The sequence below is a fragment of the Numenius arquata genome, chromosome 9, assembly GCF_964106895.1.
Source record: "Numenius arquata chromosome 9, bNumArq3.hap1.1, whole genome shotgun sequence".
NCBI lineage: Eukaryota > Metazoa > Chordata > Aves > Charadriiformes > Scolopacidae > Numenius > Numenius arquata.
The window spans coordinates 55,219,235-55,341,130 of record NC_133584.1 but is presented as its reverse complement, the minus strand read 5'-3'; the positions used below and the strand labels follow the sequence as shown (position 1 = coordinate 55,341,130).

Genomic DNA, 121,896 nt, shown 5'->3' with positions numbered 1-121,896 from the left:
ACATAGAGCATATAGAAAAGAAACAAAGTAGTCACATGGTTTAATGGTTGAGCTATAATAGTTAATAGTTAATAGCCAAACACAGATGTATTTTCCTTATATGGATTACAGTTGCCAACTCATATAAGAATGCTAAATAGGGGTCCCTGAGCTTCTTTTGAGTTACACATGAGCGGACTCTTGCATTTTTGCAGAAGTCAGGGCAGCGAAGTCTTGTCAAACTCAGCGAAGCGTAAGGCAGACACAACCGTTCAGCCTCACAAAACTCATGGGCCAAAGCCCCAAAGAAGGACCAGCTTTAGACATGGGCAAACCAGAAAACTGTCCAGGGCTGGAGATGATGGATTCAGCAGCATTGCAGCCAGGCGTCCAGACAGAAAAAGGCTTTTGGGCTCAGCAGCCACATGGGCTCCCTCAGGAACCATCCCATTTCTGCCTCGCTGGTACTGAAAAGGAGATGGAGACTAAAGCACAGGACTGGCTGGATGCTGCTGCAGTATTGTCAGAGCAGACGGGCTCTGAATAAAGTTCAGCTTTTGTCCTCAAACTGCTAAGAAGTTCTGAGTCATTCCTGGCCACAGTTATCATGACATGTAAAAATAAAATAGAATTTCAGAAAGCCAGTGTCCTGCTAGTCCATAGTGTAAGATTTGAGAACTGACCTTTTGCTCTCCAGCATCTTCTAGAATGAAAAGGAGGCCAAAGGTGGCTTCATGTCAGCTTGAGTATTCACCCAGAGCTGATCTAAAGGTAGTAATGATGCTCAAATAAACTGGAATGAGCTTGGAAAGCCTACATGGAGCTCCTTCAACTCTCTGAAAAGGCATACACTATGAATATTTTATTTCTCAACTGTTGTTCATGCATACTTAGCCTTGTGGCAGGGCTTAAAAGGGTAAAAATTGCTGTATCGGATCACATTTATAATTCCTCTCATCCTTTATCCTTTTTATAGCATGTAGCTCTTCAGAGGAAGTGGAAAAAAAAACTACAGAGAAGACAGATGAGGATAATTCATCCTCATGGAAGTTATTTTCTGAATTTTTGTTGGGAGTGATTTCAAATCTTAAGGATGGTGTTTCCTTTCTGTCCCAACTCTCCTCTTGCTATTAACTATTGTAAATCTGGGGTGGGGAGAGGCTGTATTTTTATAAAAAAAATAGCTTCTCCTCTTAAGGGGAGTATTATGGGGACCACTTATGAGTTAAATGCTATACCTGCTTCAAGGAAATTCTTACTATCACTTGTACGTTTCCAGGTCTGCTGTCGGAAGAAATGGAAGCACAGTCTGCCCCAAAGTACAAAGAAGGAGATGAAATATCATACTACAATATGGCATATGCTCGTTTACAGCCTCAGACTTCACATTTTGCCTTCAGCATGCATTATCTGACTCATTTGCTGTTTATATTCCATGAGAAAGATGCTAAGCAAAAGCTGGCTCCTGGAAATACTTGACATTCTTTTTAGGCTAATTTTGTCCTGAGCGTGGCTGAAATGGCTCATTTTGAACCGCTCATGAAAGGATGGCTGCAGCAGGGAAGACAGAGTATTTTCATTTCAGAGAGCCCTGCTGCGCTGTATTCCCTGATTTTCATCAAAACCAGAAGATGTTTACTTGCCCTTTTGGCCTCAGGGTCACTGTTTTTTCCTTAAATTGGTTTAGTTCTAAGTAGTCGTTTTCACTCATTCCTGAGTTTCCCACAAAAACTTAAGCAGTGGCAGCCTGATATAGCTTTGAACACTTTCCTCTAGTCTTTACTGCATCTTAAAAAAGAAAGTGCCCTGTAAACTCTCCAAAAGTAACGTACAAGCCCATAAACAGGCACAAAAGGTTCGCTGCCTCGGAGGCCGTGGGGACGTCCCTGCTTTCCTCCTCAGGAACTCCTTGAGCCAGGACCCTGCAGTCATAAAACCCCAAATCTCACAACTTCTCTTCCCGAAAAGGGCTTCCCAAAACTACCCCGTGATGGGTGCGTTTGGGTAAGAGCTGGAACCTGGATGCTGCTGGGCGAGGAGGTGGGGAAGCCCCTGGACGCACAAGGCAGCTCAAGGGCCTGAGAGGGCCGAGGCTTTGCTGAGGGGTGCGGGCAGGACCCCCACCCCGTGTGGGAAGGGGAAGGGGATATCGTCTCTCTGAGGCATTTCTGAGGTTATTGGTCGACAGTCGGCTGAACATGAGCCAGCAGTGTGCCCAGGTGGCCAAGAAGGCCAACAGCATCCTGGCCTGTGTCAGCAATAGTGTGGCCAGCAGGACTGGGGCAGTGATGGTTCCCCTGTACTGGGCACTGGTGAGGCCCCACCTCGAGTGCTGTGTCCAGTTCTGGGCCCCTCATGACAAGAAAGACAAGACGTCGAGGTGCTGGAGCGTGTCCAGAGAAGGGCAACGAAGCTGGTGAGGGGTCTGGAGAACAAGTCTTGTGAGGAGCAGCTGAGGGAGCTGGGGGTGTTCAGCCTGGAGAAAAGGAGGCTGAGGGGAGACCTTCTCGCTCTCTGCAACCACCTGAAAGGAGGGTGTAGTGAGGGGGGTGTGGGTCTCTTCTCCCAAGGAACAGGCGATGGGACAAGAGGAAACGGCCTGAAGTAGCACCAGAGGAGGCTTACGATGGATGTTTGGAAAAATTTCTTCACCGAAGGGTTATCAAGCATTGGAGCAGGCTGCCCCGGGGAAGTGGTAGAGCCCCCATCCCTGGAGGTATTTAAGAGCCGTGTAGACGTGGTGGTGAGGGACGTGGTTTAGTGGTGGACTTGGCAGCGTTGGGCTGGTGGTTGGACTCGAAGATCTGGAAGGTCCCGTCCAACCAAGACGATTCTACGATTCCTCAGGAGGACCTGAGAGGAAACGGCTGTGGGGAGGGCGGGAAGCACGGCAGAACTCCGACCTGGGGCAGGGGGAAGCGGGGCGGCAGCGGGGCACCTCACTCCTCCCGCCGGCGGCGGCGGCGGCGGCGGCGGAGGAGGAGGCGGAGGAGGAGGAGGAGGAGGAGGAGGAGGAGGAGGAAGGCGGCGGCGGGCGCTGAGGGAGGCGGGCGGTGACGTCACCCCGCCTGGCAACGGCGGCGGCGTGGGGGCGGTGGCGCTCGGCTCTCGCGGGATTTGGCGACCCCGGGGCGGGGCGGGGGCGGGGCCGCCGGTGCCGGAGCTCGCCTGAGGCGCGGCGGCGGTGGCGGGCGAAGCGCTGGGACGGGTCTCTGGTCCCCTTCGCCCCGGGCCGCCGGCGGCTCGGAGTAGATCCCCTTTTCCACGCCCGTAGCGGCACGGATGGAGCCGCCGTGCCCAGTTTGAGCGCGTCGGCGGGACCCGGAGCCGCTCCGCCGAGCCCGGGCGGGCGGGCGGGCGGGCGCAGCATGGGTGAGTGCGGCGGGGAAGGTCTGCCACGGTGCGGGGGGGAGACCAGCCCCCGTCTTCCCGCTCCCCAGGGGCCACCTCCGCCGGCCTTTGTCTGAGGGGGAGGGCGCGGGGCTGGGGTGCCCGGTAAGCGCCGCCGCTTCGGGGCAGCCCCCGGGGAAGGAGCGTTGCTGGCACCCGGTGGCTTCGCAGGAGGGACCGGAGGAGCCGCCGCCGCGGCGGCAGGTGCCCGCAGGTGCTGCCTCCTCGGCGGGACGAGGAGCGGTTGCGGGGTCGGGAGAGGCCGGGGCCGGTCCCTCCCGCCCGGCCTGTACCGGGGGGCGGCGGCGGCGGGGGCCCGGGGCGGGAGAAGATGGGGGGCAGCGGCCGAGGTTCCGTGGTTTTCGGTGAAGAGAAGCGAGGATTAACAGCCCTACGGCGGACCCTGACCCAGAGCTGGCTGGAGGGAGCTTGGCTGGAGCGGGTTGGTGTAAAAGTTGTCCTGACTAAATCTAGCCCTTTTTGGCTTTTTGTTCCCCCCCCCTCCCCCCCGCTTCAGTTTGAGCTGCTGCCTTCATCCAGTTCTCCACCAGTGTTGGTTTAAATAAAGCAAGTGTATAACGACAAGTATTCCTGTTTTCATGATGTGACAGTTCAGGTTTATACTTGAAACAATCAGTTGCACTGGGTCTTTCTGGGTTTTTTTTTTTTTTTTTTTTTTTTTTTTTTAAATGTAATAGCGTCTGCATAGGGAAGTGTGAAAGTGTTTCTTAAAGCCCGCTCTTCAGAGCCCTTTTTCCCTGTTCAGAGTTTCCCCGCTGGGGTCCAGAGTGGCCCATGGACCATTTTGTCTGTCTCTGCTATCTCCACTCGTGTTGCGTTCCTTGCTTTGCATCCCTTAGCATGCACTGTGTAACATCAAGTGCTTGATGTACTTATGGAGGGGTGGGTGAAGAGCCTGGGGGGGGGGGGGGGGGCGCTTATTCTGCTGCGTGCAAACCTGCCATGAGCATGATTTAAACTTTTTAAGTGGAAACATACCTGGTTTTTGTATAGCTTTGCTTCCTTCCCCCTTGTGCGTAAAAAGAAGGGAAGAAGTGCACGGTGTGCAGATCGAATGTGCAGTTAGTGAGGCGATACGAGCTCCTCCTGACTTGTCTTCCTCCTGCTTATAAAGACATGCTTTCAGTGTTTTCATCTCAGGGAAAGTTGTCTTGTGTGGTCAAAGTGTACTTAAATTGAAGTCTGAAAATATAAAGTGAAATTGGTGTTTTAGGTTCTGATACAAACCAGGCTCTAAAGAACTCACTTTTTAATGCTTCTTGGGATTATTCAGAATAGATAAGGATTACTGTTTCTTTCCTTTTGGGCTGCATGGCCTTACTTGCAAGTGTCTACCCAGGTTATTGTGGTGGCCTCTGATGCTAGTTCCTAAAGTGTAAAGGTTTAGTGTGCTAATCAACCATTTTGAACTCAGACTGTGTAATGCTGAAATGTGAAATACCTGAAGATTTACATATGGTAGGTCTGGTTTATTAGAATTATTAGTATGCTCTTAGGAGTACTGTGTAAGACTAGTTAAAGGACTGAGTCCAGTTTATGACTAATAATTACTATAATAATTGTTGTATGTGCTTTTTTTCTTACCGTTCCTTTTCTTAAGTGTAGGCTCTTTCTATGCCTCTTCCGATTACAGTAGTGAGTGTGTTATTACTACTCCAGAGGCGACTGAATTGAGTGGGTGCATACACTCTGTGTCAAGTATTGTTATTGCATGGGTTGTTATAACCATAATAATTTGTGTGTGTGGGCAATTATAGAACTCTTTCTGCCAGAACGCTGGCAAACCTCTGTAAGTGATTGCAGAATGATCCCAGAGCCTTTTAAATTGATTTTCCGTGAAGGTGTCATCCTTTATTCAGATTTTCAAGTGTTGCTTTCTTGTGACTGAAAGTGAGGAGGAATGTACAGTAAAACATCTCTAAAAATGAGTGGAAGAACTTACTGTAGTTTGCATTGCGCTCACTATATTTAGTGATGGCTTCGTGCTTACCTTGAAGTCATTATTTTATTAGTAACATCATGGTAGAGCTGACTCTTGATAAGAGACTGTTTGTCTTTTACGTTAGCTTATGGAAGAGATTTTACATGCAAGAGGTGGCTTAGAAAGGACTGTTAAGGTATCTTTTTGGCAAACTCGAGGGTTTCTGAAACTTACGGAGCAGTAAGAACGGGGCAGTATGACTCTGGAGGAACCAAAAGGAGAAGGGCAGAAGTACAAAATGCCTTGAAACAGGTTCTTTTATGTTCTTGTAGTAGCTGGAAATTAATGTTGCAAGAGCATGTGTCATTCCGGCGCTTGAAAGACGGGAAGGAGGATGTTATCAGAAGTGACAAACACTAGACCATACAAAGTTACTAGTAATGCCCAGTTACATGCTTGAACACTGTCACTATAATTCTTCTGTACTAGATTAATCAGGTAGATTCAATATATTGCTATACAAATAGGTAGAGAAATAGATTAATTAAAGGAAAAAATGTACTCAGATGTTCTGGGGAAAATGCTTTGATTGAATTACCTTTTTGCTGTCTTGGGTTGATAACTGCTTAGAAGGAGGTTCAATTCCATGTGTTGGTTCGTTGTAACATCTGTCTGGTTTAACTCCACGGCTCAATAACAGTTGATTTTCCTATTTATAGTTGAGAAGCGGTTTGAGTATACAACTTGCACCTTAACAGGAAGGCTGAGCTAAATTTGCAGTGTCCAACCAATTTTTGTATGGATTTCAGTAACAGTTGATAAATTTCCACAGTGGTACACTGAAATCTACTGGACTTCTGTCAATATCTTCTTAGCTATGTGAGTTTCCCCCTTCCTCTTTTTGGAAATACAAGAAAAAAAAAATAAAACTTGTGCAAGCTTTGATTTGTGGTTCTAATGAGTTAGTACGTTTAGATTTGCTGCATTTCATCTTCAGAAAATTTTATAACTTTGAAATACTTTAAGAAGCCAGACATACTTCTTCATCGCCAACAGAATGGGTATAAATATATGTAAACACATTTGGTGTATAGAAATTATTTAGTAAGTTCATTGAACATTAAACTTGTGTGAAGCCTTTTGCTTTCTTCACCTTCATGTCAGCAACAAAAAAAATCTGGAAGATTTTTGTAAACGGACTGAATACTTTTAAAATAGTGTCACAGGACAGTGAGTTTCAGTATTCACTAGTAGTATTACATTTACTAGTTAAAACAGTACTTCAAGGTTTGTTCTCTAATTTTAAACAAAGCCACACAACCCAACAAAACCCCCCTAAAAATCCACTCCAAAAACTCCCAAACGAATGAGTGGGACGAATGAGAGTCCTACTGCTAGTATTTTTACCAAGAAAGATGCAATGTACAGTTTGAACTTTATTCGCGCTAAATTATGAAGAATAAGATGACTTAATCAGAAGTACAAGCTAATACAATCCTTCTGTACCAGGGTACTTCACGAGCCTAATGTTGACAGACGAACTGTACTGGTACTGACAGTGTTGAGCACAGTGCTTTATTATTATAATTTTCTTTATTCTAGGCAAAACTGTGAGGAAAGATGATGGAAAGCTGACCTCTGGAAGAGAGGTGCCTAAGCTACTGGTAAACCAGATTACAGTAATTGGGAAGAATTGATGGATACTGGGTTTGGGTCAAAGTAGAGGAGAAGTCCCATCAAAAAGTGCTCGAGTTTTTGTAAGTTCAGCTCTTGCCCTTTTGTTTGTCCAAGAATGTAAGAGCTTCTACGCTGAGAGTCCTGTCTGTGGGGCAGGTAGGGAGGAAATGGATATGGAAAGCAGATCCGTCATGGAAAGTTCTTTATTTTTTTATAAAAACCCAGGGTCTGGTAATAGTAATTTATGGACTCACTTAAAGGTGTTTGCAATTTCACTGGACCTTTTTATAACAGTGGTGGGCCATCAGGGACTTGTACAAAGGGGATCAAAGAGGAACGTGGTTCTAGCCCTCCACAATTACCTGTGGCAGTGAGAGTCCCTATTTAGTATGACTGGGGCGTGAGGGGGAAGTATGTCCTTTCAGTGTGAGGGGTTTTTTGTTTGTTTGTTCGTTTTTTCCTACAGCTGCTGGTTGCTCCAGCTGACTCCTTTGTATTTTTGAGGAATGGTGGATGATTGCTTGGTGGCCTCAGCCTGAGAAGGCTCTGTGCATCTGTTTTCCTTGTGTGCCACCCATTCCAGGTGCTGGTCATCTCAATTGTGGTTTTAATGGTTATTTTAATTTTGATACCACTTTGGTCTTGTTGTGGAGAGTTTTTCAGGACTGTGTATGTGTTATTCAAGACTTAACTCCATGCAGGTGGTTTCTTTAGTTTTCCTAACAGTTCTTAGAGCCTTTTTTTTTCAGCTAGGTAGGATCTTCTCTTTGAAGTCTCATCACCTTCATTGGCGGTCTTCACTCCCTTCTGCCTGTGTTAGGGTTTTTTTTGTCCTTTAGTGGGATTTTTGTTGCATAAACACAGGAAGTGCGTGGTCGGGCACATTGTGCTGTCTGGGGCTAAGGGAGGTGGCTAATGGGGCTGTCTCACTCTGGCTGTCATTGCTCTGCTCTTCCCATCCGTTTTGATTCCTTGAAGATGCTGTCACGTATGACTGCTGGTCCGGTATTTCCCGAACCCACTTACATAAAAACGATTTGTTAGGAAAGAGCAGCAATTAACATCCTTGAAGTGGCTTAGGTCATCTTGACAGAAGTGGGTAGGTCGATCAGGTGAAATTTGTTGTTAGGGGGCCTGGGGTATAGTAATTTCTAGCAGCTAATCCAACCTGTCATTACAACCTGGGCACTTAAAATGTGTCTCTGGGCCACTACAGAGGGTTAGCCCTTTTCTTCTGTCCCTTTTAAAGTTTGTTTTGTTTTTAAACTGTCTTCATGTATTTTGTAATGTAGTTAAATTATGTTTAGAATCATAGAATGGTTTGGGTTGGAAGGGACCTTAAAGATCGAGTTCCAACCCCCCTGCCATGGGCAGGGACACCTCCCACTAGACCAGGTTCCTCAAAGCCCCATCCAGCCTGGCCTTGAACACCTCCAGGAATGGGGCATCCACAGCTTCTCTGGGCAACCTGTTGCAGTGTCTCACCACCCTCACAGTAAAGAATTTCCTCCTAATATCTAATCTAAATCTCCCCTCTTTCAGTTTAAAACCATTACCCCTTGTCCTGTTTAACTTTTTCTTCTCTTACACTCTTCCATGAACACTGCTTTTCTCTTCTCTGAACTGTGAATGCACTAATGTGCCCCGCTCCCTGTGAAGGTGACAGCGGTGCCTCTGTGTCCCTTATCTTCTTGGTTGTGTGGTGATGAGAAATTGTTTTACGTAACTTTGTCACTGTGATGGTGCAAGTGTAACCCTGCTTGTGCATCGCCCTCAGCTGTTCTGTTACACTGGATGGCCTCTGTAGATTCCTCTCACCCTAAATTGTTCTGCATTTCTTAGTGTAAGCTTAATTAAGTTGAATAATGTTGTGACGCCAGTGCAGGTATTTACTTTCTCTGACTAATGCCGACAAGTATTTTTGGGTGGGATTATGTTTTATTGCTCTAGCTAGATCGAAAATTGACTTTATATAAAATCAATGTGAAATGTTGCTTTTTCAGAAATCTTGAATGAAGAAAATGAAGCATTGTAGATATTCTTGAACAGTATATCTTAATTTCCTGAAAGATTTAAGACCTGCCACTACTAGAGCCCTAAATCAGACTGAGGGAGAAGTTGTAGTATGTGTCTGCCACATGAGTTAAATCTTTCCAGATCTGGGGTGATGTACACTGGAGACAATATAATATGAGCTAATTTAGAATATTGAGTCAACTTTTCATAAAGGAATATATATTGCCTATAACATGCTCAAGGTATTAGGCAAGGTTGCTTTCAGTGCAATAAATTAGAATCTAATATTTTGAATTATTTAAAAAAAGGAAATATTTTCCTTTAATTTCAGCAATTTGGAGAGTGCTGGCTTGTGATGTTACAGGAGAGGTTTGCAGTTTGAGCTCTCTGCTGAACTCTGGAGAAGAAAGTGGGGATCTCTCTGCTTGTGCCAGAGAGCTCTGTGATTGTAAACTTTGAGTTTAAATTTGGCATTATTGGTTAAGAAACTCAAAATGAATTTTGTCACCTTTATTGCTTCAACCAGATAAAGTATTATTTTAAACTATTTAAAGCACTTAAGCTCATGCTGTTTTCTTAACAGTACCTAAATCACCATGAACGTGATACTTTTTGACAGGTGGAGGAATACATAAATGGTTTTGGAATGAGGCAGTACTAGGTAATCTCATTGTATTTTTTCACTTTCGCAGCAGTTGAGTCTCAGCTACTGCAAATAGATTTTTGTGGATTGGAATTATTAATGATTTTTATTTTAAATTAAGAAGGCAGTTTTGCCTAAGTTCCTGGAAACTCGCCTGATTTACCATGTAAAGAAGACTCTTAAGTCATCAGTTTCTGCCTCTTGGATAAAATTGCTAAGTGGTCAGTCTTAGTCAAATGGTTTTGATTGTATATGCAGTTTGATCTTTTTAAGCTGGCACTGAAATAAAGTCTCTGCCTTTGCTTACCTCTGGCTAGTGAGTATTGTCCTCTTCTCTTGCTTGTATAAGCGGAATCTTCCACAACTTCCCTGTTTTCCTGGATTATCTTTCAGCCAGGCTGGCTCCCCAGAAACTGAGACTAAGCTCATGGCTGTAAAAGTGGATGGAAGCAGGAGGAGGTTGAGGATGCTGCTTACAGCGGTGTCAGCTGCAGCACTTTTACAGCAGTCATCGAAATCCTGCCTGAAGGAAACTGTCTTCCTGTTTTAACTCTTTAGTTCAATTGTGGTTTTATTGGAAACACACCAGTTTACCTTAATTCCATGTTGTTTGGTTGGTTTTTTTTCCAAGCTGGTTAAGTTTCTTAATTTTTTTTTTTTTTAAGTTTCTTAATTTTTCAGGAAAAATACAAAAGCAGAACAATAAGCAAACTTCTCTGAATGGTTCAAGTTGCTTCCACTCAGTGCATTTTTGGGACTGGTCAGAGGAAAAAAGTTCATCCTTGTTCCTTGAAGAAATCAAACTGCTATTTTCACTGAGCTTTCTCTCTAGTTAAGGAGAATCACATCACTTAACTCTGAACAAGTATCTTTACTTATAAAAGGATTTGTTTTAAGACTGCTTTGCTTGTAATCTCTCTTGTCCTGAACTCATCCTGTGCGTGCAGTTTCCCGCTGTGCTTCAGCAGAGATAACTTTAGGCTGCTGCCAAAAAGGGCCAGAGCTTTGTGATGCCTCTTCCTGGCGTGCCATGTCTCTGGTGGTTGAGAGTCTGCAGTGTGGGCTGATAAACTGGCTGTTGTGGAAGAAACTCTGATGCCAGGCTTGCCATCATGTCAGCAAGCTGGAGGGTGGATGGGACTGTATTTCAGGAGCCAGGGAAGGGAGAGTGCTGCTTCTTTTCCATTTTAGCCTGCAGCTACTTTGCACTAAATCCAAGCTGAAATTTCTTAAGTTTCTTCTGTCTATATTAGTGGCTCTCCCTAAGTGTTCATGATTCAGCGAACTGATTATTTCACAACTTTCTTGTTTCTGATCCGTAAAATGTTTTTTTTTAAACTTTGTCATCTTCCTCTACTGATTTTAAGCTGGCCAAGTGTCCTTTTAAAACTGTGCCTCTAACTTGCATTCTTTTCTTTTAATTGGCTTAATAATACCTTTAAAGAGCAAATAATTCCTAGACAGCCAGAACTTGTTATTGAGGCACTTGTTGTATATCTGTGGATTTTGCTTTTTGTTGTCCTCAGTAATAGGTATGTTTTGAGAAGCAGCCTGAGCACAGTATGTAAAAATATGCCTCTGTCCTTCTATACTCTGATTTTCCACAGTTGGGCTGCACTTTATTTTTCCCATCACTTAAATGCTTTTATGGAGTTTGGCTTATTTAGTACTGTCATAAATCAATAAATGCAAGATGAACTAGAATAAGCCTGCCTTAAGGTAAATTACATTGCTGTTTGCACTTAGAAACATTCAGATGTTAAAATATCGGGGAAGTTATTAACTACTAGACCAAATTGCCAAGGGAAGTGCTAGATCCATCATTCCTTGATATGGTCAATCCCCCGGATGATGCCCATAGCAGTGCGTTCTTTAATCTTGCCTTTTGGCAGGTTTAGTGCTCATGTGTCCACGGGATGATCTAGTTCAAGACACTGGCCGGAGCTGAATCCAACTGGAAGAGAATCAACTAGCTGATTTGGCAGCCAATGAAACCGGCACACCCTGGAGCAGCACAAAGGAAGAGGCAGCGGTGTGGGAATGAGTAGGGAGAGAGCACGCAGGGTCACTCCTTCATCCTCAGGTTGTTGGATTAGGTGTAAGAAACTCTATTCTCTGTAAATGACTAAAGCAACTGTTCCTGAAAAGCAGAACCCATCTGTCTGGTTTCCTAAGTGGTTAAGTGAAGAATATTCTTTTGTTCAGACTTTTGAGTACAAGACTGCACAAATTTAGCTAGATTTGGAAGCTGCCTGGGAGTGTCAGCAATTTCAGATGATTATCTGAAGAGCTGGCCATGGGCTGTTTGTTTTAAACCTCAAATGTCCCAAACAACACATCTTTTTCTGTTCATAGATTCATAGATTGGTCCAGGCCAGAAGGGACCTCCAAAGGTCATCTAGTCCGACCTCCCCGCAGTCAGCAGGGACACCCCCAACTAGACCAGGTTGCCCAGGGCCTCGTCGAGCTTCACCTTGAATATCTCAAGGGAAGGGGCCTCAACCACCTCCCTGGGCAACCTGTTCCAGTGTTCCACCACCCTCATGGTAAAGAACTTTTTCCTAATATCCAATCTAAATCTCCCCTTCTCCAGCTTAAAACCATTGCCCCTCGTCCTGTCGCTGCAGGCCTTTGTAAACAGACCCTCCCCAGCCTTCCTGTAGGCCCCCCTCAGGTACTGGAAGGCCGCTGTGAGGTCTCCCCGGAGCCTCCTTTTCTCCAAGCTGAACAACCCCAGCTCCCTCAGTCTGTCCTCATAGCAGAGGTGCTCCAGCCCCCTGATCATCTTGGTGGCCCTCCTCTGGACCCGCTCCATCAGGTCCATGCCCTTTCTATATTGAGGGCTCCAGACCTGCACACAGTACTCCAGGTGAGGTCTCACCAGAGCAGAGTAAAGTGGCAGAATCACCTCTCTGGATCTTCTGGCAACACTTCTTTTGATGCAGCCCAGGATGCGATTGGCTTTCTGGGCTGCGAGAGCACATTGCCTGCTCATGTCCAGCTTCTCGTCCATCAGCACCCCCAAGTCCCCTTCCTCAGGGCTGCTTTCTAATACCTCATCCCCCAGGCTGTATTTATACTGAGGATTGTTTCTTCCCAGGTGCAGAACCCTGCACTTGCTTTTGTTGAACCTCATGACGTTCAACTGGGCCCACCTCTCCAGCCTGTCCAGGTCCCTCTGAATGACATCCCATCCCTCTGGTGTATCGACAACACCACACACCACTCATCTGAGTTAGTGCTGTTCCGAAGCCAGGTAAGATGAGATGCTGTTCTGAAATTGGGGTGGTGGAAGCGCTGAGGGCAATAACTCTTTTGTCGACGTGTGGATAAAAGCGAGTATGTTAATCCCGTTCTATCCTAGGTATGGTAGATAAGGAGACAGCAGATCTTTTAGAAAAGCGCAAACAGCGGAATATGGTCCTTTTATTAAGCATGGACTATTACAAACTGTGCTGTTCTGCTCTTGAAAATTAAATACAGTGCTTTGATTGCCTGACTCAGACTATGCGTGGTACTGAAAATATACCTTGTCCTTCAGCACAGGGAAGGAGAGTTTGTCTGTAAAGTGGAAGACCATAGTTAAAACCATTACACTAACGTTTTCACATTATGAGAAGCCTAAGTATAACAGGATCTGCTTTTACTGCATACCAGTATCTGTGTAAGGACGTGGTGCTGGGGAATTGTAAGCTCTCTCGGATGAAACCCTTTGCAGCTTGAGGAAAGCTTGAAGGCATTTCTTGTAGCTGTATGTGCTGTAAGGCTGTATGTGAATGAAGAATGTGGTTGTTTTCAAGTAAAAGCACAATTCAGAGTGCATAAAATTGTTTCCTCTAATTTTCATGTGTTCATCATCTTACTAGATGCTTGTTTCGTGGGAAGAGGGTTTGCTCTTTCAAGCTTAATGCTGCATCCTTACTGAGAGAAAATAATAATATATATATATATATATATATATGGATTGTAAAGTAAATGGCTTCTAATGTGGAGATAGTAGAAGAAAACCTGCCCTGGTAGATAACTAGTATCAGGAAGCCTCTGGCTTGATGAATAGCAGATGAAATAAAGCTGTGTATGAAACAAGATGTGCTCTCACTAGAAAGACACAGCCTCCCATCTCCATGCAGCAAGAAGACCACGCTGATTTCCTGTCAAGGCAGAGTTGCTGGATCTTGCTGTACGCTGCTGTATTGTGCTTTTGCAGTTCTGAGCAGTGATTGAAGTGGTAAATCTGTGTTTTTAAAAAGCTGAGGTTATATTGCTGATTTTTCCATCCTCTTGATTTTTCTTTTTTTTTTGTGCGTATTTGGGCCACCAGGCTCGTGCCTGGTAGTTGTGACGTGTGGGGACAGTCAAAAGGATTTCCTTTGTGTTTCTGAAATCCAAACTGCCACTTTAAGTGAACATGTTGAGAACGGTGGAGGTGAGGGTGAGCTTTCTATGAACTTCCATTCAGGTGCACTGTCTCTTGACCACAGCAACTGGTATCCCTTGCCCCAGACAACTTTTCATAACCTCCCGTAATGCCTCTGCTCCCTCCCCAAATTCTTCAAATACCAATCGTTCTGCGTTGCTATCAATTAGCTGTGCAAGACACAGCACATGCTGTAGCTGCTTCCAAGCTGCATATTTGGTGATTAGCCAACCATCAGGTTAAAAGTGGAGTGTTGGGGCAGTCCTAGAGGCTTTTTCTCAGGGAGGACTGTGTTTTGGTGCTCTGGTGCTGACTCTGCAAAAAAAAATAAAATAAATGTGCAGCTACACTTCTGGCATGTTTCAACCAAATGGGTGTACAAGGGAAGAATTATTGGGAGTGAAGCAGGAGGATAAGGCTGATAGGGATTCTTCAAGTTCTCAAGATTGTGTTCAGGTACGTAAAAAAAAAAAAAAAAAAAAAAAAAATCATAGATTCATAGAATGGTTAGAGTTTTAAGGGATCTTAAAGGTCATGCAGTTCCAACCCCCCTGTATTGGAATCCACAGTGAATGAGGGGGTGACAGTTGATGTGCTGCAGTACCGGGGTAATTCCAGCAGGAACCTCCTGCAGTTCCAAAAAGACAAATACATAATCCAGTATCTAGGAGGGAACAAGCTCGATGTCTACTGGGATAGCAGCTGGCAGATCATGGGGAGTGGTGGTTCGCCACTACCTGGCACTCAAGAGTTTGTCTTTAAAATACCGTGTTTGGTTTTGCTTCTCTTTCCCCTCAAATGCAAAGGGGATGCCAACAAGCCAGAGAGTTGAGTGTGGTTAGGAGGCTACTGCATATAGTGTGCAAGAAGTTAGTCTAGCCTGGAGAAGAAAGTGATGCTCTTCTTGGAGGCATGGGGAAAAAATGGAAATCAATGGCTGCAAGTTAGGACAATGATCATTCTTATTGAAGATAACGGGAAAAAGTTACTATGAGAATTGGGCACCACAAGAGGTGCCCAGGGTGGCTCTTTTTTCTCCATCCTTTGAAGATTTTCAGAACTGAGCTGGACAATGCCTAGAGTGATCTGATTAGACTTTGAGGTTTGGCCTTGCTCTGACCAGTTTGGAGTAAGCCACCTCCAGAGGTCCTTTAAAACCTTGTTTTTCCTGTAATTTTCCTGCTTTTCCTGCAAGCCATGCAGGTTTGAATCACAGTCTTAAGATATGCTTAACTAAATTTAAGTTACAAAGGGTGTTTAAAGGACTCAATCTCCGAACTTTTAGAACATAATTGAACTAATGAAGCAGTTTTATCTCCTTTAAAACTATCCAAGATTGAAGGACGCCCTTAAACATTTGCAGTTTTGACTGGCTTTTGTAAAAATCCGTTGCATAACGGTTTCTCTCTGTGCATTTCAATCAACAGTTCATTTTCTGTATTGACTAAAATGTCCACGCTAAAAAGTGAATTAACTTTATTAAGGCCATAATTAGTATGGAGTGTCCTGACAGCCTGAAGCCTGATAGGAACACTTGTCCCTGTTTCAATGCTAAGCATATTTTGTGGTTTTTGCAAGATCCCAATCTGGGGCCATTCAGGCTATTGCATCATGCCTGTTTTTAAAGATGAAGGGAACACTTTGTGCACGCTCCGAATGATGCTTTTAAGTTTCCATAAATTTATTTCAAAGCCAGATTCTTGCCATGCTTGCAGAAATACTGATTGTCATTCTGAATTAGATATGTGCCAAATTGTGGGCCATCTATGAAAGCATTTCTGCATTTTTTTTTTTCTTTAGAGCGTGAAAGGAGTTTTCTGTTGTCTTAAACCCAAAAGGCTTTCAGAGACTTTCTTGGTTTTGTAACTCATGAATTTGTAACCTGAGGTTATGATCATGCTGTCTGTTTTGGCTAGAAGAGTCCTGAAAAAAAAATCTGCAGGAGGAGCTGAAGCTTTTGTAGTAACATGGAGTTCTGAGATTGAAGGAAGGAAACTTTTATAAAATTCAAATACAATTTTGTGTGTGTGTGGTGACTTTATAAAAAGAATTCAAACTAAGACAAGCAACAGAATCTTCGGCTTCAAATTTATTTTTGTGAGCTAATTATCTAGTAGTAGTTTTAAGGGAAAAGCTTATAAATATGGTGTTGACCCTGTGGTACTTCTACTGTTTATTTGGTGCTTTGGGTTTGAACTAAATGTAAATGAGGTATGATCCTTTTGTTCTTCAGAGCTTTTTGGCATGGCTTTGTTGTAGCAGCTTTTGTAATTTGGTGTTTTGCAACTCACCTTGAATGTTTTGCCAAATAGATGTTATAAAATTAACTTAAGGGAAGGAACAGAGGAAGAGGCGTAAATCTATATATGGAACGGTGTCTGAGTCATGAATTAGGAAAATGTGGTGTGCTTTTTTTTAAAGTACATTCCCCTGTGTCCTCTAAGATCCCTGGGTTTCTCTGCATATTGAATTAATAGCAGTTTTCCACATTTGCTCGTGAAAACATTTGCTGCCTTTCCTGCAAGTGTCACCTCTCATTTCCAGGCTGGCTTCTTACAGTGAGCTCTGCTGAGACTGAAGGAAATAGCAAGTAGCACAAAACATCACTTTCTGGTTAATGTAACTTCCCAGGTGAAACATTTTGACCTCTTCTATCCTTACAAAGTAGCATCAAATACCTGTAGGTGGTAGAGATTTTACTCTAATACTTTCTGTTTCACGTCTTCTCTTGCTATGAAGGGAGGAGTCTGGCAAGTCCCGCTGATAGAAGTGAGGGGGCAAAAGCAAATCCACAATTTTAGCATTTATTAAGTTTGTGACTGAGCTTAAGGCAAGTACTTCTGATAATATTGGAGAAGACGTGATCAGATGCTTCTTCTAGAGTTGGTTCAACATACCTGCGGTGAGGAATGTATCACTAAAATGCTTTTTTCACGGCTGGCTGGTGATGATGGCTTATCTACAGAATACAGTTGTAGAATTATGAGGGTATATATGAAAATGATTTGCTTTAGGGAAGTGAAAATTGACAAACAATTTTTTCAGTGTGTTCCGTCATACACAGTGGTAAGCACTAGAATACACTCTAGAAAATTACAGGAGCCTGAGGTAGGAAAATGAGGCATGCGTGATTTGCATCTCCAATGCTTCAGGGCAGGCTGCTGGGCAGGATTTCTCTGTACTGTTTAATTTCCTCACAAAGTATCTCGCTAATTGTACCAGAGCCAGTTCAAGAAGCTCATGTTTGAGATGGTTACTGTTAGAATGTAATGAATTTCTCATTACTTGAAATAGTTTAGGAGGAAAAGCCTATGTTCTTTACAGTTTTCAGTTGCTCATTTTTGTAATTATTTCAGCCACTCTTACTGGGCTGTAAAATTAGACATAAACTTTTATTAAAAATGTGTGGTGAGTCATTTCTTGGAGAATGCACCGTTGACTTGCCCAATTTAAAAATGCCAGGCGGATCCAGGGCGGCTTCCAGACGGACCAGTTCTGTGCTGACAGAACCAAGGCTCCTGACTTTCAACTGTCTCATGGGTAGACTGCTATTTTTGTTTTTATTTTTATTTTCCTTTTTTTAGGCATGCTATTGATGTTGCTCTAAGTAGAAAATGTTTGTGCTGGAATGGGGTGATACAGCATAGAGCGAGTTACAAAAGGAGCAAGGAAAAATTATAGACACTGCAGGATGGGAAGAAAAAAAGAAGAAAAAAGTGAAATGTACTCAAATTGCCTTATTACTGACTCTAACAGTGACTGGAGCTGTCTGGGGATTGTACTGTCTGAGAGTTCATCATTGGGATGTCGGTGATGTAGCAGCCAGAAGGTATTTTTGGGAGAAGTGTTCAGTGGCTGAAATTAATTTCAGTTTGGCCAACTTCTGCAGAGTTGCCTGTCAGCTGTAGATGTAAAATCAAAAGTGTGAGAAACTTCTAATGAGGGATCTGACTGATCTTGTGGATCACAAGAAGTCTGTGAAAGTGTGTTTCTGAAAGAGAATATCCTAAAGGCTGTTCCTGATACCTCCTTTTATTTGTATGGTATAGCTAACACCTAGGTAAAAATCTCATTAGAAGATTTTTGTCTTAATTACAGAATGATTCAGGTTGGAAGGAACCTTAAAGATCACCGAGTTCCAACCCAGCTGCCATGGGCCGGGACACCTCCCACCAGACCAGGTTACTCAAAGCCCCATCCAGCCTGGTCTGGAACACCACCAGGGATGGGGCATCCACAGCTTCTCTGGGCAACCTGTTGCAGTGTCTCACCACCCTCACAGTAAAGAATTCCTTCCTTATGTCTAATCTAAATCTATCTTCTTTCAGTTTAAAACCATTGTCCCTTATCCTGTCACTACAGGCTCCAGTAAAAAGTCTCTCTTCATCTCTCTTATAAGCCCCCTTTCTATACTGAAAGTATGCAGTAAGGTCTCCGTTATCATTAGAAAGTATAAATGTGGTGGGACCCCATACTTCAGGAAAATAACAGACCTGCCTTTTATTCCAGATCATTCCTTCCCCTCTTCTAGTGGTAATTTTTTCCCGTTGAAGCTCATAGTACTTAACCAAAACAGGAAGCTGACAGTACCTGGGCTGCTGCTGCTGAAGTTTGGGCAAGCAAAGGCTCAAATGAGGTATTAGATGTTGTGAGACTTAAACAATATGATTGAAAGTTGTTTTGGTGCTGGTTCTTGGGTTGTGTGTGTGTGTTTGGGCTTTTTTCCCCTCGGTGTGTGTTTATCCTGACTTCATTTTTTTTTTTTTTTTAAAGGTATCTTTATAACAGTTTAAAATACCCTTAGTATAAGCACTGGAGACTACTCACTAAGTTTCTAACTTACCTTCCAAACCATGACATATATCTAGCACCTTTTGGGTGGCAACTTCTGATAGAAAAAAATATACTGTATTCCAGAAGAATGATATATTTTCTTGATAATGAGTGCTATAGTCTTTGATTGGAAAGACTTGGATTTTTAAAATACCTTCTAAAAGGAATTTTTTCTTTTTTTTAAATCTGCTAGAAGGGGGTCTGGGGCTGGAAGACAGAGTTGCCCTTGCACAGCGCTGCGGGAATGCGAGCTCAGGCAGGGATCGTGCTCTGTCTGATCAGCTCTTACGCCGGAGAAGTGGAAAGAGGGCTTGTTGGGGAATTTAGCCTGACTCTGCAGCTTGGCTGCTTGCCATGGCTCATCTAGTGCTGCATCAAACCTAATGAGCCTTTGGAGACGTGGGGTGTGTTGGAGCGAGTGAGGGCTGTCGCTTCAAATGGAGCGAATCCTGTTGGGTTCCAAACTGAGCCCCTGCTGGGTGGCAGTAGGGTGTCTGTGGTGCTCCCAGGGTTTGGGTGGACACAGCTGGGCTGGCTTTATGTAGAATCAGCTTGGGTCCAAGAGGGTGTGTGTGTTTGTATTGAAGGTGTCTTCAGTGCTTGAAAGTAATGTTTGCTATGTTAATAAATTCTACAGATTTAGGTCCTTTGTCTTTGAAATAAACCACTGCTGGAATAATCAGCTTACAGAAATTTGGGAGTTAATTGTTTATGCTTAAAAGAAAACATACATAAAATGACATGAAAATCTTTCAATTCCATTGGCATTATGTTGTTTTATTATAAACTACTGACAGAATCCTGATGGCTCAGGGGCACTTTGCTTAAAACAAGACCTTAAGTCAATACTTGAATATATGAGGTCGGCATTATTTTAAACTGCAGAGCATCTCCTCTGTCCCTTCTCTTCCTTGCGGCAGCAGAAGCTTGCTTGGCTGGCAGACAGAGGATCAAAGCTTCGGGAGCAGGGAGCAATGTCACTGCTTTGGCACAGAGCTGTTTATCAGGACTGGAGCTGGCACCACTGGTACGGCTCACGTGGGAGTAGGTACAGGTAGAAATGGCTCTGCTATGTGTCACTGCTATTTCCGAGGCCACACAGGAGGTGCCCAACCTCCTTTTGAGCTACTGTGAAGACAGAACATCTTACTTATGATGCTTAACACTTTTCCATTAGTCCTCATGATGCAACTGTTTTGCAAGTCCTCCACGTGGAGGGTGAATGTGATGGCTCCACATGGTGCAGCTCAGTTGAAATGTCTGCTGTTCTCTAGAGTGCGACTTAGAACTGTTGACTTACTGAAGGTTGTGGTGAACTGCACTCTAAAATGTGTCTAGACTGCATGGTCTCAGCTAAATATACTCTTTCCTTGTTCAGTGTCTTAGAACTGGATCCCTACCATCAGAGTTGACAGGAATCTAGTGGCTTTGCACCATTAATGCATGATGTTAGGAAGTGGTTTTGTGGCAGGTTTCCGCTATGTGCAAAGCAGCAAGTGGTGAGGGGCAAGATGAGTGTATCCGTAGAGGGTAAACTGCTGACGTTCAGGACCTGACACTCATATTGCATGTTTGGGATGTTTTTATGTCATCATAGTTCTAGTCTCATCCCGTGGACGTAATGCCTGCTAAAGATTAGGATGCATTAAGAGTGGTTCCAAGCAGCATATCTTTGATTTAGTTTCAGTGAAAAGAAATCCAGATTACTTGCTGCGAACTGAAGCACTATGAGTAAGGGTGGTTTGGAGCTCCTGATCTGGACGGTAACAATGATGTAGGTGTTGATCTAAGTTGGCTTTGATGCAGTCCTGTGTCTCTGACCCTGCAGTGGGCCATTTTAGGGAGATAAACTTGAAGAAAGTTGGCACTAAATAGTTTTCTCCGGGACTGTTTTCTTTATCTGATTCACCCGTAGTATAAATAAATACTAATTTAAGTGCAGAGCAGGGTGAAGGGAGTGTGTGAATGCACACAGAAGAGAGGGTGGGATCACAGCATCCTTGGGTTAAGATGTCTTGTAAGTACAACTTCCCACTTTCCATTGGTGATGTAGCTGTCTTGGGCACGACGAGAAGGAAATACTGTGTATTTCCATCCGTTCAAGGTTCAGTCCCTGGGCTGCTTCTCATCCTGATGGCTACTGGGGTCTGAAAGGAAGGAAAGTACCTTTTTGCACAAGACCAGGGGTCAGAGTGGTTTCCCCAATAGTGGGAAATGTGAGGCGCTTCCCTACTCGGTGTGAAGAAGACCAAACCCACATCTGTACCCCTAAAAGAATACTTTGATCTTTGGGGAACTGGTTTTTATGGCCATCGTGGGTCATTGTGTAAACAGGAGAGTGAATCACGGGTGCCAGATGCAGAGCATGGAAGGAGGAGCTTGGCTCCAGAGCAGTGGAGGCTCTTGGCCAAGAGGGATTTGTCTTTGGTTGCCGAACCCTGGTGCTCACCTTACGCTTGTGTCTTACCAGGAGAGCTTTGTAGGATGAAACTCATGCCATTTTGGAAGCAGGGGCCAGAATTTAAAGAGACCTGATAGACTCACCACAGCATATAGTTGTCATCGGTGACTTAGGTCAGGGTAACAAGGAATTACATGGTGTTGAAGTGGGAAAAAAAACATTCTTATAACCACTACTTATGTTTAACACTTATGGGTGTGTTTTCATATTTCAGTATTTAAACACCTGAACTACTTCTTCAGTGTTAAGATCTGTCTTCAGTGGCCAAACATGTACTGTAGTATTACTACTAAAACAGCTGGAACTCTTATATCTAACAAATTATAGGCATGTTTCTGGGGGATAGCATTTGGAAGGAGTTTTCCCCTTCAGTCCAATACCCGATTTTGAGATAGTTGTGAAAAGAAGAATGATAGTTAAAAGGATAAGATTGTGTTTTCTGTTGTCTTTTGTCTCTAGTGTAAGCTTGCTGTCTGCTATGAAACTAAATACCTCTGTAACTCTGTATGTGTTCATACATACTGACAAAAATGTTAGCTTGGTTTTCTAGGAGACTAAACTTTTTGGGTTTTTTTTTTTGTGATAGATATACAGGTGGAAATAAAAATACTAATAAAGTTTGGTTTGGGCATCTAGCAACTGTCTGTTATGATAAATTGGAAAAGCAAAATCTCAGTTTTAGCATTACTGCAGTTCTACTGGCAAGATGCTTCTGGAGGCCACACAACTTTCCAGACTTTACATTCCAATAAAATGACTTTTAATCTCAACTGACCTAAAACCTGCCTGAAGAAACCTCTATGCAGCATGGCAAGCAACTCAAGCTCCTCTTGCTGCTTGATGTTGGACTCTGTCCCTGTCTTCTGCAAATTTCAGCAAGGCTTCCTGAATAGCTTGAGACTTAATTCAAGGATTTCAGTTATCCCATGAATGATTTTTTTTTTTTTTTTTTTCAATTTTTAAGCTATTAAATGTGTTTTTCATGGGGTTTATTTTATATCTGGTTTGTGTCTTTTTTTTTTTTTCTGGCTACTACAGAAAGGTCACTGGACTCTGATGTTATTGTAGTATCCTAAACAAAGTACCAAGAATGTGAAATTGTGCTCTTTGCTGGATGAATGTTTGACACTTGGTTATTTCTATTGAAGACACGGGCATGCTAGAATTTCAGTATATTTTCCACTCTTTTCCTTGACTTGCTTATGGGGTGTGTGTGGGGGGGGGGTTTGTTGTTTTATATTTGTTGTTTTTTTTTTTTTGTAGGGCTCCCAGAGGGCCTTTGTTACCTGTAATAGCCAACTTCAGAAAGAGTCTGAGTAGCTGAAGACTTCCTTTGTTGAAAATCAGTGAAGATGGGTGTTATGCAGCCATGCTTATCGGGAGGCTTGCCTTCTGCTTTGGCACAGGGATGTGGTTGGCAGAAGAGCCGGTTGTGTAAGTTTTGGAGGAGAGTCCACCTGTGCCAGCAGTGACTGAATGCCTTGTGCATGCAGCCTTGCTATGTTGGCAAAAGCGTGAGCTATTTTGTCAAAGAGGCAGTTTGTTAGACAGGGCACTCTTACTCTTTGCCATGGGGAACAGTGTAGTCTGTAGTGGTTGAGGGGACTGACTGGTTTTGACACGTTTGATCTGTTTTATTGTTTCATTAGTCAAGTTTTGGTCTTACTTGAAACCAAGAGCTGAACAGACCACTCCCATAAAGCCTGCTATAACCACCTTTCCTCCAGAGATGTCCAGTCAATGTGTTTTTACTTAGCACTGTTGATTTAATCAATCCGCTGCCCCAGAAAATGGGTCAAAACCTTCAAAAAGCACCGACTGGGAAGTTAATTAGTTATGTTGGAAAGCTGTCATGGCTGGATGACAGAAAGTTTGGGTATGAGGATGTTGTGGGAGACAATGTCCCAATCCTTGATGAAGCTGAGATAAACTATGTCCGCTGCCTTCCCATTATCCACTAAACTCATCATGTCATCGTGGAAAACTGTCAGGTTGGTCAGGCGTGATTTTTGTCTTCATACATCTTTGTTAATTCCCGCTATCCCCACCCTGGTGCTCTTGAGTGGCACAGGCTCAGCTGCCTCTGATGCCTCATTGAACAGAGCTTCTGGCCCCTTGACTGCTACCGGGGCACTGACCCTAGTCTCGTGTTTCTAAACTTGTTCTGTCAGTACTTACCGTCTGTTATAACTTATTTTCTCTAGTACCTTAATCAACCTGACTCTGATTTGGCCTGTCATTTTTTGTTTCCTTCACTCTTTCCTCGGTTGGAAGGATGTGCCAGGTGATGTCTTATGTTTGTTTTGGCAAAATTCAAAAGATAAGGTTGCCACATATTTGTTAGAGATCTAAGATAAAGACATCTTTGCACGCTGCGTAGGAGGTGGTTTGTGATGGTCCCTGCTGCTTCTGAAAACTAGGAGAATGTTGTCTCCCTCTCAGGTGGGCTTTGGTCCTCCTGGATGTGCAAGAAAAGCACGGTTAACCTCACAGTGTTCATGCTCAAGCTCGAGAAGACTACTTTTCATCCAAGACTTGGTCATTTTGGACTTCAAAGCGACAGATGACTGATTTGAGTTGGGTTTGAAATTGAGAAAGCTAGGTATTTTCGGTAGTTTGTGTTGCTGGGGGGTTCTGCTGCACCTTCTACCAGTTGAGACTTTCTGGTTTTTGAAAGTTTTGACCAGTTTATATTACTGAAGTCCAACTTATTTCTGGCTGATTTTAGTATCACATCTGTTCTTGAGTAAAGCTTTCAAGCGAGAACTTGAAGCATTCAGAAGTATTCAGAACTACTTCAAGCATTGAGAAGTACGGACTGACATGACTCCGAATTATTGTTGTTATAAGGAGTTGTGATTCCTTAAAAACATTTTCTGTCACCGTTGAACACTGTTTTTGCTTGGATAATTATTGTACTTGAAGACCTTTCAGAGGCTTATTTAATCTGGATTGTTTTGCCAGTAGGATGGCTTCTTGCCCATCGCGCTGCAGTCCTAATTACCTGGATGGTTCATCTACTGCTGCTTGCTAATATTGAAAAGCAAAACCTGTAAGTGTTCTTCTTGAGGACCAAGTAGTAGAGAGGTGTATAGCAGCTTCATGTTTATGTATCACCACATGAAAAAGTGTATGGGATGAAACTATCTTGACATTCCCCATGACCTCTATCACTTTTCAGGTGAGAGAACAGAGTTAAGATCTGTTTTGTATACGTATCCATGGAAATGAGGGTGGTGGTAGTATTTTGTATCACTGACAAATACAAGAGGATATTCGGCACCTAAATCTCAAAAATAAAAAGCTGATATTCATTTGTTGCTATTTATCTTTGGAACACTGACTCATGGATGGCGACTGGGAAGTTTTTGAGGTCCTTCTTCAGTTGTTGGCATGACTGAATCTGTGCTTTACAGTCTGGAAAGGTGACCAACATGAATGTGTAGTGCATTGCAAGCACAAATACAGAAATGTCACCCCAAGGAAATAAAGAAGCTTTCAGAATAATTAGTTCATGTTGACATAGCGTGGCTGTGGTTACCTAGTACTTCTGTGGAAAAAGGACCAGGTGTTTGGCAGTTGGAGTCACAGTCTGCAATGCTGTAAGCATTTACCATGACTGACACTGTGCTCTGATCCATTTTCCATGTTTAACTTCTTAAAACTGTCCTATAGCGTGGATGTTGAAATATAATACCTGCAAATGTGGTTTGAAACAGTTTATAATGAGATAAATATGTAATGTGGATATTTCCCAATTTTTTATGTGTTTGTAGGTTTCCAAAAATCATTGGGTTGAGTTGGTTGGGAGATGACATTTTTATTTCCAGGCTGTAGGTGATGAATGAGTTTTCTTTATGATCTGCAGCTGCCAGAATTTCCTATCTGTTGGGCAATATTTCACGTCAGCCACTCAAAAAAACCAATTCAGTGCAGAAGCAAGACAAAACTACTATTCTTGCTGCAGACAGTAATGGGGAAATATGATGCTTTGAAGCAAGCTTAGAGAATACGTTTGGCAAAAACAAACGTATATAGTACAAAAAGTGTATGGAGTTCCAGGTAACTCTGTTCATAATGAAAAAACCCAAATTTTTAAAGGAAAAAAGGCAAAACTAAGTCTTCATGATTATATTCGACTGGATCTTTTGTTAATGCGTGTATTCAGAAAAATAGTTTGCCAGAGAGAGATCATTCTAGCTTCTCTTGTTCATGGCGCCACTGTGTAGTTCTGTTTTTTACCAAGGGTTGTCTGACTCCCTCTATAAGCAGCAGAGGAAAAAAGGCCACATTCCAACGTGTGTGCAGCAACACTTTTAATCACAACTGTCCACAGATCAGAATTATACATTGATTTAATGGAGCTGTAAGTTCGATACCAGGAAAGAATACTTTGTCCCATTTGATTCCTTAAATTGTGAATTAATTGTTGGGTATTATCATGCATTGATAGAATTAGTAGTAACCTGGCAAAAAAACTACAGCCATTCAGGATTTCCATCTTTTCACCCTGTTATGCTCTTTTCTTTGTGCGTGTTTGTTGTGATCTGCGGAGGAGAGGGAGGTTTTGGCGAGAGCAGTGTTACATAGTGCCTGGGTGTCCTGACTGGATTTGAGTGAGAGGGAAGATTATTTGATTGCTGCAGGCTTGTGGAATTTTCTGGCATAAATAGAATTTCTTGATGAACAAATGAGTTTTGATTGCCAAACAAGCCTTAAGCTGTCAGTAAGCGGCTCTCACAGCTCTTGTGCAACATATGGACAACTGTGTAAATACGTTGCTATGCTCCTCTAAGTAAACTGAATTGTACCAAAATTAATGCTCACTTGCTTGTTCTTCTTCATACAAACCCAGATGAATCTGAAGGAGGATGCCTTTTACATATCTGTGCAAATTAAGTATGATATTGTCAATCATACACCTTCTGGCTTTATTACATTTCTTGAATCAAGCCTGCAAAAATACTGTGTGTGCAGCAATCACTTTTTTGCAGACATAATAGCAGATGAAAGTATGAGAATTAACAAAGCATTGTATGTACACACCATACATGCACAATTTGAACCTTTCTCCTTCCTTGGCCCCAAATATGCATTGAGTAACAAACTCTTGCCCTGTGGGCAGTGGTTCATAATTGGTAAATCTTGAGCTGGGAATTGGCAGGGCAGGAGGGAAAAAAAAAATCACTGCCAGCCATCCCTTCTGCCACATGTGCACGAAAAACCACCAACAAAATATGACCCAATGTCATATTCCGAAATTTACTTTATTCTAATACAATCCTACAGTCCTCAGTATAAATACAGACTGGGGGATGAGGTATTAGAAAGCAGCCCTGAGGAAAGGGACTTGGGGGTGCTGATGGATGAGAAGCTGGACATGAGCAGGCAATGTGCTCTCGCAGCCCAAAAGGCCAATCACATCCTGGGCTGCATCAAAAGAAGTGTTGCCAGCAGATCCAGAGAGGGGATTCTGCCACTTTACACTGCTCTGGTGAGACCTCACCTGGAGTGCTGTGTGCAGGTCTGGAGCCCTCAATAGAGAAAGGACATGGACCTGATGGAGTGGGTCCAGAGGAGGGCCACCAAAATGATCAGGGGGCTGGAGCACCTCTCCTATGAGGACAGACTGAGGGAGCTGGGGTTGTTTATCTTGGAGAAAAGGAGGCTCCGGGGAGACCTCATAGTGGCCTTCCAGTACCTGAGGGGGGCCTAGAGGAAGGCTGGGGAGGGTCTGTTTACAAAGGCCTGCAGCGACAGGACGAGGGGCAATGGTTTTAAGCTGGAGAAGGGGAGATTTAGATTGGATATTAGGAAAAAGTTCTTTACCATGAGGGTGGTGGAACACTGGAGCAGGTTGCCCAGGGAGGTGGTTGAGGCCCCTTCCCTTGAGATGTTCAAGGTGAAGCTCGACGAGGCCCTGGGCAACCTGGTCTAGTAGGGGGTGTCCCTGCTGACTGCGGGGAGGTCGGACTAGATGACCTTTGGAGGTCCCTTCCGGCCCGGACCAATCTATGAATCTATGAATAATAGGTGACTGTCAAGTTTTTTTTCCCCTCTCTTTGAAATGGTTGGGAACACCACAATTCACAAATGAGTGTTACTGTAAGGGAAACACTTGTTAGCATTTGTTGTTATGTCTGCCTTTTTGTACATACATGGCTTTCAAGTTGCATTTCCATGCCTAAGTTGCATTCATTCTGATATTTTTATTTTTTTTGTAGTGGACTACATCGTGGAATATGACTACGATGCAGTGCACGATGATGAGTTAACGATCAGAGTTGGGGAAATCATCAGGAATGTGAAAAAACTGGAAGAAGAAGGATGGTTAGAAGGGGAGTTAAATGGCAAAAGGGGCATGTTCCCTGACAATTTTGTGAAGGTGAGTTTTCTGCATTGACTTGGTTTCACTGTGATCGTACAGCGGGCTCGTTATTATTAAAATGGCTAGAATTACACATCTTGTGTTTGTAAAAAGATGGGGTTTTTTAACTGGAAGACCTTTTAGCTGATTAATTTTTTTTTTTTTTAGTATGCTTTTGAATACATTTTTTGAGTAAGTTCTGCTGTCTATTCTTACTCACTTTAGCATTTCTCTTGGTCTGTACCCTTGCACTGTATATTCTGTCTCCTTCTTCCTGTTCAGTGCACTAACAGTTGTCTGTAGCTGTGGTGACCTGCTTTAGTGAGATGAACTGATCAAAAAACCAAAAGCCCCAAAAACCCCAAACCTACCACTACTCTCAAGTCATGAGAGAGTTGAAAAAGCCGGGGTCACAGCTCTCACAGCTCGGCTATAATGAAAAACTACATCCTCAGGCTGTGGTTGTGTGGGTGCTTCAACCTGGATTAAGCTGCTTTGTTTGAAGAAGCAATTCCGTCCTACCCTGGACTCCTTGCTGCTGGCACCACCTCTTCTGTGACCGTGCAAGGGGACAGGGCAGGGAATGTGTCCAGCTAAAAGGTGACTGAAATCGGGCTGGGTTTCAGTTTGTTTTGATTTCCTGACCAGGCTCCCCATTTGTCAGCAGGAAATACCTGAACTGGGAAGGGTGTGAGGGAAGTGCTCCACTGAGCTGCAGCACTCTCCTGTCTCTGGATCAGTCGTCACCTCTCTAAACAGGATCCTCTTCTTTGGAATCTCTGTCTCACTCAGTGCTGTCCAACTGACTTGGAATAATTGTCTTCTGCTGTGAGATATTGCTTCTCAGACCTTTTATTTAACCTTTTATGTATATTCTGTGTTTGTGTCTTAATTTAAGTTCTTGTTTGCACCTTCCACTTTTTTCCTGTTTTCTTTGCAAAATTCTAAATGTAATATTGAGTATGCACCTATTTGTTAGTTACAATGAAGAAGTCTACAAAGCAGCTATAGGTGTGCTATTCTGTGTGTAACTCCTGAAATTCAGAATCTGTTGAGCTGCAAGTATTTTTCTCATCTAAACTACACAAGTGTTACGGAGTTGTTATGCTTTGCTACTTTATGCTTTCTAACCTTGTTAGTAACTTCCAAGGATTCCTTAGTGTAACTACTGTAAAGCATAATCAAAGAGAATTTAGATATTCCTCTCTCTTTTGAAGTGAAATTAATTCTGTGCAAAACAGAATTATCTAATTAAAGAGAGCATCTATCGTTTGTTTAGTGGCCAGCCCAGCCCAAACCACGACAGTACCTTGCTGTGATACTTTCATCGTTAAACTGAAGGGGAAATTTGTCCAGTGCTATAAACACTTCTTTACACTTGCTTACATAAAATTTGGCAACTTTTCTGTTCAACTTACTGAAAAAGCAAAATTATTTTTTATTTACTCATGTTTTATTTACTGTGGAGCAATTTAAGTATCTACCTTTTAAGACTGATGGGAATAATCCAGTTGTTCTTAGAGTCTTTTACCAAGGAAAAGTTTGAAGTGAAGGAATGCCTTTCACTTGTCTAATATTTTTAAGTTGTTTGTAGTTCAGTTCAAAGTCTGGTTTGAGTCCTGTATAAATTGTAACTTGATTTTACCTTAAGTGATGTTTTGATGATAACTGTGTTGATGATATACTTAATTAGCACTCAAGTGCCATATGGGAAGAAAGCATCAGACATGGCTCTTCACTGGTTCTTGGGTCATCAAGAAGGTCTTTCTACTGAACAGCAAAGAGGGGTCAGATGTGCCTTATTTCTGTGTTAAAAACTAAACTTGTTGGGTGTTTTCTTGCCCTTCTGCAGCTGTGGCTTCTATGAACTTCGTTTTAAATTATTTCCATCCTGAAAACTCTTTACGCCTCTCAGCTCCAGGTATTTTTAGCTTTACAGCTGTTCAGTATGTGTGTGGCATGCTTGGATATCCTGAATTACAGGGGACAGTCAGTTTTCTAGAAGACATAGGGATTTGGAGAAGTGGAAAGGAAGTTGTTAGAAGAAAATTATCTCTGGTTTTATGACAACAGGGGATAACTTGCCTTCTTGGTGTCAGAGTTGAGTGCAGTTATGAGGCTGATCTTGGGAACTCTTAAGATGGTATGCGTAGGCTGGAAGGCTGTTATGCAGTGATGAGATTATGGGAAAGCATTAATTGTTAGGGAAGTGAAAGTCATGGTTTTCTTCATGGCCGATTCGGTTATAGTTTCTTTTTAAAAGTTAATTTACAGGTAGGGACAGACTGTTTCCGGGAAAGCTGTTGCAGAAAAGTGGCTTGTTTTTTTTTCTGCCTCCGTCCTCGACTATTCTCATGTGCTGCTGCAGCAGGTTGTTGTGAAATGCTACTATGACTGGACGTCTGCAAATACCAACCCTCAAGAGCTAAACTCAAATGCTCTGGCTTGGCCTGGTGCAATGTTAACACCTGCAAGGTGTGGGTGAACTGCTGGAGGGAGGTGGAAACAAGCAGGGTTGTACTTTGGCCTTGTGAACAAGGAAGGTCCCTTGAGAAACAGATATACTCATTGCTGCCTCACCCAGTAGCTCACCACCACGAGGTGGTGGTGGCCTCTGTGTCCTCTGAGCCTTTGTCTTTCTGCTCGAAGCAGGAGCCTCCCTAGAGCTTCTGCAAAGGAGCTGTTGGGTTGAGAGTAGAGAAGGAAGTGTAGCGAGTTGATTGGGAGGGGTAATGACAAGAAGGATGCTGAAAAGGGACAAATATTACTAAGTTTTCATGACCCACACCAAAGGGAAAGGAGGCTGAAGGTCTGAACAATGCAGTGAGGAGGAAACATCTGGAAGGGGAGGGCTGGGGGGACCTCTGGGGACATGGGGTGGATCTCCCAGGTCAGGTCAGTAGAAATGTGACCCGAGAGAACAAAGTGGTGTGGACAGGACCAAGGGATGCACCAAGTTTTATATGTTGGGATGCAAAATTCTGGGGCTGTACTTGAATATTTATTCCTTCCTAAAAGGATCTTCCTATTCTCCTGTTATAAGTGTAATTTCATGCATTAGATGGGGATCTGGCCTCAACTCATATGGATAAATCTGGGGCTTTTTGATGATATATATGCTAGTTTGTTAAGAATTGAACTGAGGCCAGGGTATAATCTCTCCACGCAGAATTTGGATGGTAAATCATAATCTGTGCTGATCTGAAAAGGATTATTGTTTGAAATTGAATGTGCACGTTATCCCCTAGATTCGCTTAGCTGCTTCAAGTATAAAATATTTAAAATCATAATAAATATATGAGAGATTAAACTGGATGAAGGTGGACATATTTTTTTTTTTCCAATTGTTAAATGTTTTTACAGAAGATAAATGATTTCTTTAAAAGAAGCCTTTGATTTTTCACCAGACAACTATGTGTGAGCTGGGGGGGGACATGATAATTCCAGCTACTTTAATTTTTGCTCATTTTATTAGTTTGTCTCTTCTTCATCTTGTCTGAGGGCAGGAAAAGAGCATGCTGCCTTGGTGGTAACTGCAAAATGTCCTTGGCTGCTGGGCAGCGTGTGGTTGCTTCTTGCCTGTTTGAAGGGCAACCAAAATGTTGACAGGAGGATTATGGCTCCCTGGATGTGCTGGATGCACCAGATTTGGACCGTATCATCATCGTCAAAGCAGATCAGTCCCCTTCTGTTCCCTCCTTCTGGGCTCTGCTAATACGTAGGATTTACTGATGTTTTACACAGCTCCTCATGCTTTGACTTTTGCATGCTTTGACAAATGCATCTTTGCTATTTGAAGCATGACCAAGTGCTGTCAACTTCATTTTGCGTTGTTGAAGTCATGCAGGAAATAGCTTTTTGATTATGTCTTCCTTTTTTTTTTTTTTTTTTTTGTCCCCAGGTATTCTAAAGATTGCAGAATAGTTTTATGTAGTGGTAGCAGGTTTATACTTCATGTGGTGGTAGAGATTGAGTCTCTGCTGTCAAAAGTGCAGCAAAGGAAGCTGATAGTATGTTTCAAATGGGTTAATTTGTTGTGCAGACAAGAAGGTGAGCTAAGGACTTTGGAATACTCGTATGCAGAAAGGAATGTCTGGAAGCTTCCTGTGGATCCTGATGGGATGCTGATGCTTGGTACCTTATAATATCTGCTGGTGACTTTTTGGTTGGGTGTTTTTTTGGCTTCTACCCAAGCTTTTTTGCTCATTGATGGTGAGATTCCGAAGAAGGATCAGAGCTTGGTAGTGCCTGGTTCTGAGACCTGGGTGTTTTCTGAGAGCTCATCACCATCACAGTCTGAGATGGTCTGTCCCAAAAGGTGCAGTTCTTGGTGCTGACTTGTACCTGTGTTGTTTTGCATTAAAAGAGAGGTAGATTCAGTTAAGGGGAACGCCATAAAGCCTCCAAAACATCCTTGGATACTAGTGTGACAGTGTCACTGTGTTGGATGGAGAGGGATGTATTGTAAAGGTTGGGAGGGAAGTCAGGGGGTGGGATGTCCAAAGCAGTCCTGAAACCAGAGCTCAGGACTGGTGGAGAAGCTTGTGGTGACTTTATAGTTAAAAACAAGTAAGTAAAAACAAAAAAAACCAAAAAAACAAAAACAAAAAAAAAAAAACCACAAAACTAACAGGCAATTACACTGCCCACTTGTGAAGCTGATTTCCTTAAATTCACTTTTCGTAATAGGCCTTTTAAAAGATTTTTCTGCCTATATTGTAGTGTTGGATTTTGGAGTGCATGGATTTCTAATTTTATTAACAAAACCTGATTTGAAATTCCTGTTTAACTGTGTGCATACATGCTTTTAGTGGGATTGAAATATTTGAATTAAGAGTTCTTGTTCCTGACATTGTTATTGCCGTTTTTCTCCCTCTTCCTGTATGGGCAATTTAAAATAAACAACTTCATAAATTCCTGAAAGGAATTAGCAGTGGAAACCCAGCAGACTTTTATTGTTTTCTTTGAGAGTGGCTTTTCCTTTCTAAAACTCATCAGTGTGAAACGTGCACATGGACATTCATCTCCAGCATGGGCTACAGCGGTGACGCTGTTAGACTGAATGTGTGAGGGTTTTGGAGCTGTTAAAGTGTGGGGGATGTGGAAGGCTTTTTCATTTGGTTTTGGGTTGGTTTTTTGTATTTTTCTTTTTTTTTTGTTGTTTGTTTAGAGTAGCTCTATTTGCTCTTCAGCCAACTATTGTGTTGATAAGCTGGAAGTGATGATTTGGTTTTTGTCCTTCTGCTCGTTTTTGAGGTTCTCTGTCTGTACATAGCCCAGAAGGTTTTTAAGAACATAAGTTCCTTGTTTCATTTCATTTATTGCTATCTTAGTTTTGTAACTAGCTGTATTGTGACTAAGATGCCTTTTCACAGTAGTAAAACCAGTTCCATCGTAAGCTCGAGGCAGTAAACCGACTGAGGGAGGAGCAGCGGATAGATTAATTAGTAGCTTTCATCAGTTAAGGTAGAAGAGTGTGCGGGTAGGCTTCAGAGGCGTTGTGGGGAGCAAGCCGGACACTTCTCCAAGTGTGTTGGGGACATGCTCCTCTTCAGCCGCCCGCCCAGCAGAGGACGCGTCTGCCATCGGGCTGGTTCAGGGGAAGCTTTTTGCCGGCGCAGGTGCATGCCGAGCTCAGGGCCCAGCCTGCAGCCTTTCCAGGTTAACACCTGAACTTTGCTCGCTCTGACAATTTTTTTTTTTTCTTCCTCCCTCTAAATAATAAAAAAAAAAAAAACCAAACACTGTGCAACTCTGGGTGTGTTCGAGCAAATATGTCCTTGGAAGAGGTAAGCCGGCTTTATTTTCCGTATGTTCTTAATATCAAATATTGTAAACAGAGGTTGCGTTTCAGGGTAATGAGCATGAACAGCAGCACAAATGTAGAAGTTACGATTGCAATACATTTTTAGGTTTTATTTAATATATAGCATACATTTGTGGCCTTGGAGTTGTTTGTATAATAGAATTACTTGGGTTTGATTTAGCTTATCTGCCCTTCCGTGGTGTGTAGAGACACTTAGGAGCTGCAGACAGCTATGGTGCTTGCATGAAGAATTTCTTTTAAAAAGGGTGAGTTGGTTTTTAGAGGTTACTTTCTTGTTCCACTTCCTGGTCTGTGTGTTTGTCCATGTAAACAAAAGCCGAGCCCCTTTCCTTCCCTGAAACACCCCCCCCAGACCAAAACTTTATAGTATTAGCAGAGCTGACCGACCTTCTTAAGGCTGTGTCTTTGCTGCCTCCTTCCTGTGTCCTCGCCGGTGGGATGCTGTTATGCACCGAACGTGCTGTGAACCGGTGAGAGAAGTTCTGGCTGAAAACTCCTTCAAGCGGTAGCATCTCTAATTCCTTTTCAAAAACATAAAATTGAACCTCACCCAGAACTTTAAATAGGAATCGTGGAGTCAAGGGGGATTGTGGGTGAGAAAGTGTCACTCTCTCCTGTGTCGTTCTTAATTCTAATTTGGGCACAATTCAATAGTGTAGTAACATTAATTAAAAAAAAACGAAACAATAACTGTAAGCTTTTAAACAATGTATATAGGGTAAGCCATGTTCATCTACTTTGAAGTAACTGGGATGCCGTTCTAGAATGGAATAAAACGCGTATCTATTTCCAGAATGTTGGGTTTGCTCCTTTGCTGTGTGTTCTGTCCGAATTCTTTGCATCCAAGTAAGGCTTGGAGAAAATTAGATTTGCATTAATTTGTTAATCAAGCGATATTTTGGTTTATACAGCCTGTTTCTTTTGCTTTATTTTATTTTTTGAGGAAACTGTCGTGGCAGTGGGTTGTGTGGGGAGGTGACACTGAATCGCTCGGAGGTGTCGTTAGCGTCCCAGGGAGAGGTAGGCAGCCCTGCCGGTAAGGAGGCGATGCTTGCTTTGAAGCTGGCAGTTCTTGTTTTTCAGAAACAAAGATAACGTGCAAGATGGAAAGCCATATTAAGTAATTTTGGTTTCAGTGCTGAGTACGAGAGAAACGATGGGTGTAAGCTGGCTCTCTGTCTCCTGGCAAGAAGTGCAGCTGAGAGTTCAGGCTGGTGCTTTAAGACCTGTTGCTGATGTGATGGTCCTATCTGTTGTTCCTGCTGATGTTTTTTTTTTCTTCTGTTTTTTTTTGAGAAAATAGTGCCACTGGAGAGTGTATCATCAGGGAGTGCTATGAGGTCTTGCCTGAGCTGCTCCTGTTCATCCATCGGCAAGTGTCTGGCATTTGGGAGAATGTTGATAATGATTCCTGTGCTGGTGGGGCGAGAGACGGGTCTCTACTAGCTATTCTGGCCTGAATAAACAAGGAAATAGGTTTCTTCCAACTGGAACAGAAGTGGCTTGGGTGAGCCTTGCTTATGATGGGGGAACCGTTGTTTCTAAAGAGAAGATTAAAAAAAACCAAAACAATCCAGCAGCTGAGAACATCGGTAGATACAGGCAATGGCACTGATACATAGGCATATAGTCACAAATCAGAGTTTTTGCTGGGATTCAGAGCTCATTATGGATTATTCTTGTTCCTGTGATTTTTGCAGTCGAATCACTGGATTGACTGCTTGGGTTTATGCCAGCCGGGCGCCGTCCCTATGAGTTCCCTCTGAAAACTGTCCGTATCTGGCGTGAAGAGAGGGAAAAGCAAAGCCTTTGAGGCTGGTTTGAGTTCACAGATGGTGTGAGACTTTGCACCGTGGAGCTGCTGTTGCTGACACAGCAGGGCTACCACAGCCGCTCGTGGGCACCTGCCCTGCCAGGTTGTCTTCTCATATCGTCGCTGTGTCTGCATTGGGGTTTTATTGCCGTATCGGTGTTGGTTGAGAATGGGTGAATTATTTCATACTCCAAGGCAACAGGTATATTGATTGTAAAGATACGCCATGAGGAAGTAATGTGGATTATTTAGCTTGAACGGACTTTTAGATCTGAAATGTCACAGTTGCTTTCCTCAAAACCTTTTTTTGGATGGTTCATCGTTCTGGAGGGGGGAAGTTAGCTCTCCTCCACTGTAGGGTTTTCAGTATTAAATTTATTTTTTGTTTTCCTTCCTTGAACACTGAGTTCTATCTATTACAATGAATTGAGCTCAAAGTTAGATGTGGTAAATGTTTGCTAGGCTTTTGCTAAGTTTTTTCTGTACTTTTCACATCCTAAAAACATTATTTCAGGGTATGTATGTGAGTTCTTTGGCTTTGGACTTGGTGTAATAAGCTTTCAAACTCTTAGAAGCTGCTGCTGCTGATGGGAAGTGCCCTGTCACCTCTCTATTCTTTATAAAACAGCAGTAGAAAGCAAGATGTGCTTTTAGTTAAAAATGTTAGTTAATACGGGTATCTTAGATAAAATGTAATCTTCAAACCTCTTTTAGTCTTCAGTGAGATTTTGAGGTGTATATTTTTAGCCGTGATTTAGCAAATCTCATGAGCGTTTAATTTTGTGCCGTAGGCAAGAGTTGTGATGGGACATGGATGTGGCAATGTTTTAATGCGATTTAACCTTTGTGCTGAGGTGGCCACAAGTGAAGTGCTGGAGGTTTGACAGGGAGTGGGGAGAGATGGGTGCTCTGGGAAAGGGACACAGGGAAGAAAGAAGCTGAGTACAACAGCGGATGCGGGAAGCCAGGATGATGGCGAGAAGGAACAAGGGATGTTCCAAGTTAAACATCAAAGTGGACCTGTAGTGGTTAATAGATCACATATTTCTCTGGACCAGCAACAGAGGCACTTAATTGGGAGAAGGGAAAGAAATGTGTCTTCCTGCCTTTCCCTGCGTGGGAAGCTTGATAAAACACCACATGCTGCGGGAGCTGGATCTATGTCTTGCCCTCTGCCACATGTGGTATGTGGTTTCATTCATCTAAAGCACTATTTAGTGGCTGATGGTTGACAGGACATTAACTGTTAGTTTATAAAACAATTACAAGAAATATAATTAAATTTCCATATGTATAAGCAAGTAGAATAGAAAAGAAATGCAGTTAACGTTTTTGGATGTTTTTATCTGGCTGTGAATGCGGCAGCACCATAGAATATTATTTAGATATTATTTTTAGAAGTATTTTAAGGCTAACTTTTTTTTTTTTTAAATTAAGTGGTTGGGAGATGTTGATGTAAACATCTGTGCTTCCTTTAGTTGCTCCTGTTAATTTAGGATTCTGTGCCGCTCCCCTCCCTCCCCCCTCTTGGTAGGTCTGGTGATCTGAATGCTGTGCTTTTCTGCATCTGGGCTTTGGTCCTTGTTGAAAACAGATGGAAAGAGTCTTTTTAACATTGTAAAAGCTTCTTAGACATTACATGTTTTTATGTCTCTTGTATTTTGCAAATGTTAACAAGAGCTCGGATCAGAGTCTGTTTTGACACTTGTTTGGCACAAGTCTTACAGGTATCCAGTTGTCCACAATAAAAAAAAAGTATACTAACAAATATATGCATGTATAATAATATTTATATATATATATATATATATAGTCTGTATCAAGATCTGAAATTCCAAGCCTGCTTCTACATTCCCTCTGTAGAGATGAGTTTTCCTTATTGAGGAAAGTCCAGTTGTGTACCTGTTTGTCACCTTCAAATATTACATTCACTCAATGGCTCGTGCTTTAGTCTGTAAGTCTGAAGTGACTCGGTAATTTTTTTCATGCGTCCCAGAGATCCTGCTTATTCCATGTGTTATGTGTTGTGAGAAAGAAGTGATACCTTGCCTGATTGATGATGCCTTTCTTCCTAACAGGGAGGCAATATGATTGTATCATCTATATTTAGCATAGCTTATAACAGATGTAAAAATATTGGTCACTTGTTAAACTTCATGCCGAGTGATGTGATGTGGGTGTGATTTAATAGAAGGAAACGTTGGGATTCTGTCTGAAACTGGAGAAGTGTGAGTCTGGCTTGAGTCACTTCTTCTTTAGGTAATTATTTTCTTGGGAGAAAAAGTTAGAAAGCGTGATTTGAATCTGCTGTAGGCACAAATATTAATAATTCAAATTTCTGAAAATATTTCTCCAACCATTTATGAAACTGCGATGCACAGAGAGCCTGCAGGTGTCTTCTGGCATCGCTTGACGGTGGCAAAGTTTATCTACCAGGACTTTGCATCCTTGCTTTCTCTGCTCTCATGTTTAAAGCATGTGAAGACTTTAGATGTAAATGCGTAAAACTCGGGAATTTCCAAAGTCCTGCACAGCCCGTAATGGTCTCTGAGTGAGGGGTGCATGGTGTTAAGGAGCGACAGCAGCAGTCGCTCCCATAGCAGTAGGTGTCTGTAGCTCCTGTGGAAAATGCTAGGGATCCATGTCAACTGGAAACTCTTTCTAACTTTAGTCTTGAATGGAAATGACCTTATCTGGGGTGTACAGGAGTCAGAATATGAAGCAATTTCAGTTTTGGTGGAGGCAAAGACGAGGAGTGATGCTGCCTTACTGTTGGTTCAGTCTGATCTTGGGTCAGCACTTAAACCCAGTGGTTTACTGTTAGACAGTCCCTACTTGGGCTGTAAATTAGGCAAAAAAAAAAATCAAACCACGACACATGTCAAATTACCCAGGAGGCAATTTGTTTGGCAAAATAAAGGTTACAAAGTTTGCCCGTTCTTCAGATGATAACCACTTTCATCTTTAAAGTGATTTGTTTCTACTTTCAATAATAATGTTTAATCCTCTGGGGACTTACAGACCTCTCCCAGCCAAGCAATTGTGTCAGGAGGTGGAACCTGCTCTGACCTCTGAATGCTCCAGGGAAAGAGTTCAGGAGCTTCTCAGCTCTTTTTGCTCATAAAGTTGTCTTATCTGTCCCTTTAGTTCATGGCAAGTGTGACAAAGGAATGGGGCAGATGGAAATAGCTGCAAATTAGTCATTATTTCTTTGCCTTTATTAAATACTTCACCTCTGTAGACACCTGCATTGAGGGTGAGAGAACTTTGTTTTCTATTCAAGGAGAAGACACTGGCAAAATGCGAGGACGTGGGATATCTTAAATCTAAGAGACTGGAGCTGTTAAAGCTGCCCTGTGCCTGCCTGTCTGCTGCTGTAACTAAGACTAAATGCAAGAGGTAATGGGTACTTAAGTAATTAGTTACGTGAAGATTTTTGTGTTCAAGAACCGTGGTTTTTCATTGTGCTTGGACAGACAGATTATGGCTATCTCATCTGTATGCAGATTTTTATATGTATTTATATAGTCACACACATCCATATGTGTTATTTTTCAGTGATGGGGTTTTGCAGGCTGTGAGGGGAAGAGAGAAACTTGTATTTACAAAGCTATTACCTGTAGATTTACCACAAGCTTCTGATTCCTCTCTCCCCTAAAATAAGTGACAGGTTCAATTTTGACTTCTTTATTTTCTGCCCACATAAGACAGGAATCATAAGCTTAATTTGCCAGTCCATAGGTTCTTTACTGCTGTTCTGATGGGGAGGAAGAGTTGAGAAAAGAGGAAGAGAAGAGGTAAGAAAAGGGAAAGAAAAGAGATGAGAAAATCGTTATGTGTAGTCTCAGACACATGTTTGTGTATTCTTCATCTCAGCCTCTTCGGAGATGGAGACCATTTTCTGTTGCTTGAGATCTTGCTTTAAAATATACTCAGCCAATAAAAGAAATGCACATTGCTTTTGTAGAAGCTGATGTCTCATAGCTTACAGCGAAAATAATGTAAAAAGTCTAAAGATGATTGTTCTTGGTGTGACGTGTTTAGAAGGAGGTGGGCAGCGAAAGGCTTAATTTTTATGCTTGAAGAATCTCGCTAAGGACTTAGATTTCCTGGATAATGAACTTCTCTGTGCCCTGTAATTCAGGAACAGACTTTGTATTTATAACTATCCGTTCCTCATGTCCTTCCAGACGATCTGACCTGCTTTCTCTGTCTCTGGTGCCCTGCGGATTGTCGTGCTCTTGGCTTCTGGGGAGGGAAGCGGGGAGGATCCCGCTGTCCCTGCTGGAGCGATGCCGGGGCTGGCGGGTGATGGGGAAGGCTGGGTGCTTGCTCCCTTAAAAAGTAGGTCAGGACCGCCTGCTTATTTGTTTATTTTAACGGGCATCATGAGGCTATAGGTAGATTTAGGCATGTTAGATTTTTGTCTGTGTATAAAGAAGAATAATTCTTGGTTTACATGTTTTAAATCTCTAAATGATTTTGAGATTTCTCTACATAAATATATACATTTCCCTGAGGAATTGTTAAACTGTGACAGGTGCAATTAAAACAAAAGCCCCTTATGATGTCCCCAATCTTTTTTCGCTGTTGAGTTAGATTTATATGCATTTTGGCATGTCAGCCTGTAGTGATTTTTGGCAAACTTTCTAAGTGTTGTGAAATACGTGTTCAGTGGAGATTATGAAAACTTCAAACCTTTCTGACTAGTGCTGTAGTTTGCAGCAGAAAGAGTGGGTGGTTTCTTCTCAGTTGAGTGTGTTTTATGCCAAGAGACAGTCTGTATTGACCTTCTACTGCCAAGTCATAAATGCATAAAATCTGTGTTGCTAATGGAAACATTGAGAAGCCTTGAACTGCAGTGGACTGGCATAATCAAAATATTAAAATTTCCAGCTGCAGTTAATGTCAGATTTTCATTTGTTTTTTGCTGGCTGGCAGCTGGTGATGGCCTCATCTCAAAACAAGCTGAGGCGTCCTGGAGGGTTTCTGTTGTTGTCACAGCACAGACTCTATTAGCTTGGATATACGAGGCTGACTTAAAAACCAAGAGAAACAAAGGAAGAAAAAATGCCTGCCTTGTTGTGAAGCCAATTGGGCATTTTCAGGTTGGATACTGTGGTACCTGGGTCATTTTATCTTTGGTTCGGATGGAGAGATGAGACCTGTGGGCAGTGTCATTTTCCAACCACAGAAAGTCAGGCCTGTCAGGCTGTTCGGTCAGAGGTGTGAAAATTGCAGACTTGTTAATGGGGCATTTATTAATGCTTGAACTGATTAGTGTCAGTTTTCAGAGACCCAAACAGGTACGTATCTTGTTTAGAAGCGACTGCTTTTGTAAAACCTTAGTATGTCCAAAAGGTTAGAGAGTCTCAGCGATGATGCTCAGGATGAAACTGTTGGCAGGGGTGATGGGTATGAATGTCAGAGGATCCTGACATGAGCTTTTGAATAGGAATCTTAGAGCAGTTTCCTACTGTTAGGACTAATGTGCAATACAGGTTTGTGGTGTAGTGGACCGCATGCAGGTGTGGAGACCAGGGATTCCTGAATTAGCTTTAACTTGATTTGATTTTATTGTGGTTTTTAATGCCCTGAGGAAGGATAATTAATGCTGTTTTTCTTTAACAAGAACACTCCGATTCAGGCGTGGCTGGTATCAGTCCTTACCCATGTCTGTTTGTTGCAAATCTTTTCTGTTTCTGTCTCATAGTCATCTTGATCTTTTCCTTGCATCCTCTTGCCTTTTATATGTCTTGGATTAGGAAGGCTTCTTTTACCTGTCTACTGAAGTATTCAACTTTCATACCTTAGCTGTATTGGGAACGTCTGGTGGTACCAGTCTTTCCCAGTGTCCAATCATTCTTTCTGGTTTCTGCTAATGAACATCTTCATTAATAAATCTTCAGCCTTTGAATCTGCCAGATTTTCTTTGTGTAACTGATGCTCATAGAATTATTTTAGATCTCTTATCTTTTACTCTAACTCCACTATATTTTCTGTTATATTTGCCATTGCTAGTCTTGTGTTAGACTTTGAGTATTTCCTACTTGTCACCACTTCAATTACTGACTCAAGCCAGGTAAGAAAGTCGCTCAAGCATTCATCCTTGTGTTTTGGGGTCTGTGGTCTTTCATTGTAGTCTCAAAATCATTTCCTGTTGTTTGTAAGCTATCAGTTACTTTCCTGCCTTTGATACTACTGCTGGACTTCAAAAAATATATTGTCTGTTTACTACAAATGTAAAGGTGATGCTTACCTTATAGCCTGTTCTAGCATTTGGAAGTGGATTTTGGGGTTTTCTTGTTCTTTTTTTTTTTCCTTTTTTAAAATTTATTAGAAGTAGATCATGTTTTTGACCAGGCTGCCTGTGTATGTCTTCCTAATTGAGATCTCTCCTTTTCACAAAATTATTGCAGCAGCCACATCTGAAGTCTTGTGCGAAGTGTCGGAAAGGAGCCTGGAGCTGATTCCTTATTGGGAAGTGTTACGATTGGGGAAACTGGTTAACTGGGGAGGCTTTAGTTCCTGAAGCAGCTGGAAGCTTTTGGAGGCTGTATAAATTGCATAGCAAAAGATTATAACTTTAAAAACCTGGGGGCAAATCTAGGCAAATCTTCATGTGCTAATATGTTTTTCACCTGAGCAGAATGGCCTTGTTAGTAGGACACCTAGAAAAGGTGTTTTACATGCGGCAAACTTTTCAGCTGTAGCCAAATTCAGTTCCTTCTGGTTTATCAGACTTGCAAGTAACTGGCCAAAAAACAGCTGTAAGACAGAGACCGACAAAGTCTTTGAAATGTGAAATTTCTCCTCAAATGAGAGGTAGACATGATGCTGTGGTATTTTGGAGCTTTTTTTTTTTTTTTCTTGGGAGATGGGATCTCAGCAGAGCTATGATCTCCAGGGGGAAGTCCCTGTGGATGAATGAGAGTAACAGCAGGAACTACTCGCCTGTTTTCTGAAAAGGCTCTTTACGTAATGTGGAGGAGTGGGAGGAAAAATTGTGCTGCCTGTAGTTTTGCTTAGTCGACTTGCCCTGCTCTTTTGGGAAATCAGAAGGTGTTTTGGACTGTTTGACTTGAGGTTTGTAGTTTGTTTGGAAGCATCGGTAGCTTTCCAGACCTGCTGGGTTTTTCAGCTGGAGAGCCACAGCAAGTAGTCTGGGGTTTAATGTTCCAGAAAGCACCAGACAGGTCCCTTTGAATACCCTTCTCTATTTTTGGCATTTCATTCAATGAATGGGTTTTGTTGTATTAAAGCTTATGTTTAGTTCACATGACATTAATAAGAGTGTGTGTGTATGTGTATATATATATCCAATATTGTTTTCAAATATTATTAAATATTTCATTGCAGCTGTAGCTGAAACAACTAGTGGAGTTGTTAACCAGTGGCTACTGGTGATAAATGCAAGAATTGTTCTGAAGTGGATCATGAAAAAGCTGCAAAGTAGTCATGGGTGTTTGCTTTCCTCAAGTCATTGCAATGCTGCTGTGGAGGGAAAGCTGATGAGCTTTGAGGGTCTTGCTAAGCACATGAGTGTATGAGATTCAGTGGATGTAACACCTAGGTTTTCAGAAAGTCTTTTGACAGTTTTTCACAGAATCACAGAATGGTTAGAGTTGGAAGGGACCTTAGAGATCATCAAGTTCCAACCCCCCTGCCATGGGCAGGGACACCTCCCACTAGAGCAGGTTACTCAAAGCCCCATCCAGCCTGGCCTTAAACACCTCCAGGGATGGGGCATCCACAGCTTCGCTGGGCAACCTGTTCCAGTGTCTCACCACCCTCACAGTAAAGAATTTCTTCCTAATATCTAATCTATATCTCCCCTCTTTCAGTTTAAAACCATTACCCCTTGTCCTGTCAAGGACAAGTTATTGATCAAGTTATTTTGATCAAGTTATTGAAGGAATGAGGTTGTTCTGAGACAGAAGGAAAAATTTTTTTATGGATTGGAAGTTGCTTAAAGAATAAAGAGCGAAGGACTTCTCCTCCATCCTGACAAGTCATTGATAAGTTGGTGATGGTATCCCCCAGGAGCTGGTTGTGGAACCAGCTTTGTGCAGCATCTCTGGTCATCTGGAGAGGGGATTTAACAGTGAACACTCCCACTTTGTGAGTGCTGTTAAACTCTTATGGGGTTCAATGCCATGCTGTTGGCAAGAAGCTGGGCAGGCAAAAAGAGTGCCAGTAAATGCCAAGTAATGTGTGTAAGAATAGGTAATCTGTACTTTGACTACATGGAACTTCCAGTTGAGAGCTGAGTATCAGCTCGTGGATATCTGGCTTTCAGCTCCCCGAAATCATCACCTCCAGGTGCAGTGACAGCCCAAAACACTGGTAAGGTGCCAAGTGTCATCAGATCTATTGAGACCAGGATGGGGACAGGCAGTGAGATGGTTAAGGGGATGGAGCAGCTTGAGATGAGGGCTGGCAAGGCTGGAACTCTTCATTTGAGAGGATGAAGCCAAGGGGGTATATGATGAAGGTTTACACAGCCGTGGAGGTAGTGATAAACTAAATGCATTGGTGGGGAGCACGCACTGGGACAAGTAAGGAGTCAGCTTAAAGTAGATAAGAGAGAGGAGCTTTTTTTATGTAGCGAGCGAATGTCTGGTGTGGAAAGGGAAGCTGTGGAGGCGGGCAGGACCGTGGGTGCAGAAAGAGATTAGACAGCTTCATCTGCAGACATGAAAGGGTGAGGGGAGGGGATGTATCTCCCTAATGAAATCCTTATGGGTGCTCTGGGAATGGGGGGAGGATCTGGGTAGCAGGCTGGAGCTCTAAAGAGCATCTGGGATTGCTACTGTGTTCTGCACTAGATGGGCCATTGATCTGACTTAATGGGTTTCTTCTTGTGCAAAGTGATGATTTCCTTCTTTCAGAGTATTTTGTTCTCTGGGGGAATCTCATTTAATGAGCTGATGCTTGTAGAGTAACTGCTGAGTACGTGGCCTCTTCTGTGAAGAACTGATGCTTTCTTGTTTATAGGCTTCTTTCCCTTGATTGGCATGTTCAATTCCAGTGCTAACATCTTACTTTAGCAAGAGGAAGGTGGGAGACAGTTATCAGAAAAATAATGTCTCTGTCACTTCCCTCCTACACTTTTCCCCTCACTTCCTTCCACTTTATTTTTTTTATCTCACTTTCTTCTCCACTTGTATCTTTCAGCAGTATGATTGCATCTTACCTGTAAACAACCTTTGAGCTTTCTGAGGTAGAGACAATGACCTAATATAGTTTTATATACTAAAATATTTTATTTAGCGCCCTATCCTTTGGGTCTGTCATCGAAGTAATATTTGTATTTTTTAAAATGTTTTCAAATATGAGCTGTGACTTAAGAGTTGTGATATGGGACTTCTGGGCTAAAAGCTGCTTTTCTAGAGGTTAGAGTAGATGGCTAAAATACTACCTGTCTCTGAATTCTCAGCACATCAGCGTACCTGTTTACTAATGTGGCTGTATGGAAGGGTTAAGTTTATTAAGGCCTTTAGTATGTTTAGGTGCAGGATGCCATGATTTTTGAGTATAATACATGATTACACACCAAATGGTAAGTACCTGAAATCTGTGGAGCGCCTGTCTAAAAACACTGACCTCTTGGGTAATTCAAATGGCCTCTCAGTCTTTTAAATCTCTTGTTTCAGGAAGTTAAGAAGGATGTAGAGCCCAAGGATGATGCCGTGCCACTCAGGAGGGAGAAATCTGGCAACGTAGCCAGCCTTGTGCAGCGTATCAGCAGCTATGGGCTTCCAGCAGGAGGATTTCAGCCTCATCCCCCATCCAAAACCTTCAAGAAGAGTATGTAGCGTTTCCCTTTCCTTAAATTGCATAAGCTGCTGACGTGCATTTTTTAAATAAGCATGAATTATTTAATGGCTGACTTAGTTTTAAGGTTCTGTGGAAAGCAAGAGACATAGGAGGAAAAACTTTGATTCTAAGCCAAATTCTGCTGCTGGATACATGGGCGGAAAGCTTATGTGTAGTTCTTAACAGCAGCAATAGGGATGAATTTTCCTGAGAACAGAATTTAGACTTTTTCCAGGCTCTAGAGAGTTGCTCTGTAACTTCATGTGAGCTCCACTTGTACTGTCAGGTCCCTGTATGAGAACTGCAGGCCTGTTCATAATAATAATAATAAAAAAAAAAATCTTGTGGTCATTTCTTCTAAACATAGAAGTTTTGCTACAAATTCAAGGCTCTGTGATAAGGAAATACTCTCTAGTTCAGGTTCTTCTTGTTTAGTAGACTTGCTTCTAGTGTGAAATAAGGTGGAATTGATGGTGTCTAAGAAAAGGAAACGGTCTTCCGTTGATTGTAACTGCAGCCCCCAGGATGGCCATGAGTGCAGACCTGGCACCACTGTACCTCTGGTTTCTATGTTTTAATGCCAGTATTTAATCCAAGGTAACTAAAACCTAGAGCAGAAAACTTAGTGTTCCCTGCATCCAGAAAATTGACTTGTGGTTTGTATTTGGACACCTCAGTCTCTTATAAGAGACGTTGCTCTAAACTACTCTGGCTTCCTCTGTCTTACAAGGGATTGCAGCCATTTATGATTTAATCTTGCTTTTTTTTTTTTAAAAAAAAAAAAGAAAGAATTCAGAACTTACTGTTTCTGCTGTGTTTATGCTTAGAGTTTTTGCCCATAAAAGGAGAAGATCCACTAGTTCTCTTTTAAAGCCTTGAAATGGGACCACCAGACTTAAAAGTTTGTTGAAACCTTCTAGGCAACTAAGGATGTTACCTTTAAAATTAATTTTTATATGATCTGATCTTTATATGTGTACTGGCAACAGCACATGTGTGCTTGTTAGATGTTTGAATCAGCAGGCTTTTGAAAATCTAGCTGGAAAATTCCTAGATTAATGCAACCAGGCTCTGAAAGAGAATCAACATGATCCTTAGGGGTCCTTCCAATTTGATATATTCTAGGAACATGATCTGATGCCATTTCAGGTGTTGGCAACTCATTCTGCTCTCTCTAACCCTGGAACGATCCCATACTCAGCATGTCTCCTCCTTGTGCTGGTGGCTGTGGCCAGATAGTAGGTACAACTGGGTCTCAAGCCCTGCAGTGCCCTGGCTAGTCTCCTTCTCCTGGAAGAAAGTGGTGTTCAAACACCTTCCTTCAAGCACACAACTGTTTACTTGGCACAATGACAACCTCTGGAATTTCCATTTTACTTGCTGTTCCCTCTTTCCTGGAAGACTGTTTAAACAGCTCCTGCAGATCCTGTTTGCTGTGTGCCTGGGCAATCGCTCACTCCCTTCAAAAGCTTTCCAGTGCTCAGTTGTCTTCCCGTTTCTGGTTCCCAACCTGGTAAAATGGGGTTTATGATGTTAAAAACAAAGTTAAGCTGCTTTATTAGCACGTCTCCAAGGTGCGATAAGGTAGGTTGTGTCTGCTGGGGAAGTCCCTTGTGTGGTTCTCCTGTGTAACTCTCACTGAATTCAGGTATTTTATATCAGGATGGTAGTAAGCTGCAGGCAGCTATCAGATAGCTGGCTGCCTTTATTCAGGGAAAGGAAAATACAGGAGGTGTGCTAAATTATGGCAACAAAGGGCTAAATTTGGTTTATGCTGTACAAAACAAATAAAACCTGAAGCCAGCTGTAGTTGTTTTGGAAACGGACAGAATTGCCTGGGGGCTGCCAGCCCAGCAGCAGGGCTGCTGCACCAGCTGAAGCTGGAGTGGTGTTTTAGCTTCATAGGTTAATCCAGGGATTTTCACAACTGGAAGGCAGCACTTCCTAAACTGGGTATCACTGAAAACAGACTGCAGGTGAGAGGGAGTTCTGGGTGTGAAATGCATCTGTGGGTTTGTTTCCCCTCCCGCCATTTGCATAGAACTACAATATGAAAAGGAATGCTGAAATAGGTTTTCTGTTAAATGGCCTTGACTTTTTAATTTGCCTTTTTTTTTTTTTTTAGTATCAGTTAATCTCATACAAAGGAGGAGCCCTGAAAGCGCTGTAGGAGGTAGTAAAGGCCAGTGGAGCGTTTCTGGCAATTACTGTTAACCTGGCAATTCCTCTTGGCTGGGGTATGAGTTTCAGTGGAGTTAAAAGAAGGCTGCGTTATGTGGGCAATTACATGTTATTAGAAATAACCCATAGAGCTTCACAGTTCTGGTTTATTTGTTTCCTGCCCCTTTTAAACTCTTCAGAGCACAGACCATATGCCAGCATGTAGAAAATTCTTGATTTGGTGAGCCCTCTCTCAGCAATTTTTAGTTGCTGAATATTACTGAGCTGCCTGGCGTGTTTTGTACTGGGGACGCTGGGTGTGTTGGTCTGCTAAATGTCTGACTTTGGACTTTCAACGCTGCTGTAGTAAGAGAAGGATCAATCTTGGAGGCAGTTATCTGTGTTTTGAACTGTTTTTATCCAGCTAATCTTAAGTGCTGAAGCCTGAGAGTGGAAGGGGTGCAAAGTGTAAGAGAGTATGGAAATTTATACAGCTCCTCCAAGCTTAAGCTTTACCACGTCAAGCTTTTGATTCATATTTTCACTTAAACTGTGGCAGATTGTTTTTGAGGAGGATAGGGAGCACGTGTGGGTCATAGCTCAGGATGACGATTGCCTTCAAAAGCGTGCTGGCTGCTGTGTTGTGGAAAAGGTTGGAAGGAAGGGGCTCCTGTTTGAAGGAGAAATACCTAAACTTTCCAGGTTCATCAGCAGCATCACTCCGGGGTATGTGCAGGGTAATTGGGCAATTGTAGCTTCACACCGTTCTGTCTGGAGGGGTTGTTGGAAGCCACTTCAATGGTTTCCCCTCTGGGGATGTCATTTTGTCTTTTTAATACCTGCAAAGCTTTAATGATACATGGCGAACATCTAAAGACGGCACTGTGTTTTAATTTTGCCTTTGTCAAATGCTGCTAATTGAAGCTTAGGTTGAATTTCTCGACTCCATACTGGCCCTGAGAAAAGGCAGGTTTTTTGCATTTGCAGATAAAAACGAGTTAGGATTTTGAAATACGAGACGAGCAAATGTTAGCATTACCTCAGACCTGTAGTAAGCAAGGTCTTTGTTAGAGGGCAGAAAAGCTATTTGCACTTTAGTGTTGTGCAGAACAAAACATTTGTTTTTTCTTTCAGGATTGCTTAAAGGCTGGAGGCTCCAACCTGCGCATTTTCTTCCAAGCAAGTGCTAACACCGCAACTGGCAGCGGTTGTCATTTTTGCAGATTTTGGTCAGGAAATAGCTTGAAAAATCTTTATAGTGGGGATTTATCTGACTTTTTTTGTGTCAACACATTGCTAATTGGCAGTGTAGTGTTTATTTGTTTGTAATCGGCAGTCTGTAGAGCTCAATGGTTTTCAAGTTCTGCCTAAGATACAGGTGCCAGCCTAAAGTGACACAAGCAAACTGGAAAACCAGCAGCAAAAGCTACGTAGCTTTGGGATGGTTGATGGATGTTCTGGTCAGATTTGATCCTCAGGAGTCAAGTGCAGGGAAAAACTAGTTTTTCTTTGCACGCGTTCTTACTTTTGCCATTTCTCTTGACTCAGAGTCCAAGAAGCGGCAGTGCAAAGTGCTCTTCGAGTACATCCCACAGAACGAGGATGAGCTGGAACTCAAGCTGGGGGATGTGATCGACATCGCTGAAGAGGTAAGCTGTTTTACAGAGCTAGTTATCTCTTTATGTGGCCAAAAGTCAAATTGTTTTTATGGCCGATTACCTGAATTACAAGGATGTTTGGAAAAATAGCATGGGAAGTAGAGTTTCTGAAGCTAAAGCTCATAGTTTAGGAGTTTTCAGGATCTAATCCTAAATCAATGCACGCTAGATGTTTGGGGGAAGCATTTGATCATCACAGCAATAAATTGTGATCTGTTAGAGATGTTTGGCTCTGTGATTCTTGTTTTTAGGATGTTTATGCTAAAACTCTGTGACCAGTTGCCTTGAAGTTGACATACTCTATCTTGGTTTAGGTGAAAAATGTTATTTGGCCTGGTTTTCAAGTTTCATGCTTTCTTGCAAGCTCCGTGTAGCTTTGAACTAATAGTAACAGTATTCAGCACAGAAATCTCTACCTGTAGTACAATATACTTCAAGCCATTTCCACAAAAATAGAGCGAAAATGGAAGGAACCTTTTCAGAACTAGGCGGAAAACTTCTGCAGAACATGCTCTGACCTTCACTGGTGCCATTTCTTCTTCCTGGCTCCCTGAGGGTCTGAGGAAGGAGAAGACCAAATATGTCTGGTGCTTTCTAGTAGCTTTATGAGATTGTTTTTTCATACACATGACCTCTTTTGAAGAGAGTGCTAACTCCCCAGGATCCTGACGGTTGCCAGGAAGGACTTTTCCATTCTCCTAGCAAGGAAAAAGTTACCCTTTTAGATACATGGCACTAATGACTTCTAGAAATTCTCTTTGAATAAACAGAGCAAGTGACTTGTAAAACCTGCTCACTAAAATCCCAGTTTCATAAATACCGTTGCGTGTGGGTGTTTCGTGAAGGAGTGCTCCTGCATAACCTCACCAGCTTAATCTGTGGATGGTGTCTGTACATAGCAATCATGACTTTGCATGGTCCAACGTAAGTGTTTACAAGAGAGAGCACCTGCAGTAACCTCTTGTGGAAGCTGCCGATTTGGGTCACATGTGTCAATATCTGGAATTATTCTGGGAGGGGTGTTCAGTGTGATGTATCAGAGATGACCAAGTAGCCAAACAGAATAAAAAAATCAAAGCACTTCCTCATCTGGTTTCTTAAGGAAACATGGATTTTATTTTATTCTTCTAACTTTTTTGGTCAGTCCTCACATTTCTTCCTTTCCTAATGATTTTAAAAATACATATTTGTAGTACCCAGCCTTAGCTACTTCTGAGAAAAACTGGTAACAAAGGCTAACAGGTAGAAAAATATTGCGGCTAACTACTACCACAGAGCTGTTTGCACACTGGTTTCATGATGGTCCAGAATAGGCTTGAAAAGTGTAGGGTAAGTCTACTTCACAAAACTCTGCTGATGGACCAAAAATGCGAAGAATGGTACAAAATACCATCCACTGGTTGTGCAATAAGCTGGGATAACTTCTCTTAGGTAAGTTGTCTTCACTACTGTGAGACTAACTTCGCTTCCGTTTATATATAAAAAGGTGCTATTTATATATATGCAGATAACTTACAACTGTCGCTTCAATGGAAGATCATTTGGTCCCTTTTTTTATGGGGAAAATAAAGTAAAATTAGCTCCGCAAGGGGATCAGTTCTACCAGTTACCTGAGAATAATTCAGTATTTATCCCTTGCAATTGTTTTCATAAATTGAGTAGTTATAACTGATGCTACTGATGGTGAAATCAAAGCTGGAGGCCGATGGATTCAGAACTTAAATGGCTAATATTCAAGAGAGCAGGCTACAGGGATCAGAAGTGCCTTGCAGGGAGGACCTTGTGCTGTGTGCTGGCTGAATCCCCAGGGGGTTTTATTTACTGAATATGTGGATTTTGCACGCAAAATAAATGCACAAAGTGCCCACACAAAATCACAAAGTGATTATAACTATATCATTGCTGTAAAACTTTTAGTGCTTCTTCATATCTTCCCCCCCTCTTATGTCAGATGCAACACTAAATAGCAGATTTATTTCTGTAGTTTTATATTTATAGTATTTGCATGCTGTGTTATCAAGCATAATCAAAATTCCTATGACTCCATTAGGGGACTTTTTAATAAAAAAAAAAAAAAAAACAGACTGGCAAAACGGCTTGTTTCAGCCTTCCCCTCCCCTTTGTTTAGAAGAGTCTGAGTTTTCCTCATCTTATAGAAATAAGTTGATGGAATTCACACTCCAAAAAAAAAAAATAAATATATATATAGTACTGTTACCGGAGCTGTAACTCCCTCTTGTGGAAATGTATAATGTGGTAAGATTTCAAAATGGAAAATAAAGTGTTGTGAAACTGTCATCTGTGTTGCTAGTGTCCAGAGATGCACAAATGCTCTCCACCGGGGCATGTAGAACTTTTACCTCTTTTTAAATGTCAAGTAAAGATACCTTTTCTGGTCACATAGGTTTTATACAGTCAGGTGCTTTTAAAGACAGCGTGGTGGGGAGGCTGAAGCAAGTATGCTCAAGGAACTTTTGTTTTATTCCTGCCTGTCTCTGAACTGGCGTAGCTTTGCCTTCCACGTCTGTTAAGCGCTTTGCTGACCTTATTTCTTGGCAGGAGAATAAATGGATGCTCGAGTCGCTTTCTGTACCGTAAGCATTAAAAGTCCCTTTCTCGTGGCTCTTGGGTGTAGTATGGGTTAGTCAAGGCATTTGAATTTTGGTTTTCTGTAACGTATTTTGTAAAGCACAAGGCATCAGAGCCTGCTCAGCACTTGTCAGTAGTCCACGCTTAAAATTTCTTTCAGAGGACCAAACTATGAATTTGAACCATCCACAGCAAAGCTATATTTGAGCACCGGGATGTCTTTAAAAATAACAAAGCTCTTTCATTGCCTGTCTGTCTCTGTAGCTGCCAGGCTTTGCATGCGTTCTGCTTGCCTGGAGGTAGGCTACTGTTTAAAAACTGTGCCTGTGTGTCAGACGGTGACCTACAAAACAAGGCTAAAAAAAGACGATGTAAACAACTGCCTTTTTTTTTTTCCCAGTTGCTTTTTTCTTATCTAAAAACAGCTTTCCAGTCCCAAAACAAAGCAATTGAAATGAAATATTTTGAAAATGTATCTTAATTTTAATTTTAAATAGTGCTTATTAGGAAAACGCATTCAATTAATTTAAGACATTTTGCAAACTCTTCATAAATATGAAGAGCACAATTTTTACTCAGTCTTCTGGCACTGTTTCACACTGTAACCTATGCATGCCCCGCTTTTGTTTTTTCTCATCTGGGTGGTGAGGTGGAACTGATAAACATTCCATTAAATTTTGGAGTATTGCAGTGTAAATGACACACCAGGAATCCAAACACATAACTGAGCTTTGGAGTCATTATGTTCCCTAATTCCTGAACAGGTTTATTTCCAGTGCAAAAATGAGTTATTTTATGAATAATAAAGCCAACAAAACTTGGCATCTGACGAACTTCTATCCTTAGGACTGCTGTGCCACCACAAAATCCTCGTGTGTCTCAGCTGCCGCCTTTGACTGGCCAACTGGGATGGGAAAGTATCTGTACATCTAGAGTCGGGTGTCTGCTCTTCAGCCAGTCACCTCCTGTTAGAAGGAAGGGATAACTTAGTTTTCCATTACTCTGGGATGTCCTTAAGGACTCTTCTCTGTTCTACCCAGCATCATCTTTGAGACATGGGTCTTTTGACCAAAATTGGTTAAAGCTGCTCAATGATACGATGCCAGCGGGAATAGGACTGGTGGCAACTAGGTAAGAGAGGAAAAGACAGATGGACAGCAGGATTACATAAAAGTTTCCTTAGAAAGCCAGGCTAAAAGTTGCATCTTTATTTCATAAAAAGTTTAATATTTTCTTCTTCTGTTAGATGTGTAATGCCTGTTATTCTGTCTTACTGTGAGAAAGTTGATGAATGTCTTGCTGCTCTTCTGGTTTAATTGGCATAGGGCTAGTTTTGTGTTTTAGGTTTATTGCTGTAGTGATAGACGTGACAGTAAATTACTTTATTACTCTTCTTTTTGCCTGCTGTTTCTACAGCTTTGGTGGGTTTCTTTAAAGAGAAATCATAATCATTTGAACTTTTCCAAAGTTGTTTGTAGAGTTTTATAAGTGAAGTATGGATGGAATTGATAGGAATTTCCTTTTGCTTTATTGGTAATGTGTGAAATATTTCTATACAGGTAGAAGAAGGCTGGTGGAGTGGAACACTAAATGGCAAGGCAGGGTTGTTTCCTTCAAACTTTGTGAAAGAATTGGAATTGACGGATGATGGAGAAACACAGGACACTCTGGATGACACAGGTGGTATTCTGTTTGTTGTAATCCTTTGGCAAAGTCATTTTAGATCTCAAGTATAATTTGGAGTATTATCGGTATAGTACAACAAAAGTTGTAAAGAAGTCAAGCTTCCTAAGAACAGTAAGTATTTACTTTAATTCTAGAAAGTATTGATGCTGAGTAGGAAGATCCTGTCTTGCTCCCAATACAGTTCTAATAAAATTGCAGTCAGCGTCTTGATCTTGCAAATGTGTATTCTGCATTTTATCACTGAAAATGTTGTCATATTCAGGGTTGAGCTGCTTTTCACTGAATTTCACTGAATTTTTAGAGTTGGAAGGGACCATAAAGATCATCTAGTCCAACTCCCCTGCCGAAGCAGGATTGCCCAGAGCATGTCAGAGCATGTTACTCAGGACTGCATCCAGGCAGGTCTTGAAAATCTCCAAAGAAGGGGACTCCACAACCTCCCTGGGCAGCCTGTTCCAGGGCTCTGTCACCCTCACCGTAAAGAAGTTTCTTCTCATATTTGAGTGGAACCTCCTATGTTCCAGCTTTTTTTAGTACTGGATATAAAATTGTTCTTCCGTTTAATAGCTTTTTTCAGTCTTATTCTCACAGATATGAGTTCTCTAACATGGAAAACTTAAGTGTTTAACCATATCAGTTGAGAGTTAAAACTTGAATTAAATCAAAGCAGTATAGAGAGCCTCCACTTAAAATGAATCCCGGGAAGGAGGCCCTGTTTTTTTATTATGTTTTAACCTAATGATGAAATGTTTTTAAGGCAGTATTTATATTTAGCCATTCCATTGTGGCTAAATCTTTGCACAGGAGTTAGCAGGGCTCATTGAAAGAGCTTTAAACTAGATTTGAAGGGGGAAAGGGATAAAACCAGGGTCACTAGAGATAAGCCTGGGGGCAGCACGCCAGTGTTTGAGGGATGGTGTGCTACTGAGGTTCTTCGGTCTGGCATCTCAGTGGAGGTAGGTGATGGAGATCCATGCGGCAGCAAAGATGCAAGGGTTATTGATGTGTTAGAAAGCATGGGAGCTCCTGAGAATAGTCACGTAGGAATTAGGGCTCCTCCCCACAAAAAGGTGGCAGGATCAATAGCCCAACTGAAGTGCATCTACGCTAATGCATGCAAGCAAGGGCAACAAACAGGGGGAGCTGTAAGCCATTGTGCAGCAGGAAAATGATGTAGTCACCATCACAGAAACATGGCGGGATGGCTCACACAACTGGAGTGCTGCAATGGATGGCTATAAATTCTTCAGAAGGGCTAGGCCAGGAAGGAGAGGTGGTGGGGTAGCCCTGTACGTTAGGGAGCGTTTTGATTGTCTAGAGCTTAATGATAGGCTTGAGTGTTTATGCGTAAGAACTGGGGGGAAGGCCAACAAGACAGATATCACGATGGGGGTCTGTTATAGACCGCCCAACCAGGATGAAGGTGCAGACAGGCTGCCCAAGGAAGTGATTAAGTCACCATCCCTGGAGGCATTTAAAAGACATGTAGACGTGGTGCTGAGGGACATGGTTTAGTGGTGGACTTGGCAATGCTAGGTTAACAGTTGGACTCAATGATCTGAAAGGTTTTTTCCAGCCTAAATGACTCTGAGTCTAAAGGGCTCTCATTCTGTGTTATGGTTTAATCTAACAATAAAATGTTTTTATTAAATGTTTACATTTAGCCATTCCTTTGTGGCTGTGACTGTGTAGCTCAGGCAGAAGCAGATGGTCTGTCGCTGAACAGTAGTTGGGTGCTGAGGGGTCCCAGGCAGGTGCATGCTTTACAGGCCATTACTCTGTACCCTTAAAACTGCACTTCAGAGGCATTCTGTATATAAAGACCTGTTTGAAGGCTGGGGATTTGTGATGTGGTACTGCTGGAATGGGAGCGTTCTTTGGGAACAACATTTTAATGCGAGTTAATTGGTGCTTAAAGGCAGCTGTGTAATGTTCCAGGGAAAAAGTGATTATTTTTTTTTCCCTTGTAGTAATGTGTACCCTCATTTACAAGATGTTCAGTATTGATTGTTTCTAATAAGGGTTTGCCCAGAGATACAAAAGAAATGTCTGGCTTGGATTTTTTTTTTTTTAACTGTGGAAATAATTGCAGTAGCATAAAGCAAGAGTTGTTTGACTTGATTGGTCCCAAATAGCTCAATGGCTGTCTCCTTGGAGGTCAAGTTCCCTGAATTTAGTGGGGTCTGGTGAGATAAATTTACAAATGAGTATGTGTTGGGCTTAATTCCTGAATACTGAGATCAGTGGGACTGAACAGTAATTTGAAGTAATTGTATTTTCCATCAGTAACTAACAAGTTAGGATTTTTAGACCCTCGCACCCCCAGGGGTTGGTTATATTTAATGTTCGGTACTTTCATGGTCACGATCTTGAGTATCTGCTCATTCTTTCCTCACTCCTGGAAACACCAGTAAATACCCCATTCGCTGAGAGCTGCCGCCTTTCAAACATGCAACCTGGGCTTTTCTCGTGAATGAATTTCATGAATGAAATTTCTAGCTATCCTTTAATAACTAAGCGAAGACTAAGTTAGTTGAGGAAGGGTGAAAAACTGAAGTCAAGAGACTATGTAACTTCACAGTATTACCAAAACCCCTGAAATTTATGGTTAAGGGAAAAGGTTTTAATCTTTATTGCAATAAATTCCCAGGCATGCATACACTGGGAAGAACTTAACTAAAAGCCTAAAAGATGTGGAGGCTTTTCTGAATCTAGTTTATAAAAGCTGTCTATTTTTACCTTACTGTCTCTTGGAATTCTGCACATGGAAATAGTTTGCCCATGAATACTAGTTTGTAGGTTTTAACAGATAACACCTAAACTAAGTTATTATCTGTACTACATTTATTGGGGTTGGATAAATGTTGTCACTTAAAACAGAAAGATTAAAAGAATCAATGATTTATTCTTAAACAACCCCATATGATTTGAACGTTTAACTCTTTTAAAAAAGGTTTTAAGTGTTATCAGGTTAAAAAGCTATTTAAAGAAATTTGCAAAAACCTCTTTTTGGGTATTTTTGATAGTGCCTTTTGAGCATTAAGAAAATTTCACTTTGTTGTCTTGAGAGATATCACTCTACTACTGAAACACAGTTTTCTTTTTTTTTTCCTGTGGTAATGGTAGGACTCATTATGGACCTTTATTGATTATTACTTTCAGCAGCTATAGCTGTGCAAATGACAAGCTTTTAAATGTTGGACTAAAAGCACATCTTCAGAGACCGCGTAAGCAATGTTTCATAAAACTAATGGAAAACATAACATTGACATTAACAGACTGTAGAGCCTGAGTGAGAATTGAAATGGCAAGAAATATTAGTGACCTAATGACTTAGTTGCCAGCATATTCAATGCAATACTGGTGTCCTTTCAAATGGTCTTCTGTTAAATACACAGCTAAAATAAAAGTGAAGTATTACAGCTATGATAATGCCCCTAGAAAAGCTGTTTAGCAAGAGCAATGCACACAACTGTGTTACTTCCACTTTTTTTTTATTAAAACAACTTTTTCTTTCTGTTTTTTTTTTTTTTTTTTTTAACTTTCAGAGTCTGTTTTCAGTGGTCCTACCTCACCTGTGGTCTCTCCAGGAAATGGGGGTGAACCTGGATTTGGACCAGCACAGCCAAAGAAAGTCCGAGGTATTGGATTTGGAGATATCTTTAAAGAAGGCTCAGTGAAACTTAAGACAAGATTATCCAGCACTGAATCAGAAGATAAAAAGCAAGATAAGGTTTGTAGCAGTTCATATTGTTATTTTGGGGTTTCCTGAAACAATGACTTGCAAGATGTGGAATATGAAGACATAATATCTTACAGATATTGAATACACTGGCCATTTTAAAATGTCAGGCTCGAGGAATGTTCTCGTGTTCTCTCCGAGGGAATATGTTGCTCTTGGAGAAGACATGGCTCTGGGCAGACTTTATTGTGTCCTTTCAGTGTATATAAAGTGGGCTTATAAGAAAAATGGAGAGAAACTTTATACCGAGGTCTGTAGTGACAGGACAAGGCACCATGGTTTTAAACTGAAAGAGAGTAAATTTAGATTGGACATAAGGAAGAAATTCTTCATGATGAAGGTGGTGAGGCACTGGTACAGGTTGCCCATGGAAACTGGATGCCCCATCCCTGGAGGTGTTGAAGGCCAGGTTGGATGGGGCTTTGAGCAACCTGGTCTAGTGGGAGGTGTCCCTGCCCATGGCAGGAGGGCTGGACAAGATGATCTTTAAGGTCCCTTCCAACCCAAACCATTCTATGATTCTATGAAGGCACGTTGATTTTTCCTTGATTCTCTTCAGGCTTAGTCCCTTGCAGCAGGAGTCAGTTGGACCACTACATCTTCATGTGAATGCTGTTAGATGGGGGTTTCAGGACATAACTTTCAATTTGCTTTCTTGTCATGAGATTATTCATTCAAAAGTGTGTTTCCCTACTTTCTACCTTGTAACTTGGCAGTATAAAGAGCCTATCCAAAATATGTTCCATTAATGTCAAGTCTGCTCAGACATTTTGAAATGTGTAATTTGATTGTGTATAAACACTAAAATATTTTGGCTCTCTGTTTTGTTAGTTGGCTTGTCTGGAAGGTTGTTGTAGGCTGTTTCTCAGCAAGAGGTGAAATGAAGTGAGAAAACCATTTTGTGTAGCTTAAAGACAGTGAAATAAACAGTTGAGTTTAGCACTTAATATTCCGCTTATGCTTGTTGCTGAAGTCATCCCAAAGGCGGGCAGACTTAACAGAACAGCCTGGAGAGGCCTGGGAAGATACTTCTCATGAAGATCTTGTGAAAACAGAAGGTTTCTGTGGATTTGTGCTCAACTTGCTTTGAAATTAGATGGAGGGATGCTGAGAAGGGTATTCTCAGTCTTTCAGCCACTAAAGAAAAAAAGCTGTCGTCAGGAAACTCTAGAGAGGCTTTTTTCTGCTTGGGGAATTTGGAGACTGTTCAGCACAGGAAGGCTGAGCACTTTTGAGTCTGAAGTGCTCCAGAGTATATATGCTTCAGCAAGAGATTGTGAAATAGGTTTGAGCTGGTCCCAGCATCCTGCCTGGGCTCAGGCTATTTATACCTCACCTGCCTAAACTTCCTCTCATATTTCTAATTGCATCCCCTTTTGGAAGAGGGAAATGTAGAGAACTGTTTCCATGTTGGAATTGTTTAATGTGATAGGTGGGTTATTTTAGTGCTTCCTTCATATAGCATTCTGGAGCGAGTTAAATTGCATATGTACTCTGAGAATGTCCCCAAATGACCGTGGCTTCCTCTACGGTATGTCAGAGGTACCAGACACCAGCCCACAGGCATCGTCTGGTTTTAAGGAGAGTAAATTCAGTTCCTTTGACAGTAGAAGGTCCGTGAAGTTTAACTGTGCCTGAAAATGAACAGAGTAACTAAAGGCAATGGGATTTTTACCATCAGTAACACTATTAGGGCTGCTCAGGTAAGCACTGATGGTAAGATTATATTCTGTGTTGATAGCTCATAGAGCTGTGAGGAAGTGGATGCAGCTGAAGCTGTCTGAATATTTCTGGCAGCTTAGTCTCCTGGGGAAAAAAAAAAAATTAATATTGGAACAATTATTTTGGCTAGATGTTAACTCTGAAACTAGTTACTGTTTGCAATGCCTCTGTGTGTTGGGGGAAGCCTCTAGTGACATTTATGTGTTCTGGTTCTGTTCTGTACGAATCATTCAGAGTGAAGGGAAGCTGGGACAGGCTTTCATGTGCTCTTACATTTGTCTGAGTAGTTGAAAAATTGTTTGTTCAGCTGAGTTTGTGTATAGCTACTGAATATTCCTGCTTTATTCCAGTGCAAAGTAAAGGTGGTCAGTGAGTTAATTTCAGCAGAGCTGTTAAATAACTGCTTCTGTTCTGCGCTGGAGGAGGCAATTTTCAGGGTAATGGAACAGTAACTCTTGGGGACTGCTAGAATACCATTGCAGAAGTATATCTGGCAACGTCCTGTGCTGTGTCGTTAATCGGTATACAAAATTCTTATTGCAGTGGCTGTAATGAAGTAACTACAGTAAATTAAGTACTTAATGGGAAACCTCTTGGAGGTGGTCATTCACATCATCGCAACTACTGAAAACCTGAGTATGTCCTGTAGCCTAATAAAAAATAAAACTTGTAATGAATTTCTGTTAACAAAGTTCTCTTTCGTTCATATAGCCATCACCTAACCATCCCTCTGGAACAAAGCTAATTCATTTTCCCAGTACAACAAAACCTGAAAACTCATCAGAAGCAGCAAAATCAGAAGCTGAAAGTAAACCCAAAGGTAAGGCTGATGGAAACGTACTTCTATTACTTGGTACGTCTATTACCATCTATTGTCAATTTTTTTTTGTGTGTTAAAATCTTAAACTTTTGTGTATACTGGGTTTTTGTGTAATGTTCTGTACCTTTGAGGAGTTACACAAATGCAAAAGAGTCTGAAGGAGATTTTGCGTGTGTTACTGTGGAAAATGAATACCAACCATTTGTAGGGTTGTCTCCTGGACCAAAATAAGGTTAGATTATGAAGTTTAATTGCAGCAGACCCCTTGAATTAATTTGCTACGTTAACATGCTCAAACTGACTGACTTTCTGCCTATCTTTTAGTGTTCAGCTGGGGTGTTGAAAATCTGTTGCTGTGGAACAGTCCCCTAACTCAGTTTCTGTCCCTAGATTATAGAAGTTACTTTCTAGACTCAGGATTTACTGTGGAGTTCCCAGTGTGCTCTCATAACTGTAGGCTAAGCTTCTTGCATCAGCAAACTGGTGCTTATGTTTTGTTGAAGTCTCTTCCTTAGATAACCCAGTTCCATTCTGGTTCTGTTTATAATAACTTCTTTTTTATTTTTCTTATCTCTAAGAATTTATGACTTCATTTAACTACCAAATTGCTTCGTTTTATCTAGAGAGATATTTTTAAGCCAATCCAACACATCTTGTGGGATTGCCAGCCCCATATGAAAAATTAACTTCAGTTATGTGATGTGTAGACAGCTCGTTTCACCTGGTTCCAGAGCGGATGTTTTTTCTATTTCTGTATTGTAATTTCAAGTTTATTTTTGTTTTATGTGGAAATACCTTATTTTGGTGCAAGTGGGCTGTTTTACATGGAGCACATAATTTGCAGAAATAAGAAAACTGCAAGAAACAATTGTCTTCTTGTCTGTATTCAGGAGTCTGGCACAACAGGGCGATAGAAATGTCAGGTTTGTTAGTCAGAGCCCTGGTTTATCTGTACCTATAGAATTATATAGGGCATCCATGCCATTTTAGCCGTTTTTTGGCTTTATTGCATTGAATAGCTATAAATAGCATTACCATGTTTACAAAGAGCTGATACTGTCAAGAAATGTTTGGTTTAGTGGCTTGATGGTAGTTAATACTTAAGTTTTCCCATTGCAAAGAATATATCAAATGTGTACAATGCATTTGATGGAAGCTGATGCTTGCTTGCATCTTTGAAATCTTTACTAAACTTCAAAATTAGGATAATCTTGGGATCTTGCTTTTGAACCATTTCAGAGCTATTGCTGTAAGAACCAGCAACAGTGCGCAAGCCCTGTGCACTGGGAAATTTGGCTTGTTCTGAAATGTTGCATAAAAATTAACCCAAGTCTGCCTTAAAAAATATGAACGTTCAGTGCTGAGCAGTCAGAACATCCAGTATTTAGCTTTTTTCATAATTTCAGGTGCATCTCATGCTAAAAGCAAAAAATGGGACCAGTCCAGTAGCCATGCTGAGTCTCTGCTCCCCAGGGAAACAAATACATCAGAGAGGAACTTAAGTGTGGTGGTAACAGATGCTGTAGGAGAATATCAGTAGGTAATACCTATAGACACCGTTTTAAGAACTTAAAACCTTTGGAAGAAACCTTAGTTTTCTTTTTTAGTGTTTTTATTTTAATACAGACCATATTAGAGTTTATGTATATCATCCTCAGTTTTGAGAGAGCAAGTTTATTTTAAACTGTGTGCAGTATGTTAGCAAATAAACAGATCTCTAAAATGTTTAGACTAGTGTGGTTTATTTTGGTGTGGCTCTTCTATTTCTGGGAAGCTTGTTTTGGCCTCCGGTGCAAGTATGTAAAAATATTTTGTTTAAAAAATAAAATAATCACAATTTGAATCCTCTTTCCCCCCATTATGTTAGAATACAGCATCTGTGATTCCTGCTACTGTGGTGTTAGTCCCAAGTCTTTGGAAAAGATTCAGTTTTAAAATACATTTTATTAAAAATATGTACTGAAGTTCAGATTTACTGTTTTGTAAATACCATCTTAAATGGAAAGTTAAACTGGACTCTTTCTTTGTCTTAACTCCTGGCAGAATATCAGGCTCCCAAAAGGAGATGCTGAAGTGGGAAATTGTTCATATTCTTAATGTACTGGGCTGGGTTTCTCGGACGGTGCTGACTGGGGTTCGCAGCCTGGCACGTATCGGGATGGTGGCAGCCTGCAGGGTGCAATGCTCCCTGTCCCCAGCCTACCTGGCAGCTGGAGCAGAGCGAAAGCTTCCTGTTCTGGCACTGTTTTCTGTCTGTTGTGGGACTTGGTGTATGTGAGGAGGGGAGAAGTGCTTGGAGAAGGAGAGAAAAGAAGGATTGAGTAGTTCAGCTGTACTGGCCCAATCCCCAGGCAGTAAAGGAATGCATGTATTTTTACAGAATCAAGACATATAGAAATGTGTTACACTTATTCTTTACTAATTAGTAAAATGCCCAAATTTGATAGATATTTGTAGTATACATGTTGAATTATCTTATTTTTTTAGAGTCAGTGTGCTTTTTTTGGACTTTGATTTGAACGTTCATCTCTGACATGGCTCTGCTTATGTTTCCGTAGTTCTTCACAAACCACCATAATCTATAGTTGAGCAGTTTTGATTATTAGACAAGGCAATAAAATAATGCAAGTTCTTGTACCTGGGATTACTCATGTCGTGAGTAATTGCATATCTGTGTATAATTATATAGATCTATCTCTTCAGCTTGGCATACTTTTGGGTTTTAACATAGTGGTTGGCACTGACCGAGGTAAATTTTTATTTAAGAATACAATTTGTACATTTTTCTAACTAAAGATTTATATCTGGATCAAACAAAATCCAACAACAATAAAAAAAGATTCAACTGCAGCTAACTCATTTATTTTCTTACCATCCAGCCAAAGGCAGTCATTAAGACTTGCAGTGGATCCTACTGACGATGTTGTGCTGCTCTCGGACTGGGGGTTGATGCAGCTGCTCCTCTGTGTGTGTTGTCAGCGCCAAATACCTGATCGGTCATGGCAATACATCAGAGTCCTTTTTGTTTGCTTCCTCTTCCTTAATCTGTCAGATAGGGAAATCCAGACTTTCTATCTGCTAAATTATTTTGAATGTGCTGGGTTAAAAAAGATGGGGAAAAAAAAAAATAAATATGCTTTGCAATCAAGACTTTTATACTAATGTATTTTGGCCTTTCTCATGTTGTTTTTGTTCTAGCGTGGGAAAGGAAAACAAACCCTCCTGCTTCTTCACCTGAAATCATTATCACAATTTTAAATGGGTTAGTTATTGAATTGTACCAAATGGAAAGAAAGGAATTATTCTTTCTGCTTTTGCAGAAGAGGCTGTGACTGTCTGAACTGATCACTCAGATGAGCTCTGGTTTCAGGTGCTTAGCCAAGGAATTCCTTTGCTTCAGTTACTTGATTTCACTGCAGAGTTTCAGCAAAAGTGCTGCTTGGGTATTTGAAGTTTCTGTAATTGTACAGAAGTGTTAATAAGGGATCCTTGAAACAACTGTATGTATTTAATTAGGATTGCAAATTTGAAATTTGGATCAATTCTGAGAACAGATAGTGTAAACTCTCAATGAAAAGCTTGAAATCATTTTTTGTCTAAAAGTAGCTCAAAATGGAATATATAACGCTATGGGGAGAGCTCGATAGGCTGTTACAAGTTTAACTGAGTAGGCTTCTCTCCCTTGGAAGTCAGAGTACTTGAATTAAGTTGCTGTTGTGGAAAAAGTGTGTTAGAGCTTGAACTACTCACTTCACAAAGATTTATCTCCATTGCTCTGTACATCCGTAATATTTTTCTTGCAATATGAATTACATAGTGAACCTTTGTAAAGCAGTCTCAGATGGCTGATCTAGAAGGGAAGTATGATTATAGTGTTAATTTCTGAGCTATCCTTTCAGACAGCCTAAGTGAGCTGGTATTATGTTCGTTACTAGCCATGGTATACAAATGTAGTTAATTGTGCTGCTTTGTTTCAGCCAAGGAATATTGCAGGACGATATTTTCCTATGAAGGCTCAAATGATGAACTCAGCTTTAAAGAAGGGGAGATCATTCAAATAATCAGTAAGGTAAGAAATTTGGTCTACTTTAACCATTTTCATAGCTTTTGTGGGTTTTGTACCGGTAGGTAATGTGTAAAATGGGAAAGCAAGAGAGTCTGATTAAATACTCCTGGAGACATATTTGTCTCGTGTGAGAGTCAATTTTTTTTCTCCCGCACTTGGAGATATTTAAAGATCATTCCAGAGTAGGAAGTTACCTTAGATTCCAGTCAGATCAGTGTATACACCCAGGACCAAATGCCTTTTCAGTGAGGAAATTGGAAAAGCTTTGCAAGTAGCCCTTTCACCTTCAGAACTTGTACTTTTTCCTCTGGTGATATTTCAGGCTAACCTAGACGTGGTGGTTGGAAAGTATTATTGTGTCAAAAGATAAGGAATTAATATCTGTACTTAGTGATTATGATGTAGGTATTATGAAGAAAACTGAGCAAATGTTTTAAGTAGGAGAATGAAGTCCAGGTGTTAGAGATACTTGCTATTTCAGAGTAACCATACAGAAGTTAATGAAATTGGACTCTGTAGTACTTAGTTGAAAGGGTGACAGAGGGAGAAAATTAAACTTTAGCAAACTTTTTTCAGCACTAATTATCTGTTCGGGTCTTTTTCCTGCTGATCCCTCCTTTAGGTTAATGTGGGGTGGGATTTTTTTTCTTAAATTTATTTTATTTTACATTTTATTTTTTTCCCCTCGCCTTTATCTGTTCTGCATCTCAGCTGAACTGAGTGCTGAACTGTCCTTGTTGTGTACTGAACTTCGGGATGAACTACTTGGTGCAGCTGACGGTGGGACATGTCAGCAGTAATCCACTTGGATTTATATGCAGGAGTGACATCTGCAGTATGTTGGATCTGAGACACAGAGGAAAGCTGTTATTTATGCTGCTAAAATATTCAAATAACATCATACTTTCTGTTCTGGACAGACTGAGGCCTCAATCCAGTAAGATCATGTAATGGATTTCTGTGCCACTGATTTAATTCTCCATATTTTTTTTTTTCCTTATGTCTTAATGTGGCTATTTTCCCTCAGTAGGGTATATCTCTTGCTGCTTCACCCTTTTCAGACCAGTGGACCTGATCAATCACATCAGAATCACTTTTATTTAGTTGAATTGTGTGTTACTCCAATTGCACTTGAAGTATTTACTGAATAAGCTATTGGTCAAGGAAGTTGAGAATATTGAATATTGTACATTGGGTCATAACTGGGTTTATGTACTTTCCTTCCCTTTGCAGATCTTATCCTTATGCCCTTAAGTATGTTGTAATATAATTAGATCCTGTTTTTTAGAAAACAAACAAAAAGTGACCAAACCTGATCTGATCTGCAGCTGTTTCCCTTTCCGAAGGTGGCCAAAGTATTCCTCATAAATGCGGTATTTCAGACAAGCGATTATTTTATATTGTGGGTAAAAGCAAAAAAGTTGTTCTTGTAACTGTATCTGTTCCGGGGAAAAGGTAAATATTGATTGAAATGTCCTGTTGTTTATTTTAGGACACTGGAGAGCCAGGCTGGTGGAAAGGAGAACTCAATGGTAAAGAAGGAGTCTTCCCAGATAATTTTGCAGTTCAAATACAAGAGTCTGATAAAGACTTCCCTGTAAGTTCTTACATGTATCGTTTAGTATCACAAAAAAGTATTGATGGAAATGCAAGGAATAAAAGACTTCACATCTCATCGTGCTGCTTAAAATATTATTACAATTGTGCTAGTTTTTAACTTTATCTTGAATTAGCTCTATCAAAGAAGAAAGGTGTAAAGGTTAAACTGATTACTGAATTAAACCCTTAGTGTTTTGAAAGGAGATAAGCAGTCGATCTCTTCTATCTGTAGTCCTGTAAGTAACTATAATTGCAAAATGCTGAGGGAACCCTGTGGGACCAACTGGGATTTTTCCGTGTTAAGACTTGCCAGTAGGTTGCAGTGCATGAAGGATGACCTTTAGGTGGGATGTAGAAATATTTTTTCGCCATCTAATGTGCTAACTTGTAGAATTTTGTGTTTTCATGTGGTATTCCTTGGTCTTGTAATTACGTTTTGGGTTTTCTTTTGTGGTGGTGTTTTTTTTTTTTATTTATTTGTGGATATTAGTGTGATGTTTTGGTTCTGGACCAGATTATGTAGCAAAGATGGTTGTGTCAATTCACAAATGTATGTCAACCCTAGATGGGACAGACTCAGTTCCATGACATCTAAATGTTGAAGCCTGTATTTCAGCAGAACGGTTTCATAGTAATTTAGTGCCATTTGGTCTGGAATTTGGAGACGTTCTCAGAGGATTGCTAGATACAACCTGACAGTTATTAATTTAGCATTTAACCTCAGGTACTTATCGTACACAGAAAGTCTAGTTATCCCAGTCAGCGTTTTCTTTTCAAATTCATTCTCAGCTTTGCAAGGGTGGCATAAATGCTGTACTGTACAGCTGACTTGGTTTGAGGGGTGGGTGGGTAGTATCGCTGTTCCACGATACAGATTTGCTCCATTGAAAGAGAGGAAAAAAGCAATTCTTCTGCCATAAACGATGTTTCCTGTAGACAGACCTTGCTTTGATCCTTTATTCTACCTTGTGTAGTGTGCCTGAGTACAGGGATTCACCTTGCACTGAGCAGCTTTTGAAGTTCAAGGGGCTGAATGGCCGATTATTGTAATCGGCTATTTGATATCAACGTAATAAAAACACAGATCAGAATCACAGAATGGCAAGTGGGTGCTGAACTCTCAGTATAGTTGCTTTTGATAGAGGCAGCGGTGCTGCGCAGCTGGGTAATGCATTTGCTTTTTTGGGAAAGAAAGAAAATACGGTCTTGTTACTTAAGTTCACCAGCTTTTGTGTTCTCTAAAACTAGAGAAAGAAATGTAAGATGGGGTTTCATGCTTACGTAATTACATTTCACTTGTCAGAATAAAATCTTTCTGCATTAAGGGCTTATTCAATAGCGGTGGGGGCGCAGAAGTGAAATCCATCCATAGCAACTGTTTCAAAACTACCCACTACGAGGCACTTCTGAAGGGGCTGTCTTAGACTCAGCCTATATGATTTCAGTAGTGTTTGTGTAAAGAACAAGTGTTTTTTGTAGGCTTTCGTGATTGTTTTATCAGTGAGTCTTGTCCTTCGTACAACCACAAAGAGGCCTCTTTTCAAGCATTTTCATGAATCGGTTTCTGAGGGCGAGGCAGCTCGAGATGTCTGTCCTGAGAGGTGCCAGTGCTCCTTTAGCAGGAGAGAGATTCAAATTCCGTTTTACCAGCTTAAGTAATGAGTGGCTGCATTTTAAAATAGAGTTTTCAGTGTTCAAACTGTGGCACTGTAATACTTTGTAAACTTTTAATGGCTAGAGTAGTTTGTGCATCTTTTCCCACTTACATTCCTTGAGCTTCCTGTATATTTATATATATATATATAAAAGGAAGCTCAAAACAATGTTTTTCATGTAACTGCAGTGTTAACGTTGCAAACACTGCTGTTTTGTTGTAATTTAGAAGTCAATTAATTGAAATAGGTCTTACGATATTTAGTTTAGAGCCTTTTTTCTTCTTTCAGTGAAAGTGACCATTTTTGGTTCAAAACTTTACCCGATTACTCCTTTAAACTCGCATTGTATTAACCCAAATTGAGGTTTACATATTGAAATTAAAATGGCTGCAATCAGAGCAATTCTTTGGACTAGAAAAGAGGCATTTCTTAATTTTTAGTTCTTTGTACCTCTGCGGCTTATGCCTGTTGCTAAAGCACTGATCTAAGGTTTAAGAATCCTGCATTTTGTTCCTGTTTTTGCACCTGCTTGTCTGGGAGATATTAGAGGAATTATTCCAGTTCTCTGTGTTTTCTGTCTGCGAATTGATTGCCTTCTTTGTGAAATACTTTGAAATCAGTTAGTAAACAAGCTAGACATTACAGGGTGCATAACAAACCACAAATAAGTCTGTCTTTGATAGAGAATATCTGTCTGTCCTGACTTTGTTTTTTTTTTTTTAATTGCGTTTTGCAGAAGCCAAAGAAACCTCCACCTCCAGTAAAAACTCCAGGTATGTAGTGTACGTATGGCGGTACGTGTCCGAGGAGATATTAAATTTCAGAAGTAGTGCATGACTTCAAAAGAAGATTCAGAAGTAGCTTTGAGTTTCCTAGTAATGCAGGCACCCCTAGTCACAGCTTGAGGCTACTTTCTATGCTTTATGTATTACACTGCTGCTATATATTTTGCAAAATTATGATGGAGCCTACTTTGGAAACATTTTAATACAGGCCTACAGTTTGCTGGACTCAGATGAGTGTTTATAAATGGTGTTACACTCCTTGCAAAGGAGAAAATATAAACACAAATTGGTGTATGTCATATTTTTAGTTAGTGACTAAGATAATTAAAGCTTTTTGAGAAACGTCTATGGTTTGTTTCTTGCATTCAGCTCCAAAGCCTGAATTGCCAACTGGAGAGAAGAAATTCCCTTCTTTGAGGCCCGAAGAAAAAGGTGAGACGGGTTTTCTTCACAGTGAACTTCAGACTCTGCTCATGTAAACGAGATACAGTTTTTAGCTTGGCTGCTCTGTGCAACAGATCCCTATTCAGAAGATATCATACAGATTCTCTTGATACCATCTGTGAAGTTCTCGTGTCTGTGGTGTTGCGGAAATGTGTTTAGAGTGATTAGAGGAACTACTACGCTTTCATGAAAGGTGTATTTCTTGTTATTGCCTTGCATTCTGAAAAATGTCTATTGCACTGCATAATGATATAGTTACTACTTACTTAAGTTTAGTTCTGTGATAGTAACTGAAGCTTTAAATAGTAAGTTACTAGAAATGAAAGCATTTGCTGCTGTTTCTGAAAGTTTTGGATGAAATCTCTGATAGAAAAAGAAAAGAAAGAAATACACAGAATTGTTGCAGCACTCCTTGGAAAGACATTACAGTCACAATGCTCAGAAACTGAGTTTTCTTGTCCTGTTAATTCTTGCTATATTCCATGTTTTCTGGTTCCACAGAATTTGGAGGTGATTACCACTTTATTCTTAAAATATAAAGGACACCTTTTTTAGTAGAAAAGCTACTATCATCATAGAACAGTATTTTATATTTGAAAAACTTGCCAAGTCAAACTGTTTTGGTTGTGTTAAAAGTCAGAAGCTTAAACAGGCATGCAGTGGTTGGATCTTAAAGAAGAAATTCTGATGTTATTGCAGCTTAACCATGTTAGAAAAACATTCTCTGTGGATGGTGAGCTGTGGCTGACCACGGCTGAGCAGCATTTGGATACGGAAGCCTGCTCCATGGGTTTCCTGGCCTCCCTTGGGTAGTTTCTATAACCCACATTTTAAACAAAGCAAGTTCTCAGGTGTTTCATGTGAAGAATACTTATTAAAATCAGCTGTTTCCTCTTCATGCAGGCAAACAAATTATTTTTTTCTGTTGGAACAGTATCTTCAGGTGTGAATTGAGATCAACTGTATGATTCTGGAAATTTTGATCTCTTGGCTCTTTATAAGTTTTAAGTTTATTTAAACTGAAGTAAGTTTAATTTTAGACTAGTTCTGTTTGTACTATGATCCTAACCTTTGCATAGTTGAGTTCAACTGTTTGTGGCTGAATATAGGAAGTGACACCATCCCAAATGCTTAGGAACTTGAAAGCTTCTGAAAAAATTAAGTAAGGTGGAGAACTGCCCTTTACTGTGGTACAGGAAACGATGGAGGAAAAGTTTGTCTGGTGTTCGGTTGAAGGTCAGGTCTTAAAAGTTACTTATTTAGATAGCAGCAGTGTTTTCTAGAAGAAGTGCCCTTCTATCAGTGCAGTTTTACTTGTGGAAAAATAACCGTGTTGATACTAGTGATCAAATTAATTAAGTATGAAATTGTACAGTAATTAGTTTTCAAAAAGAATTTTAATCGAGCAGCTCTAATCATAAGCTATCAAACCGTGTAATTTTTTAATGCCTATTGGGAGACTGATAAACCTGCCTTTACTTGCAATCAAAAATTGATGAAAAGTTAAAAGCACTACTTCTGTAAGTATTTCCGTAGAAATAGTGAAGGACACTTAGTGGTGTCATGTAGAAATTCTTGTCCGGTATAAATGGCTTCAGATCAGTATTTTTACTTCCATTATTAAACTGTTCATTTTCAGCCAATGCTGATCTTTTTCATTGTGGAGCAAAATTCGACTAAGAGGCATGCCACTTTTTCCAGCAGAATTGTCGGATTTCTGTGCTCATAGTGAATCTTGACCTTTTGGTATTAAAAACCCTCCGCAGCTAAGTGGAGAAAGTTAATGTTCAGATTTTGAGTGGGAGTAATTGAAGGGAAAACCAACAGATGGTAATTTAGGAATATGATTTGATGATGAAATTTTTTCTGCCCTGTTAATGAACTCACTTATTCTTAAAAACAGAAGGCGTAATTCTCAACTTGTGTTCAGCATAGCTAAAATGAAGTAAATGATCTTCAATAACACTAACTGGTATTGGGCATTTGAAATTTAAATCTTGCCTATAGGATCAGTAGGCGGAAGCAGCCACCACTGATAACAGCCTGTTTTACACAGGACACTCAGCACCATCATGTGGCAAAATCCTTCTACTACCTCAGTAATTTGTGGGTTTTTTTATTCAATACTGAGACTGGGAGGAGATGCCAACCGGTTTAGGTCTTTTGTTCATGTCTTCTCATATATTCAAATGGCCCAAAGCAGGAAGATAATTCTGCCCTGGATAATAATTTTTTGCAGAAGTATCTCTATGATCTGTTTACTTCCAAGTATTCCTGTGAAAGAAAATTGGTGTTTTTTCGTTTTACGGTGGGAGGACTGACACTCAACAGCGGCAGGACTTGTCCAGCGGAAGTCAGTCATGGACCTGCCAGTTCAGGCACTTAACTGGGATGGAGCAGAAGCAAATTTTCAACTCTACTCCCAAATCTGTAGCATATGTAGATGTTTTACAATACCAATACTTGGTTAAAAGAAAGAAGGGAGGATAGGGAGAATCAAAGTTGAAGGTCAGTCTCTCCATCCCTATTTTACTTATTTACTGCCCTGTAAGGACAGTATTTGATTAGGTTGTACAATCATTGAACAATAATTTTAACTCTATTTTCATATTTTGAATTTGTAGGAAGATAGACTTTATCTAAAATCAGTTATTCAGATAAATATTCTTTTTTTCCCCTTTTTTTTCCATAGATAAATTATGCTGTTTGTGTGTATGGAAGAAGTCTAGTTACAACAAAATAAAAAACAAACCCTACCTTTTTAAGAGGAGATAAGGTAAATTCATAGAAAAGGGAAAGAAGCAGCAGTCCAAAGAGATTCTTGCTTCTTAGCTGTCATTTGCAGTGCAGTAATGTGAATCCATAATTTCTTACTACTGTTTCATGTCAGTAGAAAGACTTTTTTCTTACTTTAACATAATGGTTTTTAAGTTCAGGTTAGTAGCTTGTGTGTTTTGATAAGGTATCACTTAAGACACTTGCATATCTTTTTCACTTTTATCTGATCTTCAAAGAAAGTATTTCTGACAGCAGTTGCTTTCTAATTGATTAGCAGTGTAAGAATTCTAGACAACATGGGTTTTTAAAATGTTATGGTGACTTTTTTCAGATGAGAAAGGAGCTTCGGATCAGAAGCCTTTGAAGCCACAAGCTCCTCAAGTACCACCCAAGAAGCCTATTCCTCCAAGCAAGACCAACAGCTTACTGAGAGCAGGCCTTCTGCACCCAAAACGTCCAGATAAACCTGTTTTACCATCATCTGTATCCAAGTCAGTATAACTTAAAATATACTTGGTGTATACAATTTATTTGATTTGTTGCTCTGTCCTCATGGATGAGGTGGGAAGAAACTTGTGTTTTAAGGGTGAAGAGGATGCGGGGATAAGTTCTGCCCTACACTTACCAGTGTCTTGGTTCTCCAAGTTTTTAATCCGTGTAAACTTACAACTTTCTACTTCTTTAAGAGATTGACTGCCTCTCAGAGTAAATACTACAGCATAACTAACCGTGGGGCAGATGAAGTCACAAATCTGTGGGCTGCTTTGCTTTAACCTAGCATAATGAAGAAGTTACAGCTACAGTAGCAATATGGTGCAAAAAAATCTGTGGACATGGCACTTGAGAATTATTATTGGGTTGGAAGAAACCTGAAGATTTGATCTGCATCAAGGTTCAATGTTTCAACACTTTTTGTAGTATAAGATAGATGGAAAGGAAAAGTTGAGCACAGTTAGTACCTGTGCTAAAGGTACTCAGTGTAGCTCGTGCTCCTTTCGGGAAGAAAGCACTTATTACAGAACCACATCCAGTCTCTGTGCTCCATCTTGAGTATTCTCAGTTGAGTTACTGGACAAATAGTGAAGACAGGGCTGCTAGCTCTTTTTTTTTTTTTTTAACTGCGATAAAACTTCCAAATAAAGGATTTGGGTGATGAGTTAATGACAGGGACACATTGAAACTGAAAACTGGTCCACTTATAAACTTTATTTTTATGCTGTGGCATAAATGATGGCAAGAATTGTAAAGGAAAATGTTGTCTGCTTTGTTGTTGTTTTTGTTTTGTTGTTTTTTTTTTTTTTTCTGGTGTGTTTTTGTTGGTTTGTTGTTTTGGTGGGTGTTTTGTGTTTGTTTTTTTTTTTGTCCCTGGATGATGTGACCAAACACGCAAAGAATGCGTGGTAGCATAGAAGCCATATATACAAGATACTGTTATTCTGTACCCAGAAAGAAATAATTTGTTCTTGGCAACTTTTTTCTTTACAGGAAGATTTTGTTGTCAAGGAGTCTGAGTATGTTTCTGAATATTTCAAGAGAGGGTGTTTTTCAGCTCTCTTGTCTTCTGTTGCACTGTAGTGTAATGCTTTAGATTTACCTGCCAAAATGTATCCTGTAGTAAAAGTTTGGGATTATTTTTACAGGGGGGTTGTACATGTCTGACAGCTCTGAGAGAGCTGGAACAGAAGAATTGGCTTTCATAGGAGGAGAATTGCTCTCTGAAAGACTTGATTTTAAGCAAAGCTTTAGAAAATATATATAAAGTCTACTGAATTTTTTCCATTTACTTCTAATTCTTGGTATGTTTCAGTGGTAAACTACTTCATCTCTTAACTAGTTATGTTGTTGTTTTTTTTTTTCTTGCTACAGATCTAATGGAGAAGTTGTTCCTCTTCGACCGAAATCTGAAGTTGAGCCAGTAGCAAAACCAAAGTTAGACTCTGAACCGTTACCACTTAGACCAAAATCAGTAGAGGTAGATTCACTTGTGGTAAAGAGCTCTAAAGAATCAGGTAAGAAAACAGTAAATATTCTTTGGGGTCTTTCTGTTTGGATTGCAGGATTTTACAAGGTTAGAATAAGCTTTTTAAGGAATTTACTCAAAATGCAACAAAGTGCAGTTATAGAAAGTTCAATAGAAAGATATTTTTTTAGAACTGCTGTAGGTAGCTGAAGGTAGGAGTCAGTAAGTGATGGGCAGAAGTCAGTAGGCTCTTCGGAAGTAAGTGATGAGCTCTGTGTTGTAACAGATGACAGGAAGAAAGGAACATAGGTAGTGATTTGTTCTTCTGATTTGAAAGCATATTTTTTTTTTTTGCTGCCACTTTTACCTTACGTTTTTATGAAATTTGTTTTCCTTACTGACTGGTTCTGTTTGTTCTGCTCTTGCATTTCAGATAACTTTTGCTTTTCTAGCTAACTTGCGTATTTTTAGTAATGCCATTGCCTTCAGCATTCTGTGATTAAGTTCATAGCTATTCTAGATTATGACTTTATCATACCTTAAATTTGGGCCAGCATGGAGCCAGTTTCATGCTTCTGTCTTTGCTTAATGCACCTTGAGCCAAGCCTGGCAGCTCTTTACATCTAAAATTGTCCTATAAAAACCTTGATACTGGTTAAAGCACCGACATTGATGATCAGGCTCTCTGAGCTGCTATTATACAGTTAAATTTTATTTACTTCACTACTTTACTTGATAGAGCAACTGATTTCAGTCCTCTGTGTGCCTCTTAGGCAGACATCTGTCGTGGGCATATTTTTTTTTTTTACTCTAAACTGTTTTTATTGAATGACTAACCACTGCAGGAAAAGCTGTAGTGAATTGTACTTGCAGTCTTTGGCTTGACTATCTCAAATGCAACTTTTCATCTCAGAAAAGGTTTTAGTAATAGTAAGTTTTTAAATTGTAGTATACCTTGATTTTTTTTTGAGGCCAATTATGATATCTGGGCTGTAGAATAATTGGTCCTAATGTGTAGTAATTTCATCTGCAAGATAAAAATAACACATTAAAAAGCTGAAGTGGTTTGTGAATAGAAAGGTGCACTCCTGATATTTTTTATTTGCATCAAGCATTTCAAAATGTGCTTCTAAACTTAAATGCTTTGTAGGATGAAGTATTAGTTCATGTATGTTTTTAATACCAAAGTTACATTTTTCTGAACCACAAAAAGCTAGACTTCAGCAGGTATTAAAATGTCCTGGAAATACTACAAATACTGTCAGTGTTACTTATATCCTAAAGTAATTGTAAGTTTTTTGTTTTTTTTTTATTCCCCAGAAAAAACTATGCATATACTGTGATATGCCTTGTTTTAAAGACTTTTCAATTGGCAGTTTAATTATTGCCTCTTTTTAAAAATGGAGTTTGAGTGAGGGTACAAAGGAAGCACTTCCAGGTCAAAGTAAGCTGAAAGCTGAAAGTGATGCAAAATCCAGCCTTAAAAATGTAAGCTTTGTCGTCCTACTCAGATGTTTATCCCTAAGATTGTGCTGGATGTGTTACTCTATCACTTATCCCCAGGAAAAAACTCCCCTTGAAAACAGATGGACCTTTCACTTTAATATGAAAAAACAACCCCAGACCAAAATTTGACCCCCAGCCATCAGATAAGGAAAAGCTTTAAATATTCTTTCAGATAAGGAGAAATACTCAAAAAACATACAGAAACATTGATCATATTGAAATACCTTCTCTTAAAGCTGTATGTGGAAAAACTGCATAAATGTTTCTCTGTTCGGTTAGAATTCAAGTACTGTAAAAGACTCGAGCTGTAATAGTAGCATGCTGAACATGTAAAGCGATTCTGTTTCTTCTACAAATGTTTCTTTTTCCTGCTTTGTAAAATAATTTTTTTGTTCAGAATCTTTTTCTAGACATTCCTCTCCTTGACTTTTCTTTCCAGATTTTGTTTCCTATCCTGTTTGCCATGTTTCCCTTCTTACGTGTCAGGAAATTACCCTACCCTTCTCCATTTTGGTAAGATAACAATCTATAAGGAAATCCAAATGCTTTATGCCGTACACATAGCCTCTTCTTAACATCATAAGCGTAATTTTCAGTTGCAGTTATTGATAATAAAATTTTTGGGTTTCAATTTAAAATGCTTTTTTTGTTTCTTTGAATGCCTGTTTTCGTTAGCTGTTAAGCAAGAATTCATTTTTAAGTATACTTTTCAATTAGGAGCTTGTAGAGGTAAAAAAAAAAAACAACAATGAAACAAACAAGAAAAACTACAGTCCAACTATTGATAAGCCAAACATAATTTTTCTAGTGAAATGTGTTCAATATCTATAGGAGTAGATGTATTTAGGTTGACTGGCTTTGTATTTCTGTAGTGCGAGTTAGCTAAAGACTTCATAGTTATGTTCTTTAGTATTATGAGTGTTGTAAAATAGTATTTGTGAAATTCCCATATTAGGCACATGCTTAATTGTAGCAAATACCTACTATTGCTTAACTGCAAATTTAAATAGTCTAAAGCTTATATGTGTCCCCTAAATTTTTGGGGTGCAATCTCAGCAAGATGAGTAATAGGAAAAAGGACTTCTATCTTCTCTTACTCGGCAGATTAATGTGAGGTCTTGTCTTCTGAAATATTGGATATGTTTCACTTCTATCGTGGGTTTTTAAACCCCAGCCATGTGAGATGTTGGAACCATAATTTTTTTAGACACCCTTTCAGCTTTGCTTCTTTTTGTGAAGGCTTTTTAAGACAAACTGCTATGAATACACTTGAAGCATTCACAAATATTAACAAAACCTCTCACCTAATTGTATCTATTAAAGCTCCTAACAGTTCTGTTACGGATCCATGTTAAGCTTGCAGGAAAGACATTTCTAATAGTCTGTCCTAAGTAGCTGTTTAAGCTTAGCCCATCTTTCTAGAAAGAAGGGTGCTCTTGCTCAGCCTTAAAATAATTTTTTGACTTAAATTATCCCCAGATTTATGGTATTGCTCTTTTGGCACTATGATGGAATTTCCTTTAGCGATTACTCACAGGCCGTCCGTAAGAAAGTTAATTGATAAATCACTTTATTGATTGAAATGGGTGTAAATTGTGAACTTTCAGTGGGTTTCATCAGTATCTTTATTGGTTTCGGTGGGGCCAAGCTTTCTCCTAAAATAACTAAGAAAGCTGTTGAAAAAGAAAAACAAACAAGCAGACCGCCTAAGCCCACAATAAAACAAACAAAAAAAAACAAACCCAAAACCACCAAACCCACAAACCCTAATCCCCACCAGCCTGTGTTTTAATTTCTTCCTTACATTCAAGCAAGAAAATGGAAAGGTAAAAAAGAAAATTCAAGTACAGTCAGAATTCCCTCTGACTGTAACGTGCTGGTAATGTTTTAATGCTGAGCAAATGTCTCAAGTGTAGTAATTTCCTTTAGAAGCTCTTACAAATGGCGGGGGGGGGGGAACCCTGGCTTTAGTGTCATCTCGCCATCTATATTTAAATCATATAAAATTCAAGACTGTAGCAGTCTTCATCTTCAAGCCTTGTCAAACACTGTGGGTTTTTTCAGAACTACACAGTATTCTTAATCTGTTCTCAATATACTTAATGTCCCTGATGTTTACTTTGTGGAGAATGCCTGGAGACAGGGCTGACATTACAATTATAATAGGAACTCAGTTTAAAATTCTTATTTAAATTTACTGCCCAATGATTTCTCATTTCTGCTGAATGACAAAAGGAGGAGCCTTTAAAGCCAAAAATTTCTGAGATGGGGGAAAAGGCATATTTATTTTTCCTGCATTCTTGTCACCTTTTTAATAATACACAACTAATGTAAATCCTGTTTGACGTTTTGGCATGGGTTAGTGCTCTGGGGTTAGTGACAATTGAGTAAAGAACATGAAGATATACCCTTTGGTCACTGTTGCTTGACTTCTAATAAGTTAAATGTTTTATTGGCACAAACTACAACAGAAGTACCTTCGTAGTTAGTTATTTCTCCCTCATCCTCTTTTCCGTCAGCCGCTTGCCATTCATCACTCTTCTGTTTCTCCTTTCTTTGTTTTTCTTCCCCGCTTTTTTTAATTGCAAATATGATTACATGTTTACAAAAAACTGTCTTTATCTTTAATAAAAATTAAAAAGCAGCAAAACTGATTGGTAACAAATAGTGTTATAAATGCTTACATTTCAACAAGTTAACAGATGATGAAGTAAATACGTTCAAGGATGTCCAAAATATGTGAATATTTTAAGGACTGCAAGACTAGTAATGCAGAGTAGAAGGCATTAAAATTAGTTAAAACATTCAGTGGAAAACTTAGTGCCTATCGGTATCAATTAGCTTTGACAACGTGTGAGTCGAACTTGGATTAATCAGATGATTTTTACGTCACCCAAATGCTGAAGTGGTATTAATGGTCTGGCTCAGTGTTCCTAGGGCTTTTTTTCTTATCTGACCTCCTGCTATAGCTTCAAAATGAATGAGAAGACAGGGAAAGAAGTATCGTAGCTTCTGTTTGATAAATCATAATGTCATGTAAAAGTCAGCTGTCACAAAAAAAACAAAACCTTGAATGTTAGTTTTGATGCCCATAGTAAATGCGATGTAGCATTTCAGTTAAACATTTAGAGTCTCCAGAATAAGCCTAATGAATTTGTGTTGTAAAATGATACATAATATCCATAATTTTATGTCAGTGCTTAAATAAAAATAAATTATTACACACCTGTTGACAGGTAAGTATTATTATTATTTTTGTGGAGAAATGGTTAAGAAAACTACATATGAAAAAACTACCCTGCACAGAAATGTTTGCAGTTAATGTCTTGTTAATGTACTTTCATCAAAGTCTGGACATGTACTTTACCGTGTTGCTTTTATTTTTGTCTTAGTCACTAAACTAGGGTTTTCACGCAAATTTAGTGACAAGAAAGTCTCTTCTCCAGAATAGTTGAATATGGCACCTCTCAAAAAAGCAGGCATAAATAAATCTTTCTGTAAATACTTAAGTCTGTTTTATGCTGCAATGTTACTACAGCACTTCTTCCGTTGAGAACTCAAATTTAAATGCTAGTTGAATGAACACCTAATTTTTTTTCAAGTGGGAAAATTGTTGTTTCCCAGATATATCAGTCATGTAGCTGTTTCATATGTCTCATGTGGTGTATGTGCTGGGAATTTTTGAAATAATAAGAATTCTGATTATTTTTTTTAAAGGAAAAAATTAATAAAAAAAGAACTCGGCAAAACCTTCTGGTCTTGATGATGGTCTGTTATCATCTTTTTCTAGATCTGTTAAACTTTGATGATGTAATAGCTACCTCAGATAATCTATCACACCCCACTGCAAACCGACCCAAGATGACTGGTAGGAGGCTGCCTTCACGCTTCAATACTGTGAGTATATGGGTGTGTTTTCCTGCTAGTGAACCAAGAAAAAACTTCCCAGGAAACAGGGTTGCACTTGGAAACAGTCTTAAGGACTGTTTACCCGAGAGTCAAATGCAAAACACCGCAGAAGTTTTTAGTTCCATTTACGAGGGAGGTGATTCTACCCCTCTGCTCCGCTCTGGTGAGACCCCACCTGGAGTACTGTGTCCAGCTTTGGAGCCCTCAGCATAAGAAGGACATGAACCTGTTGGAGTGTGTCCAGAGGAAGCCACAAAGATGATCAGAGGGCTGGAGCACCTCTGCTGTGAGGACAGGCTAAGAGAATTGGAGTTGTTCAGCCTGGAGAAGAGAGGGCTTCAGGCAGACCTTAAGTGTCCCTTCCAGTATCTAGAAGGGGCTACAGGAGAGATGGAGAGGGACTCTTTATTGGGGAGTGTAGTGATAGGACGAGGAGTAATGGTTTTAGATTGAAAGAGGGGAGATTTAGATTAGATAGAAGAAATTCTTTACTGCGAGGGTGGTGAGACACTGCAACAGGTTGCCCAGAGAAGCTGTGGATGCCCCATCCCTGGAAGTGTTCAGACCAGGCTGGATGGGGCTTTGAGCAACCTGGTCTAGTGGGAGGTGTCCCTGCCCATGGCAGGGGGTTGAAACTAGATGATCTTTAAGGTCCCTTCCCACCCAAACCTTTCTATATCATCAGATGTTGTATGGTTCACTCATGCCAGTTACCATCTACATCTACTCCCTCTTAATGTTTGTGTTTTACGGAAGCACTTACAGGCTCCCAAAAACGTCAAGGACTTGTTAAGTACTGCAGACATGCTTGAAAATCTTGCCCAAGATTCCGATGTTTGACTTAAATTCAGCTGAAGGAGTTCTCGGGGGGAAGGAAAGTTCTGACTGGCAGAGAAAGAGAACTATGGTAGTCTGGCAAGCTAAGCTTGCGTTGTTTTGGGTTTTTTTTTCTTTTTACTATTGCATCCTTAGAAACATGTGACAGTTCTTTTTTTTTTTTCCTACTACTTTAATTTTTTTTTAATTTTGAAAATATTTTCATTTTTTTTATGAACGGTGCACCAGGCAAGTCAAAATCTGTGTCCAGAAAAAAGTTTGAAAGTGCAGAAAGAAGAAGAAAGTGCCAAACCAAAGCCAGTTGAAACAAAAAAGGTAAGATACCAAGGAGCTAGAGAAGTACCAGGCAGATAGGTATTCTGTTCTTCTTGCTCGTATTTCTGGGTTAGATTGATGCAACCATCTAAATGCTAATAACTGTCTTTAAATGCAAGTCACCCATGTAATTTTGTATAATGTTCACAGTAGAAATTTTAGTATAAAGTTTGTTTATACTTTAGTATAAAGTCCATCAGTTTTGAGAACAATTGTATCGGGTATCATGAAACCGTGGTGATATTTCACAGTCAAGTTTCATGTCTGCTCAGCCTTTAGTCTCCTGACAGACAGAACAACTGAGCAGATCAGAAAGGTGCACGAAAGATTGTTTGTTATGAACCAATGGGCTCCATTAAATCACAGGGTTTTTTTAAAGTTAGAGAACTGCAGTGTGACTACAGGAACCTCAGGGAAGTGCTTCATAAAGAGCTGTATGATATAACTCTCATGTACCGCAGTAGTCCATTTGAATTGGACATTGTTTTTTTTTTTACCTTTTGGGTAGAAAATTAAGGAAACTTGTGGATATGTAGCTCCCATATCAGTACAGCCTGTATGCTGTAAGTGGTCAGTTCATAAAGATTTCATTTCTTGGCTTTCTACTGATTGGTGTGTGTGTTTGTGTGTGTGGTTTTTTTTTTTTTTTTTTTTTTTAGCCATCTGCATTCAGTCCCCCAGTTTCATCTTCATCTCAGAGACCAAGTTCTGTTCTACTCAACTTCTTTCCTGGAGATGTCCAGCTTAAAGGAGAAACAGATGATGAAAAAATTTCTGTGGAAGAGCTCAGGACTCAGGTTAACGATTTGATGAGTTTAGTAGATGCACTGAAGAAAGAACATGGGTAAATATTTTCCTTCTCAATATACAAAGAGATATGTAGACATCTTCCAAATGTCTTTAATACTAAACTTCTTAAAAACATTCTATTCAGAACTTCATTCTTTAGAAGTTGATCCAACTTGATGTCCTAAATACGTACAAATTTCATGTCAGTGTTTTTGGAATTTGTACATATTTTTTCCTTCCTACTTTGCACTCATGCCTTCATTACAGCTCTTTGAAAATATTTGTTAAACAGTACTTTCACTGTAAGGAAAAGTAGATAATTTTTGTGGTATTTAACATAAGTGCGTGTGCTGGCCTGGTGTAACACTTTGCACAACTACTTGCAGTATTGACATGACCGGTTGTAGGGAAAGATATTACTGAGCTGTTCACGTTGGTGATTGTGGTGACCAGTCATCTGTGTGCATGTAGAATTAAAACGTAACTGGTGTTTGAGTAAACATAGTAAACAACAATCTGCAGGGACTATACCTTATTTCTGGTTTTAGTTTTACAGCACAGATATTCATTTTGGTACTACTTAAACGATCACTAGGCGCTAACCAAACTGACTTTTAGAGTGACCTCTTGAGAGATTAGAAAGCACCAGGATCAGTTGGTTTCCAAAGCAAACTAGTAAATTATGAGTTCTGGTGATTAATGAAATAGTTCTTCAGCAATTTGATGATAATTCTTAGCACTTTCTTGCCTGAACATAGTAAAACATGAAATAAAACTTGTTTGGAGAACTTTTTATTTTAGATTTTTATTTTTCCCTGTTCTGACTTTTGTTTCTGATATATTAACTATTATTAGGAGAGAACTGGAAAAACTAAAGAAGGATTTGGAAGAAGAGAAGTTGTTGCGAAGTAATCTGGAGGTAATGTTAGCAATTTGAGCTGGGGGGAAGTTTAAAAGTATGTAAGCAGTGTTCCGGAATTTGATGCCATGGGAAAGTCTTAAAACCTGTTCAACTTTTTTTGTATTGCTGTGTTGGTGTGTGGTTCAAGGAGGGCCTCACGAGGCAGTTGGATGTATATGGAAGACTTGCAGTTCATCTTTGTTCACCTCTCTATTAAAATTTAACAATATGTGTGGGTGTTGGGATGTGAGTTCAGTTTAGCTTTGCTAGGTTCTGCTCTTTGCTAGAAATATGTCCAGCTGGACGTGTTCCAAGAGAGAATATTAATACTTTGCTTGTGTAAGACTGAAGGACAAATTTACTTTATGTAATCAAAAGGAAAAGAGGGCAAAAGTAAACTTTCCTAAATTTTAGATGAACTGCTTAAAAAGAACTGAATGCATCTGACAAATTTCCGTATGAATGAACACCACTCCTCTCAATTCATTGATGAAGGCATCTACCTGCATTACAGTATGATGCCATTAAGTACTTCATAAGATGAGCTCATTACAGAAAATTATTTCCGTCTGATACAAAGAGGCATTTTATTTGTGAAATAGTATTTCTTATTGACTACAAAACTACTTTGGAAACTTGAGAAGACCTTCCAGTGTGTCCTCTCTTTAATGTGTCTTTAAAGCCATCAATGAGGCTGCCTTAAATACGCACTGGGGAGGAAGAGGAGGTAAATTCCATGTATCCTCTAAATCCAGTTGAAGAAATACAAATTGATCCATGGCATGGTATTTTGCATGAAGGCTGCTTTAGGAGGTGGGGATGTGTGAAGTGATTCCACAACCCAGCTTTGACTGCTTTATTCAGAGTGAGTTTGTCCAATAAGATGTACCAGAACTATAGGCAAATTTTTTAATTATTTTAAATGCTTGTTCGTTTAGTAGCGTAAAATCAGCTTTAAATATTGAGCTGTCAAATGCTTCTGTGTTACAGTTTTATTTATGTGTTTTTGTAATACAAAGGTTTTTTTTGGTGAAAGCTCTGAAGACTTTAGATTATTCTTACTTTAATAATGACTCTTTCTTTCCAAAATGTCCATTTTTTCAGCTTGAAATAGAAAAACTGAAGAAAGCAGTGATGTCTACATGAGACAGCTATGGACTCAATATTTTTAACTCATCAGGAATTCAAAGCAGAACACAAGGAGAACTGACTCTTATTTCATAATTACGGATGTTGGTGTTCTACAGTCTTAAAGAAAAAAATATAGTAAAAAAAAAGGAATATAGTCTTTTATTCAGAGAGATAAGAAAACAGAGAAGAATAACGGTGTAATTTTTTTGCCAATATAAAAGAGGCCTTATTTCTTACTGTGCTGGAATTGCAGACCTTATTTTTTTGGTTTGCTTGAAAATACTACTGAATCTGTATAGAAAGGAGAGGGAATTCTTAATAGATTTTTATTGAATACCTGTAGCTTAATTTTTAAAGAGATCTATACAATAAAAGGGGTGATCTATCTTTACAACTAATCTGTAAAATAGTCTATTGGGAGGGGTGGAATAACTGTACCGTAATTGTAGTCACTACTTTTCCTCGACATGCAAAAGGGAATATAAGATATTTGTATCATTTGGGCAGCCTTACCCGGCGTTACGCTGTCCTGCCTGTCTGCAGTGAGGGTATTAATAATATGCTGTTTGTAACTTATGTAATGAGATAGGAATTTGTTAATGCAATGAAGCAGGTGGAACTCCTATGCATTATAGTAAGAACGAATGATCTAATCTGGGTAATTGAGCGGAACACTTTGTCACTTGCACTATTGGATTAAAAAGGGATTTAGGACTGAATCATGACGTTATGACAAAATTAACCTTGAAAACCACAAAATGCAAGAAATACGGAAACAAGATCGGAATCCAGTCTTAACTCAACCTGTTGTGCCTAAAACCTTACAGCATGAAAAAGTAAACCTTAAGTCACAACACCTGTGCTTCTGTGCATCTAAACTGAAGTCATTCGTCATTCTGGTGGTTAAATACGCATCTTTATCTGTTTCTATGATAGTCAGGTCTTGTTTATAATACGTCTTCAAATAAATCCCTTTGGAACTTTGATACTCTCAAATGGTCTCAATATTTATGTATTTATGCCATAAACTTTATCAGTATATTGTGTACCTCTAAATTTAATAACATCTTTGTATTTTAATGGGCGATTGGAACAGTTGCTTTGACAGCATTGTGCTGGTTTCCAAGACGGCGTCTTTCAGATTTTACGGAAAACGTTTGAAATCTTGTGGATTGCCATTATCTTTAACCCCTGGGCTCAACACAGTGCACCAGAATAATATACAAATAATATGTAAAGTGATGGAAGACAGTAGCATTTACTGCTGTGTTCATTTGATTAAAGACTTAAAACCCATACAGCTTTAGACAGCCAGTCAAATGCATTACTTGTGTTAGTGATCAGCTTGTCTCCTTTTGGTCTACTAGAATTTACATGACAAAAACATGCCACATAGTTTGTAAACTTCACCAATAAGACAAGTAATTAAGTTTCTATTCATGGAAATAGTCATAAATACAGTAATTTTGTAGAGTGTCACTTGAGCAAGTGACAGGAAAGTGTTACTTCTTGAGAGCATACTTTCTCCACAGTTGATGCATCATGAAATACATCCAAAAAGTCAATTGGAGAATGTTTGTCAGTTGCTGATTTAAATTATTCATAAAATTTGTTTAATCTGCTATGCAAGTATTAGGGAATATTTGCCAGTCACATTGCTAATAAGCTGATTCAATATTAATGCTTTGAACTTTTAATTGCCTTCGATGCATCACAAATGAAGACTTGAGCCAGATCTTTGCATTGAGGAATAATGAGCAGCAGTAACGCTTCTCGTCGGACACTAAACTCGTACTTAGGATTCGTAACCTCTTAGTCAGGTGATGAAAAGCAGGAATTAGCCGAGTTTGTTATACAAGCCCTTCACTGTGATCCGAGCATGAAATGAATCGCGGCAGGGATTGCTCTGCAGAAATCACGTCTGCCCGTAAGCTGGCAGCAGACGAGCAGAACAAGACAATCAGTTAAACCCACAAGTTAAAAGTGTTTGTTATTTAATGGCCTTTGTTCGTTATAGCAATAAACGACCCAAGTGCAATGACTTGATTTAATAAAACCCTCCGTTAAAAGTCGCTGCTATGAGTGTTTTTAGCCGTAAGGAAGTTGCCCGTATATATGTCTGTCCCGTCTTCAGTGAGTGTTATGTACTGGAGCGGAGGGGGAGAGGGTAGTGGTTTTGAAGACATTCCACAGTCCAAGTTCCTAAAGCAGTATGCTCCACTGACTTGTTGACCGGTGCTGTAAAATGATGCATGCTTCCAAACTCAGCAAATAAAAGAAGTTTAAAAACCCATTAAAATGTCTGCTCAGTTCTGTTCAGGAACGTTTTGTATGCCATTAAATTCTTAGCAGGAGGAGTTTGGGGGGGTGGTGGGTGGGAGCAAAATGTATTATTATTTATATAGTCCCCTTTTGAAGCTTTCAGGTTTTAATTTACTCACTGGGATGCTCTGGTTCCTGACTGTCAGGATGGCTTAGGATCTGAACAGCTGAAAAAGTTAATAGTTTTCTTTGCAAGTGTAACTGGGAATGTTAACTTCTCAGTATCTCTTTATTCCCTTTTTTTTTTTTTTATTTTATTTATTTTTCTGGTTGGTCCATATTGAACTGAAGTTACTGTGCATCTTCAGAGGCTTTTTTTAAGGTCGCTATTGCCACTCAGTAACATGGATAAATCATAGAATCATAGAATGGTTAGAGTTGGAAGGGACCTTAAAGATAATCTAGTCCCAACCCCCCTGCCATGGGCAGGGACACCTCTCACTAGAGCAGGTTGCTCAAAGCCCCATCCAGCCTGGCCTTAAACGCTTTCAGGGATGGGGCATCCACAGCTTCCCTGGGCAACCTGTTCCAGTGTCTCACCACCCTCACAGGAAAGAATTTCTTCCTAATATCTAATCTAAATCTCCCCTCTTCCAATTTAAAACCATTACCCCTTGTCCTGTCACTACATCTCCTGACAAAGAGTCCCTCTCCGGCTCTCCTGGAGGCTCCCTTCAGATATTGGAAGGCTGCTATGAGGTCTCCCTGGAGCCTTCTCTTCTCCAGGCTGAACAAACCCAGCTCCCTCAGCCTGTCTCCATAGGGGAGGTGCTCCATCCCTCTGATCATCTTCGTGGCCCTCCGCTGGACCCGTTCCAACAGGTCCATGTCCTTCCAAATGCGTGTTTGAGTGACTTCTTAAATATATAGCGAAGAACTGAAGAGTGAGAGTATGGCATCTTTAAAAGGGGATATGGATGAGCAAAAAAAAGCAAATTAAGAACACAACAGAAGGGCATTTTTAAACTGCAAGGCTTTTAGTCAATCTTCATTGTCTGAAAAGCTTTTGTTTGCATATGACGTATGCAAAGTTGTCAAAATAAAAAATGACAAGCCTACTTTTTTTTTTAATTTATTTAAACACCATGAAGATAATATTTTTCATTAATGTTGCTTCAGGGGAATGAAGTTTCTTATGAGAAGCTGTAATGTTTTGCAAGGGTTGACTTTGATTTGTGTAGCAAAGTATCTGCTGCACTTTAATGAATACAAGGTATTTATTTAAAAATTGTAAATAAGCAGAAGTCTGTTAACTCTTTCCAAAGGAAATGGTTAAAAATGGGTTTTCACAGCTGCCTTACTTTTTGGCTGCTGTTAAAGCTCTCAGAGATGTTCCTGATTGCTGGCTGCTTGCTTTCTCAGAGCAGTGTCAAACCAGCTGTTTGTTATCTTGGCTAATAGGATTTTGCAAGAGCAGCAAAGACAAACCACTCCCTCCTTGGTGCCCAGGCACGTACCTCCCAGCTTGAGGAACACAATGGGCCTCCACCAGCTGGTAGCACCGGAGACCACTGCTGGGCTCAGGGCTTGGAGCACCCTCCTTGAATTCATGGAAACCTTATTCGTGGTTTGAATATCATTCTAAGCCCCCGGGAGCAGAGATAGACACTCCTTCCTTCTGGGAGGTGCCTGTGTCTGAGCGTTTGAAGCCTTTGTGTCCTTCAGAGGTTGCTGCTCAGGTTGAGGAGGGGTTTGGGAATTGAGGGTTGTTCAGTCTTGCCATTGTAGCACAGGTTCAGGGAGTGTGTAGAAGCACAACTCCAGGTGACCAGGGGAAGAAGCCTTTTGAAAGAGGTGTTCATACCTTGACGAGATCTGGTCTTTGGCCCTTTTCCTCTGATTTAAAAGGTTGCGAAGGTGCCACCTTTTAATTTGTCTCTAGCCTGTTCTGTATCAAGAGCAAGTCCTTAAACCTTCCCGGGTAGGTTGTTGGCTGTGTCCAGTTGTGCTCAGCTTAATTCCTCCTTGGTATCGATGTGAGATGCCAGACTGGCTATATCGAAACAGAAGAGTAAGTAATACCTACCTTTAGGCTACAGCTGGAGACCTGCCTTGTGGCTGGGACTGACTGAAGCTGTGGTAGCAGACAAAAATGACGTTACTTCAGGAAACCCTATAAGCTCATGGCAAACACGTTGCAGGACTGGAGAAAATAAATAAATCGGTGACCCAAGGGGCCCTGCGAGTAGAAAGTGTTAGAAATTGCTCTTCTGTTATGATAAACTACCTGCAGTAAATTAACTGGCTATTGGAAATCCGGCTGTTGGAGGTGAGCCAACGGTGAACGTGGCACAGGGTTGGGCAGACAACTCTCACCCCTCGTGATGGGTGCAGCCCGTAAACAAACGATTATTTCTTCCTCATTGAGCTTTTCAGCAACGTGAGTAGTGTCATCTTTGATTTACGAAGGGTGATGCGTTAACTCGACCAGGTTTTGCTCATGAATTTTTCTGGTTTGGTCTCTTAAATCTACAGGACCTGCTAAGTACATGAGAGCAGAAGATGCCTCCTCCAGCGGGAGGAAGGCTACAAGCCAGGCAGGTGTGACTCATCTGTGCGGACTCCTGGCAAAGGTGGCAATCTGGCAGTTTTGTGGGTGTGTTTGTAACTTGTTTTGTCGTTTTGCCGTGCAATACCTCCATTGTCATCTGCGGGTTCCTCGGCGTCGATCCAGTCGGACAGGAAAAGGAGGAGGCTGGTACCAAGGTTATTTCTTCATGGGAACGCTCCAAATGAATCAGAGCAGCCGAGCAGCGCTGGGCGAGACCGTCCGAGTGAGGCTGGGGCACGATGGCAGCAGATGAATGGTTAGGTGCTTGCCTGTGATATCTTGAGGATCTCCGCCTGTCTTATTTTGCTGTAGTTTTGCCTGGGATTGTGTTTACAGGAGAACCCAGACTTCTGCAAAGAGTAAGTACCATCACAAAACAACAGTTTGCCAGAACTGCTTGAAAATTATCAGTGGTCTGTGAAATGGGTTCACTTGCGGTTTAAAATGCACCTAACTGCTTAGGCTGTATTTACTTTGCGCTTACTTACTCGGTTTCATATTACCCTTACATTTGTGGAAATAATTAAGATATCTTAATTGTCCTATGATCTTTTTGCTCGTGATTTTGTAATTGGTCTCTAATCACACTGCTGTCACTTTTTAAGAAAATCTGACATTTTCTTGTAGCTGAAGTCACTGGAAAGATCACTCTCCTCTCAGAACTTGCTTTACTTAAATTCATGTTTTCCAAGCGTGTTCCCTTTAAAAATACAACTAATACCATTCTGTATAATTAAGAGCTTTAATTTTTATTCTCAGATCACCGTGTCAAAGACTCTAAAGTCTCCTGCTGCAGCCTTTTTCACTTGCTAGGTAGCAATGGCGAGTTGATCACATTGTGGTGGCTTTATTGAGTTTTAAGTAGCTATATAGCCATTCAAGCCCTAAAAAGAATAGATTAGGTTCTGTAACAACAGATTTAATATTTCAGAAAAAAAAAATAAAATAAATACACACAGTGCAAGATTGCAGCATTTGGGGAAAATATATTTGTCTAGCTGCTTATGGCAAGCCCAGTGTAAATTTTTATTTTATATAATATTTATGTATGTGTACTATTAAAAAAATATATATTTTTATATAAATATATATAATTATATATATTATATATATAATAATTGTAATTCCTGTGCAGGATACCTTTCCCCATAGACTTCACTATAGTTTGTCTTCTGAAATAGTGGAGAGGGGAAAGTTGTGACCCCAGGTGACGGAGAACCCTTTGGCCGGAGACCTTGGGTCCACCAGCCCCGGGGGATGTGGGTGTAGTTCCCACAGTCACCACTGCTTGGGCTGAGCCCTCTGGTGGCTGTGACCACGTGGGGCTAGTCTGCCCTGTGTGACAGAAATTAAAAGCATCCTGCTAGAAATTAAAAGCAAGAAAGTGCTTGGGGTAGAGGAAGGGAAGGCTAGTTCCGTAGAGCTTTACAAAACGCTTTGATTTTAAACCAACAGAAGTTGTAGAGTAAGGGCTTTGAATTTAAGGTTATGATACATCAACCAACATATGGATTATTTATAAATACATGATCAGTTTGCCTTTTTTTACTGTTTTAAGAGGTTCTTTCCTATCTCGTAACCACTGTCTAACCACTCACTCTTTCTCACTGCAGTTGAGGGCTTTGCCTCCCTGGGAGGCTGTGACCAAATGACACCAGCAGCTGGTGACAGTCTTCTGAGTTGGGTGGGAGATACCTGAGGGTATGGAATTGTCTTCTTAATAGAAAGTCCCTTCCATGTGAGAGGGTTTTGACAACTCAGCTGCTCATGTGCCTCTGCCCTGGTGGAGCAGAAGCCTCTGGAAGAGAGGAGGAAATGTGTTTACAGCTTCTTAAAAAGGGAAGCAAAGTTAGTATCTTGGTGCTCCTGCTATTGCTCTTCAAATGTGAATGAGTCCCAGCAAGGATGGGTCCATGGAGGAACAAGATGTTCTTCATAGAATCATAGAATCATCTGGGCTGGAAGGGACCTTCAAAGGTCATCTAGTCCGACCCCACCCCGCAGTCAGTGGGGACACCCCCAAATAGACCAGGTTGCCCAGGGCCTCGTCAAGCCTCACCTTGAATGTCTCCAGGGAAGGGGCCTCAACCACCTCCCTTGGCAACCTGTTCCAGTGTTCCACCACCCTCATGGTACCTCATGGTAAAGAACTTATTCCTAATGTCTATCTATCTAAATCTACTTTTTTCCAGTTTAAAGCCATTACTCCTTGTTCTGTCATTGCCGGCCTTTGTAAACAGACTGTCTCCAGCCTTCCTGTAGGCCCCCCTCAGGTACTGGAAGGTTGGGAGGGGAAAAATCCAGGGGACGATTTTCAAAAAGTGTCAATTTTCTAGTTGTGGTGTCTTGGATTAACAGCTCAGTTTCTCTTCACGGACCTTTCTCCAAAAAAAGCCCTAAAAGTGCATTCCCTGAGCTTGGATGAGGACATCACTGTCTGATACCCTGCATTCAAACTGTGTGTTCCTCTTCATGGCAGGAGATAGTTTATGATTAGATATGTATTTTCCTCTATCAAAAGTACCATAATTGAATGTTTTTTGGGGAAGGAATAGCTGTATATGCTTTCACATGGGTTTATGTCAGTTTATCCATGTTTTTTTCCCCTATAGTGACAGTGACTTGCTGCTCCATCGCTTGTTTAGCTCTAAGTTTCTATTGCTGCATTGTCATTACCTTGGGCCTGTTCTTGCCGTGGTGAGACTGGGTGGTTTCCAAGATGAGTCAAGGAAAGGGACTGAATGAGACCAGCGTTTCGCCGGTAACGTGGGCCGGTATCTCGGTGAGCCTTAGATACCTGGAGCTGCCCCAGATTCCTGCCTCACGTCAAGGTAACAGCCCGGGGTGGAGTTACCTCAGTGATTAAATACAAACTGGATATGGATTTATACGTGGTGAGCTCAAGGATTCCCAGCTGTGAAACGGAATTAAGGCTGTGAGCATACAATAAACACTTGTCCCAGTGTTTATTGGGACACTGAAATGGGAAAATTCCAATACAGTCCTTTGTCTCTAACCTGTAGGTGTTTCCCAAGCACCTCCCGTTCTTCAGCAATATGGATCCAAGTCTTTTGGTTCACTTTTCCTTATCCATTTTGTTTCCTTAGAGCTAATGGTTACTGGCTTTAAATCCAGAAAGTGCTTTTACTGATACCAGTTGAGTTCAAGAGGATGGCACAGAGTTCTCATTTAGAGAAAACTTAGAAATTCAGTGCATAAATCTAGCTCTTCCTTTTATGATCTTTTCATAATTAAGTAATAAACCTGTGGGTCTAAACATATAATTAGGTGAACAAATGTCACAGATGAAGGGGCCAGCCAGCTGTGTGCCTGGCCCTTTGATGCCAGCAGAGGATGAGAGCTTGGAGTTTCTTGGATAGAAAAAGACACCTCTGCGCCGCCAGTGCAGGACCCCTTCTGTTTCAGCATCCTCTGTCCTGATCAGTCTCTATCGGGGGAAATTTGAGGGTCTTCTATCAAAGCAGGGGGATTTGGTGAGCCTCCTCCCGTGTGCGTCTTCTGAAATCCAACTTTGTCCCCGTTTGTCACCTTGCATTTGTTTCCTGCTTTAGTGCTTTAGCTCACTGATTCCATGGATTGTATTTATTTAGTACATATCACGATTCTCTTGAATCCACAGCAGCTGTTGATTTTCCCTTGGACATGCGTGGCATCTAATAATCAGATTTGATGTAACACACTGTTTTTCCTTCATTCCCTTTATTATTATTATTTTCCTCCAGCAAGTATGCCTGTAACAGGTTGCATCCCAGGATATTAAACTTTTACCAGGGATCACGGGAAACTTCATGGAGGGGCAGAGGCCCGAATCCTTCTGCAAAGCAAATAACACTTGGCTTCAGTCTGGTCCCTGTTTCTCAGATTTGGGTATCGGAGCCCTAAGGGCCCAAGTTTCCTGCCTCCCGTGGCAGGTCTCATCGGGAACTGCTCGAGGAGAGGGAGCAGCAGCACTGAACCCAGTGGAGGCAAAGCTGTCTTAAATCATTTCAAAAGGGAACCACAGGCTGAACAGCTTTAATAAGCTTTCCGCCTTGCAGTTCACAGTAAATTATTAATGCAGTAACTTCCAGTGTTGGACAGATTTATTTATTTTTATTCTTTTTTAAGAAAAGGTTCACAAATCATTCTCAGTAAAAAAGCTAATGAGTGATAAATGTCTGAAAATCACCTTGCCAGCCTGGTAAGGACAGTCTTTGGGATGGTGTTAGCTGCTCTCTTACTAGCAACTGGACTGTGTTCAAAAGTGAAAACAGAGGTGTCTAAACTTCTTCGACGTTCCTTCTTCCAGGAGGAAAGCAGTAAATGCGAGGCGATGGATGTGAGGGTAGCCCACTGCCTGCTCCTTTGGGCTCTGCACGTCTTCCCCGCCGCGCCACGCAACGCTCTCAGGGTAAGTTCCGACAGACCAGGTTGCTCGAAGCCTCATCCAGCCTGGCCTTGAACACCCCAGGAATGGGGCATCCGCAACCTCTCTGGGCACCCTGTTCCAGTGTCTCACCACCTTCATAGTAAAACGTTTCTTTGTTATGTCGAATTAAGCCTAGCCTCTTTCAGTTTATAATCTCATCAAATTGAACATACTGGAGAGCTTAAGTCTTACACAGGCCTTTTAACTGAGTAATAACTGCTGGGGGCATGTGGGATGCTGTCCCCTAGCTCAGTAGGTCACTTCAGCAAAAGGCTGCAACTGGAAGCTTGACGTATAGAGACAAACTGTTAGTAGAGGGCTCTCAGTTGGTCTGTACGAGCCAGGGGCCATGAGCTCTGCATTCTGGACCTTGAAAAGACTTCTGGACCTCAAAAGGACTATTTTGCCCTTGAAATCACCTCTCCAGTTTGTACCAAGGAGTCACCTTTTACTTATTTAACATTCATTGTACATTCCACTTTTCCTTATTTTTCAGGTTCTCAGTAAGGAATCAAAGACCAGTGATCAGCAAGGTACAGCAAATAGCTACGTATCTTTAATTCTTTGTGAAGCGTTATCATTTCAGTACTTTACCCCCGATACCCATCTCATGGACCAGAGTATGCTGTCTCACACCTTATAACACTATCTCCTTGACTTACTTTCCAGATGGGTGTGTAAATCTCATTCCGTGCAAAGATAACGGGGCTATTTGCATTCAGCCTTGTTCTTCCTCCTTCCACGGGGAGACGAGCTTTGTCTGCGAAGACAGAAAGTGGCAAATGTTCGCAGATGCCTGTGCAAGCCTGGATGTTCAGTCCCTCTTTCAGGTGAGGTAGCTGTTGTCCATCTACTTTGCCATACGCTCATAATTTCTTGCAGAGGCATCCCCCTTCTTCCATACCTTTTGAACCTTGAGCAAAGGGAAGAAAATGTGATCCTGAAACACAGATTACTTTGGTAACAGGCTTTGACTTCATCTTAAGTCAAGGGATGGGAAATGAATTTGGGATATCGTTGTGTGGAAACGTAATTCAGAACTGAAATTGTCTTGTTCACTTGGCCTATGTTCTTCATGCGGAACTAAACCAAGACAATGAACCTGAGAAAAGAGCAACACAATTATCTGTAATAAACCAGATGATTCATGGTAAATTCTCCCCAAATACAAAGTGAAGAACTTTTTTCAAGTGACTGCAGTACTAAGATGCTGCGTTTAGTTCTTGCCCCTTCTTTTGTTGAGGCAAGCAAGACATTCTTCTCAGGTGAGCTTTGGTCCCTGGTTTCAGGCCATCTGGCACACTCATTGCACACCCCACAGAGTGCTGTACCTCTTGACTGGTTGTAGTTGTAGCTTCATTTTCATTCCGTTCATTAATTCTCTCAAATCTGTTTTCCTCTCTTCAGAGGATTTCTGAACATGAACTCCTTCCAAGCTCCGGTGGACATGTTAGTGTTGCTGGAGAACACCTTCCATTTGTAGGGGAAGGAAAGCCAGTGCATGGGAAGCCCGGACACGGAGGGAAATATTTTGGTGCTGATGACCATGGGAACAGTAACTGCCGAGCTGATTTTTCATGCATCATCCCAGAAATCCTGTCTTCTCCCACCGTTCCAGGAAACATTGCTGATATCGTGGAATTGCTAAAGAAGATTTCTCTGCTGTTATCAGAGAATGTCAATAGAGGAAAAATGCAGGTATTTACTTTTATGGGCTTTAAGAGGTGTTTCTGTGCTTTCCAGAGCCATCCATACAGTGTTTTGTCCTTATAGCCATTATCCAATGAAGTGGTGGCTGCAAATCACATGGAGATCACCTGGGAAGGGTTTCCAGGCAGGGCCATGTTTGTTGTCAGAGAAACTGTTTGATCTATTCATGTGTGGTAGAAGTACTCTGTGGAGTAAAAAAACCAAAAACCAAACCCAAACCTTTAAATAAAAAATAATAAAAAATAAAATAACAAAAATAAAATAATAAAAGCAAAAGTTTTCAGGAACTGCTGTTATAGACATGGGAGAGCAGTACAAGGAAGAATTCATTTTTAAAGTGTGACACTGTAGGGAAGGCAGCCATGGAGATGCTGACCTGCAGCTGTGTTTGCCATGGGTTGCACAATGGAAACTGAAATCTTTCCCTGATGAACTCAGAAATTAGAGAGGCAGGGAAAGAAATGTAGGGAAGGTGATGTAAGCAGACCTGAATTATGGGTCAGCATCTGGAATAGAACTTAGCTATCTTGATTTTTTGCTTTGCACTTGCTTCTCCAAGCACCTTTTGATCTATGATATGAAGAGAACGGGACAATTCTGGTAGTGACCATGCCAATGAGATGTTTAGGTTTGGCTGTGATGGTTCATGGGGACCTCCTGTTCATTGTCAAAGAATATTGCCTATATAGAAATCACTCTCAAATTAAATGAGCCTTTCTGGACGCTCTGCCGGTGGAATAATTGTTGGTTTCTCTTAACATAAAAAATAACTTATTTTTATCTTGTTGGTTTCAGAGTTACAGCAGGATAGCAAACCATATTCTGAACAGCTCCATCATTTCCAACTGGGCTTTTGTAAGGGATAGAAATGCCAGTTCAATATTACTGGACTCGGTGAATTCATTTGCTGGGAAACTTCTTCTAAGGAACGGGTCAGAAAGCATACAGGAACACTTCATCTCTACGAAAGGCTACAGCATACATAAAAATACTTCAGGGAAGAGTTTTGATTTTTCTATGGAGTTCAATAACACAGGCAATATCGCTGGGCACATGGTCATTCCAGAAGAAGAGCTTTTGAAGTTACCAAAGACTTCCAAAGCCATCAGCATTGCACTTCCGACGCTTGGAGCCATTATAGAAACCAGCCGTTTGGACCCTGGTTTTGTGAACGGAATGGTGTTATCGGTGTCCCTGCCGGAAGAGCTCCGGCACATTTTGCTCACCTTCGAAAAGGTGAACAAACTGGAGAACGTCAAGGCTGAGTGTGTTGGGTGGCACTCTATGGAGAGGAGGTGGGATAACAGGGCGTGCACGATGAAGTCGGACAACATCAGCAGCGTTGTTTGCATATGCAAACATCACCGCCGGACATTCAAATCCTTCTCCATTTTGATGTCCCCCACCATGCTGCGAAACGCAGCGCTGGATTACATTACACGTGTGGGGTTAGGCCTTTCCATCTTCAGCTTAGTTCTCTGCCTCATCATCGAGGCCGTCGTCTGGCACCACGTCACAAAAACTGAAATAACCTACATGCGCCATTTTTGTTTGGTCAACATTGCTGCGTCGCTTCTCGTTGCAGATGTTTTGTTCATCTTAGCGGCTATTGTGCACCAAAGAACCCTAAACTACCAGCTGTGTGTAGCAGCCACTTTTTTCCTTCACTTTTTCTATCTTGCCTTGTTTTTTTGGATGTTTGCCCTGGGCCTCTTGATTCTCTATGGGTTATTATTTGTTTTTTTTAAGATAGCGAGATCTGCATTCATAGCTACAGCATTCTCTATTGGATACGGATGTCCCTTGGTCATATCTATCCTCACTGTTGCTATTACTGAACCAAAAAATGGGTATTTAAGGAGCGGAGCCTGTTGGCTCAATTGGTATGAGACAAAAGCCCTTTTGGCTTTTGTTGTACCTGCTCTGAGCATCATTGTTGTGAATGTGGTGGTGGTGCTGGTGGTTGTGGTGAAGACTGGGAGATCCTCTGTTGGAGAAGGCTGCAAGTCACAAGATCTGACCAACATGATCCGAATTAGCAAAAACGTGGCGCTTCTGACACCTCTTTTGGGTCTCACCTGGGGGTTTGGATTAGCAACAATTGTCGAGAGTCGCTCCCTGGCATTCCACATTACGTTTGCGCTACTGAACGCCTTCCAGGTAAACTCAGCGAGACTGGGAAGAGTGTGCCCTCAGGCTCTGAGCCTGGGAAAAGGCAGCAGGACAAAGAGGGGCTGGCAGCATGCGTTGTGCATGAAAAACAGGATGTAAGCTTTCCTTTCAGCTCAACTATTCTACACCTTACGTGCACTAGGCCTCCTGCACTGACATAGTAAATGCAGATGGGTGATGGAACAAACCAGTTGGTGCAAAGTGTGATGAAGAATTAAGATGACGAATTTATGCTACATGTAAAATACCCTGCTTAATGTCCAGTAACTGCAAATATGTCTCGTCCATATCACTTGACAAATATGCAGAAAATTCTCACTTTCTTTAACTCCACAGTATAAACATCCAATGTTACTTGACATACCGTTGTATCCCCAGACTGCCTTGTCTCTTCTTGCCTAATGTTGCTGCTGAGTGGGTTGAGAAAGTCCTGGTATGAAACCCATCAGTCCAGTTCATAATGAGAATTAACATGGGTTATAGATCCATTCTTGACATTCCTGGGGAGCCTGTGTGACCTGGGTGGATAAACTTGTTTTGCACGTTGCTGTTATCTGAGTCATAGGTGATGAGCTCTATCCTTAAGGAAATGACATCTAGAAGCATTTAAGAAACATCATGTGGTTATGCTGGTTTTGTTAACTGGTTTTGCAATTTTTTAGGGATTCTTCATCCTGTTATTTGGGACACTTCTGGACAGAAAGGTACTTGGGTCACTTCAGCACTTACTCTGGTTTATATGAATATTTTCCACACTGATAAACTGTTCCATTTAATCTTTAATATTCTTTTTTAAATCTACAGACGAGAGAAGCCTTAAGGATGAGCTGCCTTTTGTCAAAGCGGAAGTGTAGTCTAGCAAAGGTAAGTTGTTTTGTTTTTTTTTGTTTTTTTCTCCTTAATGGCATAATTTACCAACTCACACACTTTCTTATTGTACATGGAAAGACTGGAATCACCCACTAAATCTCACCTAGCTTAACATTTTTCTAAGACAAGTGCTTGCTGAAGGACATACAGGTATCTTGAAAGCATGTAGGGGATATGAAGTTTCTAAATGCTTGAAGTGGCAATCCATAGATTTTTATGACATAACCTAATGCTGATGTTACAAAATTTAAAATGGTATTTTAATCTAATATCTTCACCTGTAGACATCAAAGCCCTTTAGATAGAGAATGTTGATGAATTTTTTCCCATCTGTAAAATAGATCTGCTTTAAGGTTACTGACTAAGGAAGGAACAGAATTAGGAGTCCAAAAATCCTAATGTAATGACCTGTTTGCTGCCATCACAAAAACATGGATCTGTTTGAGAGCAGGGCTGCTTTAGGATGTCAGTTCCAGCTGAACATCAGCTCAGGATGGGAACCACTCAGAGACCAGCCAGGATGTTTGGTGCTAATTGATGTTGTGTACTCAGAAGAGCCTGAGGTTGTTTTGTTTTTTTTTTTTCAAATATCAGGGCAATTCTTTAAAAGGAAATGTTTAAACCTTGAGGAAACAACTGTGTTTCAGCAGCTTCCTAGGAAAACGTTGGCAGAATTGATGTTCCAACATCACTGAGTTAGCGTTTCCTACCTCAGCTGGAAAACTTTTATCTGCTGTTTGTTAGATTTCTCTTGGTACCAAGGCTTTAATGGTTTCATGCTATATTTATAAAAGGGAATCCCCCTTAGCTGTCTCACAAGTATTGTCTGCAGTGCTCCTGTTATCCACCAAAAAAAATGGTGTCAGTTCAGCCTGGACTTTGGAAAAATAAACTTATTTCCTTGCTTTTCTCCAGTCTGTTAATCAGTCCTGATTCTAGTATTGAAAGCTGCAGAGTGTCTTTCAGTGACAGTGTGTTCAAATGTACTTGGTTTATGAGGAAAAAATAGTGGGATTAAGGAAACTATACCTCCTTTCTGCTATGAGCATTGGCTGGTGTGTATTGGGTCATCTGGTGCAAGGGTGGCTGCATGTTTGTGCAACTTCTGAACCCTCTGCTTCTTTCCTCTCCAGTTTAGTCTTCAGTTGCATCCAGCATTGCCGTTATGTGCTAAGTTTAAATACAGTGCAGAATGCCCTCTTTAAAAAAAAAAAAAAAAAAACCAGTAAAAAAAAACCCAAACAACAAAAATAAAACAAAAAAACCAGAACACCAACCAACCAACAAAACAAGTAACAAAACAAAGCAAACCCCAATAACAAACAAAAAGACCAACCCCCAAACTGCTGCTAAAATTAACTGTTTCCTACCTAACACAAGAAAAAGAGAAAGGAAGTGTTTGAGACAGCTCCACATTTAATAAACTGAGATTACAATTCCTGCTTTTACAGATCCAGGATCCAAATAGAATTGTAGAATGGTTAGAGTTGGAAGGGACCTTAAAGATCACCCAGTTCCAACCCCCCTGCCACGGGCAGGGACACCTCCTACCAGACCAGGTTGCTCAAATCCCTGTCCAACCTGGTCTGGAACACCTCCAGGGATGGAAGTAAGTAACAGTGAAGACGTTTCACATCTTATCAGGCTTTAGGTCAGGACTGAAAGTCTGAAAGTTAAAATTCTCTCTCGTCACCACCAATATAATATTCTGGAAACAAAAGGTGGAAATTTCACTAATCCCATGACTCAGCAACATTTGCTAAAAATATTAAGTGATCTCGCTGAGCACAACTTGATGCAGAAACCATGGCTGTATATGCCGAAGAATTTGGATCGATGTTGTCACTCACCTGGGTGGAAGAGACCACGTGTAGGTGTTTCCCATTGCATCACAGAGAGGGGGAGAATGTTAGTCATCTACTTTTGTAAACTTGGGTGTCAATATGGAGTTTGACTCATAAGAGCCGGAAAAGTTAGTCACACCTGAAACGATTGTTAAAAAAATTAAACAAAATCTTGTTTCAGGGAGCTTCAGAATGAGACTTTGTATCTGGGACGTTAGTGGTGAATCTGTAAAACATCTCGAAGGGTTATGCGGACTCTTGCTTCAAGTGTCCTGGTTTCTCCAGACTCATAAGAGCCCTTCTTCTGGGTCAGATCTTAAGATAACCGTCTTGTGGTGTTTCTCGCAGGACTCTGAGGCACCTCCTGTTTGAAATGTAACCTCCATCTACCTGGATGATATATCTGATCTGACCTGTTGATTTCTTTTCCCCTAGTCCTAGCAGTGGACAGTTGTCTTCAGTGGATCTGGCCAGTGAGAGGAAGCACAGAACTCCTGGTTTGAGATGAGCCAAAGTGGCTGAGCAGCTCGGAGCGTGGACAGCACTGTCCTGGAGCACGACCACGGGAAGCATCGTGAAAACCAGAAAAGAAAAGGTCCTGAACCTGCTGTCAGGAGCAGGAAATCATCAGTGTTGCTGCAACCCTTGGAGGAAACACGCTGATTCATAAAGGTTGTTTCTTACCTTTGTGAAAGCTGCTGTGAGGAGAGTTTGTCCTCGTTTGCCATTTCAGTGCTTCAATTCTTCCTTTTTTTTTTTTTTTTTTTTCATGTCAGTGCAATAAGGAGCTGTACAGCATGTGGAACTGGTCTAAAATTATTTTATTTTTCATGTCGTGTACAAATGTTGAGTATTATCTAGCTGATTTTGGCTGTCTTTGATCAAAAGTGATTCTATCAGATGGCTCTATATTCACCATTTCCATTTGTCTTCCAATTCTGATGGTCAACGTAACTATTTCTGCATTACAGCTGTTTTCTCCATCTCAATGTTTGTTCTCTCCATCTCAGTACTTGTGTGTCAAAGGAATCATACACAGCATTTTTTTTGGTCTGTCAGGAGAGAATTTTCATTCTTTGTCCAGTCCTGCAAGACAATGACAGAGATTAACGAGAAAGAGCACTCTGCAAATAATTAGTTTCCCTCTTTAGGCATGGGGAAGCTTTGAATATGCTTCAGAGTTGATTCAAGCGGATGGAGATCTCCCATGTCCCGTGCAATGTACTAATGAAGGAAATGGTTCGTCCATGTGAGGTGGTGTATCTGTTTTTATTAGGAAATCAGTCCTTGGTCTGAGAAACCCTTTCTAATGAAAGCTTTGATAAAAATGTTATTTTCTCTTGTCAGGACAAATCGATGCTTTTAAAGGGAAATAAAGTTGAAATTTTGTCATTGTTTCTAATAAGTGGTCCTTATCCTTCCCTACGAAAATAAGTAGAAAAATGCCCTTTAATATCAGCTGGTATTAGTCCAGTCAGAAAGGACTCATCCCCCTGTGACTTCACATATATTTGAAATATAGAAGATTTAATTGAAATTATACGGTTTAATGTCATTGACACCCCTTTACTGAAGAGGGAGAAAAAAACCCTAGCAAATGAGCTGGGGGATGTGGGGCATCTGATAGGTACTATGGAAAAACCCACAGCCCAATGTCTCGAGGGGAGAAGCTGGGGCTCTGGAGGGCACAGCTCTGCCCTGGGCCACGAGTCAGTTCTTGTCCCCAGGACTGTTGCGTCCTTGCGTCTTCCTCTCCTATTCTCTTTCCTCGTAGCTTGTAGTCTTGTTACAAAAGACTATCCCTGCTCCTTTCCTACTGCACATTTGCACGTTGGAGAACTTTGATCAAATAGAGATAAAATAGGGCTTATGTGCCACAGTAAAATAAGTTTAAAAAGACAGTTACCCCAAAGTCTGCCTCTTAGTGTCAAGCAGCATCTTCTGTGCTTTAGCTTCTTTCTTTCCTTGAAGCACTTAGAGGGTTTTTTTTCTTTCCTTCCCTTTTCACCCTTTCATAAATTACATGTAGTATCTTGGAGTTGTCCCTGTTAAACCTTTTTCAGCATCGGTAGCATCTTCTCCAAGTCCCTTCATGGCCTTTTTCCATGTAGTATCAGAGCTACGTGCCCCTCCTGCTTGAGGGTTTTGTTTCATTGTGGTGGTGTTGTACACTTGATTTATGAATCGGCTACTGTATTTTAAAGAGTTCAAAGACTGGCAGGAGATGTGTAGTGTCAGGTGAAGGTGTTGGTCAGTGTTCAGTGTGTGTCCTTGGCAGACATGAACCCTTGTACAGGTACCTCTGTCCCGTCTGAAGGAAGGAGACCACATTGTGCAGGTGCAACTGCTTTGCACCTGAATTTGCTGCCATATATTTTTAAAAAGACCTCAGTTTCCCACCACTCTTCTACTTGGGATGGCATTTAACTCGGCTGGTATTTTTTGTTCCTTTGTTTTACTGTTAACAGTGAAAATTTATTCATGAAATGTTGTGATTTTCTTAGAACACCTGAAAATTTAAGAGAACCAGCTTCAAACTAGCGCCTTACCCTTCTCTGCCGTGTGCACACATGTGCACGTGAAACCACCGTCCATTACAACTGTGGATTTATAGGCAGTCTCGGATGAGGCTTCCTGGATTATACACACACACACCCCTCCAAATTCCCAGGAAATTCAGCAGGAGTCTTGCCCACGCAACAGCTCTGCAAAAGGAATCTGGTGCATCTGCAGTTTGTTGAATAAAGCATCTAAACCATTTATCAAAGGGTGTTTGAAGTATGGTGCTTGTCTCCAGAAGCTGGCACACAGCAGAGTTTTACCCTGTATTTTGTGATCATTTAGGTATTTAAAAATAACTGGGGGCTTACAAAGAACCAGTTAATGGTACAGGACGAGCACTGAGGTTTTATTTTTAATAACCCAAAATTAAACTGACCAGGGGCATTTCATGAATAAATGTTTTTGAGAGGTGAAAGCTGTAGCTGTCCTCTTGGGGTTGTGAGCTGTTACTTCTCTAAATTCCATGGGCTGATGGCTCAGTTCTAATTGCAGCTGGGGGGAGAAATATGAAGATAACTAGAGTTGGGATTCTGCCAGTTTCCCAAATTACTGGTGTTGCAACAGCTTAATGTCAGCGTTGAAGGGGTGAGACAGACCCCTTGATGTGCAGGAGCTTGTTTTGGAGTTGTTCCACCCTGCCTGCTCAAGTGGTCAGAGTTGAAAACCCCAAGTGCTGCTCTTCACATGGTGTCACAATTAATCATAGAAACCTAGAAATTTCTAGGTTGGAGCAGACCTTTAAGATCGTCGGGTCCAACCATCAGCCTAGCACTGCCAAGTCCACCTCTAAACCATGTCCCTCAGCACCACATCTACACGGCTTTTAAATGCCTCCAGGGATAGCAATTCCCCCACTTCCCTGGGCAGCCCGTTCCAATGCTTAACAACCCTTTTAGTGAAGAAATTTTTCCCAATATCTAATCTAAACCTCCCCTGGTGCAACTTGAGGCCGTTTCCTCTTGTCCTGTTGCCTGTGACTTGGGAGAAGAGACCGACCCCCCACTTGGCTACCACCTCCTTTCAGGGAGTTGCAGAGAGCGAGAAGGTCTCCCCTCAGCCTCCTTTTCTCCAGGCTGAACAACCCCAGCTCCCTCAGCCGCTCCTCATAAGACTTGTTCTCCAGACCCCTCACCAGCTTCGTTGCCCTTCTCTGGACATGCTCCAGCACCTCAATGTCTTTCTTGTCGTGAGGGGACCAAAACTGGACACAGCACTCGAAGTGCAACCTCATTGTGGGACAATGCATTATTTTTTTTTCTGTAGACTTACAGCATTGGTTGTAGGGCCAAGCATAGAGAGTTGTCAGACCTCCTTGGCCAGGCAGGTAAAGTTGAAATTTTTTTGGTCAAGCTGAACATCAACCCAAGTTCTTGGGGAGGACATTAATTTATTGCAGATACCTCAGGTTTTACTTTGCCTTTCCAGAGAGAGCCAGGCAATTTCCCCTCTCTTTTTCTATCTAGCACAGGCATCTCCTTCATGGTTGGTGAATCAAAAGAGAGGAAGATGCCAAACCAGCAGAGCCTTGGCAGGCTGTTAACAGGACTGCTGGGCTGCCCTGTAAAATTTACTTGTGGTAGATGCTCGCCTGCACTGTGAGACTTGGCACTGCTAGTTCCAGGCGTGCTTCCAGCCTGCTGCCTGCGGCTCCAAGAACCAGTGGGTGCTTGACCTGTGGTCCTTCACAAAGGCATTGTGTGGCTCTGGGTCTGGCTTGTTGGTTTGGCTCATTGAGAAATGCCGTGGTGCCCTGTGGTCAGTCTGCTTGGCTTTGGATGTTAATGGTAGGTGCTGCTGTTTCTCACATAGACAAGCAGGGTTTGTAGGGTTATGTCCCTCCCAAAGTTAAATCTCATTTCAGTGTATTGGGGGGAAAGCACAGGTTTGGACATGCAGTGCTTTTCCACTCCTGCCCCCATAATGAAGATGTAGCTAAAATCTGTGGTGGGCTTGCTCCCAGGACAGAGACCCTTGGGGGCACTGCCTCCTCCTCTGGCTCCAGTTTCAGTTGGGTTTTTTTTTTTACCTTCTCTCAGCATTCAAAGCTTTTGATTCTTAGAAAGGCCAACAAGCTTTGTATTTTCCTTGTGTGGCTAAAAGTGGATTTCTTTGCTATTTTGAGCATTTTTATTCTTACCTGCTTTACCAAAAATTGGTGTTCCCCGTCATAATTTTTTTTCAGCTGCAAAATTCTTCTCTCTCTTTCTCTCTTGGCTTTCCTCCTTTCCCCTTTCCTAGCATCTATCTCTCTTTTGTTTCTAGTGCCTATTTCTAATTTTTTGAAGGCTAAGACGTGGACACCTTGTGGCCTTCTGGCTTATGCCATAGGGCAACCAGTAGCTGCCTGGTATACCACTGGGCTTTCCTAAAGATGTCTTCATTGTTTTTTTTTATTTTTGTTTGGTTTTGTTTAAGCTAATAGTACTATGCGAATGTATTTTTAACAAGTCTGTGAATACGATGGAGTCAAAATTATAAAACCAGCAGTATTCCCTTGCCCTGATCCCCAGGTCAGATATCCTATTTGTGTTCTGTAGGCAGTGACGCTGATGACTTAGAATATGTTATAAATTGTAAACTGTCTTCACTATAAGCAAAATTGGGTCTTTTTTTGTTTTCAGTCTCCCAAGGGGAATACATCAATATCAAATATCATTGGAGTTATATATAATTTTAGCTTTTCTATTATCTCTTGATGTAATCAAATCTTTCTATGGTTCTGCTCTAAATCCTGTAGTTGGAGGTGTTTTTCTTGAATGACTTCCATCTGGGTGTAACAAAGAGAAATCTTTTTAACGGTGTAAAGTTTGTTTACATGCAATCTACCTTTCAGGCTAAATTTGGTAGGACACCGTGTTCCTTCAGGCCCCTCAGGTTCCCATTGTATCTGAAACCCAGCCCGAATTTAGTGACACCTTGAGGCTAGTTCAAACTTAGGGAAAAGGTGTATGTCTCATCTGATTTTACAAAAATAGTTCGTCTGTCACTAATTACTGCAGCCACGTGCTAAAATTGCTCTCTTTCACAACTGGAAAAAGTCATCTTAGGTCAATCTGTTTACTTAACTGCAGCCAGTAAATTGAATTGCACTTTTATTTGCTCAGTGGTGCTAAACTTGAAAAGCCCAATGCTCTCGTGCTTGCTTAAACATCAGTGTTTAATTATAGCTCTTCAGCCCACATGAAAGATGTACATGTACCCTTTGGGTACTTTTGTTTCAGGTTGAGACCAGTAATAAATCATCTGTTTGGGTTGTTTGAAGATTAAGTGCTGAACAATGGATTGATTAGAAAGATCATTCCGACCCTTGGGGGACTGCAAGTCAAGCTTTATAATTTACTACTTATTCATGTTGCAGCATCTCTGGGCAGGGAACAGGCAGATTATTACAATTACTGGGCTATTGGAAGATCGAGCTATATTTAGCTTGAATTTGTCCAGTTTCAAGTACCTTTCCTTAAGTTGTACAAGTTAGTAGTGGAACAAAGTATTATAAGAAGCAGTGAGTGGGTTTTCCTTTCTCTGATCAGGCTTTTGGTAAACGCTAATTACTAGGATCTGTACAGTGGTGTGAAAGCAGTTCTCCAGCCTGTGAAATTGCCCCTTTTGGCCTTGACACACAATAACTATCCCAGGCCTTTCTTTCCATTGCAGCATTGTTACCAGTAGCCAGACATGAATTTCTAGTATTATAGGTGGCCATCCCCGGGCAGAGCTCTCTGCTTAGGCTGGCTCTTTGATGGCAGTTGTAAGGAAAAGAAGGGTGGGGTAATTGCATCAGTGTACCTGTATTGGTGCCAACCTTTTCAATAAACCCTGCTATTCATTAGTAGTATTTGGCCCCTATCCCTGCTCTTGGAGTGTTGTTTTTTTTGTTTTTTTTTTTTTATTTCCAAAAATGCTTCATTGACGTCAGTAGTTAATCCTGACTTCTGGTGGTACAAGGGAGCAGAACTGGACTTGGGGTACCACTCGCCTGTTTAAATCACGTCAGATCCATCACATTGCTGTGCATGTCTCTGAGAGATTTCTATTTCCACAGTAAGGGATTCATTGTTTCTGGGTAATGACACTTACTCATGCAATCTTTTCTTCTGTCGTGGTGTAGCTGAAAATCTCCCGCATTGCTGGGATGGTTGGTTTGGGAGCTCTGGGTCAGCCTGGATGTCTTGCTTAGCTTCTGCATTATTGCAGAATGTTATCTTAATCTCTGTTGCCTGCGGAGCCCAAGGTATTCGTGTAGCCAACTGGAGTGGTACAGGAGAAATCCTCTCCTTATCTCCTGTACTGCAAGTGTAGGAACTGCTGGGCATAGCAAGGAAAGGGCAGTGGAATTTTGCAGGGGCAGGATTTTGACCTGTTTATCAATAAGCTGTAAAGCCATTAGAGTATAGCGCGTGCCAGGATCTGCCAAAAAATCCACTGAAGACAAGACTTGAAGGCTGACTTTGAAATGCGCTGATTGATAGTAAAATTCCCACTGACTCCAAAATGAACTGCCAAGAAATAAGTGTCTTCAAAATGTCTGCTTTTGGGAAAAGGTTCACTGATATTAATTTTTTAAGCTTTTCTTTTTTTTTAGGCCAGAAGAAACTGTTGAGATTAATTAGAGCCTTCTCCTGTCAGATGTGGTCAAACCACCTTTCAACCTTATTTTGGGCAAGTTAGACAGATTGACCTGTCTTTTTTCTTTCAGAAGGGAGTTGTAGTATTGAATTTGTATTGATTTCCTTTTTTGTTAGCTGACAGAAGAATTAATTTAGTACACAAATACATCCTTCAGGTTACACGCTGGGTTAAACTAATAGGAATTTGGGTCTTCTTCCTGCAATAGATGTATGTGAAAACCCGCAAGAAAAAAGGAGAGTCGAGACAAAATTTTTGATTACTGAGAAATTAATAACAATTAGTGGTTGACATCTGAAACAGGTAGAAGACAACTCAATCACAATGTCGGCAGAGAAAAAAAGCTGCAAAACTTTAGGTTTTTTGACTAGGTCACGGGAGGATTTGTGCTTCAGCAACCAGCCCTTGAAATCCCATCTGGGACCTGCTGTGACAGCCAGACTGGAGCTGGAGGCAGGGTTTTGGCCTTCAGGCTGCTTCCAGAGGGTTTGTGTGTTGTGCAGCTCCCTGTTGGGTTGTGCAGATCCACGGTGTGTCTTGTGGCTCCTCAGGTTGGTCAACTTGTACCAGACCCATTTCATAGTGAGGCCCGCAGATGTTGTGATGGTGCGAGGAAGTGGGAGCATGCTGTGGGGCAGAGGTGGGAAGTCCATTAACTGGTACTACCGTGGATACCTTTGCATTGAGGAGCTCTGTCCCAAGGCATTTGGGACATCTGGAGGTTCAGTGTGTGGTGATGGGAGATAGCAGATGCCTGAAACTGAAAGCAAAGGGTGATGCAGAAGTGAGGAGATGTCCAAAGGTTGCTCTCCAGGCAATCTGGAGCTCTGCAGTTTTTAAACAGCAGAAGAAGGGAGCCTCTATCTAGGACACTTTCCTATGGAGAGTTTGCAAGGAATAAGCATGTAAAATGGGGTGCTCCTGATGAATGCGTTGACTCCTTCCTTCTAAAGGAATGCTTCCTTTTTTGCTGGTCACAACCCTAAATTGCTTGAATTATAGAGCTGTATAATAGCTGGCATGTGTTCCTGATCACTTGAGCTACTGCAAGATTCAAAAAAATAAACATGCTTTATGGAAATGGAACTTAGAACCAGAGGGCAGAAAGGACATAGGCAGAGTGAGAAACGCTATCGTTGCTTCCAGCTTTTCTATGAATACTAGTTTGCAGAGAGATGAAAGAATGTGAAGGAATGCTGTGTAAGTCAAATGAGCATGACTGTCAGCTGAAACATGCCTAAAATATAATTGTTCTGATGACGGAAGGGTTACCTCTCTCCACATACTACCTGAATGGCTGTCACGCAGTCCTAATTTCTCCCAGTGTGTAAATTCTCTTGGGAAACCTCAAGAAGTGAATCCTCCTTTTCTAATGTCAGTATGGATAATTGTGTCCAAGAATAGCTCTAAGGCTGGCTTCCTCCGTGGAGGAGATGTGCAGGGAGTCTGGGTGCATAATTTAGCACTGGACGTGTTGGACACGGGCACCGACGCTGAAGCAGAAATGGTCACAGGTGGAGCTGCTGAAAACTCTGTCTGCTCTTTGGAGGAGAAAAAACCCAAAAGTTTTCCATGGGGAAGGTCTGATAATGGTTTGCAGACCTAGTCCTGCTGTGTAGCTCCCTGGTCAGGATACAGTTGCTCAGAAAAGGAAAAATGTTTTACCAATTTTTGTGGCCAGACACATCAGGCTGAGTGTAATCAGGCCTGGGACGATCCACCGCTCATAATAAACGCATTCAGAAACTTAATACTTTAATTAATTAATCATTTCCGTAGCAAGGCATTAATATTTTCAAATGTGGATCTACCTAAATGTTTTTTACAGGGGCTTACATATGATTGTGCTTTTTAACTGTGTTAAAAAAAATATCCATGTATGTTATTTATAGTAGTGAAAGTTGTTGATAACTTGGAGTTTATTTCTTCAAGGTCTCCCCACTGGTAGTTGTATTCTCTGGCCTCGGTTAACTTCCCCCTTGGTAAAATGGGGTAACATAAGCCTGACCTGAGTACCAAATATGAATATTGAGAATGAGAACGCGAGCTATTCTTTCGTGCTATGATTGCACGGAGCTCTGCTTGCTGGAGTCGTGGACCGTAGATCAAGATCCTACGTGATGCCACACTGTAAGTGAATAGTAATGAATAATAATAAATAGTAACAATAACGCTAGTGACTCTGAAGGCTTCCTCTTGAATATTTTTCATTATGCATGAATTTTCTCTGAAAGGTGTTGGTAGCAGGTAAGAGAAATATTTGCAAATATGCCCCTGCTAAACAAAAGTTGTTGCCCTTAATTGTAAATATTGCTGATACAAAGGGAAATGGGCATCCTACAGACATTATGTCTGGAGTCATGTGTTTTTATGAAAGAAACTCTGATAAAAATTACATTCTTTTAAACTGTTGAACTCTGGGCTTGAACTCTAGTTAGCCTGATACGATTTGACATAACTAAATCATTGTTTCCAGGAAATAAAAACAAGTCATGTGGCTCAGAGATAGATCTTATGACAGCATAAATAAAAGCAAATAGTGTTAAACAAATTCTCGGACTATTTCTTCAGGGTAAACCCATGATTTCCGCAATGTTTTATTGCTGTTTTCAGACCAAAGTTATTTTATTGGTGCAGTAAAGACAAACCATGCAAATAAGAAAAATAGAAAATAAAAGTAATGGGCTTTGCTGAGTTCTCTTGTACAACAGTGCGATTGTCCTAATAGGTAAATAAAAACTGAAAGTTTGAAGGAGAAATTGGGGAAGTTGTTGGAAATTTTCTTTGCCCTGATGTAAAGATGTCTGAAATTTCAGCTGTCATGCTTTTATATATCGAGATCATCTTGGCATTCATTCAACCCAGGGTCTGTACAAGTTAGGAATGAAGAAAGCATCAGTGCAACAAAATGTCAGTTGTGGAAAACAGCATTTGAGGCAAGTTCTACCTGATTTTCAACTTTCTTCCGGTCTTCTCCTGGGCTATTCAGCGAACCTCAAGCCTTGCAGAATTATTGTTAGTGTAATAATTTTACATTGTTCTACTTGTGTTGCTTCTCCGTTGAAAGGTAACTGAAAGATACCAGTTCTACCAGTTTTGAGGAAGCTTTTGCCCATGAAGTATCCTGGGTAGGGCCAGTCTGTCTGCACGATGGACATTCAATTCTGAACCGACGTGTTAGGGCAGCTCAATGAGCGAATTTGCTGTCAACAGACTCACTGAACGCTGCTTTATGTTCTCTCACCCCCACAAAGAGTAACCCTAAATATGAAACTCTTAAGGCTGTTCCAGGTTACATACCTCTGTAGCATCTTTCAGGTGAAGTTTATCATTTTAGTTTCTCAAGCAACACAATTCTCAGTGCATTAACCTTAAAGTCGCTCTAAAGATAGAAAGTGGTAGATTTATTTGTGGATGAAAGTTATTTCTTTGGCTTTATCACTAGACTTAAAGGTGTGTGTATGCATGTGCACGTATCAAAATACACTGCATAACAACAGGAAAAAATAAATCCATCTATGCAATATCAATAGAGGCTCTGCATGGAATAAATTCATTTGTTTGTTAACATCTTTATAGGGCTTTAGATATGTAGAGCTATTAAAAACAAACCACCGAAAGACGTGAAATATCTCTTATAGGATTAAAATTTACCAATTTGTGGCCAGCAGCAAAGATGTGATATCTGTTACAGCATGCATGGCTGGGGCTACAGAGTAATGCGATTGTTTGTTGCCTGCACTCGTCTAAGAGAAAGATGAGCAAAAACATAAATTAATTTCCTTGTCCTATTTTTTTTATCATCAAAGATACAGACAGTTACTTCTTGGAGAGGCTGAGGTGAAGGCAAGAATTTTCCTCTACAGGTTGACTTGAAGGATTTTAAAAATGGAAACCATGTGAGAGAATGAAAATACAGAAAATATATGGAAACAAAAAATCAAACTTTTTGCTTACAAAACTCCTAACTTTTGGTTAACAAACTGAATAGTTTAAAGGTTTGCTGTTTTATTAACCACAAAAAAACTGTTTTCTGAGAGAGTAGCAGGCTCCTTCACCCCCTCTGAAAAGGTTCAAGAAAAGAACTGAAAGCAACTTCATTATGAGAAATCATAATTTGTATAATTTGTGTATCCTTTGACAGCATTGAATTTGAGATTAAAATCTGACTTTGAATCCTCATTCAATATTTCCTGCATCTGTAGCATGAACCCAATAATGGCTTTTCTTACCCTTCCACTTCCTGCTTTTGCCGCCACGGGAAACTTCTGATATACTTTCAGATGAGCTGTGTTTATAGTTTTTTCTCAGTTCTCATCTTGTTTATGCATGTGTGCTCCATACAGCACTCACAGCCATCTCGGAAACATCTTTTTCCTTCTGGGTTGTGAGCCAAGCACCTTTGGAAATGGCTGGTCTGACTCCATCGCATCGAGAGCACCTTCCTAAAGCCATGTAAAGCCAGAGACAAGCCAAGGGCAGGGAGAGCATCCCAGTGGCAAGGGAGCGGCACCCAATTAAAAGTTTGGGCTGCTTGCGTGACCTTGATAAAAGCAGTTTTTAAAAGTCAAAGTCATATTGCTCAGCACATTCACACTTTCTTTTTCCTGACCAGACAGCCACTGAAGGTGCAAATATAATGGAATCTGTCATTTTAATGTCATAGATTTTCCCCCTCTTTCATCGGTGTTAGCACCGACCCGCGGGGAATTTGCAGTGTGACCTCTGAGCTCTCCATTCTGTGAAGCACCTCATTTGTCAACCAGAGTCATCTGCACAAAAGAAATGCAAAAAAGTAATTTTTCTAAAGCACAAAAATACATTTTAAAGGGATAATACCCACGAACACCCAAACTTTCCCTCTTTATTGACTGGATCCTAAACCAAAATGCCAGGATTTCATCCCTGGGACCAATGCATAACCACAGCTCTTCTCTCCAGATATTAACAGTTGTGGAGAGGTATTAGAGATGGACATAATCTCAGATCTTATCAAGCTTATTTCCATCAGTCGTATAACCATGTAAGTCTGTAAGAAAAATTCAGGGAGTGTAAGTAAAACAATTCTCCATCTTGACGAGCCCAGCTCTTCGCAGGCAGAGTATAGTGGAAACCATGTGTGAAATTATTAAATATAGCCTATTTTCAATAATTAATTATCACCTTCTTTTCTATCTGTATGCAGGGTAATAATCCACGCTCACTGTTAGGCATCTCCTACCTGGATATACCAGGAATAACGCTAACAAGCACCATCCCCTTACTCAGAATTTGTAGAGGTGATTTAGTTGCATCTACAGCTCTTCTTGCCTTTACCATTGCGCAGAAAAAATGTCCCTTGGTGAGCCAAAAGATGTGACCTGTCAACGTTAAGCCACTTACCTTAAAACAGTGTATTTATTTCACAATGTTTATCAAAGAACTTGCGTTGTACAAAAAGGCAGCAAAGCCCAGCTGAGTTGGGGAGTTTTCAGGGTTTACAGACTTGGTGTCTTACAATTGAATGATGGACCTTACATAAATATCAGTACAGATGATCATTTTTAATTTCATGTATAGCATGATACTACTGGTTAGAAATGTGTTGTAAATTTAGCAGTGTTTTACCAGGAACTCTCAGAAACTGCCAATATCTGCAACTGGCTTTTTATTTTCTGTAAATATTGACCTAACTGTTTAGAGCAAGGATGATGAGGTGAAGACCCCAAGACAGATATAGCTCAGAAAAAACCCTTCACCTGACCTCCAACCTTTTACCTTGCCGTCCTCTTCCCTGGGACTCCCACATATAGCTTACTGCCTTTTCCCACAGTGAAATTTGGAGGAAATGGAGAAATTTGTAGCTGAGTGCTTTCCTCTGCTTTTGGCAGGGACCCTTCTGGCCTTTGCTCAGCTCTGTGACTGATTGTGCAGCATTATAGGAGCAAAAGGCAATTGCCCTGGGAAAAATACATGCCTATCTTGTCCTACTGCAGGGATGTGCCTCGTAATGCTCCAGGGCATAATTGCATTTTTCTCCCAAGAGCAGTCACGTGCACTATGTGTATCTGCTGGTGCTATGGGGGTGGGACAGCTGATGGACAGGGAGAGGGAATAGGAAGAAAGTCCTGGATCGTTGGCACGAGAAGATACATGACCAGTACATATGAATTTGTTAATTTTTGGTGTGGCTGTTGTCTAGTATGAGTCATGAGTCATCGTTCTATATCCCGACTGATGATTAAAATTTCAAAAAATGCCAGAACAAAGAGTTTGAATAAAACTGGAACTCTATTCTGAATTTCATGTCACTGATCCTTTGTGGGAAAAGTTGGGGTTCTTTTCAATTTGTGAACTTTTTTATAAAGACTTTATGAAAGCACTTTTTTTTCAGATTTGCTTGGCACCAAAACTCAAATTCCATACCTTTGTTCTGCTGAGCTCCTCACTGATGTCAATCAAGCTACTCCTGATAAACGCCTAGAGACAATTTGGTAAATTTAGCAGTCCAGATTTACCACAGATTGTAAATGTAACATAAATAACCAATGTCATCTCCAGTTTTGCTTCCTGCATTAATTTTATGATGTTAATTGTGAACAGATGTTTTAGATGGCTGATTACTTGTCTCTTGTTCCATATTTTTCCTTGTCACCTGTATTTGTTCCCAGCCCTTCCCACATGGAGTAATTGATATCAATTTGGTACCTGTGTAACTGAAGGTTTAACTCAAATTTAGTCAAAATGGGTCTAATGTAAAAAAAATGCTCAACACACACTTTCTAATTAATCGACAACCTTCCTCCCCTCCACACTTGACACATTATTCTCTTTTTCTCAATATCAAGGTATGATTTTTTTTATTTGCCTCTGGCACTAAATATTTTTTTACAGAAAATCACTTTCAATTATTTTCCTAGATTTTCTGTGCTAGTTGAGACTTTTATAAAATCCTCTTTCATTGGGGCTGTCTGTTGTGATATAAGATGTAATCATGTATTAGGGAAAAAATATTTAAATAAATTCCTCAGGGAGAGTAATGGAAGCATGTTTTTGTCTTAGCAAGTTAATGCATGATTTCACTTTTGCACGTGTAAAATGGCTGCATCAGTGAAACATTTTATGCTGTTGGTATTGCACAGCCATGTCACTTGTACTAAGATGTATCAGAAATGGTTTATTTGTTTTCATTAGAAATAGGAGGTGATGTGACTTTTTCCTATTATTATCTGATTTTTCTTTAGGGGAAAATGTCAGCATGACTTGATTAAATTAACATTCTTGAGGCAATATTTCTGACTGTGAACTTTTCTCAGAAAACTCACCCATATGTACTGATCATCTTGAACTTTAGCATAAATTTGGCATGCACTAATTTTGCTGGCAAATTGTTAATTAAACAAACTTTAATTATGTTTAGCAAAACCACGAAAAGCCAGTCAAAGGTGTAGAAGAGTATGTCTTTCTTTAGTATTCTCTGTCATGACTTGGGAACAGTAATCTTGGAAACTTAGAAATATTATAGCTATATCTCAAGACTCCAAAAATGTCAAGGAGATTGAATGGGAAGGAGGCACCCTGTAATTAAATGGACGGTATCATAGATATAGAAAATTATTACTTAAATAATTTTAAAATTAATTTGGGGTACAGGGAGAAAACATTTCTGTGCAATGTCTGTGAGCCTTTAATCAAACACTACAGTTGTGTGAGAACAAGAAAGAAAAACTTCCCTAAATTTTTTTTCTCCAGAGTGTTTAAGAGTTGCCTCTGTAATTTTACAATCTGAGGTAAGGCTCCTAATAAATGATTAGTTACAGTGTCCTAGTAAGTGATTCAGAAACAAATAATATTGCACATCTCAAACACATGCATTTGGCATACTGTGGATTTTAGCCAGAAGACGTTTCCAAGCTTAAACAGATCCTCATTTTACTGGTACTTTAGAGGACCGTAATGTGGTAATGGATCAAAATAAAATGAGTATGAGAAATACTCTCCATTGTGCATGTGAAGGCAGAATGACACGTTTCCAGTGATGCATTAGAGGCTACAGCTTTCAGTGTTGGCAGACAACTGCCAGGCAGTGAGTTAAATGGTCTGCCCTGGTAGGGGTGGTTTAATGGCTGAGCTGTGTTTGTTTGTCAGGGTGCAAAAGTAAATCCATTTTATTTTCATGACGTAGAAGGACTAGGGACCTCATTAAAGCAGAGATAAGAATAGTTCAGTGAAGTACCTATAAATACTCATTGTTGCATGAGTGCCTGCCTCCTAGACAATGAGTTTGTGAAGCAGGAATTGCATTTGTGTGACAAGAGCAAAATACAACCATACTTTGAATGGTTTTAATTCCTTGCAAGTTTTTCCAAAAGTCCCCTCTGTAATAGTACCTTATTTCTGAACTTCAATGTTCTTGGAAGAAGCCCTCTCCATGGGATGGATATCTCTGTGTGCTTTCATGCTGAGTGGGGTTGAACCTCAGTGTGGAGGTATCCATGTGTCACCCTTGTCTATGGAGACTATGGACTAACCTGGACTGGATGCCTAATTTCTGGAGCATTAGGTTTAAGGGAAATGGATCCAACTGCCTTGTTCTTCACTTGTTTTTGTATACTGTGGCACATGCTAGAACACAGAGAGGGTAACGGAGGTCCCTCCACATGAATTGTGTTTGATTGATTGTTTTTGTATGAGGTTGGGCACCACAGTGCCCCAGGGAATTTTGTTGGCTATTCCCAGGCTGGAAGCTCAGGCTGAGGACTGAAGGGATGTGCAAAGGAAATTATACTCTTCCTTACAATTCAATGGCTATTTCTTGCATTTTCCAAAATATCACAGCTAAGTTCCCTGAGAGCTAACAAGCATTAATGCTCCCACTGGATTCAAGATATGGAAGACCCTGTCTCTCCCAGAGGACATCTGAATATCTCTTTGCCCTTCCTCGCAGTGGTATGGCATGAACACACAATCCTGCTGTCACATTTTGTGTGGGACACACATGCTGCTTAGCTTTATCCTTGGCTGCATTGCTTCACATCCCTCCTCTGAACCATAAAGTTGAGTTCATATTCTCCATCTCTGTTTCTCAGGAGTGAAGGAAAATACTCTGCCTCCTGAATCCTAGAGTCATTTAGATTGGAAGGGACCTTTAAGACCATCGATTCCAACCATCAACCCAACACTGCCACAGCCACCACTAAACCGTGTCCCTCAGCACCATGTCTACTCGTCTTTTAAATACCTCCAGGGATGGTGACTCCACCACTGCCCTGGGCAGCCTGTTCCAATATTTGATAACCCTTTTGGTGAAGACATTTTTCCTAATATCCAATCTAAACCTTCCCTGGTGCAACTTGAGGCCATTTCCCCTCATCCTATCGCTTTACTCACACCTGTATTTGTGCCTCTCTTTCCAGAGGTACGTTCCATAGCAGCTCTGCACTTCACTTTTGCTATAAGCACTCAGAAAAAAATCTTGCTGGATAGAAGCAGAAAACCTTCCTGTTCTTGTTACTGAAAGAAATTGCCAACGTGCCATTCCTGTCAGTTTGATCTGCATTTCCCGGTTTTGGTGGGTTTGATATAACAGCGGGAATTTACTCAGTTTCTTTCTTTTTCACTTCAAACTTGAATGGCAAAACACTTTAACAGAGAAGAGCTCAGTGACCTTGTAAATATGCACGGCAACAGCTCGTACCAGCATATTTGGGTGCAGATGTGCAGTGTATATATAATTTATGTTGATGCCCTTGAAATAATCTAAGAAAGTCCAGCAGTGGCTGGTTAGTGTGTGATTCCCTGTCATGATATGCCTGAGTCTTTTTTAAAATCTCTGTACTTCAATAGGGAGATGTTAGCCATTTACCAGTCCTCAAGGGATTGCTCTCAGAGTTGTGAAAACTCTAGCCTAGCATCCCGGTAATTATATTTTTTCCTTCTGTGCCTTCCTGAAACCGTTATGTTGAAATGATGTGTTTACAATTACAAAGAAGTTATTTGTTAAAGTAATTTCTGCTTCTTGGATAGACATTATTTTCAAGTTCCAGTTCATGTTATAAGGTCCAGCCCTCTGACTGGGAGCTCCCAGTACTCCAGCAGAGATCGTAACATTCATGTGTCACCATTTAGAGAGAGAGACTGTGAACAGCAAGGGATTTAAAATAAATAAATAGACCTCTTCTGAACACTTGGAATGGTTAAGGTGAAGGCTTACCCACCATCATGGGTTTGTCTGTTTTCAAATCTTTTATTCCTTCAGGGAGAAAATATTTTTAGAGGCTAACACTTCAGGTTACACATTTTCACTGGAACTTTACTCAGTTGCTATGTGGGACATTAGGCTCTCACAGTGTGAAAACTGTAAAATTAATCCACTGAGTGTAGAGGGCTCTCTTACTTACCCAGAAGTTTTCTCCATCCCTCAGGTAGTATGATTTATACTGCAGTGAGAACCTTACAAAAGAAAGACTTAGAAAAAAGAAATTTGGGTCTGTTCTCATTGACTTTTGTGAGACCGAACCAGGTTTGGCTGCTTGCTGTGGCTCTAGTTACATCTTCACCTCTCCATGCTGCAGTCACCCAGCGCTCTACCTCTTCTTTAGTCTATGTCTTTTCATGAATATAATCTATTATGACTATCATCTTAAACAGTTGCAATGCCTCATTTGATTTTATTCACCAGCTAATTTTACTCTGTTCATTTTATCATCTCCCAATTAATCTACTTTGGACTCAGAACTTCGTCTTGTTAAAAATGTACGTATTGTAGTAAAAGAATTTAAAAGCACGTTGAACTTTCTTATGCTAAATACATACTTAGTATCTTAGATATATTATAACATCAGACAATAGATTCTCTGCTTCTATGCATCTTGAAGTAATTAAATCCCCACCATGATGTTTGATTTATATAAAAGCTTTTTGGATTTAATGCTAGCTCACAGCTTGAGGACAATAACAGCATTATCTTTGCAATACTTGGTATAGTATGAAAAAGAATTAGTCATTAAAAAGTAATCCTTTTGTTTGTGGAGAAAAGGTACAATTAATACAATGGCTGTTTCAACAATTAGGCTGCATTTTTTTGTTGTTGTTATCAGGACATATCTTCTATAGGAGCAGATATACATTTGTTTCCTATTAAGTTAATGATCAAAAACTCATTAAAATCCACTTTGTGCTTATTCAGAATACTTAAACTGCAAAAGTTGTTGGTTCTGCTCCCCTTAGGAAGAAGCAGCGGAGTAACTCTTTTCTTAGAAATGCATTGATAGCATTGTGCCTAGTCAAAGAATGAGATTTTATTTGCAGGAATTGATTCCTTTTACTACCTTTAGCATCTTACGTAATATTGCTTTGGGGTGATACAAAAATGCCACTCAGAATTGTTTGAGGACATTATTTTAATCACTATCTTAAAAAAAAAAATTAAAAAAAAAAAAGGAAACAAGAAAAAAGTTGAGTCTCATAGGCTTTAGTACTTAAAAGGACAAAGTGCTCATTTTTACTAATGCTATGTGGTCTCCATTCTGCAAGTTTTATTCTTTCAAAGGGCATGTACATACTGTTCCTGGAATTCTGTGATAGTCTTACAATTCCTCTGCTGTAGTTATTTGTAGATAGATGTTATGGGTAGTCATTTTTTTCAGCAGCTTCTCAACGTAAATAAAAATCACTACTTGGCTTCTACAGTGCCATTTTACAATAGTTTGTGTTTGGTCATCCAGTATTAAGTTGTGTCTCATAAACCACATAGACTGGGAAATTAAAACGTTATTATTTTCTCAGGAACTGTCAGACTTTTATGACCTTAGTTCTTTACACCCACACCTAACTGTTACAGAGGCAAAAATCATCCTTAGTCCAAAAGTAAATGTACTGGTTTTGACTGATTTAAACAATCAGCAATAAGCCAGGTCTGCACCTATCCTCAAAGATCTTGCTTAATCAGGAAGAGATTGAATTAACATGCTTTGGGTGCATTGGCACTAGGAACTTTAGCAGGATCACAGCTGGCTCTTTGGCCCTGATTCCAGCCAGTATTTCAGGGCTATGAAGCTCCTTTGGCCTCCAAAATGGTGTGGCCACATCCAAGCTACCTTTTGGGAATGATTGGGATTTGTTGGTAGAGTACTGGTTTGTCTTGGCCAAAAATGTGCCAGGGACTACACAATCAGCTTAATAAGTGTAGGTGAGTGAGACTGAGTGACGGGGAATGTGGCTGACAAAAAGAGTCACTCTGAAGTCTAAAATAAGTGGAAATAGAGATGGTATGCCCTTAGGAGATAACGGCAGGAACTGCTATTATGTTATTTCCTGACCACAGTTTATCCTGACATAAAGGACTGTTCCCATCACAGGGTCAACACAGACCCTCGTTCCACTGCTGTCAAAAAGCTGAATGGTCTCCTAAATCGTATCAGAGAAGTCTTTCAAAAAACACAGGGAGAATGAATCCCCCAGGTACATGATGTATATAAAACCTCTGGGGTGTAGTGACTCATATTGAATAAAGGTGGATAAACTAATAGAGATCCTGAGCGTAACTAACTGTGATGTCAGAAATGGTGAATCTCTCTTCATGAAGAAACTGAAGGCATTTCATTTATTTGGATGGAAAAATGAAGGTTGAAATGATATTTGTTACTATAATACACTGAGGAAATATATGTTGGAACCAGGAAACTGAGCTGCAGGAGAGTCTCAACATAATAACAAGTAGGTGTATCTTCATGCTGGACATGAGAGAAAGGTCTCTAATCATCACTGAAAGAAGGTCAGGAGTAGGCCTATGGTAAAATCAAAAGGAACAAACAGCCAAGCTGTAAAGAAGAAAAGAAAAGAAAAAAAAAAAAAAGAAAAGAGAAAAAAAAAGAAAAGGAAAAGAAAAAAAAAAGGAAAAAAAAAAGGAAAAGAGAAAAGAAAAGAAAAGAAAAGAAAAGAAAAGAAAAGAAAAGAAAAGAAAAGAAAAGAGAAAAGAAAAGAGAAAAGAAAAGAAAAAGTATGATCACTTTATGCCGGGTTTGCCTGCAGTGTTAGGTGATGAGATTCAAAAGCTCCAAACATTCTTCCTAATGCTGTGTTCCCACTTTGTCTGGATATATATATATAGCTCTGTAAATCACATATTAACTGCATTGAATATAATGTTTGAATATGGTCTCTGTACATGCATTTATATATCTTATATAAATATTTACATGTACATCATATATATTTATATATGTATTTAGAAAGAGGATATATTGCTCCAGCTGGGACTGGCAAGCACAGAATGGGGCAAATTGCCCCAGTCCTGCTCACCACACTATTCCTGATACAAACCAGGATGCTATTGAAAGACTTATTGAATGCATTAGCAGGGGAAAATGACAAATTTATGTTCTTGAGCTGGTTTAGGACAGTAGCACTGTTTTGGTGGTAAACAAAATTATAGATGGAACAGCAGGAAAATGATCTGAAAAGACTTTGATGGTGTTTTCTGCTCGGTGGTATTGCAGTTGTTGACACGGGTGCAGAAATGCCATTGCCAGGATGGCAATACCTCTGTTTCGTGCTTGTTGCTGGTGATGGTATCTCTTGGATAGTCATCTAGTGAAGCTGACAAAGTTGTCTTCATTTTTTTCTTTCCTTCAGTGGCATGCCTTGACATGGGACATGTTGCCAGGAGTTTGGGGGCAACACACTTTTCTATAGGGCTGGCTCCTGTCTTATACAGATTTTGGCACCAGTTTTGTAGCTGCAGAACCAGTCAGGCAGTCCTGGCACCCTGGAGAAAGTCACCATGACAGAGATGTCATCGAAGCAGCATCACCTCACTGAGCCACTACAGCCATTGCGTGTCACACATTTTGCAGAGGTGTAAACCGGTAAGAGAAAAAGTGGGTTTATTTTTGAGGTAGGTGTTTCCAGCCTCCTGCCTGTGCTGGGCCACATACATGGAGAGACCTCTAACATCCATCCTTGTGTATAAACACACAGTGCTTTGGATTTACATGTAATAACCCCCAAGAAAGTCACAAAATTTGTCAGCGTATAAGAAAACAGGAAAAGTTGATGTTGTAGCCCCATTAAATGAAGGTTTGTGCTCTTCTTCCAAAAGTGTATGACATAGATGCAGACAGCTGCCTTTAGGTCTCAGAAATTGAAGAGAGTGAAAAATTGGTCATGTCAAACTCAAATTTTGTTGCTTTTTGCACCCAACTGTTTGCAAGTGTTATTGGTTTGTCCTTTGCCCTTTCCTCTTCTCCTGTGGTCCTCACTTTAGTCACTGTTAAGTCCAATTTTCTGTATAAGTGCCTGATCCTCAAGGTATTTCCAAGGTGTCTTCTCCCTGATGGGAAGGTTTCCCTGTTTCGTGTTGGTTTGTTTATATCTTGTGTCAAATGATGCAAAATGGATGAGTACTGACATATTGATAAAAAACATAAACACTGTTTAAGGTTTTGGATACCTGTTTAAAATATGAAGTGTGATTTGTCCATCCATATTTGAAGTTTGTGAAAAGACCATGCACGATTTGATGTTAAACCCGCATCTATCGCAAACACATTCAAATGGACAAAATGGAGCATTTCCTTTGTACTATTTTTCCACAAAAAAACATTTAATTAATTTGCTCAAGCAACAGTCTGCTGTGATTATCTTTTTTTTTTTTCTTTCTTTTTTTTAAGTACACCTTTCATTTTTAATTCACCAGAAATGAATCAATGACCAAAGCTCACCAAGCTATTTCACATCTCCAGGCACCAATTCTGTTGTTTTACCACCTTCTGAGTTAGTTGGGAAATTTAAGATTTTTCTTTGCTGCCACCTCCTGTTGCGTTGAAGGTAACGCTATTTAGGGTGGGGTTTTGGTAGTATAAAAGTGTTAATTTAATGGTAGAGTTTCCTTGCCACCCTGCTGCATGCAGACTCTTTCCTGCTAACATGCTTGCTCTTACACGGGTGGTATGATCCACGTTGGCATGATGAACATAACCCAGACCAGGGACAACAGTCTCCAAAACACCTCATGGCTACTTGTTGGGTTTTTTTTTCCTCTGGAAGTAAATAGAGCATAGCAAATAGACTTCAGCTTGACACTTGTGGGACTGGGATGACGAGGAGCCTGTGGTCCAAGGACTAAAATGTGTGACATGCACAGGGAAGCAACATTGCCTGGGAAGGGAGTGAGTGGGAAGAGAGGCAAAACAGGCAAGTGATAAACAAGGCTGAGTGGGAGGCTGAGAGGGGGAACTGCACGGGGAACTGAAAAGGGAGGATGTCCCTGCCCTGAAACATTAAAGGGAGATGTTGGGGTTTGTCAAACCATAGACTTCAGAGCAGGGAGGTGTGTGCGTGTGTGTGTGCACACTCACACAAACAAATGAGACCAGTGGAAGAATCTTTTTGTGCTTAATATGATTGTGAACTGATCAGGGTTGGATCAGCTGAGCTATTCTAAAATGGATCAAAAAAAAAGCCTACTGAGACAATACATCCATTAACAAATGGGAGCAAAATATAAAAACTGGTTTTGTTCTTTAGTCTTAGTTTGAAGTCTCCATGGAAGAGATTCTGTTTCTTTTCTGCAAATACCAACCTGATCCACAACTCTGCATAGGCCAAAGCATCCTTATTTCTATTAGCTATTAAGCTATATTATTACCCTTAGAAAGACTCTGACCACCTCAACCAAATATTAGTTCTTCTAATACTATTCTAAAAGTCAGTACCTTAGCTTAGGGTTAATTGTCTTAACTAGTGTTACCTCGGTATTGCCTGAGCTGTTTCAATAATACAATAAATATGGAGTGTTTTAAACATTATTAAGTTTTATTGTCTCCTTTAAATGGAGAGAAATGGAGAGAAATTGAGAAGCTGAAGCTTGTCTAATATACTGGAAAATTAAAAAAAAAAAAAAAAAAAAAAAGGTGTCCTCTTTCCTTTTTTCATTTGCAATGAAGATAGTGAGAATCAATGTGAGAAAATGATGGATCCAGCGTGACTTGTGATTTTCCCCTTCCTCAGCCTGCCACCAATGTGTTTAATAATTAGATGGAGGCAGAATTAGGTGTTTGGACTCCATTTTTTATATCTAGGGAAATGAAATATAGCAAGAAGTTGCTACAGTTTCTAGCAATGAAAAGGCAAAGTCATTGCTGAAATTGCTGAAGGGTCTTTGGTTTCAAATTCAGAAGAAATCCTTCCATCAAAACAAATATTTAAAGGGGCTATATTATTACAATCTTTTTTTGCAAAGTAGGGAGTCCAAATGAAGTGTGAACTATTAAAGCAGTCAAGATTGAAACAGGCAGTTCCTTATTTCAAACCCAGCAAGAATTGCCTTTGGGTCCAACATCATTAATGTACAACCCCACAAGGTTAATCTCTGTCAACAGATGTGTGTGATTTCTTTCTTGAACTGGCGGTACGAAGTAGAGAAAAGTACGATGCAGGTAGACACAGATCAATCAAATACTGTTTCATAGTCCTTTAAACCTCGTTATTTAATGCATTTCACTACCTGTTACTTTGTTTTCATATGTAAAAATCTTTTTTTTTTTTGTGCTGGTTTCATCAATATTTACTTAGCATATGGGCTGTTTTCATAA

The 121,896-nt window shown here is 40.6% G+C and overlaps 2 protein-coding genes across 2 annotated transcripts; both read left to right on the top strand.

The window, feature by feature from the left end:
* The first annotated feature begins 3,118 nt into the window (after positions 1-3,118).
* On the top strand, positions 3,119-84,523 carry CD2AP (CD2 associated protein). The gene is made up of 18 exons (XM_074153171.1): positions 3,119-3,351; positions 27,583-27,743; positions 45,022-45,175; positions 48,893-48,993; positions 53,151-53,271; positions 56,826-57,010; positions 59,453-59,561; positions 63,539-63,630; positions 65,120-65,224; positions 67,618-67,654; positions 68,036-68,098; positions 71,220-71,379; positions 72,755-72,897; positions 78,145-78,251; positions 79,329-79,415; positions 80,075-80,259; positions 81,060-81,123; positions 82,210-84,523. The coding sequence occupies exons 1-18, from the start codon at positions 3,348-3,350 to the stop codon at positions 82,249-82,251; spliced, it is 1,920 nt and encodes a 639-aa protein (XP_074009272.1). The 5' UTR covers positions 3,119-3,347; the 3' UTR covers positions 82,252-84,523.
* A 6,919-nt stretch (positions 84,524-91,442) lies between these two features.
* On the top strand, positions 91,443-96,655 carry ADGRF4 (adhesion G protein-coupled receptor F4). Its single transcript, XM_074153652.1, has 8 exons — positions 91,443-91,520; positions 92,035-92,071; positions 92,208-92,368; positions 92,946-93,236; positions 94,044-95,408; positions 96,083-96,124; positions 96,225-96,284; positions 96,632-96,655. Exons 1-8 carry the CDS (start codon positions 91,443-91,445, stop codon positions 96,653-96,655), a joined length of 2,058 nt encoding a protein of 685 aa, XP_074009753.1.
* The last annotated feature ends 25,241 nt before the right edge of the window (positions 96,656-121,896 follow it).

Bases quoted from the DNA above. Each gene is read 5' to 3' on its own strand.
- ADGRF4 (XM_074153652.1), top strand. From the start codon at position 91,443: ATGGATGTGAGGGTAGCCCACTGCCTGCTCCTTTGGGCTCTGCACGTC. The intron at 92,072-92,207 runs GTACAGCAAATA...CTTACTTTCCAG, and splicing joins AAAGACCAGTGATCAGCAAG to ATGGGTGTGTAAATCTCATT. The intron at 92,369-92,945 runs GTGAGGTAGCTG...TCCTCTCTTCAG, and splicing joins ATGTTCAGTCCCTCTTTCAG to AGGATTTCTGAACATGAACT.
- CD2AP (XM_074153171.1), top strand. The intron at 68,099-71,219 runs GTGAGACGGGTT...GACTTTTTTCAG, and splicing joins TTTGAGGCCCGAAGAAAAAG to ATGAGAAAGGAGCTTCGGAT. The intron at 72,898-78,144 runs GTAAGAAAACAG...ATCTTTTTCTAG, and splicing joins AAAGAGCTCTAAAGAATCAG to ATCTGTTAAACTTTGATGAT.